This window comes from Nelusetta ayraudi, unplaced genomic scaffold (assembly GCF_046127955.1).
Source record: "Nelusetta ayraudi isolate G7.1 ecotype Tasmania unplaced genomic scaffold, CSIRO-AGI_Nayr_v1 ptg000007l, whole genome shotgun sequence".
Classification (NCBI taxonomy): domain Eukaryota; kingdom Metazoa; phylum Chordata; class Actinopteri; order Tetraodontiformes; family Monacanthidae; genus Nelusetta; species Nelusetta ayraudi.
The window spans coordinates 5127809-5268397 of NW_027466057.1; the positions used below are offsets into that span (position 1 = coordinate 5127809).

The following is a 140589-nucleotide window of genomic DNA, read 5'->3' on the forward strand; positions in this document are numbered from 1 at the left end:
AATAATGATAATAATTCTTCTTCTTCTTCTTCTTCTTCGTAGTGCTACTTCTTGTTTTGAGAAACAAAAATACTACATTTCATTTACTTTATTTGATCTAATGATTGTCATTATTGGTTAAAAAAAAAATGGTGGTAATTGGTAACTATGGTAACTATTTAACCACAACTGACCATCAAACGGCAAGTAAGAAATAGTCTCAGGACGTTTTAAATAACGTGCTCAAAAGGAATAATGTGTTTATTTGTGTTATGGGCAAGAATGACCTGTATGAAAGGAAAATGAAAATGAAAACGTGCACATCTCTCCACTGTCTTAAGGTCCTGCTTTACTCTTTTTTACAGGCACCCGTTCTCGGGAAGAGAAACCCCCGTGTCCAACGGCTCAGGTTTCATCATCAGCAGTGACGGCCTCATCGTCACCAACGCTCACGTTGTGGCCAACAAGAGAGGAGTCCGAGTGAAGCTCACCAATGGTGACACATACAATGCAACTGTGCAAGATGTTGATCCAGTGGCAGACATCGCCACCATCAAAATCACTGCAAGGGTGAGTGGACAGTGCATATGTGTTGTGAAAGAAGGAGGCCTGTATGACACAAACCCCATGTTCTCATCATTAACACGATTGTCGGTGATAATACACCAGGGCTCACGATGTGGGGGAAACTATTGTCATTGTTTTGTCCACTACCACTACTACTGCTACTTGCTGTAAATGAGGTCTCTTCACGATGGGGAAAAGACACAACAGGAAAGTCTATTATTCCTTTCTCTGCTCTTCTCCTTTGGAAGTGTAGAATCCTTTACCCACGCTGGCGCTCGGCCGCTCGTCTGACATTCGCCAGGGAGAGTTTGTGGTTGCGATGGGGAGCCCGTTTGCTCTCCGGAACACCATAACTTCGGGCATTGTCAGTTCAGTGCAGAGAGGCAGCAAGGAGCTGGGTCTGTCCAACTCCAACATGGACTACATCCAGACCGATGCTGCCATCGACGTGAGTGCCGTGTTCAGTCGACACGTTCTGTGCAAGTACTTTGATTATGTTCATTAATGGGAAGACTCAAAATATCCCAAACTCATTTTTGTAAAAGTTTGCTTCCTTGGAAAAAGTATTTTTCATTTAAAGGTTAATAATCCAAAATTACTTTACAAATTGTAGGACAGTGTTACTTAAGTCATAGGTGCGAAACTCTGGCCCGCGGGCCAAATTTGGCCTACTAAATCACAACTAAAGTTGGCCCACTGGTATTATACAACACATGTACCGCTGATACTACAAATCCCAGACTGCTGGGTATTCTGCTGGTATTCTGGCACGTCAATCAGGACTTGACGTCCATTGACAGATATTATTATTACTTAATTGGTTTATTGTTGTTTTATTTTTTAAATGCATTACTATCCTGTGGGAAAAAAGTTACTGTTGACATTTAAATCAATATGTGCAATATGAAGTTATTTATTGTATAGTGTTAAGCTTTGCCTTTTCCATATTTAGGTTGAAGCAAAACTTATTTGGGTCCATGTAAAAAGGTTCACCGTTATATCTGGAGGAAGATTTTCCATAAATATCAATGTCAGTTTTAACTCATGTTCCACTGTGTATTTGAGTTTGACACCCCCCTGACTTAAGTGAACTGTGGAAAATGGCAGAGTTCACTCTGACTGCATCATGTCTGCGCTGGAGAGTCATGTGTGACTCTTCTGTTTTTGCAGTTTGGAAACTCTGGAGGTCCCCTGATTAACCTGGTGAGTCACCTGCCAAACCAGTTCTGACTAGCTGTGACTACCTGGCACACTGGACTGGTTCACGACTTAGTGACACGTCTGTATCTGCACTCATCAGGATGGTGAAGTCATTGGAATAAACACCATGAAGGTCACTGCGGGAATCTCCTTCGCTATTCCGTCCGACCATCTGAGAATTTTTCTCAATCAAGCCGCGGAAAAGAAGAGTAAGTGCAGCCACTGGAAACTGTTGATCCCCGTGTCAGCCGTTGGATTCACTTAACAGTCCTTTCTGCACATCCTGTGTGTTTTGAATCACCCTGAAGGTTCTTGGTTTGGGGAGTCTGAGGCAAAGCGGCGCTACATCGGTGTCATGATGCTGACACTGACGCCGAGGTAAATAAGGAAATTTCAGCAGTCGAGTTTAGTCACTTTACAGCAGGCCCTCCACCACTGTGACTAAAACCAAACGTCCTCATCCTTCTGCTCCAGCATCATTGCCGAGTTGAAGCTGAGGGACCCGTCCTTCCCGGACGTGACACACGGCATCCTGATCCACAGAGTGATCGCAGGATCACCAGCCAACAGGTAAAAGGGTAATCTCGCGGTATGAAGTGCAAAGGGGATCGCAGACCCATCACCACCAGTCTGATCTGACGTACCCGTTTCAGAGCCGGCATGCATCCTGGAGACATCGTGGTGGAGATCAACGGCGTGAAAGTCAACACCTCCGAGGAGATCTACCAGGCCGTCCGCAGCAGCGACAGCATCACCATGGTGGTGCAGAGAGGAAACAAGCTGCTGCAGCTGCAGATGACTCCAGAGTACACAGAGTGACAGCTGCTGCACAACAACAGTGTGAAGAGAACTGTGAAATGTGTTTGTGATCACACAAACGTCAAGTATCCACTAATGTTTTTTTTTTAAGAACGTTGACACTGCAGAGATAATTATTTTCAATCTGTTGTCTCCAGTTCAGATACATGTAGGTGGGAGATTCTATTTTTCAAAGATATCAGTCGGTGAAATGGTCATCTGGTTTGCGGCTGTTCGCTGTGTCATGGGTTGTTTTGTAACGGCCTGCTGACAGCTGGGAAACAGCAGGTCTGTATTCATTTCCCATTTTCCAAGAATGAAACAATGTGTTGTGTTGTGTTTTTGAAAAGTGAGCAGTAACTGGTCTTGCACGGAGTTGTGTCTCTGCAGGCTCAAATAAAGGCGTTTTGTGCAAGTTAAAGAAACCTGAAACATTTCACTTTATTAAAGCTATTTAATGTTCGACAGCAACAAGAAGCATGACAGACCCAACTATATGGCATGGAGCAATGGTATTAAACTGACTACCATTAATGAAGGAAACAGGTTTGACAACTCACAGATGCTATTATGGTGACTGATCACAAGTAAAATATGAATGGTTGAGATTCCACTTTAAAAACTGCTGAGTTTGCACACAGTTAAAACCATAAACACATAATCACTATGTGAAAAGGAAAAAAAAAATACATGTTCATTTTTATGAGGAGATTGAGACAAAGATGAAAACTCAAATGTTAATTTTGAGAGTTCTAGTCCGAGCTGTGAAGCAGAACTGGGCCAATAAAAATGTTCCTGGTATATGTACAGTTACACACACTTACAGTAAAGTAATAAAGTGACATGTACTGACTGCTACACAAATGTTTTTTTGTTTTTTTTTACTCGAGACACTGATAACTATTAAATGGAGATAACATTCAAACCACCTATGGTTTAAACAATAAGCGCATACTTCTGGACTAAAGACATTTTTGTTAGGTACAAGTACTACAACATACAAGTATGGGAGGAAAAATAAAATTGTTCAGATCCCATTAAAACCACTTTTAAAAAGGATTAATATATATTGCTGGTAATATTTTTTCATTTTAAGAAAATATAAATTGTGCGACTGAAGCTTACAATACACTGCTGGCAGTAGCGCCAGGTTCCGTGGTGACCTGAAAAGGGAAAGGGGTCATCTTGTCGAGGCGCTGTGTGCTGAGATACTCCCTCGTCGGAGGGATCAAATCATCAAACAAAACAAACAAAAAAACAAAACAAAAAAGTGGACATCTCATGATGCCTGAATCCCTTGAGCCAAAATCTCAGACACTTCGTTTGTCACGGTGGAATGCTGCAATTATCAAATGATGTGTACAAACGGCAGCCAAACTAAAGTCAAATTCACTCTGATACATAAATAAGGGGTGGCAAGGTCGGGGGATGGGTAGGGGTGGGGGGGTAATGGGAGCCACAGAGTGGGAGTGAAAACATGAGGAACTGTAGTGTCCTGTGTCTAGTTGAGCAGTGAGCAGGCAAAGCATCGACTCAATTAATGTGGTCCAAAGCGCGCAGGAGCTCCTCCCCCTGCAACAGGTACTGGCGGCCTTGTAAGGGCGCGTTGACTTCGCAGTCGTCGCGGGTGAGCTGCGGTAGGCTGAAGAGCAGGCTGCCCTCGGACATGTTGCCCAGCAGACGACTCGCCATATCTGCAGGGAGAGGAGGAAGAGAAGTTGCAACTCTGCCGACGAAGAGCGCCTGGTTGGCCGACGCAGCTATTGAAAGTGTGCTTCACCTGAAGGCAGCAGAGGTGCGTTCTTGGCTGCTCCCGACTCTGACGCCCTCAGCTTCTTGCCCTGCTCCTGCTGACCCAGCTGCACACTTCCCTGCAAAGATTAAAAACAAAGAAAAAATATTCAAACAGCTGCGTTGTCTGAAGGAACGCTTCAGGACATGGCCGGAGCCATCGCCCTCTAGAACTCTAGAACCCCACTGTGATGGACTCACCTCTCCAATGATGTCTTTTAAGTCACCCAGTTTTCTTTTGCGGTGTGTGTTCTGAGCTGCGAGGGTCCGCAGTGCAGCTTCTTTGTCCATCTGTGTCGGCCTGCGGTACAACATTAGCTGATTAGCTCAGACGAACAACGACCACAAATAGTACATTGCACACAATAATTCACAAAGGTGCAATAAAATATTCATCTGTCAATATAATGTAGATAACTTGTAAATAGTCAAACTATCCATAAGATTTATTTTCTTACATTTTAATTAATATAATCTTTCTTCTCTTTGCACTATAATGATACTGTAATTATGTAAATGTTCCCAATGTGGGATTAACAAAGGCATTCTATTCTATTCTAACAACTACAACAGTTCACCTCTTAATGATGGTGACCAGGTGGGGGGTGTTGACCGGGTCCAGCGGCGGTGCTGGCGAGGCGGTCCGGCTGGCCGGTGAGCTCAGCGGGGAGCTGCGGACGTCCTGCGTGGTGACGCACACCTTGGGGCTCTCCAGAGAGTTGACCGGCCCGCTCGGCAGGGGCTCGTCTGGGGCCAGGCTACGCAGCTGGAAGTCATCGTCCATGGAGATGTAGGGGGCCAACATCTCCAGGTCCGTGTCCTCCATTTCCTGGAGAAAATAGTCTCATAGTCAGAATCTGTTTTTTTTTTTTTTTAAAAACACTCCAAGATCCACTAACAACTTATACAAAAGTTAAAAAAAAATAAAAAATTCTGGTATAATGACCTGTGTGGTGAAGGGGGTCTTGGGCTCTGGGTCAATAGCAAACAGCCTCTCGACGAGGTCAAGCTTGAAATCTGTGTTCATCTCAGAGTCCATGGGGAAGCAGAAATCCACAGAACTGTCGACCTAAAAAAAGAAAAAGCAGAGAGGATGTGAACATGTTGCTTTTTGCGCACGGCTGCCAGCAGAACAGCTAAATTCACGGCCTCTCTCTACTCCTCCTTACCACGGACGAGCCGGCCGCAGAGGACGAGGACGGGGCTGGAGTGTAGTGTTTGGCTTTGGATCCCTCGGCGGTGGAGGGGGCGTGGAGCCTCTCGCTGGGCGGCAGCGGCGAGAGAGGCAGCGCCAGCTTGTCGCTGGTGGACGGCAGCATGACGTCGTTGTAGAGAGGAACCTCCTTCAGCAGCTGAATGTCTGAATCTGCAGAGGACAAGGACGTTGGCCATGAATGGACGAGTGGTTTACTTTCGTCTATAGGTGTAAATTAATGCAATGTTGTGCAATCAACTGACAAAAATGAAAAAGAACCTCCCCAAACAAATTTGCACATTATACACACTCACAATAAAAATAAAACAACTCTGTACAGGAAAAAAGGAGTAGGCTGTAGCCAAAGCTTATTCTTGCAGTGCGTAAGATCACCCGGAATATTAGTAATACAAAATCAAAAAGGGAAAAAAAAAACATGCTTTACATAAAGTCAGTTGTTTGGAGTGGAGTGTGTGTGTGCGTGTGCTAGTGAACGAACCGGGGCAGCTGAAGTCCAGGGCGATGATGGTGTCTCCGGGGGCCGGCGCCAGCAGGGTGAGGGCCTCGGGCTCGTCCTTCAGGTGGTCGTACAGGCTGGTGAGCGGCTGCACCACCGCCCTCAGAGTGAACTGCTTGATGATGTCCACCTCCGGACCCTTCTCCTCTTCCTCCTCTAGCTTCTCTTCCACCACTTCCTCCTCTGCATTCAGCAGGCTCGGAGAGACGTCCGGCCGGCGGCTCTCCACGGCGACCTGCTGCTCCTCCTCCTCCTCCTCCTCCTCCTCCTCCTCCGCCCGCACCAGCTCCTCCTTCACTGGTTTCAGAGCCGCCGTCTGTTCCAGGGACAGGACCATGTTCTCCTCCTCGATGCCGCTGGAACACGGTCACAAAACTGTCAGTCACGTTGGGGTTTTTTTTTTTTTAAGACACAAAAGACCGTGTGGCACATTGGAACACATGCAGGAGATTACTTGATGAGTACCTGAGCACAAAGTTAACGCAGACCACGCACTGCGGCTGCGAGTTCTTGCTGTTGTAGATGACGGTGGCCTGGGTCTCCACCCACACGAAGCCCCCCCTCTTGGCCAACATCCGGTACTGTCCTGTGCACACTTGGCCCTTTGCAAACACTTTGAGTGAGAAGCAAAAAAACAGGGGCAAATCAGTTTAGAAGTGGACCACCACAATCAAAGAAAAAGCATCCTAGCATTTTTTTGCAGTTGGCTCTTACAGTTGTGGTGGGTCTTGGTAAGATGATTCGAGTCCTGAGCGTGGTAGTACTCATAGACTGAACGATTCAGCAGATCTTCTGGCTCATAACCCATGAGTTCAGTAATCCTGAACAAACAAACAGATTTGTCAGCCTGGTTCAAGTTTCGCAAGTGCCAAAAATGAACACTAGGTGGCTCCACATGACCAAGAGTCTGCGGACTGCCGGTGAAATGTTCTCACTGGAGGCTTATAGGACAATCTGAGTTAAGCCATTTAAGTGTATAATAATATCCCAGCGGAGGGTAAAAACAACAAACCTCTCGTCACAGTACGTGAATTTCATGTCCATCGTGTGGCGGCTGAGGAAGGTTTTTGTGTCCAGGGGGACCTCGATGTTGGAGGGGTGGGGGATGGGGTCGCAGATCAAAACCAGGTAGGGAGCAGGAGGCTCCGTTTGTCCGTTGGGAGCCTGGTCAGCGTGGCTCTCGTGCACGCGGATCTGGCCTGAGCAGTGAAGCACCTGCAGAAAGAGCAGGAGGGTCACCGGCCGCACTGAACAGACGGCGCATTGAAAGCACTTTGACGCAGTTCAGACTCGTGTTGCAGTACTCAAGACTTTTTAAGGGACCGATGCATTTTCACCGAGTCTTGTCTTTGTCTCGGACTGGACGGACTCGGGATTTTTGATCAAGACCATTCAAGACTCTGCCAACACTACAATGACAGCTAATAATGGAAAAGAACCCAGCTTCTGCTGTTTTACACTCTGTTTGCGACACCCAGAGTGACACAGCCCCTTTTTCCTGGTTAATTAATTTTTTTAATTTTATGAAGCAAAGCGGTGTTTTTTGAAGATGGTTCAAAATAGTTGGCAAAACAGCAAAATGTTAAAGAAAATGATAAAAAAGATACCTTGCTGAAAAGAGATGTTGCTGTTCAATTTAGAAGCACACTTGAATTTAAAACAGATACTGGTCATTTTTTTCTTTTTTTGTTGTTAAAGTCTTGGTCTTGTCTCGATCTCCATACTCTCTAGTCTTGGCAAAGTCTTGGTCTGGGTTGGTGCGGTCTTGACTACAACACTGGTTTAAACTAGGCAAGTCCGGCTCCTGTTACCTTCCAGGTGGCCGATTTAACGTTGACGGTGCGGCCTCTGCTCGTCAGCGTGCACTTCATACGGATGAAAAAGCTGCGCTCTGTACTCGGCTGTTTGCCCTTTTTGGATCCTGAAATGACATGAAGCAATTAAGTTGGGCGGTTTATAAAAAGAGGAAACCATCTCATCATATCGCCACATCCAGCTGGTTCACACCTAAAAAATTGCATCATTTCATTGGTTGAGAGTTTTGGTGTTAACTCCCTCTTCTCTTTTTGCTTTTTACCACCAGTGAACTTCCTCAGTCGGACAGCAACGCCAGACTCTGATCTAAAACCCAATAATGCAGGGAACCGCCTGACAGGCCACTGAAGCTACTCTCCAAGTCTACGTGACCTCAGGTCTGAAGTGGAAAATAATAACTTGCTCTGACACCCGCCCCCAGTCTGAAAGCGCCAGCTCGGAATAAATTGGCCTCCTCGGTGACTGACGGAGGCACTGGATCAAAGTGTCTTTTTCTGCCCGTCTCTCTCCATTAGTGAGATCTTCTAATCTTTCACACGGCTCTCTGTTCTCATCTCTCACCTGTTCTGTGCACCAGCATCTCCCGCAGCTCCTCCTGATCGCACGGGTGGATGAAGTCAAGGACGCTGTGTCCCGTCAAGTCAAACTGCAGTGGAAAGAGACGTAGAAACACAGATGTTCCCACTTGGATCAACTGAAATAAAACACATTTTCCACCCTCGACTCTCGCTCCCTCACTGTCGTCTCTGTTACGCGTGCAAAGCGAGTCCGGCGTACCTGTGCCAGCCCGAGGCACTTGTTGATGTTCTCGGAGATGTAGATCATATCTCCATCTTCGGACAGCACCATCAGAAAGCCGTCCAGAGCCTTCAGGTAGGAGCTGTTTAGCTGCAAATCCAGGTCTGTTTCTTCCCCAGGAAGCGGCTCATCTGGAGGGGAGAGCCCAGCGGATGAGAAGAAAGGCATCAGAGGTGCGTGACACAGTTAGGGAGCTACAAAATGTTACGAACAAGACACCACAAAATAGAACGACACACACAGACACTTAGTATTCTAGAACATCTATCAGGTTTCTGTTTCGTCCTCACCACACAGAGTGAGAAAGTTCCACTGGGCTGATGGTCCACAGGCACTGACGGCTGTTATAATCTTCTTTTTTTTTGGGACCATTTTATTTTCAGCTTTATATATGCAATGTATACAAACCAGTCAGCATACCAACAGTATACAGACAAAAACCTATCAGAGAAGGAAACACTCACTCCCCCAAAGAACGAAAAAAAAGGTCAGCGTATAAAATCTGACTTAATGACTTGGTGTCAGAGAGGTTTCCGTACTGCTTTTAATGCTTAGCTAATGTATTAATGTTACTTACTACAATTGATACTAACCTCCTTCTTTTCACTTATTTTACTCTAATCTGCATTTGATTTATTTGTCTGTTCATATTTTAAGTATTTTCTAACTGCAGATTTTATTCTGATAAGTTTTAACCTTCTTTTGCAAAGCGTCTTTAAGGACTTTGAAGAAGCGCTCAATCAATAAAATGTATTATTATTATTATTATTATTATTATTATTATTATTATTCTGTGCCAGTATGGTCTAAATTTGGCTGCCAAATTTTCAAAAAGGTTTTCTAAGACAATATGTGATTTTTATCCAGGTGGGGATGCAACTGTGAGGTACTGACCACCGCTGAGAAGTTTCCTCATGCGCAGGTAGCTGATGGTGAGCCTCATGACAGAGGCCTTGTCCAGGCTGGAGCTGACGCTGTGGGCCAGCGGAAGCTCCTGGGCCAGCTGGTAGAAGACCTCCGACTCCTTGCCGCGCCGGCATCGCGCCGCGTCCCTCGACTTCTCCTTCCTGCGCTCTGAGCTCACCCTGCGGGAGACGGGCGGCGGGTCAGCTACAGGTTTCGGCGCCACGGCGAAAAACACAACACCCGGCATCGCTCGGGTCACATCAGCGGTGCGACGGCGCGCTCGTGCGTGTGCAGCCTCCGTCCGGCCACCGCTGGCTGCGACAGGCTGCCGTCTAGACCCCCGTCGGGGTTATTTACATAAATGGCCGTTTGCCAGTGTCCCACTGGCTGCCGCCCAAATGAAATGGGATCCGCCTCCCGACAGCCATTGGCCGGAGAGCCGGCGTGGATTCTTACATTCCGTCTGCCGCTCGGTTCGCAGCGCAAACACCAATCTCTCTGACGTTTAAGAGCCCGGCTCGGACGGAGCCAGAGAGAGAGAGGGACAGAGAGAGATAGAGAGAGAGAGACAGCGGAATGAAAACACAGACGCTCACAAAGAGAGTGCATGGAGCCACGCCTTCACCTACACTGGCAAACAAACAGGCTCATATTTCATGCTTCTTATTCTTTAGCACCGGCGCTCAGTGCTTTTGGCTCGCAAACTCCTCATTTTTGTATTAAAAACTAATGCAGGCCGCTGTCCAACGGTCTGGCTAATGGAGCCGGCATTCTGTAAACAAGATCTGAAAGATCTGGCATAGCTCGAAGAAATTAAAAGGTACAAAAGACTTTTGAAGGACGCGACGGGTTCGTTCGGTTCTGGAGAACACGGCGTCACGACGGCAGCTGCTGCACTGATTTGCATTCAAATTGATTTATTGATTGATTGATTGATTGATTGACATTCCCTCGGTTCGCATAAACGTGGAAGCCACCACTAGCAACACAACCTCTTGTGGAAGTCGTGTGAAACTGGACCAAATGCACAACAACAGAATGGACCTGTGGCTTCGCAATGCAGAGTGAAGCCGTATCGATCCGCATTCACAGCACACATTGACTGCACAACATTAACTTATAGCCTCTATAAAATAAAGACGAGACATACTAAAGATGGAATCTTGCACGTCTAATAATGGGTTTGTCAGTCTAAGCGTGGCTGCCGTAGCTTCAAATAGTATCGTAGTGAACGTGAACACTGTTTAACGTTGTGGTCTTTTTTAGAGCTCATCCTCCCTCTCTGAAATATGCTCATGCATGTGCTTATATCAACAGGCCATAAACACAACACATTCACGCTCATGTAGGTCCATTTGTCAATGTTTACATTGTCTGGCAACTACACTGCACGGCCAGACAACGATCATTCATCTCCAACAATATTATGTTCATATACAAAAGGTAAATTTTCAGCCCAGTTGAAAGCCAGTCATCTAGCAGCCTGCAATCCACTACAAAGGCAAAACAAAACTAACGAATGCTAGATGTCTGTGCTTCATTTCAGCACTGATGGCTTGAAGTCAGAGGCAAAGATGCTGAATGCTCTCTACTCAGTCAGCTGCCCAACATTGCCCTGGAGCTTTCAGTTTTCACAAACATTGCAGGCAACAGAAGCATAGTCACTTGTAGCAAGAGTAAACATCATTAGCGCCAACTCTGATGGTAGCAGATAACAGTCGGACAGCAGAGCTAACCAACTTAAACGTACATCCACGGTACAGTGAAAGGCTGAAGCCAAGCTGTCCAACAGATTGGGTTGAATTCATCATGCAGCCAATGCAAATGACGGTTTCCTTTGCCATTTGCCCTTTCCTGGGGGAGGGGCTACACCTCCAGGGGCAGGCAGGCGGCAGCAGAGGAGATTCACAAACATTAACCTGACCTGCAACTGCCGTCCTGGTTAGAAAACCAGGAGCTGGAGTACAACAGAGAGACAGAGAGAGAGAGAGAGAGAGAGAGAGAGAGAGAGAGAGAGAGAGAGAGAGAGAGAGCGCGTGATGTCATGGTCGATTGAAGATGTTATGACGATACTCAGTCTTGTTCAAAGCAATTTATTGTTCCTGAAGTCTATACAAAGAAATATGTCACGGAGCTCATTTCAAATTGTCAATAACGATGCAGTTTTATTCTTTTTTTTTCCATCCTCCTTGAGATATAAATTTAGACGCCATACAAGAAATAGAAAGACAACGCCACTAGAGGTGGGTCCAGAATACATGAATGAAATGCTAATGGAATATAAACACAGTAGGACTCTGAGATCAGTCCACTCAGGTCAGACAGTGGAGCCCAGAGTTCAAACTAAACATGGTGAAGCAGCACTTCGCTGTTATGCTGCACAAATGTGGAATAAGCTGCCAACAGAAGTGAAGTGAAGCCCCAAGTGTGAATGTTTTTAAATCCAGGTACTTTCTCGTATGCTTATAATTGACTGCTTTTGTTCCGTCTTATTATATTTTATTACCATCTCTGTATTTCTATTAAATGCTTTTAAAAGGTTTGAACCTTTAATCATGTAAAGCACATTGAGTTGCCTTGTGTATGAATAATAAATAAATAAAACTGCCTTGCCTAAAACAAACAAACTAAACACTATATTCTAAAGCATAAGGTTTGAGACAAAGTATAATCTATGCTTGAACAACTGGTGGATTTTTCCTGGACGCGGGTTTGTCACCACTGTCTGTCAGCCACCACAGCGTGAAAAAAAGAGAAAAAAATAGAGGCTACTCTCGATGTGCGCACACAAACAGAAATGCGCTCCGAAAAAGGGGAAGAAATCGGCTGTCAAACGGCAGCTCTGACCACTCCAATAAATGTAAACAAAAAGGTCCCTGTAATGTTAAAACAAAGCAGAGCCAAGAGGCCTCTGTTACGTAACACTATTCACGCATATCTAGCTGGGGGCTACACGACGCACCTCAGTGGAAACACTGTGGGGTGTTTTCAGTTTCATCGCAAATTTAACGTGTTTGGTTTAATTGCATTAGGCAAAGGCAACAAAATTACACACATTGCATTGCGTGTTATGTACTATATGAGGTTAAAATATCTCCTGCCTTGTCTACACATCAGATTTAGGATTTCCAGAACGACAAAAGCAAGTGCAAAGAGTTGAAATAAGAACCATAACATTCAACAGGACCAGAGCTGCAGGTCTACTCATTTGTTAATAGGCACTGACCTATTTTTACAAGAGTAATGTTCTGACTCTTCCAGTCTGGTGTAGTAGGACACTAAATGCTATCTAATCTATTACATAACTACATTAAGGGGAGTAACCTGACCTAAACCCTTTTTCAAAAGCGGTGACTGGAAATAAAGTCCTTTTACAGACCAACGACTGCTTGAATGGGCAACATAGTTGGATCTAGTTTGAATTTTAATTTGCTTCTCTTATGTAATAGAGGGGCAACAGTAACCATGTCACAGTGGCTGATGGGACATTCAACATTACTTAGTGTTTCTGAAACTTGATAACCACATTAATTCAAATTTTGGATTTCAAACATGGAAAAAGTGATGCGACGTATGTTGGAATGACAGAATAGCGTGCCAGATCAGCACTGCCAAAGATCAACCAGTCTCTTCATCTGCATTAAAGACCGTAACAAGCCTTTATGAGTTTTTTTTTTAACACTCCCCCAATACATCAGCATGCACCACTCCAACCACAAATACATCCTGTCGAGACGAACGACATGATTTCTCAAGTTTTAACAAGGCTTCACTCGAGTGGTGACTGTATTTGAATGTCTGAGGAAAACAACTCCTCAAGAAGATCAGTTTACACATTTGGCCACTCCTATTGACGTCATGTACTGGTGACTAAAAGATGAGCCAGAAATGGCAATTCCAAAATACTTCACAAAGCCAGACAAAACTGCATCAAGCCAGAACGAGCAATCTTCACTCTTGTGGACTTGAATCTCACAAATACAAAACCGCAACAGGATGTTAATCATTTTATCTTTTCGATGAGCCATATTTGACCGCAGAAGAAATTTAATACCACTCGGAAAAAGTTAATTGCATCATCGGACAGCGATGAAAAGTACAACACAATTTAATTTCAGTTTTTTTTTTTTTAACAATAGAATGGCGTCAACTATCAAGGTGAAGTCAACCAGCGGCAGTTTGCAATTATTTGCACCAAGCAATGATTACAAAACTCCTTGTTCTCTTACCTCGGAATCAAAACTTTACAACCACGCCACTGACAAACTCCAGTACATAACAACAAAAAAAGGGGTAAACCGCCTTCTTCACACATGGGTTAAAGCTATCAGAATCATGGATGAGGTGCATATGATAGAGAAATCCTACATCCTAGAAAATTATAAAAGCAATGTTTTTAAAACTTAGGAAACAGCTGCACTTGTCTTCACTTCCCTTTGTCGCCAAAGTGTGAAATGAAGATGACAGACAGGAAGTGAATTTGCTGGTGAAGACACCGTCAAGCGCTCATTATTATACCGGTGCTTTGCATTGGTATAATGAGCTCCAATTAATCCAATGGAGAAAACAACAACAGTTTTACTTAAGTGTCCATGAGCAAAAAGATGACAAGAGAAAAACTCAAGAAAATGTCTCTGAAAACCCTGCTAATCTGGAGCAGAGCCTGACAACATCCATATGTGCAAAGTTGACTATTTGAAGGTAACGATAACCATGTTTAGTTTTGTCCTGTTTGGTAACAGCTACAGCGACACAGGTCACAAGCTCATATACTACAGAACAGAGAAGTAGGTTTGTTTCTTTGCTTTGTTTAAACTGGTGGAGAAAACCCAAGTCAGAGACATTGCATCCACTTGAGAAGAGGACAAAATTAAGTGAGCACAACAAAGAGGTTGCGAAGCTAGACAGGTCTTGTTGAATTTCAAGCAAACTGTTGTGTGTGCCCAGACCCACAGCAGTCAGCTGAGAACCCGCAATATAAAGCTAAAAATAGTGTCCAGCTTGGTACAATACAGGCCTTCCTCCATCACTCGGCCACTCGTATTGTTAAATTAGGGACCTCAATGTGAATCTTGTACATTTTTTTAAATCACACACAATTGCAAACCATCTTTACAAACACACTTTGAAGTTAAGGCTCGACACAATTTTGATCTCAATTATAACAATTAAATGATTGAAAGGAAAATTGTTAGGTTGGCGGTCAAGTGTTTTCAATATCAAGGGTAACACTTGTTGAATTAGGAGTTCAAAGACTGGAAATTATTGTGCTTGCATAGCAGTCACAGGAAATGGCACAAAGGCCGACGAACCATTTTCCAAATAAAGAAGCCTGACTGACAGCCTGAATGTTTATTAAGGTAACTGGAACTGAATCAATCAATTTAAAATCACAGTACTAGTTCAACAGGTAAAACCGAAAAATATATGGTCTAACTTTACAATATTGTTTTGACAACAAAATCTTTCAACCATCCGGTATTTTACTGGAAAATGACTCTGGGAACATTTCTAATAGTGTGTGATGTGTTTTGCAATCTATAAGTTTGGTCTTTTAATCGACTGAGAGTACAACCATTTATGAAGAATACGCCTAAATGTGTGTAGTGACATCAGCAATCCAATTGGGAAGGTCCAAACGTAAACTCCGTCTTTTTAAACAAACTACTGTACTGTACCCGCCCCCCAATGTTCGCAAGTGGATCAACAGCCTTTCCAAATGCTTTGACAGGATAGAAACGACTGTGTCCGTGAACAGACTTTACCAAATCAACAGAAAAACCATCAAGGGAATACACACTTTCTCTCAACCACGACTACTTCCCTGAAACGAAACACCGCTCTTGGCTCTTGGAGCGTTCGCGTAAAGAACGTCGGGTATGGAACATCACCAAAACACCAGTAATTTAGAATAATAAGGTCACACACCTTGTCGTGTATCACCAAGAGAAAATGTAAATAAGGCTGACATTACATCACGGAAGCTCTGGGACCGATTTGAAACACGAATGTTGAGGCATTACTTCACGGCTAACATTGATGCGAAAAGAGTTTAAATTAGTTAAAACAATATTTTGATTGTATTCCCCAAATATAGAGAAGTTTACTGGAAAGAGCAGGCCTGCCTTTGTTAGTAAACAGCGAGCAATAGCTTCAATTGTACACTGGCTAGCGATCGTTAGCCACATTAGCCGCTTGCTAACTACAGTAGCGCTCCAGTCAGCGCATTTTGTCGAACTAACCAGCTGAACTATCAATTCACCTTGAAAATACGGCGCTTAATGTCACTTGTGGGCGGAAAAGGGAACTCTGCACCGAACAAAGCTGTCAAGTAAGCGCTCAAACAACACCACAGTCAACCAACAGAGGTTCAGCTAGCCTTTTTACATTACCTTTTCTTTTCTGGTACAATTCCTGTGTCCATGTCAGGACGAAAAGACCTGAGTTGAGTCTCTCTCTTCGTATCAAGCTGTATCCGGGCCCGTCGAAAAAGCAAAACCGAAAAAACACGATTTTCTTCGGAGATTATATCATCAAGCTGCGGCTACATACGGGTTCTCACTCGGTTCAAAGTGGTCAACTATGAGATTTCATCCGCAAAAACGGCGACCCGATCGCCTTCTTCAGTCCGGAGATAGTGCCACGCTGGAGAGCTTTAGCTGCTACTTTCCGAGACAACGTTGAACCGGGCTGGATAGGATTACTCCCCCTTCGCCTCCTCAAGAACGCGGTGTCACATGCTCGACGGGGACGGGGGACGCCCACAAAAAAATAAATAAATAAAATAAAAAGATTGTTTTGAGAGGCATTCGTTGTCAAAAGTGTCCGTCAACAAAAGTCTGTGCCAGAGGAAGTTTTAATGTGTGTTTAGGTAGAATTTAAAATATTACTTTACAGTGTTGTGTAAGTGCTTGATGAGACCTGCGATCATACCTGTGTCTTTGACATCAATGTCAACATCTTCAGAAAACAGCAATTTTTTGTACGCTCTATCTCACTCATCTGATCTTATTTTACTTTTTAAAAGCTAGACTGAGGACTGTACGAGTATAATGTTTTTGTTTTATTAGTAGAAGGCCTTTCTAAATTCACCTCACATCAACTTATCAACTGTTTCTTAAAACCAGTTCAGCAAGTTTTGGCAAGTCGGCCATGAAGTCAAGATGAACACAATGAACATTGAGCTATTTTCTTTCAAAAACATAAAAAAAAAAAAAAAGCGAAAGAACATTTTCACGTCCTGCCCAGTATAAAAAAACTCACATATTTCTTATTCATAAAAATATTAATTATGCGCTCTATTAGTGTGTTCCTTGTTTGGTTAACATGTAATTGGCAGCGGTTTGGTTTTCCACGCTGGTGGTTGTAAACATGTCTCTGCGGAGCCTCATTTTGCATGAGGAAAAAATAAATACATGACTGGGCAGGCCCCAGTATGCTGTTGTTATTGCGTGGATTTCATTTTCAGGTGTGTTTGACTACAAGAGGAAACTTACAGAGGAAAAAATATATCCCACTTTCGACGTCCAGTGGCGGTGACTGAGGAGCTCTTCAAACCTGTGCGTAACAACTATCAATACTGTGTGAAAAGCTAATTAGTTGCCCAACTAGCTATTAGTGATTCTTCACAGGTTTACGACTGACGGCAACACGGAATGTGGGCCACACCTTTCCTCTGTGGTTGATAATCTGTTTAAAGGTGAAGGCAGAGTGTGACACCGTCGCCATGTTTGGTTACAAATCGCACTCACCGCAGAACAATCATTAATCCAGTGGACTACTACACCCGCTGTATTTCGATAGCTTGAGCTTAAAAAAAAACCCCTGAATAATCTTAAAACTTTATACACTTGTTTGATTTGAGTATGATGATGAAACTTTCTTGAGTAGTTTCATCATGAACATTTACACGAGTGAAAGGGAAGCTGTTGAAATGGTCGAGAAACGCAGTATTGTTTTAGCAATACCGACCATTCCAGAACTGGCTTTGAGCTGCACAGATAGATAGATAGATAGATAGATAGATAGATAGATAGATAGATAGATAGATAGATAGATAGATAGATAGAAACCGTCTTTCTACTGCTCTCTTTCATTCTTTTTGAATCCACCCCGACACTACATCAACTGCTGATGCCTTTCCCTCTAATCTGTGATCTCTAATCATCAAAGCTTTCAGTCATCTGCATCTCAACCACTCATCACTTGCGTCTGTGCTCAGGGGGGGGAAGTCACCATCTCGAGGGAAGAGCCTTGTGTGCCAGGCTGCTATTTCCTGGTGACTGATGGCTTCAGACAGCAAAGATTTCCTGTGTGAGGCATGGAGCAGTCTGTCAGAAGGAGAAGGTTCCAGCATGTGGACAGCTTAGCACTGATTTTCCATTATGTTTGTTGTCCAGCGTCCCCCAGATCTCATCCTTTTGTCGAGCGCACTCTCTCGTAATTGGGTTACCATTGATTCTGTAGTTGTTGTTGGCTAAAATGTTTCTCCCTCAGCAAACCATTACAGAGAAAAAGGGACATTGGCCACCACCGGCAGACCAGCCAAGACCGGTATCTCCAGCACTTACATAATGTAAGATATGTTGACCTGTTGCCCTTGTATTTGCTCACCTGAGGCCACAGGTGAAAGTTATCCTGGCCTTGATCAAGAAAGGGGATGAACAGACTTTTATTGTACGCAGCTGGTATGAAGAAGCAGGGATCTTTCCATGTGCGTGGGACATTTTCCCATCAGTCCACTGCAAGGCAAGTGGAGCCAGCAGAATCAATTACGTGATTAGGATGGCTGTCTCCATAATCAATGTAGCATGAGAGGACACTGAACAAACAGTCATCCATTAAGGACAACCAGGACCATCCTCTGACCACACACTGGCCAGCAGCAGCAGAGATCGGAAGCAGGCGGGAGAACTTCCGGAACGTTGTGGGACAGTCGACCGCTGACAGGCAGCACAGGTCTTGGGGATTTTTAGGGGCTAAAGCCACCAGGAAGCTCCAGCTTCCCTCTGGAGTCTCTGAAGCTGTCTTCAAACCGGGCCCGCTGTCGTCGCAAGGGAGGCTTTCCACCAGAGGGGAGGGGGTTGGGCTTCAAAGAAACTGTCACTGCAGATGATGGGGGTGGAGGGATAGGTCGGTCTTACTGAGGGTGCCACATGTTCCAGGAGGGAAATGTGACAGAGCTGTTGACTTGTTGGAGAAATAATCCAACTCTTCTGCCCTCTCCAAAGTAGTGTTGTACTACTTGAGATTGGTCTTGGTCTCCAGACCACTTTTTAAGGGTCTTGGTCTCGTCTCAGACTCGGAGGCATTTTCACTCGGTCTTGTCTCGGTCTCAGACTGGACAGACATTTTTTTCTGTTTTGATGTTATTTTTTTTTGATATATAGTCTTGGTCCCGAACCACAAATGTCTTGGTCTGGTCTCGATCTCGATACTCTCGAGTCTTGATAATGTCTTGGTCTCGGTTGGTGCAGTCTTGACTACAACACAACTCCAAACTGACATTTTGCACATCGTTCTACTGGAGCCTCAGCCTTCAGTTACAGCTGTATTCTCCCCTTGTCATCATTACCACTGCTTTGTGTTAATGCACTTCACCAAGGTTTTTCACACAACAATCTGTGTTCCTGGCCTGCCAACATCCCATGAAAGGTTCATCATTTTCTTTTTTGGCTTGCTCCACTTTTCACAAAGTGTGTGCTAAAACACAGCCCTCGAAGTTGGCCTTATGTGATGTCACAAAAGGACCCCGGACACTTGCAACAGCACCCCAAGCCAAGTGTTCATACTGCTCTCTTGAGGGAGCAGCTGGTTGTTGTTTTTAGATCATTCCACCGAATTCCAGAATGAACACACACCTAAAAATAAGTATAGTATGGGAACTTTAACCTTTCCAAAGAAGTTTTCCATTTTATTTGCCAAAGATGGTTCGTTCCCAATGATTGCGATCCCTTATGTGTATGTAACTGCACAAAATTCTCCCAATCTTGGCTCACAAACAGAGTCAACATAGTTTTGTTTCTATTATCTTTTGCTTCTTGAGTCTAGCAATCGTACCGAGTTTTACTGATTCAATCGAGCAGCGCAGAAACGACGCCAGCAGCTATCAATATGTCTCCGTAATGAAACCACTGACACAGCTCCTAAACTTTTCTTCTCATTCACATATCACCCGAGTAAAGAAGTCAAGTAGGGTTACATTCGTGAGTAAACAAAATGGCGCTTATTCGATTATCCCATTCTTTGCACAACCACTGAGACATACCCTGAAGAAAATTAGGGCAAAATAGTATCCATTATTTCTTTCACAAATTCACTTAAAAGTGCAATATTGCAAAAACAAACTCATATTTCTGTGCTTCTCCTGGACAGAAATTTAAAACGATACATAAATCTATTAATTTTTGGTTTTGGAAAGTTTGGAAGCACAGTGCTCCACAGGATGGAGGCCACTGAAAGAAACAGACATTAATGATTCCAGACTATACTGCAAACGATCAGGGCAAAGTGTCCAATTGACAAAAACTATAGGAAGATCATCTCCACGTTTTAAAGTTAGAGCCGAGTGTTACAGTTCAAATTCAGTATTGGTAACAAAAAACGTTTTTTTCTTTAACCATTAACCATGTTTTGACGAAGCAGCAACACGTCTTCTTTCTCTGCCGAGTTCATGCCCTTCAGTGTGGCTCTCAGGCATCATTTCCAGTTTGTGTCTTCCTGTTTCTCTTACAGGCGACAGCAACGATGCTGTGCGGTTTCCTGTTTATTCTGTACTGGCTTGCAATGACGATAAGCGCGGCCAAAGATGATTGGACATGCTTCAGCACTGCAGGGTTAAAGTCACCCTCACGGTCTCAGTCTACCTCTTCCTGCTTTTCACTTTACTTCCGTGTATGGAGGCAGACTCGGGGAAAAAGATTAAAAAAAAAAAAACCCTACCCAACTTATTTGGTTGCTTAAATAAGGAAAACAACAAGCAACTAAAAACAGTCATTAAACTGGCCGTCTGCCCAAGGACACGGGAGGTTTCAAAGTTCGTGTGCTTTATGGGAGTGTGTGTGATAGTGAGAGACTGTTTGTGTGCGCATGTGCGTGTGTGAGCAGAGAGCCAAAGCCCCAGAGATTACTGTTCTCAACTATAACTGCTTGATACTAGTCATTGCCTCAAAACTCTTCCCCTGTTCATTGAAACGGTGTGATGAAATCTCCAAAAGTTTGGCCATTTCACAAAAAAGCATGACTCACTTGGCCACTTTCTCCTCAGGTGCAGTCTTGCATCATCTTTCATGTGCCTGATCAAATTACACAGGGGAAGGTGGACGATTTTGTTTTGACAATAAATAAATATTGATATATATATGGATCATTTAAAATATACACACACACATATATCTATGTATATAAATATATATACATACACTTCTAGTCAAAAGTTTGGACCCTATAAATTTAAAGTATTTTCTTTCATTCTCATGACTACTGACATTGCAGTGTCTCACAGAAGGTATCAAAACTATGTATGAACAGATATGGAATTATGTAGGAAACAATAAAAGTGAAAAAAAACCCAAACACGTTTTATATTTAAATTCTTCAAAATAGGCACACATAAAAAAAACACATTTAGTTATTTAACATGTTTTTCTTTGCTGCATAATTACATATCTTGCTCATATTGTTGATGTCTTCAGTACCTATCTGCAGTGTAGAAAGTGTATATATACATATACACGCATATCTATATGCACATAGATATGTATATATCCATCCAGTATCTTTCAATAAATTACATTGGTTCAGTCATGTGACCTATTCAGTGACATGTTTTTTTTTTTCCTACATCTGTTTCTTTTTATCCCTTTGATTGTAAAATGGAGAGAGTGCATGTGAGTGTCATTTTTTTTTCCAGAGAGGGATGCATCATTTAAAAGCTATTTTTCCTGCAAACTCACTTCTTCCTGGGTTTAAACTTGCTCTTCTGGGAACTTCAGGCAAACTGTTCCACAAGCCAATTATTTTCGGTTTTTTTTCCTTTTTAAGCAGCGCTGGACCTCAAAATGAAACACAGACGACAGCCTCATGCTCCAAAATGTGCAACTTCATTTGCAGAAAGTGGAAGCAAATTCATTCACCTAATAAAAATCAGATGCTCATAAAAAAACCTGATATTGTACACTTTTGTACAACACGTTTCCAACAATGAAAAAAAAAAAAAAGGACCATAACTGACGCGTAAATAAATCTTTTAACAGTCAAGACAAAACACAGTAGAAACATAATTTTGTTTTCAAAAGTCGTTCGGGAACCGTGTTCCTGGAATCACAGCAGTGCTTCGGAGTTCTCGCGCTGCAGTCTTGGTTTGTGTGCTGTGCGTGACTCACTTCTCGGCACGCTGAGTGCCTCACAGGGTTGGGGAATGTCACAGCCTGAAACACTTGGTCATTTTTGGCTGTCAACGAGCACGAGGGAGAGTACGAGGTCGAGTGCGGCGGGTCAGGAGTATCAGTGAGGAGACCCAAAGCCCTCCAGCAGTTCAGGCGAGGTGAAGGAGAAATTGATGAACTCCTCCTGGTTGATGGAAGGGATCAGAGGTTCGTCGATTGGCGTGAGGGTGGGCTCTTCCTGAGTGAAGTCCGGGTCAAAGTTGTTGACGTCTTCTGCCATTTTCTGGACACGACAGACAGGAGGAAGGAAGGAAGTGAATGAGCAACCTGAGGTCGTGTTCTAGGGAGAGGGCTGTTCAACTCACAACACAAGATGGTTCTGCTGAGGGATTTCATAATCACTTATTGACACCTATTGACTTACAATCCTGGGCTTGAACGGAGGTTCCAATTCTCGACGATTTAGCTTCTCCCAATCAATAGTGGCGAAGAAGGCGTGGCTGACGACGGCATCCTCGCCACCCTCCGAGGCCACGCAGCCGAGACGCCGGGCGGGATTCTTGGTCAATAGCTGTGGGTTTCAAACAAAGGCGACATTTGTAAAAGATGCGGCTCGTCTGAATGAGAAGCCAAAGACAAGCCAACAAAAGAAATGTGAAATAACATCAATCTGTGAACAACCACACAATGGATTTGTTGTCAAGGGGGTTGCATTCCTGTAGGTCGTTTTTAGCCGGTGCAAAGGCGTAAAACGTGAAGTATGAGTAAACAAGATCAGTTTTTTGGAGCGACGCCAGGCTCAAGATGACTTCCCGTCTCTTTTCCTTTTACTCGCGCAGCAGCTTGACGATACGCGCAGCATTACTCATAAAGAAGCACACCCTTGATTGTGTCTGGCGCCTTTCCACGTTGGAAAGTTCAAAGGTGCATCTTGATCTTCCTCCTTCCTGGTTGCTGTGCACAGCGGCGAAACAATAGGAAAGTAAAGTGGATTGCCTGTTTCACTTCTGATTGAAAAGCTCTCTGTCTCAATCTGCCCCTGGGAGGGGAGCTGAGCTGCAAAAACAAAAGTGTTTTTCGGCTGCAGAGTTCTTTATTTTCACATCTTAAGGCTGCTGGTGACATTTAAGAGAGCACAGAAAGACAACAGGCCCCCGTTACAGCGTCACAGCGGTGATGGCGATTATCGCAGAGATCTGCACTGTTTACGATATCGGTTTAAAAACACTGCCAGCGACCTGAGGCCTTCACGAGGAGACCTGTCAGCGGCAGAACCAAACAGAAGCCAGAAGCAGGTAAATTACCATCAATATATACGTATGTATTGTTATACGTGTGTGCTCCTCCACCAAAAAATAGAGGTCATTGTGCACTCTGCTCTGCTCGGGAGTCCTGCCTTTGCACCTGGAAACGGGACGTTACTGGGGGTTCCCAGAAGAAGAAAGACTCTGTGACTAATGTAGAGTCGATGTTGACAATGAGTTCCACTTTGCGTTTTATTGCCCTTTGTACCATGAGTTTGCCTCAGAAGTTGTTTGATAGGTGTTAAACTGCTGATATGATGTGGCTGAATGATGCAGACAAACTAAGATGGTTTTTCACAAGGTTTTAGAAAGCCTGGGCCAAGAGAACAAAAAGTACATTGAGGTGAGACATTAAGTCTGCTGTTCTTTTATTTTATTTACTCCTTTATTTATGTGTTAACTGTGAATTGTGGAGTCATCTAAAGGAAGTGAATGTGATCATTTATTAGGGTTTTTGTGGTGTTTTATAATCTGAAAGGAATGGGTCCTATTTGGACAAGACACAATAATAGAGAATAAAGTCCATTCATTCATTCATTCATTAATAACTCTTATGATGGTTTTGTGTAATTTGGTCAAGTCAGCACAAGTGTCCAGCTGTTCTCAGCCACAGAGGCACAAAGCCAGTAGACAGGAGTTGCAGTGTGGAACACATCAACCTGATTTCTTAGTTGTGTAATAACAGAGCCAAGTGATTCTATTCAAACTGATAAGCTACTTGAGGTAAACGAGCCAATGAATCTTGGCTCCTGCAGCGTCGCTGCTTTCTCCTTTCATGAAATGTTAACTGGGGAAAAAAATGTGACCACCGTTTAACGCTACTTTTCTCATATTTATGCATCAGACGGCCAACTCGCTGGTGTAGTTTCTCGTTAATGTGTGCTCATTTATGGGCCGCGGAGCTCGAACCTTTAGCCTTTTTATGGTCGTTATTGTCAATAAACATTTGTGTTACTTTCGACAGATTTAAGCCACTCAAAAACCCTGTCACAGTGAAGACGGCGGGCTCACTCGCCGACAAAGGGAACCCTTGCAATGGATCAAGCCCCAAAAAAGAGCGACACGCGTGTTTATGTAACTTGCGACACGGATCACGCGGGGTGTGTGGCGCTTCCTTGAGCAGGCTGGCACGGGGACAAGGCTAGAACGCGACTCTAGGGGTGCACCACGCGGTGGAGGAATGGAGGGAGGCGTTGGCGTCATATTTATAGCCTATGTGCTGTGGCTTGCCACTGAGCCATGCCTTAATATAGTTATGTAAGAGGCCCAGGCCAAACAGCTGGCTGCCAGAGCGCCGTGGGCTGCCAGTCACGCCGCTCTCTGGGAATCATTCCGCCTGAAGGACGGTCATGGAAATCTCAAGTGGCGCTCCTGCGACCTTTGCCATCCTAATTTGTCACAGGGCGCACGCGAGCGCATAACGCTCCAGGAAGGGAGGGAATTGGCCCTTTATTAGACGATTGCGCCGTCTATTGGTTTTTCTCTCTCGGGTGATTGATTCCCACCGTCGGCAGTTCATTTGAAAATCGTTTGCGGCAATTACATAATTTGAAATCGGACAGAGACGATCGAAAACATCTCCGTCTCAGTCCTTCATCCCGTTGTATTTACCCCCAATGTTTACTTGCTGTTGTTTCTCTGTGGCCAATGTGTATTTTTTCCTTTTTTTCCCCCCTCCGACTCGCCGCGAGCATAAAATGGAAACACAAAAAAACACTGCCAGAAACACTTACAGCCTTGAGGATATTCACCGCCTCCGCGCCGAGCCAGGATGCATAAACAACCTCCTCATTGAGGATGGACTCGAAGAGGTCGTCCTCGTTCTCCGCCTCGAAGGGGGCGTGCCCAGACAGCATCTCGTACAGCAGCACGCCGAGAGCCCACCAGTCGACAGAGGGGCCATAGAGCATCTCCTGCAGGATCTGTGAAAACACGTAAAGGCGTAACAGTCGGAGCAAAAACACCACCGCAGTGCAATAGGAGTCACAAAGTCCTTTGTGCTCTTATAAACACTCTCTGTTTGGGATTAATGTGTTCCTGGTGTCGTCGCGCTGAGGAGGCCAATGTTGAGAGCAGCAAAAGGTGCCTTTCATAAATTCAGACGCAACAGTCTTGCTTTGTGGAAGAAGAAGGAGGAAAAAAACTCCTCTTAAACATGACAGACAGAGAACATCCTGGTCCTGAATGATGAAAGCCAAGCGCGACTATAAAAGAAGGAGGGATCGAGGACCGGTCGGGTCAGCAGGGCCATTTACGATGTGAGCGAGCTGCCTTCCAGTGAAATTCCAGGGTATATGGAGTGACAGCAGCAACCGCAGTCTTTGTTTGTAGTGAGGTGGTGTGATGGCAAGGGGACGGCGCTGGGAGCCGCATCATATGAACCCAGAGAACCTTCGGGAAGCGAGGGGGCGGCTGTATTAAATCTTGGCCAGAGTCTCCGTCTTCTCTCACAGGTGCAGCAGCCGAAGGAGCAAAACGCCCTTCATTCATTAATAAGTAGCTCAAAGCCTTTTGACTTGTATTGATGCAGCAAGAGAGTAGAATACAGACCTCTGGAGCAATGTAATCTGGAGTCCCACAGAAGGTTCCCGTGGCCGCACCGTCACATATGCCTTCTTTGCACATGCCAAAGTCGGCCAGCTTGCAGTGGCCGTCCTGGTCGAGGAGGACGTTGTCTAGTTTAAGGTCCCTGCAGGGAAACAAAAATAATAGGAAGAGCACAGATTTATCATCACAAGACATTTCTTATCTTGCAAAGTTGAATGGGATGAGTTAAAAGTCTCAATAGCGTGTGCTCAAAGTGTGCATTCGTCTACAGTTGCATCCTAAATATAGATAGATAGATAGATAGATAGATAGATAGATAGATAGATAGATCCCAAAATGGGAAACTACATTGTTGCAGCATAAAAAATAAAAAAAAAAACAGTATTAAAACACTCAAATCAATCTAAAACACTAAAATGAATCTATATTAAAATATGTAAAAAACGTTACACCTGACAGCATGAACAAAGGAGACGTACAGTAAAATACTGGATGTATTTCACTTAAAGGCCTTTAAAGGCAACATTTCATAGTACAAATAACAGAAACAGATAGGAAATGCAGTTTTTACTCATGTAAATATAAGAATTGGAGATTTTAAGATCATAACAACTGATACATTTATGCATTAAACAGCTGCTGAGCCGTCACACAAAACACTTGCTTCACAGTAAATAATTACTCTCAGTTCTCTAACAGAGAGTCAGTTGATGCACGAGGGCAGCGCCTTCACTTCTGTCTAGTAATGCTGCTTTGGTTGGATTAATCCGGTCTGCTTGTCTCTACAGTAAGCTGATTGTGTAACAGTGACTCTGGTGCCCTTGCTGACTGACCGTGGCCGCCTAGTAAACTGGCCAAAAAGAGAGATGATGCTCACACATGAGCGGCCAACTGTGTAGTAAACAGTTGGTGCTGGTGTTTTGCTGATAAGGTCAAAATGGAACAGGACACACAGGCGCATATTTCCTGTCCAAAACGTGTGTAATGGCAGCCAGGAACATGAGCGTCGACTGGACTTGGAATTCCCTCTTGCCACAGCTGGGTCACTTGGATGCTATAAAATTCACGGTACGCACATATGACAGTTTAACTTCCACAAAAAAAAATGCATATTTGCAAAGCAAGCAGAGTTGCCATAACAGATACATTTCCACTGTAGTAAAGAGGAAGCGCTGACAAACACTGTGACGTGTGTCAGCTTTTTTTTTTGTCAGCCTGTGGCGTGAGTGTGCGTGAGTGTAAAAGTACACGCGGTACAAAAAAAAAAGAAAACTCTGACCGACACTTAGGCAGGTTTTTTTTTTCCCCAATATTAATCAAATCGATTTGAATAGATGGTGCTTCTTGACAGACAGGGTGCAAAAGGAGGTGCAACACTCAGGGAGCCCACGAGTTCCAAAGTCCTGCAGCTGTTAACGATACTCTCCACCTCCTGGGGGACTCTCTCCCTTTTAAATTGTTAACGTTAGCCAGCCCGGGTGCAGCATATCTCTGTTCCCCCAACGTCGAAACAATCATCTTAACATAAAGAGCATTTCATTTTTCACAGGGGAGGAAAGAGGTAATAAAGATACAGTGCAGACAAACTGAGATCACATCAGAGTGTGACTTCTAGCTAAGGCTAGAAAACTAAAAGAGAACCTTGTGTGTATGTGTGTGTTGGCCGACACAATAAGAACACAGCATCCGGTACAGTCCTCAGAGACCCGCTCATGTTGTGTGTGCGCAGCTGTGACACGGCAATGACATCATTACCATGGAAATGGAAGACAAAAATATGTGCCATCGGTTGCGAGGTGAAAGAAACCGCTGGTTATTATGATGGCATGGCAATGTATGAATGATGATAACCTTATAAACGAACATTTGGATGCGGGAGGCGTTGGCTCGGGTTCGAGCCGCTGCTCTCTAAGAGCTCCTTGGAGGATTTTGCTTTCGACACGGGACTCATCCATCTGAGGACTACGGCAACAATATTGCAGTTTTTTTTACAGAATTGGATGATTTGCGAACGACACGAAGCACCTGCACATTCTGGGTTCTCCTGGAATAAACACTCAGAACTGTAAATATTCTTTCGGGCACGTGTAAAGAAATTGCAAATACGTCTATTTCCCGAAAACAGATTTAAAGTGATTGAATGTTTCTTGCTGTTTTGCGCTCACTGATTCAGACCTGTAGATGATTCCCTTGCCGTGGAGGAATATGAGCGCCGACGTGATCTCAGCCGTGTAGAAACAAGCTCTGGGCTCCTCGAACTTCCTGGACTTCTGAATGTGGAACATCAGATCGCCTCCATTCACAAATTCCATCACAAAGAAGAGGCGGTCCTGCGGTGGGGAGGAGAGGAGATGAGAATTGTGTGAGCGCAACTCAAACTGCCAATTCAATGGTGGAGATCCAAAACCAACCCCCACCCTCCCCCAATGTTTCAGAAAAGTCCGGAAGCGCGAGCGTGCCGAGACGCCTCCAAGGATGAAACGGCGAGGCCGCTCGTAAATTTCACACGTCTCTTTAATGGATTTTTCTACGCCCGATCAAGCCCATAAATCTTTCTTTCTCATTACGGAGACGCAGGCTCCAGTCAATACGTGATCCAGAAAATTAGAGTGTGGACCGGGAGGGAAAAATAAGACTCTGCAGGAAAATGTGATGTCAGATTCTGACCATAAAGCTTCCTCATGTGCTCGTGACACGCAGACAGAGCAGGCAGTGTTAAATCTGCCCTGCGGTTTAATATTTACCCAGAGATTATAGGTGTTGCCTTTAATAATGTGCTGCACGAGCCCAGCTAGCGGCACTCAGTGGGAGGTCCAACTGCAGGAAAACTTTTTTTTAAGCTCAATGAGACAGCCTCATAACATTCCCAACTTTTATACCGAGTGGCATATTTCAAAATGCTAAACCGACGGCCGATCTCTGAGACGACTTTGACTCTATGTCCGCAAAAAAAGTACTTTTATTCAAAGTGAACACCCCCGACGCACAGAGCCAGTTCCACGGTGGCTTGAGTTTAATGTTGCTAATTAATTTACAGGATCCAGCCGCTGGGAACCTGATGAGACAGAAAGAGTGGCGACGAGGGGCGAGATTTAACGCCGTCGTCTGAGGACGAGCAGCAATGATAAATGTCCCCGCCAGGCCCAGGCGCTCCAGAGACGCATCACTCGCTCAAAGACAAAATGTGTGTCCAGCCCACATGAACATGTTCACCTCCCCGTCACCATGTTTCCCGCTTTTGATATGTTTGTTATACAATACCAGTCAAAAGTCTGGACATACCCTATGAATTGAATGTATTTTCTTTCATTCTCATGACTATTAACGTTGCAGTTGCTCACCGAAGGGCACCAAAAATACGTATGAACACACATTGAATTATGTAGGACACAATGAAAGTGCAAAATAACTCAAACAAAAAGTCACCTTTCATAAAAAGCATATTCAGAGTTATTTAACGTGTTTTTCTTTACTGAATAATTACGTTACAAGTTGTAAAAATTAAAAAAAAAAATTGCATGAGAAGGTGTGTCCAAACTCTTCACTGGTAGTGTGAATCACAGCCAGAGAGGCTTAAATTTCCTTTCACCACAGTGGTGATGCAATTACGAGGAATATTGGCGCAAGTGAGTTGATACAAGTCGCCCCCACCCCCACTCCCTCCCACGAACTACTTCAAAAGTCTACTTCATTCGGAGAAACATGCGTTTGCCAACAACAACAAAAGTTTTGTTATTGTTTTTGTGCTGTCGTGAGATGAGTGGCGATCGCTTGTGTGCGTCAATCGGCCAGCAGCTGAATGCGTTTAGTCGTTTCCTGTAAAATGGCTTGAAGATCGAACAGCAACTTTCGCTTGTGGCTGAAGCGGACGCTGATTTCCCAGCTTTTCGGCTTGCACCAGTTTTGTTTCCTGAACGCTTGTTTCCGAGTCTGTGCTTTGAAGTTTTGTGCTCTATTTTGACTTGAGGTGAAGTAGGTCAGCGTCGGTTCAAAGAGTAAAATCTGATTAGGTCGCTGCTGTCTGAGCCGCGGCTCTGACGGCGGAGCCTCGCAGATCGCAGGACATGATTGGTAAACTGCTGCCACCTGCTGGAGATTCTGTGCATTACAATGAGTTGCAAGCTGATGAAACGCCATTGGTAATAAATAAATTGAGAGGCATTACGTACTATATTTTAGCAGCCTATTTATTCGGGACTGAGCCTCAGCGAAGGCCTGCTCTCATTTCTACTTCTCTTCTCCAGCCACTTTTTGAGTTGTGACACATTGGTAAGCACTGATGCTTGGCATCAATTTATCATTGAATGCAATATTTAATTAAACTTTTGAAGTTTATTAAACGCACAGCAAATTCAAAAAGCTTAAAAAAGCTTAAAAAATGATTTAAAATGACTAGTTGAGTTGACTCAACTAAATGCCATAATAATTACTGCTACCTCTGTTCGGCTTTGCTTGACATACCAATACAATGAACAAATTGATGATAGCAAGATAACTATAAAAGGAAAAAAGAATTATTGGTGTCATATAAATGCATCATACTGGAAAACAAGAACTGGTTTGGTCAAAGTTATTTGATACATGTCTAATTCACTTCTTCCATGCATTTCATTGGAATGTTTCCTACAATTAAGACGTTACATAAGACTGTAAAGACATGATTTACCCTTCAGTTACACAGAACGGAAGGGTTTATGTGCCAGAACTGCGGCGCATTTAAGATTCTTGCGTGTCCTGCTGGGCATAAAGACGCTCTTTGTTGTTATGCTATGTGTACTCACTGCAGTCTGGAAGCAGCAGTAGAGCTGTGTGAGGTAAGGGTGACAGCGGGCCAGCATCAGCACCCTCTTTTCCGTCATTGTGCACTCCACGTCGTCGTCTTGTAAAATGATGTCCTTCTTCAACACCTTGACAGCGAAAAACTTCTCTTTGCCGTTAAGCTTTGCCAGCATCACCTGCAAAAACCATGGAGGAAAGTTTATATTGGACTCCGAGGCAATCCAACACGTAAAAAATGGGGCTCTGTGAGTGTGTTCATTTGCTCTGCTGCTGGAAACGTTGTTATGTAAATATTTTCATATTAAACAACACTTTGCTTTTCACGCTCCATGGACATTTCCAAATAAACTGGCATGCCGGATGGAACAGATTTTTCACTGCTAGATGGGCCAGGTAGCTGCAACTCAAGGCTTCCTAAAGCCTGCAAGAGTGGACACTGGCTGCAAGCAGCACGTCCGACTCTGCTAAACTTTCAGAAGCTCATCAGGAGTGAAACCGCTGAAAGTCTGCAGTGCTGTTCTCTGTTCTTTAAAGGCGTTTAAAGATATGATGGCTTACGGTAAAGGGCGAGCAGCCGTGTCTGGTCTGGTCTTTAAGGAAGCTCATTTGACAAGAGCAATCTAGCACATTCATGAAAATAGCAACACAGCCAAAATTTCGTGTCTTCACAATTTTGTCACTAATGTCATTATATGTAATAATTCTCACATGACTATCGCTGCATTTCCATGACAGTTCTTTGCAAAATAAAAGTGTTATAAAGTGTTATTATTTCAAAAATTTCGAGAAAGTACAATTGTGATTTGCAGGTGTTTCCATTGAATGCTGTGAAGTACAATTCTAGGGGTAACTGAAACGCAACTTATGTGTAACGTTACCTTGCCAAAGCTGCCTTTGCCAAGGACCTGGATGAACGTGAAGTCTGACATTCCCAGTCGAGGAAGCACCTGCTGGATTTCTCTGTTCTCCTTCCTTTCAGACAGCGGCCTCTTCTGACTTACATGGTTGACCTGTGGGAGTTCAAAAACATCAGACAGACAAGCTCAGTTTATATCAGTTATGGAAAAAAAATCAACACGTGTTTTATTTTGACAAAAGAACCCTATGTGCTTACTTACCACCGAGTTGCGTTTTGCAATTTCTCCAGCTTGCAGACCCATGTCTGCCAGCCCTTTGGCCAGCTCCATGCTGTTGACCCCGCAGCTGGGAGCGATGTTTCCTTTGCAGCGGATGTGGACGTTCATTTTACACACTGGCGAGGCGAGAACGCAGGCAGACGGGGGAGAGTGAGTGCGAAAATCCACAAACATGGTGATCTGCAAAGGCAGCGTCGGGAAGGCTCTTACTTTTACACTGTAGGCCCTGCTTGACGATTCCCCACAGCAGCGAACCGCAGTGGTCACAGAAGGTGGGTGACTTGTAGTTGTGGCTGCTGAACTTGTGCGGGACGTTAATGCTGAAGCCCGGACTCGTCGCCTGGAGGGAGACAGGACATGACTTATGGCTGTCATGTCACGGCCTTGTGCTAAATGGCGCTTGCATTTGAAATGAATGTCCACTTCCTATTTGTGTCACAGTGAGGCTTGGTCGCTTTTTATTGCTACACTTGCTCTTCTGTGAAATCCCCCGAGGAAGAGAAACTTGTCAAGTTCAGCAGTATGCAGTCGAGTGGACAGGAAGAAGCCATGAACCAACTCCCCAGTCAAGCCGCAGTGTCTCAGTGGCTGCGTTTCCATCACAGGTTTTTGCAAAATAGAGGCAATATTTCTAAAAAAAATACAATTGCAATTTGCAGGTGTTTTCATTGAATAAGCCGCAGTTCTCGTAAAATCTTGTCCCGTGAGATTTTACGAGAATTACATTTGCGTTTGTTTGTTTACCTGTGTTTGCTGTCAGGAATGGTTGTTATATTTTTCTTTGATTATTTGTAAAAAAAAAAAATCTGTTTCCATGACACTTTTGCGAAATACCTCTATATCGATGTGTCTGAAAAACCATCTCATGAGAGCGTGAAAACCCTTTTTTTTTCTCCGAAGTTAAGGTGTTTCCACACTAGTTTTTTATTTGTGATATTTAGGTTTTGCGCAATTCTAGGGAGTCATGGAAATGCAGATGCTGCAGTGTGTGTTTCATTGACTGGTGCGCTCTGTGTCTCACCTGCTCTTTTGTCGTTTTCTTCATGCGAGGACACACGGTGACGACTTGCTGGTGGCATCGCTTGTGTACCACACAGGTGCACACTGATTAAAAGGACGACAAAAAAACAAACAAACAAAAAAAGGGCCAATTATCCGACTTGTGTCAATGTGTTGGTGAAACAGTTGCACTGAGAGACAATGAGAGCTTCTCACCCTGGCACTGGTAGCCCTGCTTTCCGAAAACGCCCCTAAAAATCAGAGACAGACACGGTCACACGGAGCTTCCGCTGGACACGCCAGTGCGCTGCGCCGCGGCGACGGGCCTCACCAAATGAACTCTTTGCAGTGGAAACAGAAGGTGGGCTGCCGCAGGTAGGTCGACATGAACTTGTGTCCGTTGACCTGGTGGATCCTTCGCCTCACGGCCCCGTTGCGCTTCCTGGTGAACTCTTTGTACGTCTTCTCCTTCACCGTGGCTTCTTCTGCCATGGAAAACACAGAGGGGCAGTGGTGAGACGACACAAACGCCGGCTCGGCTCTTCTACTGTCAAGGGCTGAGCTGAGGACAACACTTAACAAGTGTTGGGACTTAACCCAAACCAATACCTTCACTTCGCACAAATGTACCCAGCAAAGAAAAAGTCAACATTGATACATATTTAGTACTTAATGATGTACTTAATGTGTATGGAAATATCTAAATCAGGCTCAACTAGTGGACGGCGAACTTTGAGCAGTACTTAAGGCCCTTTCTGACATTGCCGCAGACATTTGCAGTGGCAAAAGGAAGTTGAAGGTGGCACAAACCACCCGACCATTGTCCAGGCCACCACACAAAGAACCATAGAAACTCATCTCACGGAATGCAAAAACGCTGAAGTGAAACACTGAAGTGAGCCTCCTGCTGCCACACACAGCTCAGCGCTGTAGGATGTTGCGTTTGGCTCTGAACGGACTCTTGGTCGCAACTGCAGCTTATTTTGACACTACGTGCGAGAAGAAAAAGGGCAAAGATTTGGCTTCCTACTAAAAGTGATGCTTTGTTGCAAATGTTTGGAAGGTCCTGGAGGGGAGGGGTGAATACCTGGGCTGAGCAATATTGCAGCAATGTATCAATGCCCTTTGTGACATCACAGGGCTGTTTCTATGTCTGTGCATTTGAGTACACACCTTCGGAAAAGTGGAGCGAGCAAAAATAAGTCAAGGACGGACTTTTCTCATTCCTGGGAGGCTCAGAGAGGTTAAGATGCACATGCCCTTGTTAGAAAGCAGTGATGAGTTGAATTCTGGATAATCAAGTTTACAGGACAGTATTCCTAAATATAAAAATATAAATATGAAAATGTTCCCCAATATCTTTTTTTTAAGTGTCCAAAAGCAGAAAGAAATGAATTGCCATCAATGTGATCATTGTGATGCTTTATGATTTTCATACAGGCTTTCTGAAAAGACCTACAGTTGTGGGTATTTAAACTGACACGCCCACTTCCTCATCTCAGCTGACAGACTCAAGTAGGTGGATTAAAAGAATGAACAAAGAATTAATACTCTGTATCCGCAACACAATCGTATTATCCTCGGAGATCTCTGCACGTTTGTGGGCTCAGTTCGCTGGTGCTCTGCTCTGCTTGCGCTACCTGTTTTCATGGAGGGTCGCTGCACAGCGCTCATGATGCGAAACCGCACATGCATTATGGAAACCTGCGTGCTTGAGCCCCCGCCACCTTCGCTACTGAAATTCTTGTGGTGGTGGAGGACGGGGGGCGGGAGGGTGTGATAAAGGGGGAGATGAGGGGGGGGGCTTCGCGTTACGGCGCGCTTCAAAGTAGTTTACACGGCTCTGGTAAAGGTCAATGCTCTCCCTTGTAGATGCACTCATCTCTTCTCCAAGAAGAAAGGTCGCGATTTAAACTCGATCGTTGAAATGACATTCAAAAAGCATCGAAACGGCAATAATTTAACACTGGGTTTCCAGTTTTTCACAGCGCGATTTGCTGGTTTGACGAGACGGTGCTGGCGTAATTTTTGAACCCGAGCGTTTGCAGCCTTCGCTGCAAACCTTCTGACGGTCAACAGGCAACGTGAAGAGAAAACGTAAAGCAGAAAACAGAGGAAACATCTCAATCAAAGTGGACCAAATCAATAGTTTGCTGCCAGCTTAATGAGTTATCTCCGACTCCCAGTTCCCTATTAGTGCAAGGACGACACCAGAGGCTGACAGTCAGCAGACGCAGGCCACCACCCTGCAGCGGGCCGTGCTGGCTTGCAGCCTTTGACAAAACCTCCCCGTAAAACTCGACAGAGCCGAAGCAACATCTTTAAACGGGGGAACGTCATGCGTTCTCAAATGAATACAAAAATGACATCAAGTTCTGCTAAAAGTATTACTGCTGTTGCAGTATTTGCGCTCGTCTCTCTAGCAGACTTTACTTTCAGCTCCTGTCACCTTTTCGTTTCAGTCTTGGTGTTTTGTTTTTTTGTTTTTTTTTTTAAAGGCAGCTTGCAGGGGCTGCTTCCTCCTTTTACCACAGCTGAAACTATGTTAATTGGTCTCATGATGTTAAGACCAGCTTAAAAACACCTTAGACTGGAACTTTTAAAGATGGGCATTTGAGAACTTTGCAAGACTGACATTCCTTTTTCGAAGACGTCCCTTTGGCTCTACTGCGCCACTGATGCCTTCAGCTTTTGCTACTTATTAGAAACATTCATGAACGGAACACACAAGGAGCTCATGGAACATTGAATTTTGCAAACAGGATTGCAGCTTAAAAGGCTAATTCAGAGAATTTTGAGATTTTTTTTTTTTAAACAAGTGATTAGATTAGAGAGAATCAGCAGAAAACCTTCTGAGAAAATGTTCCACCGAACTATTAAATGATGCAAAATATGTATTAAATAACAAGGGCCACAATCAATTTGTGACCGACTACACACACACACAAGTACGTACGTACACGCTCTTATTGGTAGCCTTACCGTCAACGAAGGATCCAGTGAGGGAAATGCAGATGTAAACCTTTCCTTCTGGCTCCAAGTCCATCTGAAGACAGAGAGACAAATAAAAACAAGAAATATTCAGTGTTGCATTCTTTGAAAAGTTACTCAGGAGTGGATGCAGACGGTTTCCAAGCAATTTCAGCCAAATGCAAAAGCACTGAATGATGCTGTTGGGATGAACTGTACAAACTCGTTAAAATAGGAATCAATGTGATATTCTGTCGTGTCAAACAACAAACAATGGCGCAATCAGGGCTTCGACATGCAAACTATAGAAACTGCACATGCTGGCATTCTCTGACGTGCGCTTTCGGAACGCCGGAGGAATTTCCAAGAGCCGGTGTAGCAGGTCAGGCTGGTTGCAGAGGATGCTGGAGCGATTACTCAGATATGACCAAAGACGAAAACCCTTAATCAGCGAGCTGAGGAAGCAGTAGATATCGATTGCAGCCAGCAAGAAAAAGAAGAAGAAGAAGAACCCAACGGAAACTTTGAAGTCACCGAGCGCTAGAGTTCATGGACTTCATACGTTTAACTCATCTGAAAAAAAAAATAACACAAATGCTGACACCATGACAAGGGAACGGCCAGCGACAGCCAATTTAAAAGACAGAGACACGACGACATGCCGCCCCGCCGCACCACCCACTGTTGAACAACTTTCTGTGTCTTTGGATCAACAAATTCTGTTCTCCTGCTTTGTTCTAGAACAGGAGAAAAAGCTTTAAAGACTTTTCAAATAAAACAAGCATTTTCTGGTTGTTCACCAGAAAATGGAAAACCTGTATTTTTTTATTTTATTTATTTTTCACCTTCATTACTTAGAAAAACTGATTGTCTTTTGTGTTGAGATCTTCTGAATGGTTGAATTTGTGTTGTTCCTTTGACGGAATTAATGATGATTAATGCAAATTTGTTGATCTGAAATGTGGTACGGTCACACATGTCCATCGTCCACGCAGTGAAACAATTAAAAAAAATAAACATCACAAACTAACTAAACTTTGGTTAAACTTGGATGGTGTGGAGAGAGAGAGAGAGAGAAAGACAGAGTGAGAGTGAGAGAGACAGCTTACTAAATGAAATATTGAAAAAAATAAATAAACTGAAATCCTACAAAAAAACAATAATCACATGATGTCCTTGAGTGAAATGCATTACTGATAACAGTTAAGAGAAATGTATCATCTAAACAATGATAACAACAGTACAGGAGTGCACGATAAGGCTTTTGCTGGTTCGAACAGACTTGCCGGACATGCAGGCCGACCCAACAATATCAATCTTGAATCGTAGGTGAAGACTGGAGGTGAAGAAAAGAAACAAAACAAAACCGGAATGCCTTTTTTTCAGTTTACTTAACGCTTCAGAAGTTTCTGCTAAAGAAAGAAAACTTATTATCACAGGTTCCACGCCCACAGGATTCACTAACAATAGCCATGTGTTAAAAAAAAAGTTCTTCTGAATCGAAAATTTAGAAAAATGCCCCTTGAGAATACACCGATGTATCGCTGCAGCGGCAGAAGTGAGAGAATTTGGTCCCATGGCTCTAATATGGGCAGTTAATAACGGGACACCCAGGGTGTAGCGCGGGCTAAGAATAGAAGAGCAGCAGCGTGGTGCCTTCAAAAAGCAGAACTTTTAATGGCATATAATGGAAGGGGAAGTTTTCTGTTTTCTTAAATAGCTACGGGGGTCGCGCTGACGATTCACTCCATTAAGCAGCACGCTTAGTGGAAAAAGCTGAGGAGCCATATTTAACCCACTCTCAGTTTCTACGCTCATGACCTGCTCGAAGCCCCTCCCCCCCCCCAAAAAAAGAGGACAATTTGCTCTTAATGCACAACTCATTCATGACAATTATGTGCAACATGTTGAATATGTTGAAACACAGGCACCACCACTGAGAGACTTGATGTGATCAAAGTGTTCTCACAGTGAGATCTCAGCCCAGGCAACTTTACTCTAGCGAATTAAGTTTCAACTTAATATTTTCACTTATTTATTTACTAGAATAGAATAGAAAAGAAGCATTTTTATAATTGTGAAATAAATTTGGGTCGTGACTTTATTATAGGGTAAAAAAAACATTGGTCTTGAGTAGGGACGCAAATTATTGATTAATTTATTCAGCGTTAGTTGATTAACCTTATCGATCGATTAACGATTAATTGATAAGTGGCAATTTTTCCTGAGAACCTAAATTTCACAATGAAAAATGTGTAAAAAACAAATTATTTAACCCTTTCATAATGTTGAGGGTTCAATGTGACCCATTTCTAAATTAGTGAACAGTAAAAACACCCTCAACATTTATCCTCTGACTTTAAGTTGACTTTTAATGGGTCACATTTCAACTTTTTAAAGTTGTTTAAAAAAGTTTTTTAAAAGTAACTTGTTCTAGGTACGCAGGCATACACCACGCCATTCAACAAAAAAAATGTGAAAAAAATGTAAATTAATTGCGACTAATTTAATTTAAACGATTAAATTCTTAATCGACAACTAATCTATAATCGATTAATTGTTAACATCTCCTGAGACTTCAACAGTTGAGAACCACAGCTCTGGTGTCAACGTAGAGGCAGAAATAACATTTGAGATTTTCTGCTCAAGCCGAACCGACACGTGACTCCAGACAGGACTCCCTTTGTGCATTTCCCCGGGGTGGCGAGGAGCGATGGAGAGCCTGAAGAGGCGATAAGAGGTGAGCACCTGGACGGGCGCCAGGAGGCGGCAAGCTCCTAAATTAGCTTGGCGTCGAGCACTTTTTTCAGCCAGCACTTTCTCAGCGAGCCCTTGAGCGGCAATCAGGTGGTGGGAAAGCTGCGATAAACTGCGGCGTGGGCGTGTGGAGGCCTGCGAGGAGGCCTCTGCAGCCACATGTGTGAGAGAAACCAGTCTGTTGATGTGCATCGACGCACACACAAACACACACATGCAGACGCACACACACTGAAAACACTCTGGCGGCTCAGATCATGGCGATAACAACTCAGCGCTTGTGTGTTGAAGTGAGAATCGTTTTTTTGACTCCTTTTCACACGTCTGGTTTCAAGGCTCGGCTTAAACACGGCTTGACCGCAGTACTTGTACTGTATACAAGTGTGTACCCGTTTAGTAGCTTTTATTACCGCATTTAAAGCCATCTTGTAAATTGTTGTTTGTCTTTACGATGAATGCATTTACGCGTTTAAATCAAAAGATAGAGTTCGCTTTAACAAAGCAGGGTACTAGCTTACTACATGCCGGGCTACGCTTAAGAGATTGATGCAAAGGTACCGTAGTTCTACTTGCTGATGAATTTATTTCATCTCACCGCAAGTTTTCCGCAGCTGTAAAACTATTTTTTTTACAGGTTAACTTGCCGGTTTTCATAAAACCTTTACAGGACATCGATTGAGGCATTGGTTTCCAGGGGCGGGGGGGAGAAGCGCTTGAGGAGAGAGTGCTGTTATATGTCGTCAGTACCAACTCGGTCTGCTCCAGGCCCGGACAGGTTCACGTTACAGTCTACACCTGCAGGTGGCATGAAGTCCCAGAGAGAGATGAGAGATTTCATGTGCCTGGCTGAGAGTTGGACGGGTAACACTATACGGCAGGACGTCTAGTTTCAACCTCCATAGAGATGAGTTTGTCAAGTGGCCGACTTCGCACACTCAAATCAACCGTGTGCTCAACACGGACGCATGAGGGGACTGTTTTACACACACACACACACACACACACACACAGGTTCATTTTAGCGACGACTTCGACACTGCAGGCAGTGGGTGCATGCAGTTTCAGGCCGTCTTAACCGATGACCAACAACCTTCATGGTGTCATGAGATGTGACTCGGGATAACTGCGCCCACGGACGGTAAAAGAAGAAATGGAAAAAGCAGAATAATGAGCAAGCATGACAACACAGAATTTGTCCTCTAGTTCAGAGGTTAAATTGATTACATGCAGTGTTGTCTAGATTGAAACCAGTTCAAATCTGATGTATTCCTCTGAGGACCAGTCACTTTCTGTGGAGGAAATGTCTTAATTGAAGTATGAGGAAGTCAAGGTGGGCTCCAAGTTTACATGCAAATAAACAAGCAAGAAACTGACAACCTGCTAAACAACTCAGGCGTTGACGCTTAAAATGCAAACCCCTCTCAACGACATAGTATGTTTTACTTCCTGAGCTACATCCTCGCTCTGTCAACTCAAAACCTGTACGTGCAAACCGCAAATCGTGTGCCAAAAAGGACCTGTTGATGCGTACATATAGAACGTGCTGAAACAAGTTTTCTTTTTAGCCTCCCCTCGATCCCACCAAACCCCACTAGTTATGGCAAACAGAATTGTGACACCAGGATTATAGCTGTGAATTTTGCTGATGCTAGAATGTGGAATTTATGTTTCTGCTGAGGCGTTACAAAAATTCTGCAACATCTGCAACAGGACATTATTGTCTACAATACTAAGAAATTGCATCTTTTTTAAAAAGTTTTTTTTAGTTGACGTTTGCATGGAGGACATAGATGCACACCTGCTTGTGTGGCATTCCTATGAATCATCCAACAGGTACGTTGATATAAATAACAAATCAACGATGCTACAACCAGTGAACATTGGGTCCCACATACCCGAGGAGGGCCCTGCTGCGAAAATGTCACACAATTCCCACTTTGCACTCACCCATCCCTCAAAGGGCTCTCCGGTGTTGGAGGTTTTGATCAGGTCGTCGAACTGGACCACGCAGTTGGCGACGAAGTCGTCGTATCCGATGGGAGTGTCGTGGAACACGGCCATCTCGATCTGCTTGCCGTTCATCACGTTCAGGCAGAACTCCTCGTTGTACGTCGGCGTGTTGGTCTTCTGCTTGATGTGGGTCTGTCCGATCTTGTAGTCGTCCACCTTGACCACGATGTAGGGGTCCAGAGCCGGCGCCGCCTTGTTGAAGATGACCGAGTGGCGCAGCGAGAAGGTGGTCGGCTTGAGGTCCACCGCCTCGCCGATGCGGAGCTTCAGGTAGCCGTTGAACTTCATCTCGCAGCAGGTTGTTTGGGGCCTCAAGTTGGGAGGAAAAGCAGCTCAAACGGCGTAAAAGTAAAAAAAGAAAAAAGAGTGTATAACAAATACAACAAAGTGTAACAAAGATGGTGATGACGTAGATAAATTATATTAAAAACAAGCGCAAAGTGTCAGCCGCTGCGCGGCGCCGCTTCCATCGTGACTTGAGGCAACAACGTTCCCTCCGGCTGCTGGAGAGACATGTTTCCGCTGCCGCTGCCTTCGCCGTTGAAGCTGCTTCGAAAAAGTTTCAGCGAAAAGGAAGCCACAACACAGGCAAGCAGTCGCCACGCACCAGTTCCGCATAACTCTTTTTCACGCACGCCCACTCTGTTGTCGCTGCTGTCACTGTTGTTTAGTGGAGTCTGACTGCCTGCCTGTCTGCCTGTCATGTGGCGCCCTTTGTAGTTCTTGTCAAACTAGTCCACACGGGCGCGCTACTACATGGACCATGATGCAACGCTCTGCGGACTGGAGGTGAACGACGACTCACCTTGCCCTACCTGGAAGGGCGCCCTCTTGCGGCTGTCATACAGAACTACATGATATTTTGTTTTGTTTTTTGTTTTTAATTGTGCTGCCTTTGCGGCCGTGCGCTCGATGCATTGTAATAAATAGTTTACATGACTACAATTATGAAGGTTTAAATGGCTATGTATTTCTATACTTAATATTTCATCACAATTTTCACTCTTGATTATTTTTCGTTGCAAATAACTTGATATTTGGATTTATTAATTATCTCTTGTTCTTTTATTTTATTTACTCATTTATTTATTTTGTTCATCCATCAGTGGATTATTATGATTTAAATTATTGATTGATTTTACTAGTCAGCCTCAAAACTTTTTTTTTATTTGCAGTGTATCCGTACTATTTAACCTCATTGATGTTTATCAGCTCAGCTATTGTTTGCAATTTGAATCTTTCATTTCTTTTCAGGCTGTCTGTAGTCAACACAAGCACTTTCCGTGGTTGTGTTGCACTGTGTCAGTCCACCTCTTACAGTATGTAGGACAAATAAACTCTTTAAATAGAGACAGCACACTCTACTGACAAAAAAGTGATGTCAGTAGAAAACACACACACACACACACGGTTGAAATTAATTTGTTTTCTTCCTGATGCTATCACTCTCTCCCTCTGCTTCGACTTCTCTTAACTTCCCTCTCCCTTTTTCTTGCTTCCATAAACGCCACGATCAAAGTCACGCTTTATTGGTGTTAGACCTGACCTCTCACCCCACTCTGCCGAATCTCAGCACTCCACATTTCTCCGCTGCAGCTGTTCTAAATAAAGAGCAAAGCTCACACATCTTACACATCCACGGGTTACAGGCTGACGTGTAAACATTGTCCCAGACATGACCTTTACCGAGAGAGAAGCTCACAGTGATGAATGGGCTGAAAGTGAAAATTTCACGTCAGTATATCAATTGTCGTGACACATTTTGTGATGTATATCATGATAATGAAATACGTACAGTGCTTTAAAACATATTTGTGTGCTCATGATTTTTTTTTTTCTCCAAATATGTTGTTTGACTGCACCTTCTGATGGAGGCACAAGGCACATGATTAAGCGCCTTGTCCAGCAGAGGGCAGAAAAGACAACAAGATTGATAACCTGTAAGTATTTTTTCCCCTCCAGCCTTCTGCCCTCTGTCCTTCAGTGAGGCAGCTTTAGAAATCATCTCTCTCTTCTCCAACTCAGAACCAGAACTGGCATCTTTATGGTCCGGGATGATTTGTTTTGTTTCTTTGTTCCAAGTCTGGTTCTCCTCATTTTTTGCTCTCTCCTTTTTTGCCCCGTATCCATTCCCCCTCATTCCAGCATGGCTTTCTTTCTCTTAATGGTTGTCACGGCTTAATCGTGACTTATTACTCATTGAAGGAGCCTGCACCTTCACATGGCTCCAGATGCTTGACGCAGACTTATAGGCTGGAAGTTGACAGGTACACAGACTGAAGTGTGTGGAGAATACAGGCATGAATACATAAAATACCGAGGATGTAGACCAAAAGTCCTCAATACGCCAGATTTTATAGCCCCCAGTGCCGGCTACCAGCAGCGGCCCGTATATCAAAACAGGCTGACTCTCTGTATAGACTCAATTTCAGCCACTTATAGAGTTTCCACATTCATGAAACAGTTTTTGTTTTTTTGCCACTTTATGTCCGTGGTCACCCTGGCAGCTCAATCATCTGGCTTCCTGCCCAGGTACGGCCCATATAGCTGAAGCTAATCAGCCATAGCAGTGGTGGCTAACGGCTCAGTGGGGAGACAAGCGTATGGCCCAGTTATGAGCGAGCCTCTACTTAACTGTTTTGACCCAGGTGAGAGAAAATTCCACTCAAAGCCAATATTCACCCACACTTCACCCCCCATGCACTCAGCAAACCCTCCTCCCACAGTCGCAGCCTCTACTCCGGTATTCAGCATTCATATGAAAGCAGACCTAAAAATGGACTCGCCTGTGTGGACGCAGAGGCGCCACAAGCTCATTCGCTGATAAACACGGCCGATGCTGGGATTATTTTGCAGAGGTTTCTATCACAAGCTATTGGGAAGGCCACCCAAGCTTTGTTATTTTAGAGGCACAGTGCTTAATTTGAGTATGTAAAAGATGAGTGGTATGCCCTAGGTCTCTGGAAGTGTGCACTAAATTGTACATTGGGAAATTAGAGACTCTTTGTGATGTCACAAAGGGCACTGACATCCTTCCAAGCTCAGTAGCGACACCCCGCCAAGCGTTAATTCAGCCTAGTTTTGTCCCTTGTAAATATTTGGAAGGTCCAACAAAGCATCAGTTATAATGCGAAGCAACAATTTATTTTATTTTATTTCTTTGCAACAGTTCTTTGATAACAGTGAAAAGCTGCTCTGCTTAAGTTGTGGATACAGTTACATAATATGGGGATTTTAGTGTATCTCAACCACTGTACCTTTGAGGCAGCTGTACCGCTAGAGCTTTTCTTTGACAAAAGATAGAACAAAGTTAATCATTGTTATGAACTTTTATGTGGTTAGTCTTGGAACCATCATATTCCTGTTATTCCTGTTTTAGCGGTCAGTGTTTTTAAATTGAATGAATAAGAGTGTGTGTTTAAGGCCGTTGGGAAGAGGAGGAAATGGAAAAAAAGTTTTGTTGTGAAAAGCAGAGGAATGAATGGAGAGAGGGGGTGGAGAAGGGAGGGAGAGACTCAGTCAGAACTGACCGGACAGCAGAGCATGAACACGTTGGGTGATGGGGCTCTGGGAGGAGGGTCTATATGTCAGAGCCCCTCCAGAGTAATTGACTCCAGATGTGAGGCAGTGTGGCCCCTGCGCCAGTGAGGCGTCAAGGGCCGCATTAAGAGCTCAGTCCATAACTGATGGGAATCACTGGGACTGAACCCGATATCATGCCGCTGACCAACTGGGCCTCCGCAAAGAAGCCTCCCCATGTCTGAAGTTCTGCTTGGCAGCGCAGCCCTGCTGAACCACTTGCCATCCAACAAAGAGCTGTGTCACTCCTGACCTCCATGTCTGCCCTGACAACATTGAACAGTCTTTATTTTTCCCCGTGAGAGTTCAATCATCCCGCTGACAATGGTGACAGCAGTTCCCGGGGCTCGGTCCATCTCTGCGTCTTTGTGTGGCGGCGATTGTGTTTGCCCCGACGGTGGACTGAAAGGCGATGAGTTGGTCAAACAACTCTTCCTGTTAATAAGGTTTTCATTCAAGAAAGCAGTACGTTTGCCGCACACAGCTGTTGTTGATGAAAGGCAGCCCTGTGCAGGTCTCGCTGTTCTGACACGTAAGCTGAAGGACATCGCCCGTCTACACAAACACAGCATGTCACAGCTGATGTTAATTGGCCTGAAAGAAGCAAGTAACAAGGACCTTCGGTTTGTCCTTGCAACCATGACTCCGCCCACGCTCAGGTACAGGTCAGGCTTATGGAAATGCCTTTCAACCGAGCTGTCCCGTACCGTGAACGCCTGGCACTAGCCGTGCAGGGCTAGTAGAAGAACGCCTTAGTTGAGGATCCACCTCTGTAGAAGAGCAGCTTCTAGCAGCAGTCTTAATTCATCAATGCAAATGAATGAAAGGAGGATATTTAGAAGTAAAACATTATTCCACCTTCCAGTGGGACTTTAACTTGCCAGATGGAACGTTAAATGTTATTGTACATTTCCATCTAAAGCATCTATTAAACACAGTCTTTTTTTTTTTTTTTAAGCAGTTGATTGTCCAACTCCATATCTGATGGAAAGTGGTCCAATAACTTTTCCCCACTGCCAGTTGAGCCAAATAGGAATAGGGAGGTGCATATTAAGGGGAGCAGGGATATCGAACACAAGTCACAGCACCATGGCGAGCAACGATACACCACTGTGTGTAGCTAAACCAACTTACCCAAAGCCAGTTTTGGTAAAAGCCCTTCCATCCACATTCACTCCTGCCTTATCTTCTGTGGTTTTAAATGGCAGCTGCGCTCGCTGAGCCGTGACTTCCTGCTTTTGTCACAATTAACAGGCTGCTGGTTGGTTGATAAGTATGACTGTCTGAAAATGCCTCAGAATGGAGCTTTTCAACACAGGTTTTTCTGGATGTCCGATGTGAAAATTTCAGGTATCCGGCGGTGTTGTGGCAAAGGCGAGACCAGAACATGTGCCGCCTGAATGGAGACATCATGGAATGAAGACGACGCAGCGATGAGACGGACAGGGAGATAATTTAGATGGAAGCGCTTCGTCATCAGTGACACTTGTGTATCAAGAGCCGAGTTACAGTCGGCCGCCGTGACCAAACGGAAAACCACTCATCAGGCTAAGCGGCGTTACAGGGCTTACGTGAAAAGACCCCTAAGCGACGTTCAATGAGGAATGTCTGTTGAACAAGATTTTGCGGGTAAACAGAAAGCAGATGTGCGGGGTCTCAGCTTCGGCTGCACTTCCTGACGTCCGCCATACCTGTTGAATATTTGGTTTGATGTGATTATGCTTTTGGAATGGCAAACAGGATGAGGAAGTGCAACTCCTAGCTCTCTGCCAATAAGCGCCTAGTACGGGGACTGCAGTGACCTCACCGCAGACTCTTTAAGTGAAGCCTGCAGAGGCAGAAAATCGAAACCAGAGGTTCGCAACCTTTTGTCTGATGAATAGACACACACATCTCTGGAGTGGGCTGGTAAATACCCTCCAATTTATAAGTCATTAACTGATAAACACATCGTCACTGTGGCATGGAATTGTTTGCGTTAAAGGATTTTGAGGGCTGTAATTGGTTTGATAGTTTATTCGTCTTTACATGCTTTGTCTTCATGCTGTTTTGGTGTATTCACTGCTTCAAAATGCTACACATTTGATTTTAGTTTGAATCATTGTAAAATAATAATAATAATAATAATAATAATAATAATAATAATAATGCAAAGGTACTTTTGCAAGACAGTTTGGAGATGGGAAACGCTGTCCCTAATGTCCAAAAGAAAATAATAAGAATATAATAATTCCAATCTTAGAGAACTTCCTAAATGTCACTTGTACCAGCTGACTGTGCCGTCTCAGAAGAAAACAAACTAAAAAAAAAAGAAGAAAAAAAAAAGGGCATGATTGTGTAGAAGATATTCCTAAGGATTTGAAAATTATTTTTCAGTACTTTGGATCCCCGGACGTGCAGAAAGCGTGCTCTTTAGCCATCATTCTTCAGAGTAAACAGGCAACACCTTTTAAAACAACACAACAGGCTGCCAACAGGGGATCGGGTTCAGCCTACAGTCCCTCCTCAGCCTCTCTCTCCGCGCTCTCGAACCCAGGGAGCCGCTGTTGTCAGACTGCTGGACACGGGCCCCGGGGGTGTGAGTGAGTTTAACAAAACAAAAACACTCCCACCTCAGCTGAGGACACACGCCAGGCTGCCTTCAAAACAGCTCAGTGGAAATGTGGACGTTTCCAGCACACGATAAAGCTGGGATGAAGCATCTGTGGTATCACCTCTCAGTAAGGATTTCCTGAGCTGAGACGACGTCAACGAAGAGGGAAAATAAAACTCGACGCAGGAAAATAGCGCGAGGACGCTAGGAGGCAGTCTTGTGTTACAAATGGCGACTTTTCAGTCCAAAGGCTTTGCGCCGCTACAAACAAGGTGAGAGACTGAACTGCATCCAACCATGATATTTTATTATTTTTTTTCCATCTGTCAACACTGGATGTGACACATAACCAAGTTCATTTATTGACTCCCCCCCCAATAATTCCTCATTCCAATAGTTGATTTCCATGTCTGGGATGAATTTCGACAATTTCATCAAAACTGCTTTTTAATCCAAAAGGATATAAAATAAGTTACAAAAAAAGTTACCCAATAACATCCATGTTCACTGTTGTTTTTTTTTTCTCTCTCTCTCTCTCTCTCCTTACATCTACTCAATTAATCACCCAGTGGCTGTCAGAAGGGGCCCATAACCCAAGGCAACATCAGCCTCCTAATGAAGATTTATATGGTAGGACAAACCTCTCTGCTGCAGGCGCAAACTGCTAATTCCTTAATACATATACAGTATATTTAACATTTCAAGTGCTTTTTTACTTTGATTATACTTCATCTATTCTTATCAACTATGTCCTTGATATACGATGAGATACCACATGATATAAAGTTTTAGTTTGAGGTTGTGTTGTGCTTCTCAAGACAGGAGTGGAGGGTGGAGGTCAGAGCTTTAGTCCTGCACTGGGGAACCTCCCCTGAGGGGCGTGAAGCACGAGTGAGCAGCCACTGCTTTCCGCAGGGACAATGGGCCTGCTCTGCCTAATGCCCTTGATTAAAAGCAGCCGTCGGCTGCCTGTAGGTTCCAGAGGCTGGACGAAGACAATCTAAACAGCATTGCGATTGGAAACATACCGAGCATGTGGCTTTCATTTGCCGCAGGCTGGACTTCGACAGCAAAATGTCAGAGGAGCGGGGCTCCGCGTCGAGACCGCGGCTGCCAATCAAAGCTCACGGCTGTGAATGTGACGAGTCAGACGGACGAGCTTTCCGCAGCACTGATAGAGACAAGATGATGGCTGAGCCAAGCAAACTGACAGAGTACATTGTTTTCCTTTTAATAGATGTCAATACAAAAATGTTCTTATTTTACATTAAAGCCACACGGTAAATTCTGATTTACATTTTTTGGTCATCTCAAAAATAAAGTTATCGCAATTAGTGGCACCTGAGGTTTGGATTGTGAGTGGTGTTGCAAACAGTTACACAGATAAAACACATTCTTGGAAGAAGAAATCCCAGAGAAAATACTTGATTTGAGGGGGGGGGGGGAAACTTGGTGATTTCTCTAAGTGTTAAAATCAACATTGGCTTGATCAACTTTCATATACTAATCCGCTTACATAAGGTGCATTATTATTTTTATACAGAAGAATGTGAAAGGTTTATGATATGAACATTGGGGAAATGTACAAAAACCCTCTTATCCAAGTGTCTGCACCAAAGTCAATACAAAGAAAACAAGTGCAAAGGTGATCAGAATTGTCACCAACTCTGGTCTGTGACTGAAGAGCACCATGAATAAAGTGTCAAGTTGGAAGGAAGTAACACAGTACACTTTCTATTTCAGTGAGATTCTGCTGATTCTGCTACACTGGCACGTTTTTCCCTTTTTTCCACTATTGTATTTAATTTTCGGCAGTAGGTGAGGTGTGCATATCCAAGTAGTGGGTGGGTCGGATTGGGTTGAAGCTGTTAGGTGTTCAGTGACCATGTGATGGCAATTACAGAGAGGCTAAAGATCCCCATTATTACCCCAAACACCACCAGAAAAGCAGCCTGGGGACAGAAAGAGAATAAAAATACAGTGAGCATCATGGAAAACAGAATAAGACAGTGAAAGCACTGAGGTCACCTTATTAAAGTACTAGAACTACATTTAAAAGTGTTGTTTGTCGATACTTCTTAATTTTTTTAAATTAATTTTGCATTTACCCCAATGGAGTCAAAAGATCTGCGAGACGAGTTGCTGATCTTGAGGTAGAAGATTCCTGGGAAAATGAAGAGCAGGCAGCTGGAAGTTGTGGATCCTAGTAAAAGAGACAGAAAAGGCATCTGAATGTTCCGGCCGACATTCTGTACGCCTGGCTGATATCAGCTTTATAAAGCGTCTGAGCGCCGCGCCGTTAATTATGCATGAGCACATAATGCAATTTTAGCCACTGCGGTCGATGAGATGGAGCAGTGACATTGCGACTTCGATCTTGGGCTGCTTTCAATGTCTGTTTATTTCACTTTTCTTTGCTTTGCTTTTAAGGAGAAGAAGGAGAAAAGAAACCACATACCGACAACTCCAAACACATTTCTGATATCTGGCACAAAAATGGCCATCAGCAGCACCACGCCCACGATGGTTAGAGTCGCGACGATGTGGATCGGCCAGGAGAAAGGGCGCCTTCCGAAGAGCAGCAAGAGGGTGGCCTTACGAGCCTGCAGCGCACACACACAAACAAAGGTCACTGTAAAGACACTCAACCACAGAGTGCATACAGATTCTGCAGAAAAAGAAAGTGGAGTGGGAGGTTGGAGGCAGTGAGACTGTTGCTATTTTGTCTCAAGATGTACAAACAGGAAGTGACCAGACATCTATTTATGGGGGAGAAAAAAATAGAATTCTTTTGAGCTATTGAGAGGAGGACGAAGAACAGGAACTTTACACTCACAGGGAAGTGAATGAGGGGCACGGTCAGCAGAACGGACAGCAGGATGGCCAGTCGAACTGTCATCACTACAATGTCGTGAGGCAGATACTTGTCGTAACCGAGCAGCAACTCCGACTCCACGTGAGCTACGAGCGGAGAGAGAGAGAGAGAGCGCAGGCATGTGCACGGGAGGGGTCGGGGTGAGAAGAGGCCGAGGCGAGGGTGGCGGCGGTCAGGTGTCGAGGGTCCTACCGTAGAAGGTGAGGTAGCCGAAGACGGAAGAGACGAGGTACAGCAGCACGCTGAGGCAGATGCTGACGTTGGTCACGTTTTGCATTTTTCCTTTGGAAGGTCTGAAAGGCACAAGGAGATGAAGGTTCAGATTTTGACGTGAATTACGGCTTATGCGCTTCACACCATTCAGTGGAAACACCTGCAAATCGCAATTGCACTTTGTGGAAATATGAGATGTAATGCTTTTATTTTGCGAAAAACTGTCATGGAAACGCAGTGGCTCTCACCTGTCCAGCTCGCAGTAGATGGGCAGGACGGCCGTGTGGCACAAGAAGGAGAAGGCCATGGTGGGAATGGCGTAGGCACTCTGCAACGGGAAGCGGTCGTCATTCACAAATTATCAGCTCACACTGCGGCGCAGGGGCGCTGAGGGCAGGCGGGTCAACGGAGCCACAATTTCCATTTAGTATACGCAACAGATTGGATTGTAGAACATTTGAAAGCGTGACTTTCAGTTTTTCTCATGAGACAATACTGAGTTTTGAGTTTTAAAATAAAGAAGCCGCGCGCGAGCTGTGTGGGACTCCGCCTGCCTCGTGGCCTTTTAGGTGTGACTTCAACATTAGCTGCAGCTGTGCACCGCCCTCGGGTTCCGAGCAGAGGCACTCCGACTCTCGTTGGAGTGCGGCTTGTCAGCAGAGTCAAATGCTACTTTCAACAACTTCTCACTCTGCTGCCCGCATGCGCAGCACGACGAAACCCGCACGGGACTCATGCACGTACCTTACTGGAGACGACAAAGAGTTTGGGCGTACATTCTGACTCAGTGGAATTGGATATCTGCTTGGGAGAGAGAGAGGGAGAAAAGAAGAGAGGGAAGAGGGTGTGAGCCTTCTGCAGGGGCAGACGGAGAGTCTTTGAGCTTAGACTTTGGCTTCGGAGCAAAAAAAAAAAAAAAAAAAAAACTACAACAACCACCTTTAAGTCTGCACCGCTCTTTTGCGATACCGTAATCTGTATAATTCAAAAAGGCCAGAGGTCATTTCCAGACTGGTGCCGGGTCACCTCAACTTCCTTCCCCTTCAGGGAAAAGAAAAGGCAGCGTTCACGGCTCCCTGCAGCCTCCTCTGCTCCTCATCATCCTCAGTCTGGAGGGCTTCCCTGCTAATCCAGACAACCGCCGATACCAGACTGGCCGTATTTTTGAATTTACGAAAGGCCTCTTGAGACGTACCATCTCAATTTCAAGGGGGTCCCAAGAAAACATATACAACATTACATTACAATATAGACATACAGAACATATAACAAATACCCCTACCCACATAAGTCTAGCATACAGAATATACAAATTGAATAACAGGAACAATGAGGTTAACATAAAAACATAACAGCAATAAAGAAAGTAGAAAAAGGCATATAAAAAAATAAATCAACAAATTAAAAACACAAGCAATTTGTTTTGAGGTGAGAGTAAAGTGAACTGCTGAAACCATGAAAAGATGTAATAGAGCGCAAAAAAAGGGAGGTCATTCCAATCCGATGGTGCCTTTTAAGGAGATGACCTTTTACCAACCTTTCAAGGTTCTAGTGACAAAGGGAAATTCATATGTCTAAGCGAGAATGGCGACTCATAAGGAGTTTTAAGTATCACACACAACTATTGTTGTTGTTATTGTTGTAGTTACCTGGAAGGCGCCAGAGAGTGTGGTCACATTGCGAGACAGCGGGCAGGGGATGGACCACTTCTTCACCACAATCTGGAAGAGGGAGCGCAAGTACGTCAAGAGGACAGAAACAAATGAAAACAAGAGCAGATCGGGAGTTTATTTCCACTCACCACAACAACGAAGTAGAGGACGAAGAGGAAGGCCAGACTGCTGGTGTAGCCCAGGAAGCCTGCCACCGGTGAAAGGCCAAAACAAAGACGGGGAATAAAAACAAAACATTTCCAAGCGGTGGAAAATGAAAATGAGGAGGTCGTACGCTGCTCCGTCCTTACCAATTTTAGGCAGCATGGCCAGAGGCAGAACAACACACAGTGTCACCAGGATCAGGAGCAACCTGCCATCTTCGTACCAGGCATTTCTGAAAAAAAAAAAAAAAAAGGCAAAAGATGAACCAAACCACATTTCCAGTAATTGCACGCTGGCATTCTGCAGGCGTCACGGATGGCAGAGAGGAATCCTCACTGCCTTTAAAAAAGGAGCAGCTCTGGAAAACTTGCCTCCATTTTTCGCTCAAATACAAAGTGACAGATTCATCATGTGGTACGAATTAAGGGCTTTAGCGCTTGCGAACCATAACAATTATGTAATTCACATGCAAACGCTGTGCCACTCTGTCATTCGAGACCGCATTTTCACTTGCAGAGGGCTATTTTTTCCTCTCTCTTCTTCTTCTTCTTCTGCCTTTTTTTTGTAAAATAGAGGGGATAATAATATTTTCCTATGCTTGGGGGACAGCCTGGGTGGTTTATTCGGGATATGGGAGCTGGAGGAAAGAGGCGGCGTCGAAAGGTGACACATGTGGAAGGCATGCTGGCTCCGCCGGGGTCGGGGTCGGCCAGGAGGGGTTGCTGCTAGCCGCTGCCGGGGTCAGCGGGGACTGGCTCCGCCGCTCTTTATGGGGCTCCCACAGTCAGCAGCACCTGCTTGGACCACATCAACACCCACTGACCCCCGTTTGGCAGTTTCACAGCTGCGGCCGTACCGTGGGTGCTGATGGATTCGCCTCTGCGTCTACGGCAGATGAGGGCAAACTAAGGCCCGGGGGCCATATGCGGCCGGCTGAAGTTGAAGAAATTATATTTATAGTAAGTAAGTCATGAAACAGCTGCATTTCATCCATTTCTTCAGTGTTTTAAGAGTCATTTCAATAAGGAAGACACATATTTTGTTGTAATGCATTAAAGCATGTTTTCTACATATCCTATGATATATTTTTGTCTCCTATGAGGTGGGTCATCCAAACACTCCATCCATCTGCTCCTGCTCCAGTCACATTTTAGAACCTATTGTGGCCCCACCAGTCAAAAAGTTTCCCCACCTCTGGTCTATGGGCCCTGTCCCCTCCCCCCGTTACCGGCCGCCTGGCCGCTCAGGCCTCTGCTCTGACCCAGCAAACTCTCTCCTGTCAAGATCTTCCAAGTTTAGCCGCAGTGCACGGCAAACAGCTTCACTAACCCTCCTCTAGACCGTAACATACTTTTTATGCAGACCTGGGGATGTAGGAAAATCTCCTCCACCGCATGGATCCGGCCTGTAGCTTACTGTAAAAGGTGCAGGATACTAGACAGCCCGTGAAATGTGGGACATTTCATGCTATAACAAGACGCAGGATGGTGCTGGATAGCTCTGGGTTAGGGTTCGTGTCTGGCCGCCAACGATTCTGTCTCCGGCGCGGTGTGAAGATCAGCACAAATCCAGCCGACGCTGCACAAATCCACATCTGCTCTCTTCTGCCCAGCTCAAACAGGAGGAACAAGAGTGCACCGGGGCAGCCCCCCGTCCCCTTTGAGGCAGACGAAAACCCAAAAGAGATTGGGAGAAATTGTGTTTTTGCTGCGGCGTGTTACGGCAAACGAGGCAGAAAGGAGGAACACGTTTTTTAAACACACAACAAGCCGTTTTGTCTACGCTTACGGGCGGGCTGGATCGTGCCTCCACTAACGTCTCGGAGCTGCTCATTAGCAGAAATGTTTTGTTTCCATCCGCAGCGAGCTGTAATTAGAATGGCAAAACTGATATCCCCTTGTATCAGTCTGATTCCGGGGGGAACATGTGCGAGAGATTTTGGGGGTGAAAGGAGGGCGCTAATACAAAGCAGCTGTGCGTGGAAGACTCGCATGTTGATGGATTGGGCCGAGAGCAGCTACAACTCTCACTTAAACCAGTGTGACCGATAATAAAGTGATCGAAGTTACATTCTTGGCCCGGTGACGAGGAGCAGCGGGCTCGTCCACGTAGGCCAATGAAATGCGCCCACACACACACACACACACACACACACACACACACACACACACACACACACACACACACACACACACACACACACACACACACACACACACACACACACACACACACCTAGCTAGATTCTTTGCTCACAGTCAAAAGGTTGTACAGCAAACTAAATCGGTGAAGCATTGAAAGGTTTAGTGTAGAGTCTGAAGGATCAATACATGTCATCAGGGTACAGATTGGCTCATTTGCTGTCCAAGTGCAAGAATGGTTTGATTATTTGAATGCCGATTGGATAAAGTTATAGTTAAAGTCCCAGCTATTGTTACATCCCGAATGATACAAAATTTGTTCTCCACATTTGACCCATCCACTGGTCAAATGCGTTGATCTAAAGTCCAACCCTGAATACTGAGTGCCAAGCAGGGAGGCAATGGGTACCATTTTTACATTTACCATTTTCTTTGGTATGACCCGGACGTGGAATTGAACCCAAAACCTCCCAGTCTCAGTGCGGACACGCTACCACTAGAGCACTGAGCAGGTCCTGGTTGCTGATGGATACCCACCCTGCGCTGTCTGGGCTCAGGAAGGTCCTGATGGCAGCGGGAAGCTCTGACTTCAGGATGAACAAATAGGATGACATGGCTAAAGGAAAGAGGATAAAAGGTTCAGACTTATATTCACGTCAAACAGCACACAGTCGTCACAAAACTGAAGGTTGCCGCGGCTCTCCGAGGCCACCGTGTGAGGGCCATGTGGGTTTTCCAGTGGAGGGAATTGGAAAGCAGGGCGGCGGGGGGAACTGCAGCTCTGAGTTAATGCAGATGGGTGGGGCAGGCAGCTCAAGGGGATCACCGGCAAAGCCCTCGGTGCAGAGGAGCAGACATGATGTGAGCCTGCCAGCGCTGGAGGACACAGGGGTGGCAGGCCGCACGAGGAATTGCGTGGAATGCTAACAATAATGATCGCCAGCGCTAATCCAGGTGTGTCTCGCCTCGCTCCGCCTCGCGAGGAAACAGGATATTATCTGCCTCCGACAGGCTCCAACATCCTTCCACGCTGAGCCAATCAGAGGGGCGATCGAGGTCACTTCCTGAGGGTCGCGGCGGCACTCGGAAAAACAGCAAAACGGAAGACAGGGATTGCGCCAGGTGGAGGGGGCTTTACCGGCGGTACAGGGATTTGGACGCAGTGCGCAGTTAGTCGCGAGTCGAGTTACTGTTGAGGTGAGTCGCAGGATTTCGGGGTTTGCGAAGCGAGACTGAGCTGGAGCGAGCTGGGACTTCACTGCCCCAGGGACAGGTCCTGCACTCACCGTTAAATAAACCAAGGCCGTAATCCCTCAGATCCTGTCTTTGTTTATAAAGGAGAATTCCTTTAAAAAACCCCACCAGCCCACACAAGCAGGGACAATCACTCTGTGAGATGCTATTAAGGGGTAGAATCTGTCAATAAGAGGTTAATCAGAGGCAGGTGATGTTTTTGAAACAAAAACACACCAAAAATGAATTAGAAACACACAAACACCCATACAGATGCACTGACATGCACTCGATTACTGTTAACACAACAGCAAGAGAATTCCTGATACTTACGTCTCTAAAATGGGAGCCCTTAGGTGGAGAAGAGACAGCTGTTATAATCTACATAAATGTAAATAAATCAAGCAGCCCCCATGTGTGGTCAATGAACGGTAGGAGCGCACGTTCAACGCAGGACAGAGCCACTTTGGCTTCATTAAGAGTGAGGGGAGTGGCGCATTGCAACAGCCCTGGGCTGCTCACTAATTAAGGTCAATTGGCCCATCAAGGCTTTAGGAGAGCACATGAATGTTTACCCAGAGTGAGGCTAATTGCACTCTTATAAAACAGGAGGCCGGGGTGCAGATAGGCGCATGCTTGGAGTGCAGGCTCCAACACTGGCGCACATGCGGGCCCCATGCTGGGTAAACCACAACACATACCAGAGGGCAGTGCAGTAATCCACTCAGCTGTGCCACTAACGACTGCGGAGGAGCTATCGACTCGGCTCGCTACCGCCGTCTGAGGAGCAGCGAGGGGCTGGACGGAGACGGCCCGTGCTTTGGGAGGAGTGGGGGAATGTGTCGGGGAAATGGCGAGTAGGAGTGGGGGGGGGGGGGTCCCACCGGGTCACTCCACCCTGGGTGGGTTGAGCGTCAGTGATCAATTAGACCAGTAGTCGGGTTTCAGGCTCGGCTACGAGAGGCCGAGGTGATGGTGGCGACGCGGTCAAAGGTTATCAAGGAATCTGCATAATGGCCTTATAGGGAGGTATGTGGGGGGGAATCTGACCACAGGGGTGGACTCTGCCTTTAATCACCAGTAGGAGGCACTGCAACCAAAATAAACTGAACATCTGACCAGCAGGACAAATAATGGGTATAAAAAAAAAACTCCCACAGTTAAGTCTTGGGAGTATTTAATGCAAATGTGAAAAAGGGATAAACTTACCACCTATATTTTGGATGATAATAGCAACCCCAGCAATAACCTACAACAATAAGCATCAACATTGTTACTTAAAAATAATGTTTTCTGGAAATTTGAAGTTAAGATTAATTAATAATTCCAATGTCAACCTACTTTTCCGGGCTTTTGCAAGGCTTTCTCTCCGATATCTTCATACGAATTGATACCTTTCAAAACAGACATAAAAAAAACAATGGAGAATCAACTATCTACCTCTTGAGAGAACACTGAACAACACTATAAAAAAGTCTGCTGAACTCCTGTATTGTCCTTTCATACACAAGATGGGACAGCAAGAAAATTAGATTTTTTTTTGCTTCTTTTCCGTTTTCAATTTTTAAATCAAAATTAGATGAATGATGCTCAGATTTTGGACCGTTTTTTTTTCTTTTCTTAAATCAAGCAGCACATTTTCGCATTCCTGACAAGTTTGTGTGTCTGTGCCATCTAGTTTTCACAGAGCCTCTGCAGCGTGCCTTTTTGTTTTGATTTTCTTGCTTGTCTTGCAAATTGTGCCTGTCAGTGTTGGTTCTGTGTATAAGCGTTCAGGTCTTGGATGCGCTTTTGTATTGTCTGCTTTTAATGTTGTTGGTTTTATGGACGTTTTTGTTTTTTTTTGTTTTTACCAAGTACGCTCGTGTTCTCTGCTGATGCATTTCTGCTTTTGTCTATTTGTATGTGCTAACTCCATTATGCCTTTGCCATATGTGTTTACACGCTCAAGTCTATGGATTATATTAAACAGTTGTTGTGTGGCCTGTGTCTGATTTAATAAGCTCACCCTGCGGTGGAATGTAGATGTAAATTAGTCCTTATTGCGACATCTAGTCCTGGCAGATTTGGAAACAAAAGCAGTAAACTAATAGAACAGACAGATGTGTCTCATGAGAAGGTTCAGGACCAAATTATATACATTAAACAAAATTAGAACTTTTAATAATATTCACCCACCCGTTTGATCACAAAGCTTCAGGAGGAGGTGTATGGAGTAAGCAGCCAGACTGGCCACTATTATCAACAGGATGCTTATGAGGAAATGAATGTAGAACAGATATTAGTTCAACTGCATATGTTATTGTGTCTGATTTACTTACAAGGTAGCAGACAGTTGCGTGCATGGTAGTTAAAGGTGTGAATGCATTCTTACCAAAAAGCTATGATACCAGTATTGGCCATTGCATAAGCCAGACCCAGTATACCGCTGCCCATGATGGCATTCATCAAGTTAAACACGGAGGAGGCAAAGGAGGCTCCTCTGGCTCTTGGCGGAGCTGATCCCTGCACCGAGAGCACCACTGACATTTAGTTCAAAATAAAGAGCTCAACAATAAGAAAAAGGAGATGAGGAAACAGTTATTTGTTTGTGTTAGGGGCTTGTAACAGAATTGAGCCTGATGACGGATGTCAATGAGACAGAATGGTGGCGGTATGCCTGATCAGGGAACTCATATGAGAATGCATGGAGTGGGATTTGTGCTGCTGACTGTTGGACAGCTGCCTGAGCTTCGGATAAGGGGAGCTGCCCAAACTGCTTGACCCCTTTAATAGGGGATATCCTGGAGAGTTGAGCAGCAACTATGGTGTCAGTGTCACAACAAGCATGGATTGACCTGTGAGCAGCCGAATCCGATTCATTCTGGTTTACTGTACTGAAGACAGGAAGTAAACAATGACGCCATGCGGGATATAATGCCGCCAATTAAGTCAATTTATCTGGAATTATACAAAACATACAGTATATTAGATACTGGCAAAATCTATAATTCATCAGCTGTAATAATCAGAAACGATCTAAAATACTTTGGAGTTGGCAATAAATGACAGAACTTTACCATCAATTAAGAATTGCAAACTTCAAGGCTCAGCTACAAGTCTCGGACGGCTTAAACTTGAATTACTTGAGCTTCTGATGACTGCTGCTATCAGCATTATATTAAGTGATGTGAACACCATGTATTTTAAAATACATACAAATAAATAAATAAATGCATTTTTCTGATAGAAACTATCTATCTAGCCAGCCACAGCACATGTTCAAACTTTAAAAGTTCATTGATTTGCATTTCACTGTATGGAAATAAGAAACAGCTGGAGGCTTGCATCTTTGATTGCATACGTGGCATGCTGATTTAAAAATCAAAATCAAAAACTCATTTTTAAAATTAAACTTAATCAATAACGTTATATCCTCTCTGTAAAAAATAAAAATAAAAAGCAGAGCACATTCACGGTTAACTTCTGCTTTCGTATGAAAGTGCTGACAAAGGCAGAATTCAAAGAGAAAACCAAAAGGCATGACTGCATGTGATGCCTGTCAAGGTCAGCGTATCTACGGTATCTAATTACTGGTTCAACAGTGACGGAAGGAGAAACTGCAGTGATAATCTTAAAATCAATTAAAATTCATACGTTGACGTTTCTCCGAGTTCAGCTGTGTCAGTACTTACATTATTTAACAAAGGTGCAGTTTCTGAGTCTTCCGTGACTGCACTTTCGGTGTTCACGTCAGCATTTCCATTAATGCTCATTTTTTTTTCTTTATGTTTTTTCTTTTCTTTTCTCTCTCTCTCTCTCTCTCTCTCTCTTTTTTTTTATTATTTTTTTTTTTTACGGGGAACGGTACAAACTAACTATCTGTGCTAAAACCGCTGCGTCCAGTGACAGCGACCTAAAAACCCTGCAGACTTGTAACAACATATCAACGTTCAACTCCTCCTTATACTTTCTTGTCAGCTGCCTTCTGTTGTTGATTACGTCTGGGCGGGATCAAGTGACTCAACTTCCGGGTCGCACTAAATACGTCATGCGGAAGGTTGTCCAACCAGGGAAAAGGGATTGCCTTGCTCGACCAATCACCAGTTGGCTATTGTCGCTCCCTGATGACGTCAACAAAGCATGCCTGAGCCCGAAGGATGTGGAGGTGAGCGCTGAATTAGACTTTTTCTAAAGCCAAAATACATCTTTCTAAATAGTTGACTATCAGTGTTCACAGTTCAATTATATTTTGTTCTTGTGATTTCAGTTTTCTCTGCAGAGTACTAGCACACGAATTAAGCCAAGGAAACCATAAAGTTGTCTCGGTATACCGGAGCTTTAGCTCTCCAGCCTCGGTTTGTTCTCGCTTCGCTCCGAAGCTCATAATGGAGCCTAAGCTGTACCGACCCCCTCCAGAGGTCCGGGGCATGACTGTGCTGGATAAAGAGGCCTTCACACAGACCATCACCGTCCCAGCTCTGCGAGTGCCGACTGGAGTCCTAAACAAAGTGGCGAAGAGTCTGAAGAAGTCGACCATCCAGCGGCCAGGGGTGCCCCGGGTGGTTCAAGATCAAGAGGGCTGCAGTGACTTCCGCTTGGTGCTGCTGGACCCTCACAAAGTGTCCTCGCCAGGCTCCTTCAGTGAAGCCGAAGCCGAGGCCCTGAGGTCGTTCAACGTGGCGGAGGATTTGCACGACTACGAGCTGCAGCTCACCTATCACAACCTGAAGAGCGAGGAGGTGCTGGAGGCCGTGCTCCCCCAGGGCCAGGATGTGACGTCATCGTTCAGCCGAGTGGGACACATCGCGCACATGAACCTCAGAGACCACCAGCTCCCGTACAAGAACCTCATAGGTGAGCAAGACATCACTGATAATTCAAATGGATATATTTTTAATTATTTTAATTAAACAAAAACAAACAGCCATTCGCTCTGTCACAAACACACCTACGGACAATTTAGAATTTCCAAAGCTTCTCACATGCATGTTTTTGGACTGTGGGACACAGGTAGAACATGCAAACTCCTCACAGAAAGTTCCCAGGCCCAAATCCAGCCCACAACCTTCTTGCCGTGAGGTGGCAGCGTGAATCACTCAACAATTCAATCATTAAAGTTCTTCATCAATTTGCTTTTTTCAGGACAAGTCATCATGGACAAAAACCCCGGTGTAACCTGTGTGGTCAATAAGACAAACATGATTGACTCAACGTACCGCAACTTCAAGATGCAAGTGCTCGCAGGAGAGGAAAACATGGTTGCTAAAGTAGGTTAAACGTGCACTTTCACACAGTACATTTATCAAGTATCTTGATCTTCCATCAGCGCTTACTATGTTCTTTTCCGTCTCCAGGTGAAAGAGAACGGGGTGACGTACGAGTTTGATTTCTCCAGCGTCTACTGGAACCCCCGGCTGAGCACGGAGCACCAGAGGGTGGTGGATCTCCTCAAGCGTGGCGACACAGTGTTTGACGTGTTTGCCGGCGTTGGTCCTTTCGCCATCCCGGCCGCCCGCCGAGGCGCAAATGTCTTGGCCAACGACCTGAACCCGGAGTCCTACAGGTGGCTGCAGCACAACGGCAAACTCAACAAGGTGGAGAAAAAAGTGAGGACGTACAACCTGGACGGCAGAGCCTTCATCCAGGGGCCCGTGAAGCAGGAGCTGCCTGCGCTGCTCAAAGACAAAGTCAACGTTCACCTCGTGATGAACCTGCCGGCTTTGGCTCTGGAGTTCCTGGATGCGTTCAGGGGTTTGCTGCCAGAGGAGCACCTGTATGACGAGAACCTACCAACAGTGCACTGCTACTGCTTCTCTAAAGATGACAATCCTGAAGCGGACGTGATGAGGAAGGCCTCCCTCAGCCTGGGAGTCCCTCTGGAGAACCGCTGCTCCGTGCATTTCGTGCGCAACGTCGCACCCAATAAAGACATGATGTGTGTGAGATTCTCACTCCCCAAAGAGGTGCTTTTCAGCCGCTGTCCTGAATTAACAGGTGAGATTTATTGTCATCAAAAAGTTAAAAACAGTACGCAATTTTGCAGGAAATAGTCAGGAAGGCAGAGGAGCTTTGCAAAGAACATCTCTCTGGTTGTGTTGTCACTAATTTGAGAGCAGTATCAGCGTCATTTGTGACATCACAAAGGGCCCATGTCCAGAACTGTTTGTTTTAGCACACCATTTCTGAAATGAGGGATGAGCAAAACAGTTGCATGGACTTTTCTGAGGAATTGAATGGCAGGTTAGGGACACGTTTCTGACAGAAAACCACGGGAAAGGAAATGTTGCATAGTTGACTTTAAATTACCTTGCATATGTAGGTCTAGTTAAGAGGTAAATGGCCACCTAATTCATGTTGTATGTAGAATGCTGTTGTTGCCGGAGTTGTAGTGTCAAGGCAAAACCAGAAGTGTTCATTTTTGAAACGTTCTCTATCAGCAGAGCCTTCAGAAGAACCAGCCCCAAAGAGACAGAAGTGTGAAGACGCTCCAGATTCCACGTGACCCCATCGCTGTGATGAATATAAGGATAACAGTCTGATTCCAGACAAGGGAACATTTAACTGGTATCTTCAAGACTTTTTTTTTTTTTTAATCACAATTTAATCACAGTTTTACTTCCAAAATCAGCAAAGATCATGTTTCCGAGATGAGCTCTTTGAAATTAAAAATTATAAAATAATAATAGAGTCCTTGTGTCTGCTGTCAGTCATTTAAATATAAAATAAACACAGTGTAAAAAAAATATGACACCAAGATCATCGAACATCAGCCAGCACGGTACACCGCAGCTTCTGCCATGAAGGAAGCGGTGCACTCCTACAGTCCTCAAGTCATCCTGGCAACATCTCTCCGGCCGAGTCGTGGACACGGTCACCCTTGAAGAAGCAGCAGCCCGCTGAGTGCGTCTTGAATGGCCCGGTGACACGCCAGGGCTGAGGTGTATCCTCCAGCTGTGTCCTGGGGCATGGCCGCCCGCACATGGTTCAAATACCTGAGAACACAAGAGAGCCGTGGTGGGTGACAAGTGCTGAACTATTTTGTAAATAATGTGGGCGTGACTGATTGGCAGTTCCCAGAGCTGCTCTCAAAACTAGATCCTGCGGGAGTAACTCGAGTGCACGTTTATTCTTCGTTAAATCCACACTTGACGTTGTTTTCTCTGGCTCTGCGCTGCCCCCTTTGGCCCTTTGATGAGATCAGTGACGACAGACGTACCCATACACCAACACTGGAACACCCCGCGTCTAAAAGCCTCTCCAACATGGCTCTATTAAAGTATTATGGGTGTCTTTTATTTTGTAAGTGCTTACAGATGTCTCCTGCCAGTGCCTCTTTTCAGGTTCCTGGGCGAAGCCAAAAGCACTGTTTATTTTCACTTTCGATCGCAGACAGGAAAAACATTTGAGCTGTTAATTTAGCCTCCACATCTTGTCAGTGAAGGATGCCTTGCACTTTTGAATTGTTTCTGTGTGTGTGTGTGTGTGTGTGTGTGTGTGTGTGTGTGTGTGTGTGAGAGAGAGAGCCGTCTCCCTGCCCACTCTAATCCCACCGTCTAATGCATGTTGCCATAGCAGGAAAGCTGCACACAAGTTCATCACTAATTTACTCTTTTTTTTTCAAGGACCTGAAATCAAAAACTTACGAAAACAAGAGTCATAGAGCGAGTGAGACAACATCTTGGCCTGCCTGTCAATACAGCCCCCCCCCACCCCATCACCCCCACTCCACCCTGCAGAAGTCAACAGGGTGGGCTAAAGCTTTACACAAGTCAGGCTTTGCAGCTCTGCTCCCGTGAAAGGGACACTAAGAGCACTGGGGGACTTCTGTGATATCTGGGCCCATTCAAACTGCTTCACAGAGTAACGGATCACTAGTGGAACCTTTTTTCAATTGTTGCAGAAATTGCCTGCAGAAAAAAACAGATGATAGACTATATGGGGGAAAAAAAGACATTGGGATGATTTTCGTTCACGTTTGTTGCAACTCAGCCCATCTCTGGTCCAGCGCAGAGGCCACGTTAGGGTTCTCGTCAAAACCGAGTAAAAATGCCTCAGAGTCACAGACACAGAGACCCTTAAAAAGTGGTCTGGAGACCAAGACCGACCTCAAATACTACAACACTAGGCCATGCGACATCATGTCACACAGGATGACCTTGACTTGCCCCACAGAGTCCCAGTGAAGAGTGCCCATAAGATCGGTCGGTCAGATCTTGCACACAATGACCACTCAACACCCACTAGAGCAACAACACGCAAGTTCAAAACAGGAGGGCCAGTGATTAATAATAACTTCATTAGGGCCAAGCTGCTGTAGCCCGTCCTTCAGAGCACTTGAGGGAGATCTTCTCATATGGCTTCCTGCATCTGATGAGTGCTATCTATTGATTATATTGTACCGGGCCCTTTTTAATGGTGAAAAAAGTGGGCTATTTACAGCCTGGCTAAGTCTGCTCTTCCTGCTAATCTAATCCCCAAGCTACTCATGTGGTCATTCCTTCCAAGAAAGCTGAGAGCTCTGTGTAACTTTATACATGCCTGCCCCTAAGGAGGGAGAGCGAAAGCAAGAGAGAGGAGGAGGGGAAGAAAAAAAGAGAGAGAGAACATGAAGGAGATGGAGGAAGAGTGGTGTCAGTGGGCGGGGGCTGGGGTGGGAAGTAAAAAGAGGAGGGAGTCAATAAAGTGGAAATCACCTATGGGTATCATCATCCCAGACACTCTCCTCTTAAACCAACCCTGACTGCCCTCTGCTCACCCCAAACTCCCGGGGTTAGTTCAGTTCTGCTCCATTAACTCGCCGCCTGGGTCCGCCATCTTGCTTTAGCGTTGCAGCCCAGTGCGTGCAGGTACAGCAGATTAACTCGGTTTATTTTTTCACATGGGCAGGAGAAAACGCAGGAGCGGCGACCTAAAATGTCTAGATTTTTTGTTGTTTCTAATTGTCAGAGGATGACTAACGGCAGGCTGTAATCCCCACGCTTCACGCCAATCTGATGCTACCTCCCTACCCACCCCCACCCCGCCCCCCAATCCCCTCTTTCTCCCTTTTCTCTCGGAGGACTGGACTGCCTTTTGTTCGCAGGAACCCTGAAACTCAAGCCGTTCCGTCCGGTAACATCTTTCACTCTCTGGGCCCCACTGAAGCATTAGCTGCAACCCGATACGAGTCTTTTCAAAGCCTTGTTTTATTGGGTAAATATGGGTCACTTTGGACTGGGCCATTATGTTGCTCTGCGGGGGTGGTGGGTGGAGAGTGGGAAAAGACGGTTGCAGGTGATGAAGACAACTGACTGACGCACAACTAGAGCGTGCGTGTCAGACGATTACCGCGGGGCGTTTGAGTCGGGGGGTTTCCACCGGCGCACAAAGTCAAAAGAATGATTTACATTAGTCTGATGCTTCGCTGTGAGCAACATATGCAAGTTGTTGGTATGTTAGTAAGAAATCAAGAGCTTGAGACTTCTTCTCCTTAAAAAACAAAACCAAAGCAGGATGAAGTGCTTCGTTCATCTCCATCTGCTCTCGCCCACTCCTGTCCAGCCTAGCGCAACATCACAAGTGCTGAGTACTAGCAGCATGTTTCCACTTCTCGTATGGAACCTTTAAAATACCTGGGCAATGTCGGCTGCTAATGCTAATAATAGTCAGGGATTTTCCTGAAGAAACCTCCAGCTGCCTGCAGCATGCTGCGCAATCCCATCCCTAATTCAAAGTGAAAAGATAAGTGGCAAAAAATCTTCTGGCAGGTTCTGCACGATTTCCAGCTGAACGCGCGTGGCTTCTCTTTCTGTGTTTGGCTCAGCAATGGCGCCTGTTGAACATAGTGTTTTTTGAGAAAATATCAGCTGAAGACGGGCCCTCGTGGAGAAAAACAGGCGATACCAGATGGAGGTGCGACATGGGGGCCTTGAGTCTAGACTCAGTCAGATGACAGGAAGTGGATTCGGAACAGCTGTCAGAGCCCAGAGCGGCTGGAAAAGAGGAGGAGGACTGGAGCGCTGCTACGTCTCCTCAGCGACACTTAATCAGCGCGAGGAAACCACAGGGCAGACGCGCGGGGACAATGGGCCGTTCTGACGCAGTCGTAAACAGCACTCGCTGTGGACTTAGCGCATGCGGTCTGGCGGCGTTCGCTGATGAAGACTTGACATTCCTGCTCGCCATATAGAAAGCGACTTCAAAAGGAAAGCCTCGCTGGCTCCCACAATGTGAGAGTAAACACGGGGCCGACGTCTTGAGTCAATGGGATTTTGGGAGAGACGTCAAGAGGAGCGCCGCCACTCTTACTGTTCCCCTTCAAAGCGGCGTGACCCCCAGCTCAGCCCCTCGGCTTGGCACCTGTCCGCGCTCACATCAGCCTAACGGATTTGGGGTCAGCTTTTGTTTTTGCTTTGGTAAAAGATTAGAGGCTTTTTGGGTTCAGGCTTGTCGTCAGCATGATTCACGACCTCAAAAAAAGAGGGCCTGCTGACTTTCAGGCCGTCAAGGAGATCAAACTCCATGGTTACTACATTGGAAGGAGAAGAAGAAGAAGGAAAAAAAGGGCATCGGCAACTAAAAATCAATGCAGCCCCACCGTACCTGAGCCTGCTTCAAGGACTTGCAGTCTCATTAGCTTTGTTTATTACAGCCGTCCTGCTAAAAGTGGTGCGTGGAGGGCACGAAGGGGGCAACTGACAGCACAGGGCCAGGCTATTTCTGCAGCAGAGGCTGTCCCGTGTTTGTGAAAGGCCAGGCGTGGGGCTGCTGTGTGACGGTATGAGCGTCCGGATGTCTTCCTTTAGCACTGCAACGAGCGGTGGAGGATTCCTGGCCTGAAAGCTATGGGAGCTGGGGGGTGAGGGGGTGGCGGAGAAGGGGGGGGGGGGGGGGCGCAGAGCCACACACCTGCCAGATGATTTGTCATTATAGAGGGGTCAGCTCTCAGCTGTCACCCTCTAATCACCCATCTTACCCTTCAAGCCGAGCCCAAACTCCGCTCCAGCCCTCCAAAAACACCTTCTGCATTCCTCGGGGGGCTCGGGTTTCACTCGCGCCGCTGCTACCCCATCTGCCCCTCCCTTCTCTACACCCGACCCCGAGAGAAAATGTACCCCCCCCCCCCGCCTCCAACCCTTGCGGGAGACAGTGAGCACATTGTGTGTGGGACGCGCACGCCTGGCGTTTGTGTGCGTCCACAAAAAAACAAAATTTACCCAAAGGCAGAGCTGTTTGTCCCAATGCCTGAAGCGAACCCCGAATTTGAGCAGCAGGAGCAGCGGCGGGACGTGTGAATCTAGATGGGGGAAACGCAAGTCCGGAACAACAGAAACCCCCGCAGACACAAGAGTGCTCTCACAGGTATACTATATCCGTCAGCGGCGCTCTTTCATCGCCACAGGTCAGAGGTCGCACTCCTTTCCACTGAGTGCGGCTTCCTCTGGGATGTGCGGGTGTGTGAGAGACAGAGCCGCAGCTATTAACCCGGCCCCACCGTCCTGCGGATTATCTCCGTGCTCTGTGCCGAGGTGGGGCTCGGCGCGGTCACGTTTTGCACACGGGCGCCTGCAGGCCTCTTATCCGTTACCGTGGGTCCTTATCGCCATCACTGACAGCCTCAACGGCGCAAAAGAGTCGGAAGGAGCGGGGAGGCGGATGTGAGCGTCACTTGTTAGAGAGGAGACCATGTTTAAGTGTCAACACGGGGGTTTGCGTAACACTTGACATCGACGCTTAAAGACATGCGCTGTTGTTTAGAGTGACTGACAATCTGCGAGCTGTCCTCAAGGTGGCAGCTCGCTGCTACCAACAGTTTGGAGACGACCCTCCGATTGCGCATATTGTGCAACTACTTCCCCCATATTTCAACATGACTTCCTGCTCCAGGAGTCACCTGTCACTTCTCGTCCAGGGTTCCCTTGTGTCTCAGCCATGCACCTCCTGCATTTCGCCTGCTGGGGGCAGTAGAGGCTGTCTGCGGATCACTCAGCTGCTCTGCCGGCTTGGACACACACACACACACACACACACACACACACACACACACACACACACACACACACACACACACACACACACACACACACACACCAAGCTGGCCTACGGATAACAGAGAGCATCTTTCTCTCGTCTCCTGAGCTGCTACATGATCACCATGCCCCCCGGAGAACCGACGGGGAGGGGAGGGGGCCGGGGATAATGGCATGACATCAGCGTCGCCGTTAACCAAATGGGGCTGTAAACAATGGGAGGACATATGCTGTTCAGCGAATGGCTGCGGGCGCGCGGCACACCCACTGCACACGGCGGCACGCAGCCTCGACAGTTGGATGTAGCATTCTGGGAACCGAAACGGCAGGAGGAAGAGTCGGGTTTTCCCGGGAGGGGTCTTTCTCCACAGATATCAGTTACCGAAGCACCTCATCAATGGGCGAGAGGCAAAAGAGGATTTCAATTAGACGGAGAGATGGGAAAGGAGTTATGGAGGAGGCGGGGCATAAGCGCAAAAAAAGGCAGAGGAAGGTGCGGTGAGGGGAGGGCGATAAGGTCGTACATCAGAGTGGAGAAGACCTTCCTACCATGAACTGCATGTGTGGCAGGTTTCCACAGCCGGAGACCCACAAGACGGGAGTTTGTTTTCTTTCTCCAGCTCTTAAGAGGGGAAAATGAGCCAGCTAATCCCCCTGTACATCGCCAGGCCCTCTTGCTCCAGGGGGTTTTGGGGGGGAAGCAGGGGAGCAGCTTTGGGTCTGCTGCTGTTGTTTATGGGGAAAACGCACGTAAACCGAGTGCACACAGGGCGTTGGTAAGGAGCCCCGTCATAGTCAAATCAAGGCAACGTGACTCAAGATGGCGCCGAAAGCTCCGCACGGGCCGGCGAGTGTTTAAAACGGTCGGCAGGCGTCACCCCGCTCTCTGCTGGGTGCCGACCCGGTCGCCTCTAGGCTGCGACACAAATAAACCTGGAGGCCACAGAAGCCGTTATCCCAGGAGTTCCCTTTGCCCGCCTGCCGCCGGTGTCTCCTTCGCTAGCGCTGGCCCGGTCTGGCCTGGCCTGGCCTGGCCTGGGTTCATCTCGGGCGGAGACGACTCGTCTGCCTGGCGCGGGGCCCAGAGAGAGAAAACAATAACACTAAAAGCAGACCGCATTCAGATGACCAGAATACACACAAGGCAAATGTTTCTCCGACTCTGTCATTCTGTAATGCTGCCCCCCTCGCCCTCCACCCCCACCCCTCTCTGGGTCAGAAATGACTCACCCCGCAAGTAAAAAAGCCTCCAGTCGACTACAGCACGCGCTTATTTTGACTCATGCTTCAAGAGAAAATCAATATTTGTACAGATCTCCAGGAGGGAAACAATAGTGATCTGGGCTCCACGAGCTCTGTCTGCTAATGGTCTGTTTACCGAGACAGACGGGATAATGGCCTGGTTGGGGTGGGGGTGGGTGTGGGGGTGCTGTTGGGGGAGTCGGATGCTGGCCACACTCCATGCGGTTTCTGATCGAGTTAGCAACGAGGAGAGTAAGCACCTCCAGTGCAAGGAGATGAGCACTAAAGCAAGGTGGCGGCTGTACGCTGTGAATAAAGACGGGGGCCGTGCAGGTTTGCAAGTCAAATAGTCGGTCCGGAATCTGCACGCGTTAAAAGTGAAAGCTCCCTCTTTTGGCTATGCAAATCATAAATCTGGGAGCTTTGCGAGCTTTCAGACGCGAGCGATGGAAAACACTTAGGAAAGGTCAGCAGCTCTGCGTTGGAGTCTATAGTTACTGGCAGCACAGATCCTGTAACACCAGACACTGGCACACGCCAGGAGCGCGTAGTGGGAAAGAATAGGTGGGATCGGATGTCGAAGAAACCGAGTTCATCTTCAGGTCTCGGTTAAGGTGGCAACCCCAAAAGTAGCTGCGGGAGAACCCCACTGTCATGCAAGAGCCAAATAAATCTGTATTCCATTTGGCTCAGCCGCAGAAGATATACAGCCCAGCTGAGAGCTAAATATGTGCTTGGAGGTATTATCTAATAGTGGCAAAAGGACATCAAAGACGGCCGGACATGGGCCAGTTCGTCCAAGGTCATGTTAACCGCTGCCTCAACCTCCCAGCTCGTAACTTTCAGAAGGTGGGTATGTGTGTGTTAGAAGGAGCGAATGACTATAGAGGCCATACGAGGTGCGGCTCTCACTCTGCTCCCGTCACTCTCAGAAGACTGACACTGATGGGTCTGCACCTCAGGCCCCTTACAGCTGGAGACCAATAATTTATGACTCCTGGTTTATAACCTATGGGAAAGAGGCACTACAGGAACCAATGTGTCGTGAGTAGTAGAGGTACCAACCATGGTCTTCAACTAAACGCTTGCCAACGCCACTTAAACAGAAACGCTCTGTAAATGATGTATTATCGTTCTCTGCTAAATGTGAAAATGTCAACTAGATCTGATTAAACAAAGAAAATTCACAAATTAAGCTCGGCATTTAAAAGTTAGATATTCTAATAAAGGGCAGATAAAACTAAAGAGTGACCTGGACAAGTCTTGGTGATGCTCTCGCCCATCTCGCCCAGAGCTGGAGTCCAGCCAACCAGGCAGGGAGAGGCTCGCGAAAGCTGTCTGCCAGGAAGCGAGGGCTGCCGTGATGGCCCAGTCTCTTCTGCGCATCTCCTTCTCAGCTGAGCACTTAACACAAAGTAAGATTCAAGATGCCCACAAACAAACGGCTGCACGCGGCCGTCGGATAAACATGCAGACGCCGAGGGATGCTCGGGAGGCTGAAGAGCACTGGAAGCAGAGGGACCCATTAACCCCTGGGCTAAACACCAGAGCGGGGTGCAGGTGCTTAATAAGTCCACGCTGCACTCTGGATTTGTCTAGGTCACAGAAGATTTGACTATTGTTTCTGTGTGTATTTGCGTCAAATATTGTCTTCAATGTAGGGGTACATTTGCAGGCGAGTCCTCGAGGTCCGGACAGGTATGCTCTGTCTGACAGCCCACTGTGACTTGACCCATTAGCTGCTCACTAGCAGCCTGTTCTGCAGAGGGAAGGAGCTCCGATGACGACTTCCTGGTGCAGAGAAGTGCATCCCCAGGAGAGGGGCTCCAGACTAAACACTCCTTCGTTCAGCTGCTGCCCTTCACCCCGCCGACAAGAGATGATGCTTGACAAGTGTTCCCAGCAGAAAAACTCACTTTTTCCACCAATTATTGAGAGCAACGCAGGACTGGAGGGGGAGGAGGCAGCAAACCTCACAGCATTATACACGCTGGCATTCAACGGGGCGGTATTGAGCAACCTCTGTCAGCAGGAGATGGGCTAATTTTAGGGGGACCTGTGCCAACACAAACAACTGTTCTGGCTCGCTTTCATTGTCAGCGCTTGAGGTTTGAGCTGAATTTCTGAATGCTCCTCCGCAGCCAGTTTTCTCTTTCTCCCCCCACCAGCCCCTGATGATTTGTCCTCATCCAGCATCCCAGTCCAGTCTTTCATCGCCTTTAAAGCATTCTTGCAGGGAACAAACTTCAGCAACCCCCCACCCCCGAATGCCTGTACTGCACACCGACCCAAGTGGAAGAGACATTTTTCTCTTCTGTTGCCACCGTGATGGCAACACGTTCCTACAGGGTTTGTTTACTGTGGTGCCGGTATGACGTCACTGACGCTGCGCAATTTGTATGTACGCCAACACATCCATTCTGGTTTGAGGAGGTTAAACCGGCAACCACCGAGACTCTTGAGGTTCGCAATTCAGTCATGTCAATAGTTGCGTTTCCATTCCCCCTAGATTGCACAGAACCTAAATACTGCAATAAACTGCTAATGGAAACACATAAACTTAGAAAAAAACCTCTCAAATACTGCTAAAAGGATTTTTCACACTTTCATGAGGTGGTTTTTCAGACCTATCCATGTAAAGATATATTGCAAAAGTGTCATGGAAACACTTTTTTCGCATTTATACGGACGTGACCAGTTCACTCCAAGTGAAAATGGCACGTTATGTGTTACGTCAGGAGGTGACGGAATATTTATTACAAGTAATCAAAGAGAAAAACATAACGATTTTTGACAGCAAACAACATTGAAATGCAGATTTATCGCAAAATGTTTTGTACCTCCATCCTCCTCAAAGTGGGTTGTTGCATGATGAGATTTTACAAGAATTACAGCTTACGCGCTTCACACCATTCAATGGAAACACCTGCAAATCGCATTTGTACTTTGTCGAAATTTTAGAAATGGCGCTTTTAATTTGCGAAAAACTGTGATTGAAATGCAGCTACTGTAGTAAACCTCATACATTTGGACTTGGGAGAGGAGCTGCAGCACATCGTGAAGAACAGGCTGTGGCATCCATTCAGAATTGAAGGTGCCAGTCAAGAAGACAGAGCGTCACTGTCCGGCTATCATAACAATCTCGCAAGTCATGCAAGTCATGCACACCTATTGCACATTAGGGGAAGGGCGGGGCATTTGCTACGCGTGAGCGTGAAAGGAGGAGGGAGTGAATGTTGAGGCGGAAGCTGAATGGACACTTTCGGAGGCCCCCGTTGCCCCGACATGCAACCTCAACTCGACTTCAGTATTGAGGCAGCTGTGTTTAATATAAGCGCACAGCTCAGCCCATATTTATTCAGGTACAGCTGACAGAGGGGGAGAGACACTGAAGGAGGCATGGCCCTTCTTTTTCCTGGCAGCCGTGCAGCACTCCTGCGGTTTTTTCTTTTTTTTTGGGGAGGGGGGGGCAGGGGAGGGGGGATCTAAAGGGACAAGGAGAAAAAAGACACAGACGCTGAGGCTGAAGAGGAGGAGGAGGAGGAGGAGGAGAGAGAGAGAGAGAGAGAGAGAGCAGCACATTAGGAAAACAGTGTTGAAATAAAAAGCATGGCTCAGCCAGCCCTGCGTTGACTGGACATCCTGTGTTAAGGGGCCTGGCCCCACAGTCCCCGGGAGGGTGTGTGTGTGTGTGTGTGTGTGTGTGTGAGCCCAACTCTCCAGTCTCCAGTCGTCATGGTGGAGTCCATGACAAATGACCAGCGGCGCTGCTGTCGCCGTATGGCCTTGACCAAGACAAACAGCCGTGCTTTAAAATAAGTACTTGGCTCCCCCGACCCCCGATCGCAGCAAGTTTCGCCTCGTCCGAGCTACTCTACGCCACGTCCCATCACACTTCCAAGCCATGTTCCCTTCACAGGTCACAGGGCCGGGGCTGAATTCCAGCGCTCCTCACAGGGGACTTACTTGTCAGAGCCCCGACGCCGCTTTGCCTTCCCTCTTCTCAGCACACACTTGTGAAAATGTCCCACATCACACGCGTGCCGTCGTGGCCGAACTGCAGCGACGGCAATAATGAAGGTGAGTGTGAGCGCGCGTGACACGAAGCACACAAGCCCGGCTTTATAATGCATATGCGTAACGGCGGGGAGCGAGCCTGAAAATCAGCTGAATCACAGCTGCAGAAGTGTAAGCACTATTCCTTGCTTTTACTTATGCGCACACTGCATCCTGGGAGTTGTGGTTTGTCTTGGCTGCAGCCCTTCAGCCTGCACACCGGTGGGACTGGGGCTCCTTACAAAACTGAACCTCATTTATCTCTGTGGCAGAACTCTACCTCTTCACCCAGGATCAGTCCTCCTGGACCCCTGAACTGCTGACTGCATCGTCTCAGCAGCACCGTCCCTCTCCCTGCTTTCATGCAGCGGCAGAAAAAAAAAAAAAGATGAGCTTTATTTGCATATTGATCGTTGCAGCCAAAAGACGTGGGGCCTCAGCACATCCTTGAATACATAATTAAATATCAATCCTCTAATTCTGCTTTAACTCTTGCACAACACTTTTGAGAAAGCAATTCATCTCGAGCACGTGATTTTCCAGGGCAGCTGGGCGACCGTGGCTCCATGGAAAAAGTCAGAGGAAGAAAAAAGAAAAGAAAAAAGAAACCTGGTCCCAAACGCAGCATGATTTGTGCCAGTAAAGAGCCGATTTTTGCGAAGCGGCGGTAAAAGTCAAGGCGCTCACCCAAATGGAGCTTGACCCCGTTTTGCTCCTGTCACCCAATAAAAGTGGCTGGTTTCTCAGTATGTGAGCAGGCTTTAGTGCCAGCCAGTTGCAGTAGGACTGGCTTGGGTGCTGGGCCTGTCTGATGAATCACTTACATTTGGTGAAGACTGGACCAATGGCGTCACTTGGATTGATTGGCCCAAAGGGACTGTCGGCGGGGAAGCACTTCCTGTGTGTGTTAATGGACAGTCGTCCTGCAGAGGCACTGTGGCTTCTTGCATGGGATGATGGCTGTTACTCCCAGTCTACTCCGCACTCTCCTTCTCAGTCTCTATTTCACCCAGCCAGCGCTCACTCCTTTCATTTGATTTCATGCTTCCAGTTAATTGGAAAGCAGCTGAACCAGGAAAACTAGGCTTTCAGAACAAACACGAAGGAGAGTCACACTTGTGTTGATATGTGGACACCTTTTGTGTATCTTGCAATATTTCTGGTGTTAGAATGAGGCTAGTTTTGATTTTGTGGCTATATATATAAATATATATATACACTTATATAGGTACACACACACACATATATACAGATATATTTTTTCATGAAATGTGTGTATTTTACTCTTTTCTGGAATAGTCAGTGTATCCAAAAAATAGATGGGCGTAATTTGAGCCCGTTCCTATAGACTATTTGGCAATGCATGATGCATTTAATTACCATGTAAAAATATTAAAACCAAGCTGTGGGTTGTTCTATGGAAATATTCAATGGAAAAAAAACATCTAAAGATAGAATTCATAAGTAGTGTCTGGTTTAAAAAGAAAAAAAATTGGTTTGGCTGTGTTAGTGTTAGTATTTACCCAAGTCTGCCCAGCTGCTCCAGTTCTGGCACCGGGGGTCCATACGTTTTAACGTGGAGGGGCTTGTAGTGGTAGAGAACTTCCTCTATCTTAGGAACAGCCTGCACAGACACCGCCTGTCGCTAAAAAAACAGAAACCCAGAAGAAAACAAGGATAAATTATTCATCATAAGACAACCATGTCAGTGGCACAATCAGTGGGACAGTATCAGGAACAAAAAATTGAGAACACTTATTGTCAATCAAACTGCAAACCAGTTCCTGACTGACTGGTTTGAAAATGGGAGTGCACTTTCCTCCAGGCACTTTCCTCCATGCCTATTGAGAAAACCTCGCGGTGACGATAAAAGATTACGCTCTTTTTTTTCTTCTTTTTAAGTTCAACGACACAATGATGGCAACTCACCAATCAGTACTGACAAACAATGATCAAAGACGGATGAACATGAAGTTATGCAAAAGGAAAGTTGAAGGGTTGTTGAGGAAATATAACGAGCGAAAAGCATAACAAGGGAGCGACGCAGCTGCTTCAAGAGTTAGAAGAGAAGTTCAAGTATGAAAGGCACTTCAACCGGATAGATTTGTGACATGGTGTATGACGTGTTTATTTCCCAAATACTGCATGGCAGCTCAAGCTCATTTCAAGTCTGAATTCTTGCAGACACTTTTTGGAAAGTGCCAATCTGAATGAATGTCAACTGGTCGGAATATCAATAGAAGCGTGAGTCCATTTCAAATGTGAAAGAGAGAGGGGGGGCTAAGTTTTAACCACGGGGCAAACAGGAAACTATTGCAAGATTTTCAATGACGGCAGCTACACAGAGCAGTGGTGTCAGTTTTATTACTAATGGACACATTTCCTCATTAAGAGAGGAGCAAAGTGGAGCACCAAAGGCTTTTCCTCCTCCTGAATGGATTTGGGAAGGCTTTGACTAACACTGCGGTGGATCAGAGCAAGTCTAAGTTTGCCCCTTACACCAACAGGGAGCTTTGAGCTGCTACCAACTGGCTCAAAGGGCAGTGGAGGAACGTGATTGGCCAGCTTTGAATCTGATAAACAGACGGTTTGTCTAATCACCAGGACTTTTTCTTTTCGACAAATGCTTTAACCAGATTGACACTGACATGTATTTGGGTTGTAGTTTGTTATTTCCATGTGCATTGTCTTTCCATAATTGTAGCTAAAGTGCCGTGGAGCCACCAGGACAAGGAAAACACTTTCCTTGCTAAACGTTGCACAATCAAATGTCCTCACTCATCAACTCTGCATTGTTGGACTCTAAAACTCTTTGCTGAATTCACGAAAACACACCATGACATCCAACGATTTCTCAGAAACTGCGATCCCATCTCGCCTTGCGCCAGATCTCGACGTGCTTGACCAAAGTGTTAGAGCGAGAAAGCGGATTTCTCCGCAGGACACTGGAAGGGGAATTTCCAAAGTATGAGAGACCACTAAGTTTTCTTCGGCATTAAAAAGGAATAAGACTCAGAAGACGAGCCAGGGCCATTAAACAAGCCTGGAATTAGAGAGATGAGGTCTAAACAAACAGAGACTGTTTCACGGTGGAGCATGGAGACAAAGAAAAAGATGTAAAGATAAGCGAGTGGGGGAAGAGAGGAGAAGTGGGGGAGAATAAACACCAGAGCACAGAGGGGAGCTGATGAAACTAAACTAAATGAGTAACATGTGCCCCATGGCCAAAGACTGCCCGGCCTCACAAAGGATTCGGCCTATGTGAGCTCACCCAATGGGGACATACAGCAGCCAACACTTTGAGGTTAAAAACGCAGCGAGCAATGCGCATTGCACAGTGAGACGGCACTTTTCCAAACGTAACACAGTGTAAATGGTCTTAACCAGGGCAGCAAGCAGGACACTTGGGCAAATCAGACACCGTGCACACATGGAATGGCCTTGTGTTAATGTATGGGGCAAAATGGATTCCCAAAAGATGGACTTTTTCCTTTATTTCCTTTATCGTGACTCCGCCTTATCAACGGAAGGGTGTAACTTCTTCCGATCTTCCATAGCAATGGGTTTTTCCAAAAATAAAAAATACAATAATGCAACATTAACAGCACTTTCACAGGAATTCATCCATATCAGCCATTCACATTTCCCAGAATCACTGTCAGATGCCTTGACGCCACAAGCCTAAACTTGCAACACGCAGCACGATTCATAAAAGCGAAAGCCGCGATATTGACAGTACGAGACCGTTGCCTGCCAAGAAATGCAACAGTTTGAGTTGAACGCAGACACACAGATCTGAGGCAGAGGAACAGAAAACGTTCAATGTTTATTCATGGTTTATTTATATTCATCTGAACTGACATCAGCTGAACAAACAGCTTTAAATGTTTATTCCATTTTTTGATTTTTCCCACCAAACTCAGCAAAACACTCATGGCATGCTGCTCAGTGCTTCTCGCTCAACCTTTAACCCAAAGGTGCCACTGCCCCCATATCTTGTCCCATCCATCCATCCAACAGAGCGGGGCTCTGCCACAAGCTAATGAAACCCAGACCCGACACTTTGCCTGACTTTCACACTCTTTCAGTCTCCCCATTCATCTTCTTTTTAGACTTTCAGCGCTGTTTAACACCTCCCTGCTGTGCCAATCAAAGGGATGGACCAGGGTGTATGACGGGGGAGGGGGAGGAAGGAGAAGCAAAGGAAAATATGGCAAACGTTTTGGGAGGACGAGAGATGCAAATTGAGAGTTTCAGTCAGCTAAAAAGCAGTAAATCAGATTTGAAAGTAACGGACAGAGCAGAGCCAACCCCCAGGCTTGAAAAAGTCTGTAACATTCCTCGGCAAAGTCACCTTGAAACCTGGCAGAGACACATCATCTTGAACAAACACAGCGCAGGACAAGCAGAGACAGAGGAGGCTTTGCTCCGCTGAATATATTTACAAGAAAAAGAACATTAATGACCGGTGGCACTTTTATAATGCTTTCTTATGAGGGAAGGAGGACAGTTCTTGGGAGACATGCCCTGTCCTCTATCAAAGAGGACTTTACCTTGACTCAAGAAATTGTCAAGCGCTATAGAAGCCATGAAAAACAGCATGTTGATGTTTCCCCCAAATTCTGCGGTGAAAAAAGCACCAGAATTAGAGGGAAGTGGAGGTGGTGGTGGTGGTGGTATAGGTGGTGGTGGGCCCTCAGTCAGGCCCAGCAGAGCAGAAACAACTTGGAGACTGGGGCCACTGGAACAACACCAGTGAATCAGCCAACGTAAACATCTGCTTTTAACATCACAGAGGCCCCATCTTACTACTTTCACAATGTTTTGTGTATGCTCGTGACACTTTCAAGTCGGCGTATGACTGGTATTAAAGACTCGCAGTTTTCCGCCGAGACACTAAAGCGAAACTCAAGGGGCCATCCGTCTTAATAAAACAGCAGGGGGGGATGATTTGAGGAAATCACCATCGCGCCAAAGGGAATAGTCGTCCTCTTCCTCCCCTTGGTCTTATGATCTTTGCACTCCCACCTTGGGTCCAGACAGAGTTATGGCGGACACGAGTTGCAGTCGCGGGCATGGAGCAATTGGAAAGGTTTGAGCAAAGCGCCCACCGGTGTCTCACCCCATGCTGGTGAAGGGGCCTTGGAAAGCATTAAGCACACTACCAGGGGCCCATAACGTTACGTCCGGTTATTCTGCTGTCCGCCCCAGCAGCCACATGTGGGAAAAACCACATCAGAAACTGTGGCATGTAAGAAATGTGCGCCTTGTGTCAGACATCGGTCTTATAAATGTCAGATTTCTTTTGAGAGGTATGAGAAATCTGTCTCTGTGACAATGTACCCGGGGCTGCATTAAAGGCACCACATGGATGACACTGGAAAAAGTATGTAGTACAATGGGGCCAGTTCGCTGCCAAAAAAAAAAAACGTTTTTAAAGTTTTTAACTGATTGAATTAGAAAATTAAGCTTATTACTAAAGGGTAGTATATCCAAAAAATTAATTAGACAGCAGGATTAATGTCTAAGCCTGCTGCATACATTGTGTTGGTAACAAACACAGTGAAGCTCATCTCCGCGCTCCTAAAAGCGAGGCCTAGTTACTGAAATACATCGAGGTGGAGGAATACGGTTGTTTTATTGATCACCAAACAACTGGTCCAAAGGTCTCGGTCATAAAGGACTAATTCAGATAGAGAGACCCACCAAAAAGGTTCATTCTGAACCCGTGTGGTGATTGTTAAAGACTGAAGTATTTTGGGGAGGAGGGCTCAGGCTTCTTTAAGATAATGACACAGCCACAAAAACAGGAGATTGACAAACAGCTGCTTGTTCCCGTTCATTAATTCTAATAATCAAAAACTGAAAAGCGAACAACATAGTAATAACTCACATGTTAACAACGAGAACGCTACTCAAAACACATGCTTTGCACAATCCATGACCATCAGCACTCTCTGCCCCGCCCCCACCATCTCCTGACATTGCAGCTCAGCAGGACACGTCAAGGTCGGCTTGAGACAATCCTCACCATCAGCACCTTCCCAACTCATCCACAAACAGTTTATGGAAATACAATCGGCACCAGTGCAGCTCAGCTCTGGGGGAAACCAGGGCCCGTCGCCACGAAAGCACTGAGTGGCGTCGAGGGTGATGGAAAGTCAGACAATGTCCAGAATGGATATCAAGGATTAACCACCACGGAGGTTCCGTTAATGGCCGGCCCCTCTCGCTGGCCCCACAACCCGACTGTCTATCCTTGTGCTGCTTCTGCTTCTGTGCGGATGAAAAACTTTGGGGCTGAGCAGCAAGTAGCAAGTGTAAAAGCCGCGGCCCATACAGCGCCGCCCCTCGCCTTACAAGTTTAAATATATCTACCGGGCCAGTGGCAGCTGCTCCGGTGCAAAGCTCCTAAAGCTGACAACTCCTTTTTCCGGTGGGCTTGGCCGAGTCGCCCCTGGGCATGGGTTACTGAGGCCAACCTAAGCGGGGCTATGCCAGGGGGCAGGGGTAGGGGCAGAGGTGTGAATGCCCACATGTGCTGGTGCCAATCACGACTGACGATTCACTTTAAAGCCCTGAACCGACCCGCCATGGCCCGAGTTCCTGCAGCCATTCAACTACATTCCAAAACTCCAATTAATAGGAATGAAGGAAAGGTGCGATGTGGGTCCTCAAATTTAATTTAAATAAAAAATACAATATTACACATATATCACTTTCTGATTATGTTTGTCCTAAGGGTCCAATGTGTAACAAATGTTTATGGAAGCCCACCTGACAGCACTTTTCATATTAAGGGCCACTGTCAGATGGGCTTCCTTAAAAAATGGCAGCGCAAGATGGCAGCTAACTAGGAGCAAGACCCTTATTGCTCTATGTATATTCTCATATATATGAGAAGCGTTCTATGGGTAGAAAAAACATATTATTTTCATTGTACTGGTAGTATACACTTTTATTCATGTATTTATGGGCAGTATGTGAAGATTTTACCAATATAAAAATCATAAATCAAGCCAAATTTTACACACTAGACCTTGAAAATTGTATATACAAATAAGGAGAATGAAAATGACACAAGTGAAAGTAAGTGAGTGGTGGTTGGGGGAGTGCATAGCAAAAAACCTCACAGGCAAAACAGGTTGGGCCAGTTTGCTAGGCTGCATCTACCAAGCCGAGGTCACCGTGAAGGACGACTTCACATTAGACCGGACCACTGTAGCTTTGCAGCATAAGCATATGTATGAGTTTGATGAACCCTTTGATAGACTATAGGAGTCTTTATTCCAACACCCAAGTTGCCAACTGAACCGATGCCAGAGCCAGCCAGCCAGCCAGTCAGCCGTGTTTAGGGATACACTTTCCACCCACATTTGTCTGCGTGAGCTGCGCTTTGTCTCTTACGTGCGCCCGCCTCTTTTACCCTGTGCCCATATCCTGCTTTCAGGTATGTCAGCTGCCACCGCTGCCAGCGGGAAGCGCACCGGGCCCCCCAGCGAGGACAGGAACCTTGGGCCTTTCATTTAAGACGGTGCTGAAAAGCTGCGCCGAGGTAGAGAGAGATTCCCCACCGGTCATGCACTTTAGGAATGGGACGGCATAGCAGCTGAGGACAATCCCCAACCTCACATGTGGGGGGAAGAAAGAAAAAAAAAAAGGGAAAACAAAAAAAAAACAATACAAAGAGGTTTGTGCTCGCAGATGAAGCAAGCGAGTTTAAACACTGTCCAAAAGAATCAATACATTGTTATTTGGGCAAGGTTTTGACACAGTGAAGTTTCAATGTAAATAACTGTTGACTTGTGACCATTTTTTCTGTGAACAGGTGCCAAGCTTGAAGACTCCTGTCATCAGGTTTGGCACCGGGGCCGCTCGTCTGTGTCAGACAACAACAAGCAACTTGTTTAAACAGTGAATACTTCCCCCTCTCTCTCTCTCTTGCACACACACACACACACCCAGAGAGAGAGAGAGAGACAGACAGACACACACTCTTTTGAAACCAGCAGACGTCCATTTCAGACAGACACTTTATTCTTCAAAGGATGTTTACTCAGACTGCATAAGAGGAGTGTGCATGCATGTATGTGTGTGTGTGTGTGTGTGTGTGTGTGTGTGTGTGTGTGTGTGTGTGTGTGTGTGTGTGTCGGAAGTGCACATGTGTGTTCGTGTGTCTAATAGAAAGCCAACAAAGTGAGGGATTAGTGCGTGAGCCCAGACTACTCCTGAGGCAAGACCGGACCCATCCCACCTGAGATCACACGAGGACCACGAATACTTTCTCCCAGAATCTGCTCGTTTTCTTCAAGCATCAAGTTCATAATGCGCGTTGACGCACCACGAGGATAATTAGGATCACAGGGGTCGGAGTCCCCTTCATCTATCTTTGGAAAATTATCCAGGCTGAGAGCAGTGCCAGAATGACTGACATGTTCATCGTCTTGTTTCCAGTAAACAGCCGCAGACAACAAGATTCGCCGTTCGGTCACTTTCTAAATACAGCTAGGGGTCATTAAGAGAAGTTAGAGTACAACTGTTTTCCACATGCTCCTCAGACTGGTCGGCTCAAAGACAAGACCGCGGGCCAGGCTGAGGCAGATAGCAAAGACACTGGTGGAGAAGCTGGTGCTCCACTGAAACTGATATCACCAAAAAACATACAACTAATGATAACTCGGGACAAAATCCACAGCTTGTCATTCGTCAATGTTTCATTTTCTAAAAACAATCATATACGCAGGTACATATGACTGTTGCCGTGGGTCATTTGAACCCCATGGGCCTGAGCCTCACTCACAAAACGGCCAGGTGGAAGGAACAAAGCCCCTTCAGGCAGCAGGCAGCCTGTGAGGGTTTGGCTCCTGCTTTAGCTTCCCTGCTAAAGCTTTCCACACACTGAAAGGAGCAAAAAACAAGGCAGCTGTGACATGGCGTCAGAGGGTGGAATGAACACCTGGCTGAGGGTGTTGTCACTAACCTCAAGAGCCATCAGTGTGGCGCCGCCGCCCCTTTGTGATGTCACAAAAAGCCAGTGTCCAGAACTTTGTATTAAACTCAACCCTTCCAAAGTGTAAAAAAACAATTAAGTAAAGGAGTGTCTTCACTTTGGGGCAGTTTACTGATAAGAACGGACAAAAGTACAAACAGCCTATTAAAATGCTGTCTACAAAGTTTCCATATAAGATCTGGATAAAAATATCTGATTATTATATAAAGGTATTTACCTCCCTTAATTCCTTCGGGATGGGAAAAAAAGAAAGAAGAAGAAGAAGCAGAAACTCTCCTTGAAACGGCAGAACGCAGAGTGAGCAGATAAATGAATTCCAGCATTCTGCAGGAATTCACCACTCTGCGCTGAAACTCCACCAAGTCAAACAGAAGTCATTCTTACGGCCTTTGAGATGAAGGCAAATCCAAACCCACACATTCCCCTGACTCGGTTCCATCGGGGCCAGAACGCAGCAGACGCTCGGTGAGAGCTCCCCTTTACCAACGGGAGTTCAGGGTTGGGAGGACGGGGAGAAATGGGGAGAAGGAAGCGAAGGGAAAACAGCTGCTGAGGAATCCAAGAGCAACAGACTGGTGCTGCTTCTCTCTCCATCAGCGAATTTAACTTCATGAGGTATTTACATCAAGTGAGAATCAGAGCACCACATCGTCCCTTTTGGATCATTTCAATGCTGTTACACTGGGGGAGGCAGCTTTGCTTGCAAAACTGAATAACTTGTTGAAAGTTTTTGTGAGTTCAATAACACTAGATAATAACTGTTCAGATTTTACGGTGAAGAAGAGGCAGAACAGATTAGGGGCTGACCTGCTGATTGCAAAACATGTCGAAATTCTACTGGAGGCCAAGGTGAAATATGACCAATGAACTTGATACAGCGTAAACTATCAGTCAAAGGTTTGGACACACACTCTCATTCATTTATTTTTTATCTTTGCAACTTTCGACAATGCAGCTAGATACTGAAGACATCAAATATATGAGCAAGATATATGTAATTATGCAGCAAGAAAAACACGTTAAGTAACTCTAAAATATGCTCTTTAATGAAAGCATTTTGAAGAGTTTAAATATAAAACACATTCGAGCTATTCTACACTTGTATTGCTTCCTACATAATTCCATGCATGTTCATGCATAGTTTTGATGCCTTCAGCGAGAACTGCAACATCAATAGTCATGAGAATGAAAGAAAAGACATTGAATTCACAGGGCGTGTCTAAACTTTTAACTGGTAGTGTATATCGTCGCAGTCAAATGAAAATAAACTACTGAGAAGAAAAATGGCCAAAGGGACGGACGCTCTCTCCAGGCACGGCGAGTTGAAAGTGGCCAAAAACCCTGAGCCCTCATCGCTCTCCCTGTGGGTCCCGCCATTTGCCCAGAGGAATGTGATGACATGACTGACAGGGTGAGGGTCTGTTTCCCCCACTGAAGACACAGCAGACACAGAGGAACTTCATCCCTTTGAAGATCTAGACCGTTATCGTCACTCCGGTGCAGGCCACATGACGGTTAAATTAGCAGTGAACCCGGACCAGCGCCAGTGACAAGTGTGCAGAGCTTTATCTGCGCTGGATGTAGCTGCTTTTAATTCTGTGTATCTTCCAGTCAGTAACATGTTGGAATATACATGATTTTCTGCTCTATCATTTAAAAATATTGTTAGAGGATACATTAATTAATCAAGAAAGGTAATTTGTTGGTGCATGTCGGAGCAGAAACTTTTTTAACCGAACCAGGAAAAAGGCAAATTAAATTATCTGCTCAAGATTTACGACTAATGAGATTTTATTTTTCTTCTCGAGTGCAGTACAGTACTCACCATGTGGATTCCAGTAGAAAACAGATTTGTGGGTTTGACCACCTGCTTCTGCTGCTCTATCTCAGTCTCCAGCTGGGCAGCGCGGACTTTGTGCTTGGCGAGCAAGATTGCGGCAGGAACCTGAGAGCGTTCCTAGGAGCATGGAGAAAGCCTTGGTGAGAACCTTGGAACCATGTCGGCTACCTTCAATAGTTTTCGTCCGCTACATTTTTTTACACAGCAAATACATGCCCCCACTCCCCCAACTCTTTAATTAGTATGTATGAAGTGTTATGAAAATAATAATGACCTTTAATATCTTTTAAAGGTCATGCAAAACTCAATACCAATGTTCTTCAACAAAAGGAGAGCCTGTGAATGCCTTTTCCAAAATGAGCAAGGTCCATCTTTTAACCAAGTATAAAAGCAGCTCTATCAGGAAGTTTTGACCACAGGTTTTGCAGAAGGCCTTAAACAGAGGGCTAAATAAAATGTTTTATAGAGTTGTACATGTTTTTAAAATTATTGTTAATAACGCTGCTCTACTGCAGTGTAGGCAGAAAATTAAAGCTCTACAAAATGGTGATAATATCCGACCTTAAAAACAGGCCCAGATAACAATCACCCCGGGGTTTTTTCAGGGGGCATTTACGATGCAAACCATATTAACAAAACTCTGGCGGTGCAGGGGGACGCTACTTCAAGTGCACTGCATCGCCTTCACCTCCATTAAACGCAAGGTCAGACGTTTCAATTTCTCCAGTGGAGTGTTGCCAAGTACAGAGGTCTGAGAACACAAGCCCGCCTGGACGCATCCTTTACCGGAGGGGCACGACTTTTCTGATGGAGGCAACGGGAACGAAAGGACAGACGTGTTGCTCATTAGCCAAAAACCATAGCATAAAGAAAACAAAGAAACACCTGAAACATGTTGATGTGTTTTCCAGTTCAGCGAGAGCAAAGAACAAAAACTGGATCAAGTTCCAGGCAACATTGTTTGATTGTCATTGATTTTTCTCGGAGAAAGCAAAAACAAAGAATTTCTAGCGGTTTTGTTGTTGCATGTCAGTGCGCATGCGTTAGGGGGAGAGGTGGGGGGGTGGACAGTGAGCTTTCTAAACACGAGGGCAGACAGATGTCAGATCTCGAGGGGGGGTGATGCTGATCTCATCTGCCTACAGTCAACAGGCCCTGTGCCTTAAACAAACAAACACAGAGCTTAGCGTGCTATCAGCGATGGCCCTTCGGCAGCCCACTCCGCAGGAACAATCACTTCCAAAGCCCGCAGCTCAAAACAATGGAGCCAAGAGGCTTTGGAATCGCAGAATGAGAACAATTGCCGGCCGCACCACAATGACTGGTAATAAGCTTTTAATGATGTCACAGTCATGAACCCTCAGGCAGTGGGCGTGCGTATGTGTGTGTGTGTCCGTGAGGCACGAAACATCTGAGCGGGAACAAAAACATCCATGCAACACGTTTCTCACCAGTTCGTCGAGAAGAGCCTGCTTGTTCTTCTTCTTGGCCTGCAGCTGCCTCTGCTCCTCCTGCAGCAGGTCCAGCCGCCGCTGCTCGTTGCCCTGCTGCTCCATGAGCAGCAGCTCCTCCAGCTCCTCCTGCTCGCGCGTCTGAGGGGCGCAGGACACAGAGCAGATGTTGCTGCAATGGCGCCTCGCACCGGCAATGAATCACCACCAACTTTTGGCAATGGAGAGTCATACTTGACCCTAGATTTCACCCTCTGAAGCGAGGGCCAAAGAGGGGCTTCCTTTTGTTTTTCGCCTTTGCACACCAGTAGTTTAATGTATAAAAAGATGTGTACAGGTCAGAGATTTTGGTGCGTACGAGTTTAGCCTTGTTCCTCTGAATGACATCTCGGTTCTCCCGCTGGTATTGCTCCATCCTCAGCTTGGTGTTCTCCACATCAAAGTTGTTTGTCAGGTTAAACACTGTGGGAAGACGACACAAAGCGACATTCGAATTGGTAAACTTCATTAGAAGGAGTTCCGTCAGGGCCAAACTAAGAACCTGAGGATGGTCTGACGTGGCTCCCTGACATTTGTCAAACATAAAACGAAGCAGTTTCAGCTCATCATGCACCTGCTTATTATTTAAAGTATTTGTGCTTCTTTAAAATATCAGTATTTTAAACAACATCAAAATATATATTTTTTTAACAAGTTTAATTCCAGTAGGATTTAAAAAAGAGTCACAGGGAACAAAACTCTGATCTCAACAAACTGCCATTGCTGACAATACTGGCAATGAGCTCAAATTTAAATAGCCAGACGACCGTTTTTCTGCTGCTCCATCAATAATAGCACAATGTCCAGCACTTTGTCCACTTTAAACGAGGAGCATATCAATTGCAATTTACTGGACATAATACTCTGGATAATTACCACAAAAGCCGGCCTCATGAAAAGTGAACTATTCTGTTTTATTCTATTTTTTGCACGGCTATTATTCAAAACACAATGCGGAATGTTATTCAAACTTCTCAAGTGACAGGACGTCTACACAATTAAAGGAGGAAAAAAGCTCAAATAATGTGAACATTTTCATAATGGATGACAAACAAGCACCAAAAACTCTTAATAGTGCCGCTTTTAGTGTTTCTGGTAATTATATTTCATTGTTTTGTGAACCACACGCCAGATTTCCATCTGAGACACTTGTTTCGATACTAAAATCCCTAATACCCATAAAAGATGTGACTATGTGACTATTTTCGCAGATGCCCTTTTGCAGCAGCGGGCCGTACCTATATCCTCCACCTGTTCCAGGTAGTCATTGTATTCCCTCAGACCAGGGAAGTCGCCCTCTTGCTTGTTGTATCTGCAGCGTAAAAAAGGGGGTGAGCGATGAAGAAAACACTGGTGACAGAAAGCATGCGCGGTCATAAATGGAGTCCATTAAAAACAGCCTTTTTATAAGACCCATGTCTACAAGCAGCCTAATAGACACGCATTAGACGTCAATTAAGGGGCTATTAAAGAGCAGATTAGAGTGCGTGTGCATGAGAGAGAGAGAGGGCGGAGAGAGAGAGAGAGAGAGACAAAGAGAAAGAGAGAGAGAGAGAGAGAGAGAGAGAGAGAGAGAGCGAGAGCGTGAGAGAGGAGGCAGGGAGGGGCTGAGGAGTAAAAACCTGGCAGAGAAAAGAGCCTTCCCTTTTGAGCACCCCACCAGCACCACCAGCACCCACCCACCCCAGGGGAGATTTATTGTCTACAAAACAAACAACGTAATGAGAAAGACAATGGTGGTTTAAGAAGTGGGAGGAGCCACCAGATGAGACATAAACACACAGAACCGCACCCCAGGACTTGCTGACACACCCACTACCTCATCTCCCCGGCCGGCCACCCCCACACCCTCACCCTCCCCCCTCCTCCTCCTCCTCACCCACTCACATCATCAGCACCTTCTTGCGGATCTCCACCTCCTTATCTATGGTCGGGTCCTCGAAGAGCTGCACGCGGAAGTTGCTCTTCCTCAGGGGCGTGTCGCACTGGACGCAGTTCCCGGAGCCACGCACAAACAGCATCTCCACGCAGTTCTCACATCTGGGAATTGGGGGATGAATAGATAATACTCAAGCAGAGGGAGATGCGACCTTCTGAGGAAGGCTTGGAGCAACTTCATGCGTCTAATGAAAGCCAGACTTCTCCGCCGTCCCCGTTCGTTAGCGTCACAAGCGGCAGGTGATAATTGGGAATAAAGATACAAGATCCTCTTAGTGCTGAGAGCTGGAATGGTGATTGGAACATCGATTAGGCTGCCTCCAACTTCCCAGACAGGAGGAAGTGGCTCTGACACCCATCAGCACAGAGTCTGTCTGTGCTGGAAAAGCATTTCCTTTATTGTTATTTCAACAGGCCTCGGTCATTCCGCATGATACATGGTAAGATCAAGATAAGCATCTCGCAGCGAGGACCGCCGTCGTCACCACTGACCAAAAAAAAAAGGAGAAAAGACAGATGAAAAATTCTTTATAGTTCAACAGTTACTCAAGATACGATGATAAATTAAGGATTCAATTTCAGATTAATATTTAAAATTGATGTCAGCAGCACGTCGGATGACGCCTCAGAGGAAGACTGGAGTCACAGTCGAAACTGTCAAGCAGGTAACATCTTTACATCTCTACTTATTTGTCTGAAAATAAGAGTAATCTGTCAATGTACACAAAATGAGAATTTTTAGTCTATTTAAAATTAATTTTTGACTTTCTTTATCCCTGGAAACTGTTACTATTCAGACATGGTGCAAAATAAATCCACTCTGAAATAGTATAGGAAAACATTTCATGACCAATAAAATACAGGCAGTCTATGATCAATCTGCATCTGTAAATCTGTCCAATGGACATGATTATTTTCCAAGACAACGGAACGCAAAGTCATAATGGGTTTTTCAGAAGGCACCGATCCAGCAGTGGCTCGCAAAAGCCAAGAATATTAAACAGACATTCTCTGCCTTTCTCTCACAAATTGCGGTGAGGAATTTCAGACAAAGGCCGCTTGGTTTCAAACAGGTAGGTTCACTTCACGCGCCGTCTCAACGCAGCTCCGTGGCAACTGATAGACGTACCTGGGGGCACAAACCCGAGCTGAGTCATCAATCAGACTTTTTCCGCAGGTAGGCGTTTACCCATCAGTCACACTCGAGCGAGGAGTGGGCACTGAGGACAATGGGGATGTTTCCTAAACCTCCCCTGATGGGACGGAGGGGCCTGGATAAACGTTTGCACAGTGGCCTCATTTCATTAAGTCTCTGCAGAGCTACGCATCCGCAGGAATCCTCCTCCTGCCTGCGACCACTGAGGCTAACGTCAACCACATCTGCTTTCCAAATGCCAATACCTGCACTTGGACGCTTTAGATTGGTGAAAAAGTCGACGGACGACGATAGCGTCGTCTCGACTCGTTGACGCTCCGCGTCTTTGCAAGAGCCGGGATTGAAACGCGGCCTCTCTGCCGCTCAGACGGCTCTCTGGGGAACGGAGCCTTTTAGGAAAGTCATAAAGCAGACGTCAGGTCAGACGTTTTGCTTCATCAGCAGCATACAAAACAGAAAAAAAACAGTTAAAGGAGAAACTGCAGAGGCATGGAATTTTGGTTGTTTACACCTACGATCTTAGATAGGGGTCAAACAAAGCCAAGTGCCAAGTGCGACTCGGCGCCTTGATACCGCAGCCAGTCTGACAAACACGTCACTTCGGCTTGGCTTCCTCACGCCGAAGAACAAAAAACGAAAGCTGAAGGATGGCGGCGGCGGCGGCGGGGGGTTGGAAGGCAGAACAGATACATCTGCATTGTCCAGTTGGCGCTTCAGACCACGAGGAGCCCCTCCCATAACCCCCCACCACCACCACTCAAGTGCACCCTGGAAGAGGCAGATGTTCACTGTGGCCCCGGGGCTGGAGGAGATGTGGAGGCCTTGCCATATGGAGGTAGATGGAGGGATTCAGCTTGTTTCCACAGGCCCACAAAGAGCTCATTCATCAACGTGGGCCGAGGAGCGGGGCGTAGCTTGCCCCCTGCCCCATAAATGGACCACACAACACAGCCATGCAAAGGGGAAATCCTGTGTAGTGAAGGGGTGAGCATTTAACAGTTGGGGGGGGTGGAGTCGATCTGGCATCTTTGTTCTCAAACCGACTTCTCCCCGACTGGCAGCCTTTTTCGGATCTGGTCTCTGATGTAGTTTGTCATCAAAGGGAGACTTTAATTCTCTCATCGGCGCTCCGCCTGCTTTCTTGAACACAATGATCAGACGCCGACGCGGGCCGACAGATCTTCAGCAGCTTGCCAATCTCTGTATCCCTGGGCTGTTGTCTCCACTCCCGACTCCGCCCCTCTCTCACCTGTCCTGCTTATAGCTCCAGGCTCATATCTTTCCCATCTGCAGCTGTCAGCAGGTCAAAGACGGGGGTGGTGGGAGGAGGGTAAACAGGGTCCTGGCTCAGCAAAGAGGCCGCCGCAGCTCCGGCACTGATCCACGGCGCTGCTGCTTGGCGACTGTGCCTTCATCTTTGCTCCCACTCGCAAAAGGAAGACCAAAACACGAAATTGCACCATAACCAAAAAAAGGGGATTAATCTGTTTCTGCCACAAAAAATCCCCAGACCAGAGGTGGAGACGCGGCTTTGTGTCAATCTTAATGAACAAGTTATGACGCACTGGCCAGTTTTGTAACCCGCAGTGCAACGCGGCTGAAAAATGCTGAGGCCCACGTGTGTGTCTATCTCTGTTGAAAGTCAGGACAGGCTTGTGTGGTCTTGCAAAATAAAGCTTGGAACTGGCGTATTTGGTTAAATAACAAAAGGGCAGAGACACAGGCTGCAGATCTCTTAGTTGAAAAAAGTAAAAAGAGGGATGTGAAATGCATGACAATACTGCATAAAGACAAACCATGTCGGAACTGAAAGCTTGTGAAACAGAGGTTGAAAACAATTCTGAGTAATTCAACAAGGAACCTAGTCCGAAATCTTAAACTAGCTAACCGGACTCTGTGACAAATACGTTTGACTCAAGACATATTATGAAATGATGAGAGGGGAAATAGGAAGTGGAATTCAAAATTCAAGAGATATATTTTTTAAACTGTTTTTTTTTATTATTTATTGCTGCAACAGTGTAGTTTTCCAATTTGGGATCAATAAAGGACATTTATCCATCTATCCATCCATCCATCCATCCAGGGATGAAGAAAAGTCAGTTTTTCTCCTTTTACACAAACCACTACTTCTACTTTATGCGTCCTCCAGATGGTTTTCAACACTACGTATGGGGAGAGAAAAAAAATTCTGACACTATAAAACTCAAAACAGAACTTACCCCCGTCATCACACTATATGAATTAAAAAAAAAAAAAAAGGAAAATCCATCCGACATCTTTCACAATTGGCCACGTCTCCCTCCCATCATCCACACCACAGAGGCAGAGGGGGGGCGGGGGGGTGGGGGGGGGGGCAGACGCCTCTAATCTCCACCATATGCCTAAGCCAGGATGCTGTTTGTGCCCAGTGTCAAATGCCAAAGGACATGGAGCGGGTGTCATTGTCCAAATGTAATAAATAACAGCCATGAAATGCCCCCTGAGCGAGAGGGCACAAAATGTGCTGTGGGCCGAGGAGTTAAATTTAGATATATATACGTGCTAGAGGTGGCTGCTTGATATAGAGCTGCATTGGCAGAGCTGAAGTCTGGTCAGCACAGAGTAGAACAGCAGGTCAACCGTGTCAAGGCAGACAGAGGCTACTAGTTATTTACACCAGTGAGTCAGTGTTGTGAGTCACAGTGTCCGTAATTTATAATAAAAAAAAAACCTGGATGTGACAAATTCAATTACAAGTTTTGAAGACGCAGGGTGACGATGGCACATTCTTTTGTTCAACCCTCAGCTAAAAAATAATTATGGAAACACATTGTGTTTATAACATAATAAAGAAGAGACTATTAAGACAATTAATGTTTTACAGCGTGATTGACTCGCACAGCAAAGCTGAACTGTGTAAAAGACTGGAAGGTTCACTTTCCAGAAGATTAAAGCTTTTAAAACAGTTGCAAGATCTAAAACACAGACGCTAAAATGCTGAGATTGTAGTCTGGGGCATGTCCTCCAATAGCAGTAATTGGAAAGTTATATCAAAAGTGGGTATACAGGGACTTGCTGCACTGACAGACTTCTCATTGCTCTATGGACTCGCAAGTACACAAGCATCTGAATAATTAATATTTCGTCTTTCTTGATCCTTTTTTCCGCATTTCCTTTTTAAATAAAAATGGGGAGAAAAAAAAATCAGAAACATTACTTAAGTCGAAGCCAACAGAAAGGAGCCTGTATCGACCAACTTTTGAGGCAGCCTCACTGCAAACAAAAATCCCCAAATGACACCGCCAACATAATACTAATGCAGTTTGAGAGAAGAGCAGCTTTCAAGTGGTGCATGATTCACTGTCGCATGGGCTCAGAGAAACAAATCCAAGGTGACCCGGGCGAGGACGTCTCTCTGAATTGCTTCATTGCAGAATCATTTTCATTTTCTATGTGTAGCCCAGCATCCAGACAGGCAGTGAGTTATGAGCTCGCTGACCTGATGACAAAGCACGGCTACTTCCTGACGCTACGGTCAATAAACAGACGGGGTCGAAAAATATGCTCTCACCGAGCTGACGCTGTGACTGTTTGATGCTCGGCATCTAAATAAACTGGCTTTATAGAAATATCAAGGTTGACTGATGTGAAAATGCACAACAAGGATGTTTTAATGAGTACTTAGAAGAGAATGGTGCACTTATGAACCTGCACAGTAGGCATAACACTAATTTATTTCAACATAGTCGTAGAAAGTCTTCATTTTCAGCATCCGACTATCTATCTTTTCTATCAGGGTGTATTCTGTACTCAGTATCACATCAACTTGAACTGAGCTAACACTAAATTTCAATTTTAGTTTTAAATTTTCTTGTGACATTGAGGGAAAATAAAAATAAAATGATTGTATTTTCAAATCAATCATACACTTGAAGCAAAGCAAATTCTACACTGGACACAAAATAAAGACGAATACCTCTTTTTATAATGTAGAATAGTAAGCAGATACGAAAATGAACGGAGAAACACACACGCACGCAAGCTGCATGACGTGCACGCCTATTGTTATGCAATTTCAAATGCTGGATGATTCTGTATGTGAAGATGCTCACGACACATCATCCACTCAACTTAAGCATTTCCTTTTTCGCTGACATCCTGACCATTCACCATTCTTCCTGACAGTTTCAGTCTTCCACCAAGACTCGAAGCATTCAAGTATTTGTTTTGCCTTTAATATCATTTTAACAGAGGTAGTGACAGGCGATGCAGTCAACTGTCAGCTACCAAACCCCAGAACACTTGACACTTGTCAATCGACACATGCGTTTTATTAAACATGCAGCACAGTGCATTAACACTGTGTTGAAGTATTATCAGTTAAGTGGTTGAGCTAAAGGTAAAATGACGCAACAGTCCCCGAGATTTTCCAGACAAAATATGAGGCAGACGACCACAGCCTGTTAGCTGACAAACTGGTGAAGCTAAAGAATGTTTCCAGCGTATTTTGTCGATTAGTCGCGCTATGAAGATTTAAGAGAAGAAATAAATTTTGTGGAAAGTGGAAACAGTTTTGAAAACGACTTAATAGTATAATATAGGGGTTCGTAGAAGTGGAATGTGTGTGTTTGCAGTCTGAATTGAAATGATCGTCGCGCTAGGGAAAAATATGTTCGACCCAGACGAAATTACTCACAGCGTGTGACCGCAGACATTAACCATCAACTTCAGGGACGGGTTCCTGTATTTGGTCGTCTTGCATCTCGGACAACTCTGGTCGTCCATTTCTGTGGGTGCAGAACAGCGCAAAACTTTAGGGGGAAAATGTCAACAACAAGGCAACTTCTCTATCTCTTTTAAAGCTGCCAGCGCTGTGTCACACAGATCCAGGTCCGATGGGAAACGTTTCCTTAACAGAACGGTTCCCAGTCAGTGAACTTCACACCGCTGGCGTTTGTGACGCTCCTTGAAACGACCAAGGAGGTCGGACTTTTGGAGGTTAAGGTGTTTGTTCTAACTCCCAAATGTTTTGTTTGTCTTGTGTGTGTGTGTGTGTGTGTGTGTGTGTGTGTGTGTGTGTGTGTGTGTGTGTGTGTGTGTGTGTGTGTGTGTGTGTGTGTGTGTGTTATTGATTCGACAATATCTCATGGTTACCATATCTCAACGTAAACTACAAGTGAAACAAACAAAAAAACAACAACAAACAAAACAATCCCATACTCATAATGCAGAGCTTCTTACAGCTTCTGTAATTATTAACTTTTGTCAAGGGAAAAAATATTCACCACAATATACTCAATTATCATTTTAAAATGGCAAAAAAAAAAAGGGTCATAAAAGCTACCCAAAGAGTGTTTCTGTCAATGTGACAACTAATTGGTATATATTTTAGTCTACAATCTAATAATTTCACTGCTGAAAACAGACATAAGTACACTCAAAAGCAGAGGTCTGTGTGCCAGATTGATTTATTGACTTTATGTCAGCAAATGTCTTAGACAGCTATCATCCATGATCCTTGTAGCAAAACTGAGGGCCACATTAGACCAACAATTTATAGCAAAAATCGAACGTAGCTTATCCGTTCCCCAGACGTGTTCTAGATTTATAAAAGGCCATTTTCTGAGTACTTTTAATTTGTATTATTTATATGGCGTTGTCACAAAGACAATCTTGAAAATTGTGGGATGTTGGAGATATGAAAAGTGAAAATATACATTTTATAAGCATTATATACACACATAAGATGATAATAATAACTAATGAAGTTTTCTATAGTTCTGTTTATGGACGATTTTAATGGGATATAATGAGAAAAACCTAAGGCTGAAACATATTAATACCTCATATGAATCGCAATCACTCTTAAAACTTGAGTTACCACAGCAGAAGTGAGAGATGACAATGGACAATGGTGGAATTCTTCCGCACACACAAAATAAATATACACATAAGATCTCCCTTTTACAATATGGTTGAAATGTACAATGAACTATGTAATTTACATAAGAGGATGTGGAGGATGCAATATTTCCGCATACAACCACGTCAGCTCCTAGCAATAACGGATGACTACACCGTCCCGTTCCCACGATTCTAAAAGCGCTCACCTTGCGCAGGTGAGCTACGGGAATATACAATAAGTTGAATGAGTGACAGCTGGAAACCAAACATTGGCGTCTGAATGCAGTTCGCTCCTCCCTTGTGGGCCCCTCGGCGGCCAATAGCGTGGCTCTCCTGCAGATAGACCCAGTGCGTCTCCCTCCAGCTCCAGTCCCCGCAGAGTAAAAGTCACGTTGGGGAGGAAAAGGGGAGAGAGATATCTACTTACAGCTGCTGTCAGATATCCGATCGCATTCGCATGGCGAGAAGGTAACCTGATCGAGCTGGGAGGAGTGACTTTGCCGGGGAAGGCTTGAACAAAAAAAAAAATGTCTTCTTCTGTGGGAGAAGTCACAACAGCGAATGACATCAAGAGGGAAAATGTGAAGGCGGCGGATACGCGGGAGTGCATCAAGCTTGTGGCGCTGGACGCGGCGGAGTTGTCCATGGAGCGCACGACACCCAGCGCCGACGCGGTGCGCACGGACCTGCTTGTGAGCGCCGCTTCCTCCCTGGCTTTCTCCCCGGAGCAAGTGGCGTGTGTGTGCGAGGCGCTGCAGCAGGGAGGCAACGTGGACCGGCTGGCCAGGTTCCTGTGGTCCCTGCCGCAGAGTGACCTGCTGCGCGGCAACGAGAGCATCCTGAAAGCCCAAGCCCTCGTCGCTTTCCACCAGGCTCGCTACCAGGAGCTGTACAGCGTTCTGGAGAACCACAGCTTCAGCCCGACCAACCACACCTTCCTGCAAGACCTGTGGTACAAGGCCCGCTACACCGAGGCGGAGAAGGCGCGGGGGAGACCCCTGGGCGCAGTGGACAAGTACCGTATCCGGAGAAAGTACCCTCTCCCCAGAACTATCTGGGACGGCGAGGAGACTGTCTATTGTTTCAAGGAGAGGTCCCGTAACGCGCTGAAGGATCTGTACAATCAGAACAGGTACCCGTCGCCGGCGGAGAAACGAAACCTCGCAAAGATCACAGGACTCTCCTTGACCCAGGTCAGCAACTGGTTCAAAAACAGGAGGCAGAGAGACAGGAACCCGTCCGAGGCACAATCAAAAAGGTGAGGCAACTATAAGTGCAATTTCAGCCGCGCATAAAAGTCTTATTACACACATTGAAATAATATCGTGCGTAAACGGCGCGTCAAACTCATTCGAACTATTTCGAATCTCCTTCCCCTGCAAGGACACTTGAAGTTTATTTATACTCACACACAAGTCAGGGACTGACAATAGGAGACACACGATAATTTTGCGTCGCGGCGACCAATAACAACTTCTAATGTCAACAGTCTGTCGCCGGGAGGCAGAGAGGCTGGAAAACTGTGCGTAAAAACGGTTTGGAGCACGCTTTTAATGTTTTGAAATATGAAGCGGTTGCTATTCAGATCCGGTTTCAAGCGTGTTGGTGTTAAGGGGCATTGGAAACCATAAGCAACGAAATATCAACGCTGACTTCCCACTGCACTGCTCGGCTCTCTGGGTGTCGGAGACAAAGAGACGGTGACTTCTGACGAAGATTGGCAAGGTGACTGCAAAAGTCACTGAAATTTCTTGCCGTTTATTTGCGGGCTTGAATGTTTGAATGTGTGTGTGTGTGTGTGTGTGTGTGTGTGTGTGTGTGTGTGTGTGTGTGTGTGTGTGTGTGTTGGGGGGAGAGGGGCGTAGAGGGGTGGGGAGGTGAACGAGCACTCGCGCGTGCGCGCGTCCTCAGCCCAGCACATAAATCATGCTCATTATCGTTTTTTTCCCCTGCCTTCTGGTGCCGAAGATAGATCTCAGAGCCTCCATCAGCTCCCGTGTTTCATTCCATAATCTTACACACAGAGTTGTGTTCTCTTTCATGTTTCTCTGAACAAAGCTGTCGCGCACCTGGTGGAGGTCAACCCCTCTGTTGAGTACGCGCGCACGCGCACGTACACACACACACACACACACACACACACACACACACACACACACACACTGTACGTCGCTTCTAAAATACGTTGAAACGTTTTTTTTTTTTAATGTATTTTTGTAGAAACTCATTCGGTGTTAATCATCCCCATAGGCGAAGAAAACAATGGGGTTGAAGTGTGCGTGCGGCGTGCGTGCGTGCGTGCGTGAGCGAGCGTTCGCGCGTGCCAACGTAGCAGCAGCAGCTGCTTAAATCAATCCTATTTTGAAAAGAGAAAAAAAAATAGTTGTCAACAGGCCAAAACTTGAGTCTTCATCGGCTCCTCGTCGTTCTGAGAGGAGAGAAAATAGAAGATGGCTGTTGGAAATTCTCACACCTTTTACTATTATTGAAAAAAAGAGATTCACATAAACGCCACCGGCCATTTGTTTTGTCACGCCACCAGCGCCGGCATTTTTTTTTTTTTTTTTTTGTCACCCTAGAATTTATTGCAGCAAATGGTTGCAAGGTTGTTGACATGGGCTGCTTGTTGTCACCGCTGCTCAGCATGAGGTAAGAGAGGGCTACACATTCATAAACAGACAGAAGCTGCCCCCTCAGGGGTGTGTATAGTCGCACAAATGCAGCTCTGTGCTGTCCATCTGCAGCGCAGACTGAAGTAAATTGGAGGGAAGAAGAAGGGAAGGTTCATCTTATTACATGACTTGTACATATGTAGATGTCTTCTGTAAATGTTGAATTTCAAGCCCTGTTTTTTGTGTGTCTGAAAGTTTATTGAACTAAATATATATATACACATACACGTATAAAGATAGATAGATAGATAGATAGATAGATAGATAGATAGATAGATAGATAGATAGAGTTTTAAGCTCAATTGTGTTTTGCTTTTCTGTCTTTTACACTGTTGGTTATTTTCCTCTCGACAGTGAATCTGATGGAAACCACAGCACAGAAGACGAATCTAGCAAAGGCCAGGAGGAGTTGTCTCCCAGGCCCCTCTCTAACTCCTCCGATGGCGTAATCACCCATGGGAGCCTCCCCATTCAGACTCTGGACAGTGGGGTAGTTATCCAGCAGATTGGGGACATTAAACTGCCCCCCGGATCCAGCAGCAGCAGCAGCAGCGGCGGCAGCCTCTACAATGGCAACCTGGTGACCAGTAATGCCTCCTCATCAGTGTTTCACAACGGAGGCTCATCTTACCTGCACGCACCCGGAAACATCCTCTTCAACGGGCTCAACCTGGGCATCCAGCCCCTGGCTTTCAACCCGCTGCGGTCGCCCGGCGGGATGCTGCTGGGGGGCTCCGGGGTGGACATGCAGATGCAGGCCGGCGGTCAGGAGAAAGGACTGGGCAGCTCCGCCGAGGACTCGGCCCTGCAGTACGCCCCCTACGGCGGCTGCGTGAACGGGACGGAGGTGAAGCTGGAGGGCGTTCACACCATGCCGGGCCAGAACGGAGGCTCCTCGGTGCTCACATTCAGTTCCTCGTCAGGTGCGCTGCAGTTGGGTGGATACAACCTGGTCCAGGTGCCAAGCGGAGTTCCCGACGGTGACGGCAGCTCGTTACTCAGCAGCGACGTAGGTCTGCCACCGCTTCAGCTGTCCTCTGCCTTGTCCCCTGCCACAATCACACAACAAGGTGGGTTCATGGGTCGTCATTGATGAGCGAACAACTCTGTGCAGGTAGTGACGAAATGTTGAGTGGAAACGAGCAGAAAGGGCAAAATAAAACAAACTGACAAGGCTTACGTGTCTAATTCTTGAGGGAAGAAAATTATTTTGACCAATTAAATGTGAAGATAATTGAAAAAAAAAAATCATTATACAACATTTTAGATGATTTTCCTATTCAAATTTACTCATCTCACAATAAACCATATAGGCTCCCTCCCTAAAACAAAACAACAGTCTTTTCTCCTACAAGTGTACCCTCACCCTCTTTTTGCTGTGTTGAGGATTTTCTCAGTGTCAAGCTCTATGGAGCTGGCAAGTGGCCCCCTGCCAATAGCCGAGCACAGGGTGTCAGGTCAAGACTGAATAAAGACACAGACACCAGGTGCCACACTGGAAGTACACACCCAGGGAGAATCAGGAAAGAGGGGCCTGTTTAAGTTGTTATTGTGTGTGTCAACTAAAAAAAAAAAACTGCAGACATGCAAATTTGCCTTTGAAGAGTTACATCAATGTGATATTCACGTAAACTCTAATACATACGAATAACACAAATACGAACAACACCTCCTGCCGTTTAAAATATTCTGTGCTATTTCTTAAAAATCCCCAGGCATGAACTTTGTCTATGTGAAATGTTTCACTGCAATCTACACGTCCAATATATCTCAGCTATTTTATTCTGGGCACGTCTGTGTTTGGGCTGCGGCCCAAATGGTTGATACTACACATAACACACAGCAGCAAAGCCAGGGCAGGGCCACACACACACACACACACACACACACACAGATGAGGTGGTCCTTTGAAAACCCCAGAGATGAATAAAGGCAAGTTCTGTAGTCGCCATCACTCATCATCACCGCTCTCTTGATCTGCAGAGCGGGGAGGGAGGGGCGTGAGGGGGGGGGGTGAGACATGTTTCAGACAATCAGAGGCCATGAAACACACTAACACGGAGGGAACCATTACAGCACTCACTCTGACAGAAAGCAGAGCGTCTACGCCGGGACGAACAATAATAAGGAAAAACAGAAAATTGCAGCTCGCTGTTGAGTCCTGGCAAGCGTTTCGGCTCGATTTGCGGGGCACCGCAGGGTCTTACTTAAAAAGCACAAAGTGTGTGAGACACACAACAGCTATTTTTTTTTCTTTTTTAGTAGGAGGGAGCGGCCTCCTGTGAGTGACATTCATGCACGTTTTTTTCTAACCTGCATTTGCAATGATTCTGTATTTTTCTTTTTTCATATTTTAGCTTGTAAAGCACTTTGTGAGCCCTCTGTGTGAGAAGTCCTGTATAAATAAAATGTACTACGTTCTTACACTCATGATTCTGAGAAAACTGAAAAGGCTCAGTGTGTGTGTATTCACCCTCACCTTGTCCAACCCGCTGCAGGTAGCATGCCTCTGAACAACGTGGCGGTGAGTTCTTCTTCCAGCGATGACTCCTTCCAGCCGCAGGACAAACTGACCATGACGCCGCTGCACCACGGCACCGTCCTCTACAACATGAGCAACGCCATCAAGAAGGAGCCCCTGGAGAGCGGCGTCTACTCCTCGTACCACCATGCGCTCCACCTGGACCCCAGCGGCCCGCTGGGCTACGCTGCTGCCTCCGAGGAGGTGCCCTCCAGTCGGGGTCCTGCGCCCGGCGATGAGGTCTCCGTCATCAGCACGTCCAGCTCCGAGCCGGGCGTCTACACCACCCTCACCGCCAGCACGCCCCTAATGGCGCAGACGGACGCGGTCGGCCACCACCTCCACCCGACAGAGTACCTTGGGGGCCACGACATCCGGGGCCACCCGCCGGTGCACCTCATGGGCGCTGGCATGAACAGCGAGTACATGAAGGTGAGCGGCGGCTCGGCCGGCGGCGTCACTGACATGGTGCGGGTCATGTGCGGGGACATGGACGGCGTGGAGGAGAAGGAGCTCGCCAAACTACAGACGGTACAGATGGACGAGGACATGTCCGACCTTTAACCTCACAGAACCAATCACGTCGGTGGAGATGTGGTCAATCTTTTTCATTTTCGTGTGTGCGTGCGCGTGTCTGAGTGTGTGTGTGTGTGTGTGTGTGTTTTTTTTTTCTTTCCAAACCATTGATTTCCTTTAAGATATTAAATTATTTGTTGCTCATTTGACTTTAGAAATGCACTCTAGCCAGAGAGGAGCCTAGTGGGCGGGCATTATCAGTTTGGTATACGGATTTAAAAAAAAAAAAAAAAGTACAACTTTAACGGCTCCCATTCATGAGAAAGAACATCCCAACTGTTGCACGGCCACAAAAGAAGTCACTGTGTGCGCTTGGGCCGCGTTCAAATGTTCATTTTTATAGACAACACCTGCTACTTCCCGCTGAGTGCATTTGATCCACAGAAGCAGGTGCTGGGATGCCTCCAATCATGTGACCGGGATGTTCCTCCAAACTAAAAGCGTCATCTGGGTCAAACCAAAAAGGTCACGCTGTGGGGGGATGAGAGAGAGAGAGAGAGAGAGAAAGCGAGGCTGAGTGAAAACAGTGAGTTGGAAAGCAACTGCTTGGCGAAACAAGCGCACATATCTATGGAGAACATGTCAACAAGTACATGGAGCTGCTCAGTTAGGGAATAAAGTGTCCTTTAGGCATGACTTTAGACATCGCGACACACAGATTTTGTGCTTCTTTATTTTTTAACCCACACCAAACGAACACAGAGCGTTGATGTAGAACCGGAGTTTTGACACATGTGCCTTTCTGCTACCTTGGATACAGAACGGAGCTGGTCGGTTTTTGCACTACCGTGATGGCGTTACAGGGCCTTTCAAAACAGCCCTGGCAACGGAGTGTTCGTCACGCGCGACACACCTCAACAAATGCACACTATTTCAGTGACGGCTCCGATTTCAAGTTTCATTATCGACATGTGGGACCGCCCGCTGTATGAACGATGGCCAAAAGGTCACTATGCCTTCGCTGTCACGTTGCTCCTAATGCTGCAACTCACGGTACGTTTGACGAGGTGACGCTATGCCCTATTTCATCCTGACGTGTCTCTCCAAATTAAGAGTTATATTTTTCTATGGACTACAGAATAATTTCTCGTTGCATGGCGCAATGTTTTGGCCACTTGTGCCTTTTAATTTTTTTTTTTTTCTGAAAGCTGTAGCTCCTCTGACAGGGCGCAGGCAGCAGTAAATTTGTCGCCACCTCCACCACTGTCAGCATTGCAGGTTCATTTGCCGGGTGTCAAATGAGGGGGGAAAAAACGAGGGAATGTGGAGCACATTTGTCAAGAGTGCAACCTGCATTTCATAACAAAAAGGGCGTAATTCCAAAAACATTTCACATTTCATGCCTCACAACCAACTCACACGGCGCACGCAGCAATCAGTGCATCACATGCTGACAGGTCCTAGTTTTCATTGTCAGAAATTAGGATTCAATCCCATCAATCTGAATGGACACTTTAAGTATTCTCACCACTTTAATCATATACCAAAAAAATGAATCAAGGGCAGATATTACGACAGATGGTCATTTGTTGTAGTTTTTGTTTGTTTGTTTGTTTGTTTTTTTATCTTAGTTTGAATAATATGTTTGTTATCCGAAATTATTTGAATGTATTTTTCTAAATCTCCATTCTGCAATTAAAGTTTATATTTATAAAAACATCAAACTGACACTATCGAAATTATTTGCAACATTTTTATTCTATAATGCTGATTTTTTTTTTTGAAAAATGTTAAAAATAATAATGATAATAAAAAAAACTTGCATGTTGTGAGTTATCTGCAACCAAAACTGAGAGGACGGAGGGTGTGGCATGCAAGTAATCCAGCAATCCTTGAGCAGTTCTCTGCAAACCTGCAGTGATCGTTTGCACATGCCTGGCAACCTGGAGTTCATTAGCCCTCCTTTTCTCATCTCAGCCCCTGTAATTCAAATAAACAGCAATGAGATTTCCAGAGGTAAAGCTCCTTTTGGGTGGGGGGTCTGCAGCTCCCTACAGCTAACTCCAGTCCAGCGGCCTTCTTCCCCAAGCGAGGGTCCAAACAACACCCCCACAGCTCCCACCCCCTCCTTCAAAGTGGGTCCTCTCCAACATGTGGAAGAACGAATCTGAGCCGCTGTCACTCACACACGCGGGGCCTCGAGCGTGAGCGCCTCTCGCGGCTCGAGGAGATTCTCCGTGAAAACTTGTGCGTTTCCCCTCCACAGTGCTTCTGCAGGGGGAACCACCGAGGGAGAGATAAGACGGAGACGAGTTTTGACAAATGGACAAACAGCGGGGGATTTTGTTTTATTCCCAGCACGTCTGCGGTGGATTATAGGAGTTGTCTTTTCAGTGGATCCAGGCTGGAGGAGTTACACGCCGTATGACCTAAATAAACAGAGGCTGTTTGTCTGTGCTCGCCGTCGAAGCACAGAAGGAGCGGGAAGAGAAAAAAAAAAGGGAGAGGCAGGGAGCCGGGGTAGAGTTACCTGTGCAGCGGTGACCTCGTCGCCATGGGCAGTGGATTAGCTGATTGTTAGGTATCAGGTAACTCCTCCTGTAATATTGAACAGGGTGAAAACAGCTTTGTTGGAGCCCAGAACAATATCCCATTGGCAGTAGGAGCCCATGGTCCGTTGGTCTCACGGGGAGGGAGGTAAAGGGGAGAGGGGGGGTGAGGGGGGCACAGAGAACTCTAAATTCCACCTTTGTATTGTGCCTATAAATTAGACAGGAGAGGGCCACAGTTGTTCACTAACAAAAGACTTTTAGGACGATTTATGTGGGGAACGTTGCTGATCTAAAAAGAAAAAAAAGAAAACTACCTCTTTCAAGTGGGAGGGTCAGGAAAACCCCATATCTAAATAGTAGTGGATCGTTTTGTCCATAATTTCCAAAGCGCGACGTCAAACACGCTGCAAAGTTGGAAAAAAAAAAAAAGAGGAACTCTCCCAGAACTGCGGCCTTATTAAAAACACTGACCTCTGATCTTTCAGATGGTTTCAAAGCTGACATTTAATGCGGCGCAGCAGACTGCAAGCCATATGTAACATGACCTGGGGAGCACGGTACTCCGGTGCTCCGCGTCCCACTAATGAGAGGGCAGAGGTCAGCGGGTACCAGCCTGCTCGCACAGACCCACCACTACTGGGCAGAGGCGAGGGGAGAGGAGCCCTACGTCCCCTCAACTCCCGGCTCGCAGGAAAACAAGGCGCCGTTTGCGAACAAGATGTGGAAATAAATGTTGATTCTACACTTACCTCCACTCTGAGTGATTGAGTGTGTGCTTGGCAGAAAAGAGAAAGTATGTGCACGTGTCTGATTCATCCCCCTGTGTGGGTACTGGCGGATACGACCGATGTGATTCACTGGTTTTTTGCGCTGGCTGCAAGGACAGAAAAAACAACATGAGGGGGAGAAGTGTGTGCGTGTCTTGTGTGTGTGTGTGTGTGTGTGTGTGTGTGTGTGTGCGTGGTTCTTAGGCACACGCACATGCAAGTATCAGCTGCAGTGGTCACTTATCTGCAAGAACAGGACTTTGTGAAAAATAAAAACATGAAAAGACACACACTAACTAACATTTCTGCTGATACTTTTTGAACTCACTTCTTCTGAGACATCAGCCTCTCAGACGTCAATGACTGCATTGTCATGGCGCCCCCTTTCTGCCGGTATGGCAAACACGGTAGCAAAAATATACATGTAGACCAGTTTGAATTAAAAATGTAACTTTTGTTTATTTGTTTGTGTGTCAGTCCTCGTGGTTTATTTACCCTGTCCCAAAAAAGACTGCCTTCATCTGTGAGCCTGAGGCCTGTTTGGACAGCAGACCACTGTAAAAGACCCGCGCCGTAATTGCATATTTGTGGAGGTGGTCCTCGGAGGAAATGCATAATGATTTTGATGGGGGTGAGGGAGAGGGGTTGTCGGGGTGTTGGAGGGGCTACATAACCCCAGTGCACTTGTACCAGGTCTAATTTTCCAACATGACAGGAAACTCTGTTAAGCTGATAATTGCAGCTCCAATTTCATTTAACTCACTCATGTCAACAGTTGTGTTTTGTTTTGAGAAAAGGGGCTGCAGTTTTTTCTCTCTCTCGCTGCTTCCTCACTTCACTATCAAGATGATCAGCTGACTGCAGGCCAATAACTATTCCATATTCAAGTATTGTAGTGACACTGATACGGATTATAGTGGATGAGATATCAGAAAATAAACTGGGACTTTTGTTTTTAATCAACATGGATGCTAAAACGATGTTGTTTTTTAGCCCCACAGTATTTTTAAAACAAATCATTTATTTTATGTGATATATCAAAAAGATACAATTTAGCAAAACCTCAAACAAAAAACTTGGAGTCCTCAGCGCGCATTTTTCGTCTCTTTGGATTTAAACCGAGTGAAAACCATCTGTTGGGTGAGCCAGCGGTCGTTTCAGTGTTCCGCCACATTTCTTACAGAGAATAAACCCTCCAATGGGAACCACGTTCTTTTTGATGGTGACATTTTTATGAAGTGCTTTGAGCTGAGCCCCTTTCTCTCCCCAGCGCGACTGCTCTCCCCAAGGACTACTGCGGCGTCACTACCACATTATTCTGCAAAAACTCTGAACAACCGCTTCCATTTACAATTAATTTTCACATTAGTTTTTTTTATTTTATATATATATATCTAATCTAATTACTATTATGGAGTACACTATTTTAATAAGTAGGCTCATTCTGCTTTTTTGTATATGATATAATAGTCTCGTTCAGCATGAGAAATGTGACTGGGGCCGATGATCAAACCGCTGAAACGTGCGTAATATTTCGTAACTCATGGAGGAGCTGCAGGCTGACTCACTTGGAGTTTACCGGAGCCCGGCCCAGTCCTGAGAAGTAACGAGTGATAGCCGACCTAAGGATTGCATTACTGGCGAGGCGGAGGAGGAGGAGGAGGAGGAGGAGGAGGAGGAGGAGGGCCGCCGGCCGGCCGGCCGGCCGTGCGGGGCGCATTGAGGCAGGCAGGCAGGCAGGGAGGCAGCCGGAGGTGGAGAGAGTCCACATCTTGAAATAATCTCGCCCCCCGGGCCGCTCGGGTTAAAGGAGGAGGCGCGGCGCAATGTGGTAGAGATATTAGAGAAACCCGAGAGCCGCTCATCAGACAGCTCATTTACTGAAGCACTGAGGTTTTTACACACGGCCTGAGAGCAGCTACAGACCCCGAGCTTAAAGTGGCCCGAGAGCCCGCGTGTCCACTAAAGACACGGTTCAGCGTTTACAGCGGGAGATGTGCGCATAATTGAATCACGTTGGAGCGCAACGCAACGTGATAATATGCGGAGTTTTGTTGCCCGAAGGTGAGAAAATAAAAACTGCCTGTATAAAAAAACAACAAGAAAATAAATGTTGTTTTCAATAAAAAAAAAATATTTCTTTAAATTTTAATGACGCATGCTCAGATGGCAGACTAAAATATGTCTGTTGTTTTTTTGTTTTTTGTTTTTTTTTAATAGGGCTTAATTACGATATTGTTTTAAGGTATGAAAGTTTATACTTATTTAAATTTCAGCACATTGTTCAAAAGTGAAAGGCAACTTCTTTTGGCTCAAAAATTGTAAACTTTTTTTGTTTGTTTGTTTTTGCTAACACGAATTCAGAAGTGGGTGTACAGCAACCGACACGCAGCAGTTGTTGAGGAATGGGGCCGTCCTCCTCTGGGTGAACGTGTGGGTGGAATATTGTTTTTCACGTCACATGTTGCACCGTGACATATTAAAAGGGCCGCAGACTCTCTGGCAGATAAAGAAACGTGATCTTTGCTCAAACCCAACAACTGCGCCACGGTGGACCAGTGTCGCACCGAACTCATTTACTAATGGATTGGTTTAGTGTTTCAGCCCACAGAAAACACTGCAGCCAGTGCGGTGCCCGTCTAATCCCTGAAATATACATGCGGGCCATTGGCTACGTTAAGGATCTCTCAGATGAAGGGCCTTGTCCATCTGTCCAGACCGCATCAAATATTTATTAAAGTTTTTTCTATTATTGTCTGAGACAAAATCGGATGCCCATATGTATTTTAACACATAGAACCCATGTGTTGCGTTTACTTTAGAGAAACAAAATTCCTGAAAATCTAAGAAAAACTCAGTTTAAATCAGGTGATGCTTTTAAACCAGTCCCTGAACTGTGCACTACTTTCTGCCAAGTAGCTGACTAATGGTGGTCCTCGTCTCATAACATGTTCGGCAGGTAGTGCAGGTCTCTCCTATAAACGTGCGCACATACTCGACTGTCGGAGCTTTTTTAAATTATGGGCCTATCACCTCATAAAATAAACGGCTCCGCTAATTAATAGGAGAGAATGTTCAATTTGCACGTCATTAAAAAAAACGGTGGGCGTCGGTGGTGAGCTGATGATCCGTATACACGTCCACACATTACAACACAACAAAGATCAATTAACTTCTCTTGTTATGCTGCTGCTGTTGGGTTATTACAAGTTTAAAACTATGCCCGGGGCTTCACAGGAGATTTACTTCCCCTCCTTCATAAACCTTTGTGTTTCTGCAGGTTTTACCTACTTTCCACTATAACTGTGAGATGTCTAAAACGCATTGTGTGGTTTGTTCAGAGTGGAAAAGTGTGGGCACCCAAGGTCGTTGTTGGAAGTATATTCAAAACATGTTAATAAGGTTCTTTTTTTTTTGAAAAAAGCGGTCTGTAATAATTGATTAGTGTTTATGTGCTGCTCTGCTCCCTCAGCTGGAGCGGCAGAGGGGCTGTGGGGGCGGGAGGTGGGAGCGCTCCTATTTCAGCCCCTGACGCACTGCCTCTGGGGAGGAAACGGAGCCGCAAACTCAGTCCTGCTGTCCTGTACACACGGTGCAGGGTGGAGGGAGAGCCAATCACCGAAACGCACAGGCTCCCTTTAAGTCTGACATATCTCCAACAGGAACAAATTGTCCCAACAATCAGCATCCCAATCTGCTGCGCGCATCAGGGGCTCGGAGCGGACGGGGTAGCCCTGAAGGAGCCGTGCTGCGCGGACGGATTGCACCGGATTGCAACGCGACAAGACACTGACATAAAACACAAGAGAAAAAGAAGCGACATCCGTCGTTTGGGATACCGGCGGCTTTTTTTTTTACCCTCCCACCCTCCAGGAGTGAGCTCGGACATCATGTCTATTCTGCCGTCCTTCGGGTTTACGCAGGAGCAAGTGGCGTGCGTCTGCGAGGTGTTGCAGCAGGGAGGGAATCTGGAGAGGCTCGGTCGCTTCCTGTGGTCTCTGCCCGCCTGCGATCACCTACACAAGAACGAGAGCGTCCTCAAAGCCAAGGCTGTGGTGGCCTTTCACCGGGGGAACTTCCGAGAGCTGTACAAGATCCTGGAGAGCCACCAGTTCTCGCCGCACAACCACCCCAAGCTGCAGCAGCTGTGGCTGAAGGCGCACTACGTGGAGGCGGAGAAGCTGCGCGGACGGCCGCTCGGCGCCGTCGGGAAGTACCGGGTGCGGAGGAAATTCCCGCTGCCCCGCACGATTTGGGACGGCGAGGAGACCAGCTACTGCTTTAAGGAGAAGTCCAGGGGCGTCCTGAGAGAGTGGTACACACACAACCCCTACCCGTCCCCGCGGGAAAAGAGGGAGCTGGCCGAGGCCACAGGACTGACCACCACGCAGGTCAGCAACTGGTTCAAAAACAGACGGCAAAGAGACAGAGCCGCGGAGGCCAAGGAAAGGTACGTGTCGACTGTTAGAGCAGCATTCTGTGGCTGCTAGTGAAGTGCACGTCAACGTTCTTTTTAAAAAAAAAAAAAAATTAAAAAAATTAAACAGCATTTTTGTGCGTAAACATGGAGAGTCGAGCATATTAGACAGCTCAGGACCCGATAATAATAGAAGAAATAACAGCAGATGTGAAAGAAGGACCATTTTACAATAAAATCAAAACATTGCATTAAAATAAATAGATAAAGGAATAAATGCATCCGCTAATTCTAAACCTAAAATGGAGTTTATTGAATTGCCTCGGTTGTGTTTGCACCAGTGTCCAGATAACAGCTCTTGTAAACAGCAGAAGCAGAAGCATGTTGTTGTCACTTGATGGACTTTCTTCGGGGTTTTACATGCACCGCGCCGTTAGACAAGTCTCAACCTGAATCATAACGTAAACTACGCCGGGCCCACATAAAAACACACGTTTTACGGACCCAGATAGAGTGGAGGGGCTGTGGGAAAGATCAGAGAGGAAGATCTGCTTTTTCTGTCTTTGTGAAAATTGAGATAGTGAGATTTCAGGATTTGAAGCTATTTTAAAGACGATTCAAACACAAATGTGAATCCGACGTTTGATAAACAATGTCGTACTCAAAGGCAAAACAGAGATGAACCCCATTCCTTTTTTTAAGGCCAGGTATATTTATAGCGCTACTATGGGGGGTGATTGGCGCCGGCCTCTGGTGCCCGTCCAACATGTCACCCTCGGGCCTCACATGCAGACCAAAATGCGAGTTTATATCTATTTTCCCCTCATTCCTTCCAATGTTGTCATTCCCAGAGAGAACAGTGAAAACAACAACGCAGGCGGCAACAAACAGAACCAGCTGTCCCCGCTGGATGGAGGCAAGTCTCTCATGTCCAGCTCGGAGGACGAGTTCTCTCCGCCGCAGAGCCCCGACCACAACTCAGCGCTTTTGCTCCAGGGCAACATGAGCCACCCCGGCGCCTCCGCTTACTCCATGACCGGCTTGGGGGCTCCACAGCCGGTGCACAGCATGCACGGACACCCGCACCAACTGCAGGACTCCTTGTTGGGACCTCTAACCTCCAGTCTTGTGGATTTGGGCTCCTAAAGGGCTGCTGATTTTTTACAGCCTCTCTCCTCCCCCCCCCCCCCCAACACAACAAAAACACCCCTCCCCTCCCCATCACACCCGAAATAAGACTGATGCGTATATCAGATTGATGTATGAAATAACACTGTATGAGTCCCTTATAATATAGACTGACTTGTCCGTCGTTAAATTTGATTAGATGAAAAAAAAAAAATCCTCTATGCGCTTAGCCTGTATATGCCCCCCACCCACCCAGCTGTGATCTCATGGAAACACACAAAAAGGAAGCGACTGAATCTCTTAACCAAACACTTACTGAACTGCTCACTTGCTTAATTTATGATATTTTGTTGAGATAAAAAAAAGAAATAGAGAAAACTCCTGCGATGGAAACTAAGAAGTAACGTTTTCATTAGGGTAATGGTAAAATAGTTTCCAATAAAACAAGAGTAATACTTTGGTCTCCGTGTTATTTGTATGCAGCGATGGAAACAGGGAAAACGCGTAATGCGTAAAAAAAAAAAAAAAAAAAAAAAAAAAAAAAAGTGCGCAAAGCAAAACAGATTTACCAGACCGTCTGCGTTAATTACAGCATTCATTTTTTTGTAATTTGAACTTAAATTGCAAGGAAGCAATGAAGCAAGGATATTTGTGCGTCTTAATCCTTCATAGAGGATTAAAAACTAGAGGTTGCTTTGTGGCAATAAAGCCAGTTAGACGAGTTCTACGCACAATAATCGCGCGGACGCATTAGAGGGAAATTGAATTAGGCTACACAAACGTGTGTCAACATCGGCAGCTGCCTGTCAAGAGGCTGTTGTGCACATCAGTTTTGAATAACGCGTCGCTTCTATAATGCACGCTTGGCTCTGAGAGAAAGGAAAGAGGAAGTTGTGTTTTTTTGTTTTTTCTGTTTTTTTACTTCTTTTTTTTTCAGACGGGTGTTGCGGATCACTGGCTTTTTGTTGCCGTGTTTTCTTTACTCTCTCCGAGAGTTTGCTCTGTCGGTTCCGGGCCAAGGGAAAGAGCCAACATTCCAGCCTCAACTTCTACCAGCTATTGATATTCTGACAAAACATTGAAAAATCAATTAAGGTGCGCCATAAACACAATGAAACAAATTAAGAGGTTTTTTTTTTAACCCCAAAAACCAAATTGGACACCTTGACTCTTACAAGCAACAACCACCACCACTAACAATAACAATAACAATAATGATAATGATAATGATAATAATAATAATAATAATAATAATAATAATAATAATAATAATAATAATAATAATAATAATAATAAAATATGACTGCTACGCCCTCGTCCACCACCGCCCACACGCTCTTTCGGGCTCATGTCAGGGTAAATTGTTTTGAGCAGAGAGCACAGAGGATTTCCTGAGCATAATCTGAAACAGTCGCTGCCAGCATTGCTGCCTGATTGCGAAGATTGCAGAGCTGCAGGGCTCCAGCTTGGCTCCAGCGGTGGGACCTTGAGGTATTCTTCGCCCCAGAGGCCTCCCTCTCGGAGCCCCTCAGGTCTACTAAAAACACCAGGGCTGTGCTCCCCATCACTCACCCACAGAAGACTTCCATATGGCTCTTTTGAGTGATGTGTCTGTCTGGCTGTCCACAGCAGACCCTCAATCTCTCTCTCTCTGTCGTTGTTTCTTCTTTTGGATTTTTTATTTTTTTAATTAAAAAAAAAAGAAAAGAAATTTAGATCATTTACTTAAATTGGCTTATTTCAGTCTGTCAACGTTATGTCCAAATATGTCCTAATAATTAAAAAACAAACAAACACACACTTTCTACTGTTAAAATATATTAGACTTGCAGACATATTTTTTCCAATGTGATCTATAATTTATTTTAACTGTTTATGCACTATTTTGGTTAATCCACTTCATTGCATCAAAGTTGAGTTGGAGAAAAATCTAAAGGAATTACTAATAATGAGTTGGAACAAGAAGAAAACTGTATTGCTGTAAAATGTAAAGTGTATAGAGAAAAGCAAAAAATGAGTATGCCTTTCCACTGCTCTAAAAAATCATTTAAAAAGTGCAACAAAAAAAAGTCAAATTCGACAGATAAAGATTTGGACATGTCGTCACTTAATTTATTATATGTCTGAAATTTTATATTTGGGCAAAGTGGAAATACATGTCATTGAAAGGAAATAAATGATCCCAAAAATAATTAGAAACCATATAACAGAAATTAAATGTTGAAGAATATTTGCGTAATTGATTATATAGATATTGAATACATATCTCAATGAACAAAACAAATTGTTGAGATTGAAGCAAATGTTTTTGATTTATCTAAATTACTTCATTTGCAAAAGTACTCGGTTGTTGCTGCACTGCATTGTTTGGATTAGATTTAAACAGAAACAGTCGAGTTGGAACTGTATTTAACTAACTCTCTTTGAAAATTCCACTAAAAATCACGATTACAGTTTCAAAAATTGGGGGGGAAAGACTATAAAATTACTAACATTAAATTATAAAACCATAAAGAAAAATAATAGTAGAATGTTTTAGTGACTAATGGTGAAGGACTTGATTTGGATGCCTCCTTGCAAAGTTGATTCTCTGTGCAAATCAATTGCTTAACCTCAATCGAAGTACTTATTATGATATACCTTATATAACTGGCAGTATATGAACCACATCCTTGGCTCAATCGAGAACAGAGGCCCCCCGAGAACCATGACAGCCAGTGTCCTCCACGTCTGGCACGCAACAAGACTAAATATTTACAAATTAGCAAACAGGTGATCACAAAGCCACCGGAGTGACTCCTCATACCTGTTAATCTAACGGCAGCATGTCACAGGCGGGTACAGACACACCGAGGATTAAACAGGCTCGGCTGCCGCGTGACATAGAAAGGCGGCCAGAGTCACCTTCAGGATGTGCGAGAGACTAAAATCAATCCAACGCGGAAACTCTGACAGTGCCTTTAATCACCGGCCAATCCTCCGCTTCCGAATCGGATGGAGGGTGAGGAGGGGGGACAAAGTCTGTCGCCATAAATCTGCGTGCAGCATCGCCCACCGTGCCGTCCCCTCGTCAGCCGCGTGACAAGTGTGAGGCGTGGGCGGCTCCCCCGGCCTATAGAGCAGATGACAAACGCTGGAGGTATAACGTCAGCCCTTGCATGGGCTACAACAGCTGCCCCATGGCAAACAGAGTGCGAGTAGTCATCAAAAGGCCATTTCATTTGACAGAGAGACGTAAGTGGCAGTGGCTCTGAATCAACAGCAGGAAGGGCCCTGACGTGTGCAAATAAACATGGAAAGTAGCCTGGATGAGTCTGGCTTGGTGTTTTCTCTGGAGGAGGACTGTGTCTCCAATGAGTAAGTGGGGAAGGGGGGAAGAAAAAAAAAAATCCAAAATCTGAGGAAGCTTTGGTTCCACGGTCTGGTTGCCTGCAGGTAGCCTTACTCCACATGGGAGCCAGAGTGCGAGACAGTCCCAGGTATCCATAACCACAAGCTGTATGAGGTGTGTGTGAGAGAGGGAGAGTGTGTGTGTGTGTGTGTGTGTGTGTGTGTGTGTGTGAGGAGGGGGGGTGACGAGGGACAAAAGGATCTTTTCAGGTCTGCCACAGAGGGCCAGGCGAGGGGGGAGCAGGAGGGATTTTCTTACCAGTGATGCATGGATCTGACAATGTTCCTGCCTGGACATACCCACAGGCATATGTAGGCTTTGTGTGTGTGTGTGTGTGTGTGTGTGTGTGTGTGTGTGTGTGTGTGTGTGTGTGTGTGTGTGTGTGTGTGCGGGTACGCTCACATTTATCATCGGGCAGCAGTGTGATTGTGTAACTAAGGAATTACGTCTAATTAAAGTAAAATTCACAACATTTTCTAGCCGGAGGCCCAGGGTGCCTGTTATGCGTCTGACATCAGCGGGATTATGTTGCTCCGCCTTCCAAAAATGTTTATCATACTGATGTGGGAGCCGCGAGGCCGAGAAAGAGAGAGAGAGGGACAGAGAAAAAAAGCGTGGCTTCACTCTCAAAATGTACAAGGAAGCTTTTTCATCAGACAGGAAGCTCCCATGTGACAGAGCTGAAAGAAATATTTATCTCCTTTTTCCAGGAGGGATGAGTGATGTGTGAGCCAGGCAGGCAGGGTTCGGACGCAGAGAGGAGGAGACTGTGCAGACTGTCTTGTCCTATTACGCCGCTTCCGAGCAAACCGTGTGTCACTTGAATGACAGCATTATATACATTACCTGATGAAAGAGACAAGAATTATCATGACTAACAAACAGGGGAGGGGGTGAAGAACAATGTGTGTGTGTGTGTGTGTGTGTGTGTGTGTGTGTGAAGTACGCCAGGATAAAGGAAAAAGTGGCCAGAGGGCATGAGCTCATCTAACAAAATCTTTCAGACTGAACCTGCAGCTCTGGTTGCTCAGATGTCAGATGCGTTTATTTACAGAGCATCAACAAAAAGTTGACAGTAGCGCAGGTCTCATATGTCTCAGGGTGAAAGTCATTTTGCAACAAAACTTTTGTGTAAATCTCACCAATTTCTCAAAATGCAAATTTCAGATTTAATTAGATGACAACGAAAATGGGATTCGAGAACAAACTAGAGGCATTTTGTTTTTAAAAATAGCAAATTGAGAAACTAAAAATTGTGAACGGTAGGTTACATCTGATGCTGTGTGTTTTGTGGTAAGTTGATACAATGTTAATTATTGGTCTTGATGTTTAAAAGGTCTTTCATCTGTATAAAGATTTGACACTGTGAATCATATAGAGTTGTATAATTTCCACCAAAGGGCAGTTTTTGGAGTTTTTGTTGCTTTTGTCTGTGTCTCCAAAAACAGGGTTTACTTAGAATTCTGAAATGATTCAAAATAAACTCTGGTGCACATGTTCCTTTAAACATAAACACAAACAGAATACCACCATGTAAAAATGTCCTCAAAGATTAGTTTCTGTTTTCTTTGCATGTCTGCTAAAAGTGGAAAAGAAAACTAAAGATGGTGGCAGTCAACATTTCTCTAAGTTTTCTGACCTAAGCTTTCCTCCATTATTTATTTTAGACGTGGTTTAATAAAATCGCTGTACTGTATTGGAAAGCAATTTTAAACAACAACTGAACTTCCTTTAAATTGTTTGATCGCGACAAAAAAGGAAAAAGAGACAAAAGAATATAGCCATATCTGTTTCACTAAAACAAAAAGAATGTCATCATTGAGGTCCCGATTACAAAATTACAAGTGATGGCTCATTAAAAACGTCAAACACAAAGAAGCCATTAAGACTCAGTTTAGTGTCTATATTACTGCCATATATTCAAGTTAATGGATGATAACACCAAGGGTTGCTCCCACATCTTTTTGCTCTGCATCTAAAGTCGCAGACACGCCATTGTGAAGAGGTCAGGGGCAGACACAGCACAAGGAAGTGGGTTATAAGGATATAAGGATAATGAAATATACCTTACACTCTTCAGACACATCGTCTCACTTCACCTCAGGCCCACAAATACCTCAGGTAACTCAACCCTGTGGCTGACTCACCCCGAGCCACACCTCTGCCCAAAACCACAGCGCACCATCCTCCACTAGCACCCCCACGCAGCCATGCTCATTGTATTGGTCTGCCCACTCCGGAGTGACACAGCCCCAATCTGAGCTGCCATCTTGCTCCGCTCACTTGTCATCATCACAGCGCCGAAAAGGGATAAAATACCCCTCTTGGTTTTGCTCAGGAAGAAAAGTGAGGGGTGGGGGGAAAAGAAAGAAAAATATTCAGGAAATGAAAGTTGTAACACGATCCTCTGTGTGCCAAGCGTCTCCCTGAGCAGGGACAAAAGGGCCAGGGAAAGGCTGCTGGGTTCTTTTTTAGCCGGCATGTGATGTGAAGAACAGCGAGGGGAAAGGAGAAGGCTCAGATTAAAATGCAGGAGGCACTCTGGGTTATTCTAATGTGACGGGGTTGCGGAAGGGCAATGATTTCCTTTGACACCGTGTGTGTGTGTGTGTGTGTGTGTGTGTGTGTGTGTGTGTGTGTGCGTGAGTGTGCGAGTGTGGGGAGGTGAACACTCCTATGCGCAGAAACAGCATTGCTTCTGCAAGCCCCCTCTCCGTGCACGTCCCACAGATATTCATGCACCAAGCAAAAATAAACTTCCCATTCCGGCCCTTTTTTCTTTCCAGGCATGAGCTCTCTTGAGGGGAGGCCTTCATGACTCCTCACTGAGTCCAGCACTTCCAAAATGAGGGCACGGGAGATAAGAAGCCGAGATGTGCCACAACAAAAACCTGACTTGCTTCATACATCGTGAGATTTTTATGAATGACGCGGAACCGCGTTTGAAAAGGAGATAAGCCATCTGTCTTCCCTTCTCCCTCCGAAGAATACGTAGGCCCGATTGTGAATGAGTCTGTGAAATGCTCAGGCTGCCCCTCGCACTGCTGACTGGTGCATTTGCAACATGGTGTCGGCGGCTGGTGGTAATTACCAGGCTCTCTGTGAGTTACCACTACAGCAGTGTGCCACCGGCTCTGGTATGCCAGCTAAGCTCTGTTATTAGGTACAGAGCTGCCACTGGTCAGGCATTGCTTTAGCGCACACACAGACACACACACACACACAGTCGATTTGTCCATCTATTTATCCATCTGTCCGTCAAACAACGGCTCCGACGTATAAAGTACAGACTGAGATGCAAAATTAGTAGGTTTTCCTCTCCAAGCGAGGCAACGTGCCATCCACTGAGACATATATAATTATGCACAAACAAGCCGTCAACTCACTTTACCAAAAACGACAGAATTTTTGCATCGGGCCCGGCTGGAAACACACTTTTGTAAATCCATTCACCTCATCAAAGGAGAAAGAGAAAAGACTTTGCTTTCTAATCATCATCCTGCGACATTTCTTCAAAGAGGCTCCGAGTGGCAGCAAATGAGGAGAGGAGGAAGTGCAACAAGGATTGCAGAGACCCACATTCAGCATAGCACTAGTATAATGTTAGTAAGTGATGTCAGCTTATTTGTAAGAGAGAGTAAAATATTTCATCACACATCTGATCTGGAGCTTTTTCAAGCTGCCGTATATGTTTGAGGTAATTCTAGTCTGCTAAATAATTGGATACTCAAACAGTCATAAACTGAGCCATTATTTATCAATCTTTGGTGTAAATCTCAGGTTACTGATGCATGTGAAATATGAGTATTTTAAGGTTTTAGGGGGTAAATACATTCATGTGCAAATTAGTAAACCATCCCTAAAAATTAGATACTAATGATTTGTTGCTTCACTTTGAATTATTTGTGACCCTAAAATACTTTAATGCAGTGAGGTTCAAAAAGGTGGTACAAGGCACAGAACTAGTAAATTTAGTTTATTATTTGTACACAATGAGATGTTTCATCAATCTAATCAGGTGTAATCTTTCCACAGTACTTTTTTGTTTTTGTTTTTGCAGGATGTTAGGAGAGGGCGTTGCATAGTGTGTCACAAAAAATAGCAACTCTACTGACAAAACATGGAATAGAAAATACATACAAGCATATTTTAGTTGGATATATCTTGTGTTTTCATTCATCGTGAGCATTCATATTTGCTTCGAGAGCAGATCCACTTGGAAGGAGAGGCCATACTGAGACAGATTTATGAGCTCAAGTGAGACATTGGAAAACCGGAATTAACATTAACGTTTGGACCACGAGTTTTGTGCAGTTAGATGCCACTAAGCCTTAGCTTAGCCTTAGCAGCTGACAGCCTTTTTCAGAATCAGTGCACTTGTAATCTCGATTTTAAAAACAAAACACACTTTTTGTCGTTTAAGCATAATATTCCAGCTTTTGACTTGCTATATATATACATATGTGGCAAACATGTACAAGTAGCACGAGCACGAGTTGGGCATGCACAGGTCACTGACACGAGGGGGAGACATGGCGACATGCAGGGCAGGCGAGCGAGAGTGTGTGCCTCACTCTCTCACTCTCTCTGTCTCGGAGCTTGGCAGCTTTATAACTCTGACCCAAGAACGCGGCTGAGAAAGGCTCAAGGTGCTGAACTTAAACTTGGCGACAGCTGCAGAAACGGGACACTCCGGGGTTTAAATATAGACCCCCTAAAATCCCAACTGCTGCCCTCCGTCTTGCTACACCACTTTCTTACACGTGTACTTTCACACCCTTGACTACAGCAACGCCGTGGAAATATTTACGCTCCAAAGTTACCCGAGGCTTGTTTATATCCGCGGAATAATGGGATAAAAAAAAAAAAACCAAAAAAAACGAACATACCTGAGGGAAGACTGACGTTCTGAAGTTTCATCACTGAAAAATAGTTTGGAACAATGCGTTAGAAAGGTTAAAACTGTTTTGAGGAACACAATTGTGAATGTAACAGCAATGAATAGCTCAAATTCATGCTAAATGATAAAGTTACGTTTGTTCACGTGAAGAGAGTAAGAAGGTTCCAGCAGTAGCTCAGCATGTTGTTGCCATCAATGTTTTGTTTGTTTTGTTTTTTAACTATAGACCTCGAGCCCCATCTAGTGGTAAAATAGAACAGCTAGAACGAAAACAACCCCAAATTTGTTAGTGTTGGTTTTATTGGTATTTATCAACTACTGACTGTTGGTTTGTCGTTTGAAACCAATATACAGTATTAGGTTTTACTTTACATAATACAATAAATAATAAACCTCCATCCATCCACCTTCTTTCACCAAGCCTGATGCATTCAGGGTCATGGGGCGCTAGAGTCTATCTCAGTTGTCTTATTGTACTTTAAATTAAATAAGCATCAGTGGAGGCCATTTGGTTACTTAAAAAAAATAGTTTGTACTTATCGGGAAATTTTAGGAACGAAAGAAAAACGTATTGCATTATGACCAGTTTTGCCAGTCGCTGTCTCCATCTAACGGCCAAATTCGGTATTGCAGTTGGCCTTTGTGACGGCACTGAGGTGGGTCGGAAAAACTGCTCACATCTTCAAAGCAAGGGAAAACACGTAAAATAACTCTAAATATGCTTTTTATGAAAGGTGGCTATTTTGAAGAATTTAAATATAAAACGTGTTTGAGTTATTTTACACTTTTGTTTCCTACATAATTCCATGTGTACATATATAGATATATAGATATAGATATATATATATATACCAAATGTTCTTATGTTTTCACCTTTTAGGTGTATATACAGTATATATATACTGTATATAAACCAAATGTTCTTATGTTTTCACCTTCTAGGTGTATATACAGTATATTTGGTTGCACTCTCTGTGGATCCATGTTGCATGAAACATTCAGACATTTTGTGAGTTTGTTAAAAAAAAACAGGCTTTGTTTAAACAGCAATTACAAATAATGAGTTCAATAATTGCTGCTAATGTAGTACATAGTCTAGAAGAAGGTAAATTATACTTCACTTTTTGCTATCACACAGCACTTTGATGAAGCATGAATTGATATAGATTAATCAATGAGTACACCAATTTAGATAACAAACAGTGATTATTGCATAAACCATTATAGTAAACAATTAATCCAAACAAAGACCATTTTCAACTTCCATTCAGTATTGTGGGCCTTCCGTGTACACGTGGTCCCATTTGGACTTGTACATATTTTAGTTTTTATTTTAAATAATTTGTCTTCACTGGATTGCACTATGTGCTATGTACGAGACCAATCCTGAAATACCGTGCACACTCTGTGTGATTGGGTTCTTATAACGCTTTCCCAATTGACACATTCGCACACATCCATATAGTGGTACTACACACTACCAATGTGTTTAAATAACACATTCACTATCATTGCACACCTTTAGAAAAGGGCAGTTCAAAACATTTACAGCAGGGGTCAGTGAACAACTGCACATTGCACAACCTTCTGCATCATACATGGGTGAATCCTCTGGGGACAAAAGGGACATTTTCTACTCCTCGGTTTTGGACAGTTTTCAACGGTTTCAACACCAATTTTTGACCATTTTAATTGTTAGCCTATTTATTTTAAATTCACATGATGGTCGTTTATGAAGACAAAGATTAAACAAACTTCTTTTAATGACTTAAATGAATAAATGATGACTAAAGTTTGTTTATAGCATCCAAAATAAAGCTAAGCATAGTTACGTTCATCCAAATTAAGAAAGGCAGATCTTTATAAACTAAGGATATGAAAAGACTTTGCTTACATTCTTGAAGTCACTATTGATGGGAGAAGTAAGGCTTAGTATGTACACAATCATGACTATTGGCTGGGTGAACGCTGGCTGTCGTTACCATGCGCACCCTGGCCACAGTAATTGCCTCGAACTGCGAACAGGCAGACGCACATAGGCCAGGATTGGAGGAGATTAATCGACTGAATTGCTAAAGTAAAAAGGTAGTGAAGAGTGTGAACTCCAATTGAAAGCTGAAACATAATGAGAGCAATCAATGTCTGTTCAGAAAAACTTACAATGTTCCTCTGACACAGCCTATTTACCTGATAAGCGTCAATAAAGCTCCTGGCTGAAATTAGGCAACTTTAATTTAAAATGAGCTGGCCTAACATGTACACAAGTTAGGATTCTTAACTCGACAAACCAAAATGAAAGGGCGTGTTGCCCTATTAAGTTTCATACGTTTATTCTTAACGCATAAGGCAAAATTAAATCACTGCCCCTTGTAGGTAATATTTCCACATGACTATGCATTACATGTGTAACATCTTGGGTTGTTTTAATAGTGTGACCTGAAAAAAAAGAAGACAATGATGATCTTAATAAGACTGTGTTTCTTTCCACAGAGCTGAAAGTCTCTGCTAGCTGTTCGACATTGACCTGACGCGTAAAGAGATTCATTGTAGATATAATTTTATTGAACGAAACTTCTGTTGTAAATTGGCCACAAAATCTGTAAAGAAATACAGAATACAATTGCTGTAGCAATTTATTCATGGGACTGGGGACAAAGGCTAGATAATACTCCAAGGTTATGTCTCTTGGAGATATATATGTGTGTGTGTGTGTGTGTGTGTGTGTGTGTGTGTGTGTATATATATATATATATATATATATATATATATATATATATATATATATATATATATATATATATATAATGTAATGTAAATTATATATATATACATGACATATATTACATTAAATATATATAATATTTTAATGTAATGTAAAAAAAAAATAATTAAAAACACATCTCACACAATGTTGAAAATCTCTGTGTATTTCCCAAATAGGTGAGCTTACCAATAAGATAATTGTACCAACACCACAAGATACTTGCAAAGTTTTAATTCATCTCACCAAAATACAAGATTGGCTTGGTCAAAATCATTTATGCTGCACAAGATTAAACCATTCAGGCATTGTCAAAGTAAATTGTTGGTGGGGAAATACCTCCTGTGGTATAAAATAAGGCTCAACCACAAGGGGGCGACACCAGCACACAGCTTCCAATTGTCCATATTAAGGAAATAGATTTTTCTTTCTCTCTCTCTCCCTCTCTTCGTTATTCCTTGAAATTAAAGCATATCCTATGTGATGTCGGAAATTCACACAAAGGAATAAACAAACAGGCCCAAATACAACAAAGGCTGTTTACGGCGTTACGGACGCGAGGAGATGAAAGAGGAGGTGGAAGAGGAGGAGGAGGAGGAGGAGGATGGAAGGAGGAGTGTTGTGACATATTGTTGTCCTTCACTAAATGAGCTGACAGAAATGAGCCCGCACTTGACTCCTTTAGTGCTGGGAGCAAACTATTTTGATTGCAAGACTTTGAAAAGATCACCGGACGAAGCTTGTGTGCACAACCTGTAAACAAGCCACGGGAATCTTTTTTTTTTTTTTTTTTAGGTGTGGAAGAAAGTTGTCGTTTCAAGAGGGGAGAGGTTGGAGAGCGCTTTTGTTGGAGGAGAAAAAATAAATAAAAGATGGTGGAGAACAAAGGAGGCGCTGCAAAGGGCAAAATCCCCCCGCTGAGTGTCCTCGACCACTTCAGGTGTCGAGAGGGAGAATGTGACAAAGTTAAAGCCCCTTCACTGGGGGCTGTATCTAGTGTGTTTATGTCATAAACAGGTGGTGTGTGTATAGGCCCGAACGCTCGTGTTAAAATATATATATAATCAAATAGAAATACATGGAAAAAGACAAGATCCTGAACTTTGCTTGAATGATGGGGAAGGCACGCAAGTGTGTTGCTGCATATTCAAAAACAGTATAACGTTCAAAACAGCACAACATGACGCACCTCCAGTTTCTCCTTTAGCAGATAAGAGCAGCTTGTGTAACCTATTATTATACCCGATCATGAAATTTATTTTACACGCTGGGACTTCACGTCAATGTTAAAGTCTGCATCCCTAATGTTGATAATAAGTTAAATTCTGACAAACAAAGGGCAAGTAGTTATCGAATTGCAGGAATATTCGCCTTTAATAGAAATTTTCTATTATAACAAACTAACAAACAAACAAACAAACACTTAAACGTTGAGTGAGTGGGAGTGATAGCCCCCCAATGTGTTTTTTAAATGCGGAAAAATACGCGAAACAAGAAACGATTTATTTGCTTCAACTTGTCATAATAAAATTATTAGATGCTGAATCGGAATCAAACAAGTGTCCAAATGAAATGGAGGTGGGCAGCTGCAGTTCGTTCGACTGGACTGACGGAGACGGCACTGCATTTTTTTTTTTTTTTTTTTTTTTTAATTGTGTTTTTATTTCCAAATGGAAATGACCGATCCGATTCCGTTCCCAATGTTTTATCACTTTCATCCCGTAACGCCACGACGACAGGCCTTTTGACTTTGCTTAAATCTTGTTTGAACGAACACATTTGGCCCTCGACCTGAAATCGCGACAAGCTCATCGACACACTTTGCAAGCCCGAGGCCACTGAACTTGTGGTCTTGTGAGGTCGCATCATGCAGTGGCTCTCTTCCTGGTTACCTGCGTGCGCTTCGAGTGCGTCCTCAGACAACTGTTGCCATTGTCGGTGGTGTGACGTTCACGGTCTGGGGCAGGAGCAATAATAACACACAACAACAGTGTTTAAACATTGGCGACAAAGCGAGCGGGGTCGGTTTCACAATCAAGAGTTTTACACTGAGGAGACTCGGCGGCGACACATTGGCTGTTTTGTTGCCGACCTTACAAACTGACGTGACAATAAGAATAATAACACAATGCCGGAACGTCACAGCTTCCGCACTGTGAAATATTAACCACAAATTATTTTATTCATTTTTTTCTTTTTCTTTTTTTAAATATATATTTGTTTTTAATCGTCGCCAGGTGTTATATCCTGACCATCCCCATTAACAACACAAATAACATACTGGAGAGAGAGAGAGAGAAAAAAACAACTTTAAAATAAATTATAAATTAAATATAAATACGAGCATGGTCAGGGTCCATTCCATTCTACTGGATTTAGTTGAACCGTGTTTATTTTTAATAAACTGAAATTAAGTTATTCAATAATAGACGGAATAATGGATATTTATTTCCCAACTTGCCTAATTTTGATTTTACAGCTATAATGAGGAATCCGACTGACACATTCGCTGTAAAAAAACAAAAAAAAAAACAAAACACACACACACACACACACACACACACACACACACACACACACACACACACACACAATAATTTCTGTGTTGTTTCCTTCCGAACTACTGCCAAGGTTGCACTCTGTCCTCAATAGCCTCGACTGTCACAACTCAATGCCTTAATTGTTTTTAATATCGAATGAGTTATCCACAATTTTCCCAGTCAAACTTAAACTTGGATAAAGGCACAAATATATTCAACATTCAGTGTAAAAAAAAACAAAACAAAAAAACAGTTGGATGAGCAAAGTGTGTCTATATCAAGGTCGGGGTTTTTCAAATCAAAGTGGCCCCCGATCCCTCTATCCATGTATGAAACAGCAACTGATCAAATGATTGCGTCTTTATCGGGTCAAACTCTTGTCGGGCCTATGGCTGCGTCAGGGTTGTGAGTTGCGTGCCCAGACTCCCCCCTTCACATGGGGTCTTTTCTTTGGAGTGGGACCCGCGATGGCTTCCCTTTACAAAAACAGCGGCGGGGCCCCTTTTGTCCGAGCGGGGACCCCAGACCCATCATTAGCACTGATTACCGCTGACCAGTTTGACAACCGTATTGACTGCGAGAAAGACTTTTTCATCCAGTTCCCCCGTCGCCCTTATTCTCAATGGAAACGGAAATATTCAGCCATTTCGTATCCACGCTCTGAAAGAGGACTGGCAAAAAAAGGAAACCCCCAAAAAAGGGGAGAAATCCCCGACCCATTTATTTCCTTTCACCGTGTTTCCTCTCGCCTCCCCAATACACATTTGGCTTCAGCGTTTGTTCGAACTGAAAAAGCCTTTTGTGTGTCTCAGAAGTTACTGAAGCCTAATTAATTGCAAATTGGTGCGACACCAGGTGTCTGTCCCATCAGTTGGAAAAGCTCGACTTCAACTTCTTTTTTTCTTTTCTTGAAAGGTTGCTTTGCTCACTTTGCCCCGGCCACGTTGAAACGTAATGCAATACGCGTAGATTTACGTTAAAAACAAATAAAAATAAAAACAATTAAAAAAAAAAAAAAAATCGTCACGTTTCGTTTAGCGAGCCAATAAGAGTTTTCTTATGGAATCAGTTTTGGCGGTTGAATTTGAAATTGCAGTCAGAAATTAAGACGCTATTCAGGCGTTACAGCAAATGAGAGGAATTATTCTTTACCAACCAAGTAAAAAAAATAAAATAAACGCAATAATGTTCGAATTATTTTTCGTATTGACTCCCTCTGGCAATTAAATGACTGGATTTTAATCGAGCACATGACGAGCCCGCATCAGATTAGAATGTAAACATCAACATAAAAACAAATTGGATACTTCAGAGTAAAAAATAAATAAAATTACAGATGGCCCCGGGGTTGAAGTCTTGCATTAAAGCCATCGTATAACCATCGTTGATGCTTCTTAGCGGTTTAAGGTGAACTAAGGCTATACGCACAAATGCAAAAAATAAAATAAAATAAAATAAAAGCCATGCAGAGCATCGTGGGCAAACGTACAGGCGATAGACTTGCGAGGTTTGAGACGCGTTCTCTCTCCTGCTACACGGGCAGAATGAAGCTTATTTCCACAATCTGCCGTGTTTTGATCTCCATGATCTCCCTCGCAGATCATCCGGGTTAGTGAGCCGGCCTCTCTTTGACCTCTCGCTGTCACACTGCATTACGGGACGCGGAGCATGTTGGCCAATTAGCCTCGCTCCATAACGTGTCACAGAATACAGCAGCAAGGCGTTATAATCAGCAAAACTTTGCTTCACACTCGAGCGGAGGGACGGCTTTGTGAACGCGATATTTCAATATTTTAGACCGCGACACACCATTTTCAAAAAATAGATCGGTGAATGAATGAATAAAATAAGGCTGGCTTTCATTCTCGCTTGATCCACAATTATTTTATTTGTTAATCTTTACTTTTTTTTTCCTTTTACTGAAACACATTTTCACTAAAGCGCGCATGCTCAACAGGTTGACCTGTGCACAAGGTAAGTATTAAAAACACCAAGCAAATGAATATGAAATTCGAAGAGACAGAGCAGATCATTTTAAATAGGCAAATAAAACATTATATATAAAACTTTAAAACGTAAGGTAAAAATATCACAGTTCTTTTTTTGTTCTTCCCCCAAGATAGAATGAACCACGTAGAACAGCGGTTTCGTCCCTTTTTCAAACGATGCCTCCTCTCTGTCATTTTTTTTCTTTCTTTCTTTTTACATTTCATCTCCTTGACCAATAGTCCGTCGTATGTGTTGGATGGTCCGGATTTAGTTCTGTTATCCACGCGTGGGGGGGGAAACGCAAATGAAAAAAATAAAAGAAAATGCAGGCCTACAAGATAAGGGGAGAAGGACGGGCGATCCGTCATAGATCACAGATCCTCACGTTTTGGCACCCGTCAAACATCAGTGTGTGTGTGTGTGTGTGTGTGTGTGTGTGTGTGTGTGTGTGTGTGTGTGAGCTGAACGCAGGCACTATGTCTTGTTTTATTAGATTGTCTTTCGGCTCGTATCCCCCCCGTTACTTCTATCGAGCTCCATCCGGCCCGTCAGATGTCACATTCACTGTCGCTGGAGGTGATGGAGATCGCGGAGGCGGCCGCTTTACTGGACAAACTGGCCTCCGGACTGGACGAGTTGCCCAGACGGTCCACGGTGCCGTCGTCGTCCGCCAAGGAGCGAACCGAGCCGCCGGACAGTACCTGCTGCTGGAGCCTGCATGCAATGGACGGGGAGACAAGGAGGAGACGGGACAGTGTGAATTGAGACGCGATGGGAGTGTTTGCTCTTTTCACTGGCATCTCATCGTGATGGCGTCAGTGTTTTCCTTACATAACACTTTCATTATTTTTCCGTCTCATGACAAAATAACAACAAACGCTTAAAATGTGGTAAATTACAATACATTTAAATCAACTAGACTATTTTTGCGATTTAAATATCCCCAAAGGGAAATTCACGAGCCATTCTCACGATGGTCCCTTTGTATAAACGAATGGGATTTTATTTCTGTTTCTGCAAATATTGAAAATATGGACGTAAATGATTCTTTCAAGTCTGAGCTTAGAAATACAGCCATTGTGACGGTGAACTACACTCGATTTATTTTACTGTCTAAATGATAACAAATAAAACAGCAATGTTGTAATAACAGGGATCCAAACATACATTTTAAAAACGAAATTATAATTGAATTATCCACTTGACAAATTGATAAATAATAAATTATTTTCACCCTAAATAAACACGTCAACATTTGAGGAGAAAACGTGGAAACTGGAAGAAATTCGAAATTATAATTTCCTTTTGATCCTTCAAAATACGACGTATGAAAAAACACGATAAATGAAAATGAATAATTAGGGGGGGGGCAGATTCAAGTCAATTCATATGCTTATTAAATTACAGAAAAAAAAACTATTTTTGAATTTAACGTTTTTAGTCTGCACGTTCTTTTCCACAATCACTTCTATCGAGATGCACTCAGTAAGTCAGCAGGCGGCTATTTCATCTCTCCAACACAACAATACACATTTTATTTTAATATTATAAAGCAAAACGTGTGGAAAGATGCCCACGGCTGAGCTCACCTATTCTTTGCGGCCGCTGCTCTGTCTCTTTGTCTGCGATTTTTGAACCAGTTTCCGACTTGTGTGGGTGTAAGTCCTGTCGCCTGTGCGAGCTCCCTCTTTTTGCTGGGGTTCGGGTAGGGGTCCTGTAAGTACCATTCTCTCAGCAAGTGCCGGGTCCTCTCCTTGAAGCAGTGGGTCTTCTGCTCTCCGTCCCAGATGGTCCTGGGCAGCGGGAACTTCTTGCGCACCCTGTACTTGTCCACCGGCCCCAGCGGGCGTCCCCGCAGCTTCTCGGCCTCCTGGTAGTGCGCCTCCAGCCACAGCGCCTGCAGCTTCGTGTGCGACTCCTTGGTGAACTTGTGGTTCTCCAAGATGTGGTAAAGTTCGCGGAAATTGCCCGTGTGGAAGGCGACGACGGCGCGGGCCCGGAGGACCGACTCGTTCTTGTTGAGGACCTCGCAGGCCGCCGGCGCGACGGGCAGCGACCAGAGGAAGCGGCCGAGGCGCTCCACGTCGCCGCTCTCCTCCAGAGTCTCGCAGACCCCGGCGACCTGCTGGGGGCTGAAATTTAAGATGGGCAGCTGAAACATGGAGGCTTTTTCTGCCGTTGGAGGTTCGTTTTTCCAACCCCCCTCTCCGCCTCCCGTCTCTCCTCTCTCTCCTCCTCCGCCGCTTCTCCTCGGAGCCCCGGAAAAGGACGCGCAAATCCCAAAGTTGTCGCACCCGATCGCCCTTCGCCAGCCGTGGAAACGCCGAACCGCCGCGGAGAGAGGGGGACCAGGAGGCTGCGATGAGGGGTGGAGGGAGGGGGGGAGACCCAGCTACCGCATCCTCTCCTCGGGGCTGGGCGAACTCGGCAAGGGGGAATAAAAAAGAGGTTCTGGAGGTGCGGGTAGGATGAAAGCCGGAGCCGCGATGAGTTTTACAAGGTATGGCGCGATTGGAAAGTCGAAAGAATTAAAGCCGGGGCAGAGATGTATTTTTTTTAAAGGAGGAGGGGATGGGGGGGAGAAAAAGACAGTCAAGCCCCCCTCCGATGATTTCCTATTGGACTTGGCAGATTGGCTGCTCGGTTGCCATGGATGCACGTCAATCACTGTCAAGTTCGGCCAATCGGGCGTAAAAGCAGAGCTCAGCGCCTCCCTTTTTTTTTTCAAAAAATATAATATAAACATTTTGACCTTTTTTTTTTTTTTTGCTTCGTTTCTTCAAACGTTTTTAGCTGCCCCGCGTAGCTTCTGCCTTTTGTTCCGAGAAAGACTCGTCAGCCTGTGTTGTGATGTTGTGAAGGGCCACAGCGACGAAACACCCCCCAGTCTCGCCTCACCGAGACCGGCTTCCCACAGCAAAATAACACCGCACCCAGGCATGATATCCTCGGCGAACACACAATAATAATAAAAACGTTACAATTAAGGGTCGCGTAGTAACAGATAAAGCAATCAGATAGATGTGATATTTTTTTTTTTTATAATTGAAAAACGCAAACCCTCTGCTTTTACAATTTTTATTTTCAAAATAAAAATTGATTGGGGCTGTCTTTTCACTTGTAGTGAAAATAGCAATCTTTGACAGAAAGCCCACCTTTATTCTCCGATGTTTGGTTGTAAAATAGATGTGCTCATTTTTTTCCCCCTCCAACAGTCGGTGACAGTCGAGGCCCTGCATTTTCCAGAGCGATAATAAAAATGCATCAGTGCTTTTGCTTTATTGTGGCATGCTCCTTTTTGTATGTGCGTGGAATATTTAAATAAACGCAAATGATCACTGTCTGATTCTAATTTCCTCCTTTCCTTCCTTATAGTATTTTTGGTTTCGTTAAATCTGCCCTGCCAGCAGCGTCAGTGCGCGGAAGCTGCTTTGCCTTGCCTCCACGCCTGTGACACTGGAAAGCAGCGTTTTTATTTGTGTACATAGGATTACCACGACCGACCCTGGCGGGCTACAACTCGGCTCTAGTATCAGACACACTCGGCTATGTGCACAGGCTGATTTGGTAAATAAGAGGGGGGATAGATAGCGCAGATGGTTTGAAGTGTCGGGTCACATTATTTCATGGCTGGGTACAGTAGTAAAGTTCATTCTGACGGAAAAACCCGATATTATTTTCACAGAGCAACCCCACCCCACCCCCCGCCCTCAGCACGCACGCACGCACAGACGCGCGTGCACGCGCCTTTTCCTGCTACGGACGCACGCGCGCCACACACACACACACACACACGCACACTCGAGCTGAATTGCCTTCGGGGCTCCTCTTGCATGAATTATAGACTCTTGATGCGCGCGGTTATAAAACGCCTTCTGCACAGGAAGCTGCTGGAAGCCGCAACATCAGCGCAGATTAAAGAGAGGAGGGGGAAAAAAAAAAAATCTTGATTGCAAAAGGCTTTATTTGCACGTGACGCCTCTGCGTGGATGCTTATTTGTTTTTGTTCAAACAATCTGAACAAAAGGTCTATTCATAAAGTCGCAAATGCGAGAATTGCAAGCCACGACCAGGAGCGCAGGCTCTCTGCGCAGCGTCGCCGTTACGCCACGCATATTTATTACACCGAGCGGTAAATATTTGTAAATAAAGGATTAGACCTCGGCGGGAGGCGGTGGTGATGGAAGTAAACTGCGAGGGCGACTTTACAAGGTGCTGGCCTGGAACATCCAGCTTGCCGTTAATATTTCATCCGTGCTTCTCGACCCAACCTAAATCGACAAGGACGGCAAGACTCCTTTTCTAGGAAGGGAACATCAATAAATCATAGCTGAGTTTTGGATCCCTTAAACGGAGGGCTGGAAATAACAATTGTAGACTGTGCTTTGTAAGCAACACGTCTAGGTTGGAGGCATTGCTAAAATATTGATGGAATGAAAAGAAAGGTCTGGATTCCTTTTTTCTCTCCTCTTGGCCAGGTTGTGTGGGATTGTTTTTTTTTTATGTTACATATAAACAGGTGTCTTTGCAAGAAAAAAAAAGTCATTTAAAATGACACATTCCTAAAAAGAAAAAAAAGAAAAAAAAAGACTTGTGGTATCAACCTCTGACAGGTTCCCGTTTTGTGTCAGAAGCTATAATTTCACATAGCAGACAGACGTATAGCCTTCGTTAAATTAAATGCACTCTGCCAATCTGAGCAGTATGAGCTCTACAGTGTGAGAGGCCAGGCCTATGTCACTGTGTCAGAGGATAGTGGGCCTCCTGACACCAATATCTCCGCACATTCAGCACTGCCACACAGTGGAGTTTATTCAAACATCCATTTTTTTCCTGTTTGGTTGGATTCCACTGATTCCAGCTCTGCAGCCAGTGTGGCATGAAAGGAAAAGATAATCATAATAATATTGCTTCGTCTTTGTGGACATTATCTGGAACTTCTTTGAAATTGAAAATGGCTATTTCAAAATATAACTCAGTATTCAGGTAAAAACCTATCTGAAAAATATCACAATCTTATAAACTTATAGAATCAACGCTCAATAAATTATTTTATTTTTTTTGCAGATTTCTGAAATTTCCTATCTTCCATTAAACTGTAACATATTTTGATTTCAACATGTTGAGATAAGTCAAAGCTATAAGTACGGGCAAACTTTGTGTGCAGCATACGGCTGAAGGCTGAAAGCTGAAAGCAGCCCTTGGCTGTGAATAAGATTTACCCTCCAAGTAGCTGTCAGCAACTTTAGTTCCGAATTTATTACGCGTAAATATAACTACTCGATGTACAGAACATAAAAAGGTTTTGCAATACTTCATGGACACCAACAGCAACCGCTTCTGTAATTCAGGTCCTTTACCACGCTCAGCAGTTTGAGAGTATTTCCTTAGAGAATAAGTCTGTAATACATTCAGGGACTACACAGGCCACAAGGTGAAGAGGGGGGTTGTTATATGCTGCTGAGGTGCGCCGCTTCTCTCTCTCTCTTTCAATAAGAAACAAGTAGTACATTTCCTTTGCATCATCATTAGCATGTAGCTGGGTCGCACATCGCCCTGGGCGCGGAGAGCAAAAGGAGTGGGGAATAGTTACATGTGAACAGGCTGGAAATGACCCAGATTCCCCCGGATCACTGGAGCAGACGAGACGCTGCATGAGCCTGTCACCAACATCCTGCCACTATCCCATACAGAGCCACAGTACCTTTCTGTCTCCGTCTGCCCTCCCCCTGCTCCCTCCTCCCCCGACTAGCACCCAGCCACGCTGAGCAGACGATAAACCCCACTGCCGAGCAGAAGAAAGTGTAATCAGCACGATTTATTTAATGTATCGTCGTTTCCATCGTTATTTTCCGCCACCTACAAAATCATGCAGGCCACCTGGATGACTGGCAGGATAGGAAAAAAGAGAACCAATGTAGGATGGACGGAAGAACACTTGAAATTTTGTGCAAGATGCATCAAAATAAAACTAAGGGCGCTTAATGAACAGATCACGGGTTCATTATCATAATTTAAGGTTCAGAGACATGATGTGGAAGCACATACAGCCGCAATAAATTTGGCTCAAAACACTAGCTGCGTTTCCATTACAGTTTTTCACAAAATAAAAGCAATATTTCTAAAATTTCAACAAGAACAATTGCAATTTGCAGGTGTTTCCATTGAATGGTGTGAAGTGCACAAGCCATAATTCTGAAAGTGAACTGGTCATGTGACTCCGTTCATCACGTCCACTGATGTGTACAGTAAATGCGAAAAAAAAGTGTTTCCCTGACACTATTGCAATAGACCTCTATATACCGATACGTCTGAAAAACCACCTCAAGAAAGCGTCAAAACCTTTTAGCGATTTTTGAGAGGTTTTCCAAAGTTTAGGTGTTTCCATTACCAGCAGTTTTTTATTGCGATATTTAGGTTTTGCGCAATTCCCGAGGGCTAATGGACACGCAGCTAGTGTTAAAAAACCAATCTCTGCGCAACTCTATGCTCCCATTTCAGAGAAAATACATGGTGCTACTTGTAAACAACCTCTGGTCTGTGTGTGTGTGTGTGTGTGTGTGTGGGCGGGCTCCGATCTGGCCTGAAACAGCTCCAAGTGACAACGCGTGCACCTGGCTGCCTCGGGTGGCTCGGCAGACAAAGGTGGAATACAGAAACACTGCTGACTGCTGTCTGCTTGACGCTCCGGCTCGTGTTGACGTCTCACTGCGCCGCAGACCGTTTGAACCCGAGAGTCAGCTGTTGCAGCACCAAGGATTAACTTTCCAATTAAGATATCATGTCGGCAACACTACCCGTAACCCCTGGATTACCCGGATGTATTTAAAGGCCGGGCTCTGGCAGTCGGGGACTTAAGAGGGAAGTCGCATCGCTCATATGTTTGCGGCGCTGCTCCGCAGCAGCAGGAGGGTTATGCCAAAGCTCTCAGAGAGTCGTGTTTTCAGACCCATTTGCCCCCGGGGCGGCACTAACTCTCGACGCTGTGTTTAATCTGCAGATTTGCGGTAACAGAGAAGACTTCTTATCCACTGACCCTTTGGCCCCCCGAGTGCACATAATCCAGTGGCGTTCACTCACACAACCCTGCTGACATGGTTAGGGATGAGCCAATACACTGCAGCAGTCACCGCGGGGACACATGCACGGGCACACGCGCACACGCACACACACACACACACACACACACACACAGAGTCGACCCTGCTTCGGCACACATTCTCCTCCCCTGAAGCTTTGTTTCACAGGGCATATATGTGCACCACGCGACCATGCCACCGTTGTTGTAATTGCTGCACATGATATCCTACTAAGCCAGTTCACACGGGAATGGGGAAGGGGAATATCCAATTCCATGGAGCACATTTCACGACTGATAATGGCAGTGGTGAGTATCTATTCTAGCGCGGATTCTCAATGCTGCGGTGAAAGGAGTAATTTTACCGACGGCACCGTTGATCACGTAGGAGAGCTCTCACGCCTCGGTCAAAGGGATGTTCTATCGTGTCAATCTATGCGCTGCTCATACATATTAGGGCGGGACTCATTCAAACATCTGCGTCCTACAAATTTCACTGAATGGAAGATTTTTAGGCCGCATTAAAGTCACATCCTGTGTCGAAGGTTTCACGGCCGCCACGTGTGTGATCATCCTTGCTGGATGATCACACATGATAAAAGAGAGCCTCAACTCTTTCTCCAAAAGCCAATTTGAAAAAGCAAGAAACCAAACCCTGTTTTTACACAGTAATAAAAAACAGCAACCATGGGCTGCGCTAGATATTGCATGCACTTTGCATTAAATCCATTCCACTCTTGAATGCAGTCAATATCTTGCAAAATAAAAAAGCTAAATGAAACAGGGAAGAGTGCGCGCCGAACAATGCTCCGCCAGCATATTTGTTGCCGTTTTGTGCGAGAAGCGGAGTGGCGGGGATACAAAAATTGCAAATGAACAAATGCAAGGATCACCTATAGCACTCACGCAGCAAATTGACCGTGTGTACAAGGCAGCGCTTCGCCGTTAGAGCGCAAATGGCAATCTGGTAATTATGTCCAGCGAATCCTCTGCCCGAGTACGCTCGCACGCACACGGTATACTGGTTTAAACGGAGGCTGATCGCAGCAGCAGCGAGTAATTTTCCACAAAATGTACCCGACACTGGCATTCAGCACCATGCTTTTCTTTACCGCCCCTGCCTCGCTCGCATTTAGACAGAAATGCATGTGGCAGGCGCAAAGTTGAATAAGCGTCAATATAGGTTTCTCGAATGCAAAACATTGGGACGTGTGTTAAAGCCGTGTGGTGGCACTGCACTGATGGCCTCACAGGAAGAGATGGTTGAACCCTTCTCTGCAGTCTCCCATACACTGTCTGGCTCTCCTCCCATCATAAATAAATCATAAAATAAAATCATAAATAAATACACGGACAAACACAACGCACCACACAGCATAAAAGCTCCACAAGCCTTTACATAATATGTTAGAGATCCTTCAAAAGTCACAGCAACTGCGTATTGCTTTTCACAACAGCGCGGATGATTTTTTTTTTCTCCAAAATTAAAGTCAAGTCAATTCAAAAAAAAACCCCAAAAAACAAAAGAGTAGAAATTCCTGTCCGTGTCATAGGATCTTGACAACACGCAAAGGTGACAGGAGTCAAAACTCATCATGATCAGAGGCTCCTCTGGCACTGCGAAGCTATATGGTGTGTGAGTCGGGGCACAGGTCACAATGCCACAACCATGTTGCCTGGGCGTCACCTCCACTTCACATTGTTCAAGACCCTCCCTGCAGCCCCCCCCCCCCCCACACACACACACACGGGTGGATGGATGTCAATAAATGTCTCTTCCAGCGACAGACTATGCTCTTTTGTCTGCACCATCACAGCTTTTTCAACACTGACCTTTACACACTCAGTCTTTTTAGGATACACAATTTAATGTGTTGTGTGCAAGTAAAAAAAAGAACCTCGCGTTACAAAAACAGGGAGAAATACAGCGAAATGGCGTAGATTCATTTTCTAAATTAGTTGTTTTTTCTTACATCCATTTCCCAACTCAGTTCCCATGTGTCTCTGGCAAAACTGAAAAGAAAAAAAAAACAGGACAAAAAAAATAGTAGCTTGACTTGTTTCCATTAGCTCAGGGTAATGATTCATAGTGAGCCCTGTGTACACTGCAGTGACTTCATTCTGATCTCACACTTACTTAAACTGGTATACTCACCGTGTCTTACAATCTACTCCCCACAACTAAGAGAAAAAACAATACTCCTTTCAGTTCAATAGTTTTTCAAAATAGTTTTTTCACAGAGCCAAATGTAGATGAGCAGCAGCCTGTGAGCTGTAGGGAAACGTTTTCTACTTGCAATGCGACAGAATTAGAAACAGTGTAAAAAAAAAAAAGAAATGTTAACTGCTGTTAAGTGTTCCTTCGGTGCGTTAAGAGATCTTAAACACAAAAACTGTTACGCAGGGCGAATATTCACTTCGATTCACCGCAAACTGAGCGCAAGGCCAGACTCTTGCTAGCATAGTTCTTCCCAGGGCGAACGGCCACCAGGCAAGGATATCCAGGATTTCCGGACTCTTTATGTTTGTCAGCTGTGCTTTATTGACGGCTTATGTCAAATGCCATTCTGACAGAGCTCATTAGAGTGAAGGCAGTCGTCTAGGTAGAGGCAGGAGAAGGCAGAGCTGGCGAGCTGCCTGATCACTGTGTGCACAAAAAGCTCACCACTGTACCTAGAGGGTGATGCCTCTGACAGGAGTTAGCTGACAGGGCAATCAGTGTGTGTCTGTGTGCATGCGCGCATTTGTGTGTGTGTGTGTGTGTGTGTGTGTGTGTGCGTGCGTGTATGCGAATGGGGGAGAGATATGCAGAGAGGGAGGCGGATGCAAGTAGGCAGAGAAAGTACCGTGTGTGTGTGTGTGTGTGTGTGTGTGTGTGTGTCCGTGTGTGTCATTGCCGAGTTACCCAGTGTCACTGAGCAGGTCTCCATCTGATGCCAGGACCCCAAACCCAACTGACAGGCTGAGAGTCATCTCGCTTTCGCCACTCACACATACTCAAATATTTATCTGTGCACGGCCCTCTCAGTGCACTGTGTGGCATCAGCAGTCTTGTGCTACAAGGACGGGGCCCTGTGGAGACCCGAGAGACCTTGAGAAGATGAGTCAATTTTTTTTTTTTTTACCCCCCATAACCCACCCCCATCCCTCACCGCCTGCTGCTCTCCTGTCGCATAGTAAATATATCCTTGTGCGGAAAAAAGAAAGACGTGAAGACCATATTGTCGTGTTTTGCATGGGCTGTCTTTTAGCAACATTTATTTTACCCATACCAAACCAAATTGGCCTTGAGCTCGACTCTAATATTACTGTGAATAGCTGAATCCATATCAGCGATGGCTGGGGGCGCTGCTGATGAGCTCAGACTGTTATGTGACATCTTAATATACTGATTAAAAATGCATGGTCGGAGGGTAAGCAGAGGGGTGCTCCTGCCAGGCAAGATTAAATCACTCCGCTTCACAGACGCACTGCAGATTGGGGTCAGTGTAAATAAGCGGTAGAATCAGCAGTGATGACTATAAGTAGAGAAATTGCAATAAAATGGCCATTAAAAGAAAGATCAGGTTAATTTAAGGTATTTTTCCAACAGAGTCCAAGAGTGGGCATTTTAAACAGCACTTCAGCAAGTTAGGTTAATTAATTAGATAATAATAATAATAATAATAATAATAATAATAATAATAATAATAATAATAATAATAATAATTGATGTTTCGTTACTTCTACAACTAAATAAATTAATAAATGTGTTCATTAGCGCGGTTATGATAAATTCCTGACAAACAGTTGAGCACACTAACAGGTTATGGAAAGCAAGTAAAGCCCAGAACGGTGTTAATGGAATTCCTATAGAGACCCTGCTTGGCTTCAGGCTGAGCTAGTCAATAGTTTCTGCTCCGTCTTTGTCACACAAACCTATATTAACACAATAAAGAATTAATCTGTCTTGAAGATAACTCATTTAACAAAGATTTAAAAGAAATTGGCGACAAAAATGTATTTACATGATATTTCATCAGTCTGCTCGATTTAGAAATGGGTGAATTGATGTTAAAAGAGAGGGAAATAAAAGACCGATGTTTAATACAACTGGACCAGTTTCACACTCAGATGTAATGTCAATGGCTTTGTCCAATTTGCCGGGCGAATATGCGTAAAAGGGAGCTATTTGCCGTCTTCTTTTCTGTACCGCGGTGGGTTCCTGACAGTTTTTAGCATCACCATTTACAGTCTTTCAAATGCTTTTAGAAACACTGACTGTCATGGCCTTGTGCTGAATAATACAGCTTTAGAGAGAGCAGGGGAATTTTCCTGAGGGCACAGGTGTACCCTGATAGTCTCATAAGCCTCCTGCGACACAAAGAAAGAAAGATGCTTCCTTGGTGAAAGGGAATAGGGAGGAACAAGGTGGAGAAACAGATCAACAATGGCTTTTTCATTTGGGTGTATATGTTTTGACCTTCAGTCAGAGCTTCAAATAAACGCGACACCGAGGGGGAAATCAAAAATCCAGATGACCCTGAATCTCTACACCTCTCACTGGAATGGATTGAATGCATGATGTGCAAAGATGAATGTGAGTGCGTATGTGTGTGTGTGTGTGTGTGTGTGTGTGTGTTGGAGGGGGGGCTGAGTGGGGTCGGTGGGGGATTTAATTCTGAAAGTGTAATATGTTTTCAGACAAAGAGAGACAATATCTTACGGTAATGCCTCTCCACAATCGGCAGCACCAGCAGCCACAGTCATTTCTTTTTATTTTGAATACTCTTGAGCATAGAATGGGCCGATGGCTCAGACAAAACTAAAATAAATAAATATAATAACAATATATTAATAAGATACTATACTCTGATGAAATTCTAGAAGACAGTTAATGTGATGTATTAAAGATTAACTGATCATAAGAAAAATTAAACTACTGCGACGCTAAGAAATAGTTTTTTATTGGGGCTCTGAAGGGGTCAGTGCGACTGCGGGGGCAGACGGCTGGTTGGCATGCGGTGACATAGAAGGGAGCTGACAAGGTAAGTTACCAGACTGCCAATGCATGGAGCTGGAAGATGGGCAACTTTAATGGAGGAAGAGGAGAGTGGAGGAATGTGTTTGCTCAGGGAAAATTCAATTGGTCCGTCAGTCGCCCCCCCCCAAAAAAAAACTATCAAACGCCGGTGTTTTCAACTCATATTGTCTAGATTCTAATGGAAAACCCACCGCCGCGTTTCAGGTTACATTTGATAACGTTGGTTATTCAAATGGCAAATCTTCCACGCGGCAATGCCAACAGAGAGGTGGCGGCTCAGCCTGTCCTTCTGTGTCACTTACTGGCCTCGGGATACTTTTTCCCCCCCGTTTTTTCCCGTTTTTTGCTGATAGCGCAAAGTGTCTCCATGAGGCTAATGCTTTATGTCAGATTGTATACTAACTACCACATTAGAAGGAGAGAGTCCACCTTCACTTTGGCTAATAAAGCAGCAACCTACCCCCACCCCCCAACCCCTCCACCGCCGCCACAACACTCAGCGGCGGTAAGGTTTTAAGTATCAGCGCGGTTGAAAAGCTGATGACGAGGTTCCCAGTAGGTGTACAGTAGAATCCTCAACGATTCGCCAGGGTTTTTTTTTTTGTCTGTTTTCTCTTCATTTTATTATCCACACTTAAGAAACGAGGAGCGTTATAGACAAGTGAATTGATGGCAGGGTGGAGTACGGGGAGGGGACGGGAGACTGGAGGGCTACTGTCTGTTTAGGTGTGTTTGTGTGTTGAGTGGGGCGCGGAGGAGGGGAGGGGAGTGGTGATAAGGACGAGGGGATGGGGGCGGGAGGGGGTTAAAAAAAAAGAAGAAGAAAACTACAAAGAAAACAGACAAGGAGTGCCAGGCTCTGAAAACTGGCATGCTGCAGTTGTATGCCTGTCACCTAGCAACAAGTCCTCCCCATCACTTACCCCCCTGCTTCCCCATCTCCCGCTGCGCTCTCTAATTCAACAAATCTGCTCAGAATGTATGGCTGCTCTTCTAACAAAACGCATTCTACGCTGGGGGCTGAGGATGTGGGCCTCCGCTGAACACGCCACTCAGCTGCCCATTGACCAGCGGGGCCATTCTCTGCGCACACCGAGGAGCGACGGACAAAGACCCTGAAAGCAGGGGCAGCTCCACAGAGAAAACATTTGCTTGTAATTGTGTTTGACTGCATAATTAAAATGATGTTCTTTTTTAATTTGGGCTTGTTAAGGCCACGCTATTTTCCTCCGGTCACCTGATCATTGTGCTCAAGCAACCCCTCACTTGCCCTGCGGGGCACACAGAGGGGAAAATATTGAAAATGGTCCAAAGACCTCCCCACTCTTTACTTTAACCCCTCTTGTCTTTCAAGTGTTCTCTGGCAAAAACATAAATATGTAGGCTTGGTTCATTACAGGATGGGAGAGTGCGCTGGAGTGACCTCCCCTCTACCCCGATAAAGGGTAATGACAGCGAGGCACAAACACGCGCACACTAGTACACAAATGGGAATGCTGGCGCGCTTGTCCCGAGTTGTGAAGCATTGAGAAGGTTAGCATTCCTGCTGCTACTTCAGTGAAACCGACCATTAGTGGGAGCATAGGGGCAGCGCCCGAAGGAGTGCTTCAATGGGCACATTCACCACTCCTGATTATTTTCACTTTTTAGCTCCCGGTTTGCTGTTTCAAAAATACTTTTTCTTCACCCTTGAAAGAAAAAAAGAGGAGAAGAAGAAGAAGATATTCCTCCTTCTCGGCTTTGCTTTCGTCCTGTCCACTGTGACCCAGTGGCTTAGGTGAAAAGCGTAAAGGTGGCTATCTCAAAAATCTAAATAACTTCAAGAAAGAAAAAAATCTTTGTTGCCATCTAAGGAGGTTACAGTGTCTCTCATTAATAACTAGCCACCCAGTGTGGTTCGCTGATACTTCAAAATCCTTTTCCACGATCTCTGTCACGCTGCATTTATATCAGAGGCTGACATGTTTTTCAGTCCCTCTCGGTTACCCATAACCCTTCCCTATGGATATCTATTCAGTGATTTAATTGGTTTAAACTGGTCGCATTTTTCCCGGCATCTCAAAGGAAGTCCTCGATGGCGCTCACGTCTGCCGAGCGGTCACAGGTGAGACGGGACTAGGGTGACCTCTGCTTGCTAATATTCAAGCGGAATCTTGGGACTTGTGTGTAGGCGGCACGGATGCGCCGTCGAGCCTGTGTGACCCTGGTGACGAAACGCGGCTGTCAGAAAAAAAAGAAAGGTCTGTGGCCTGGCAGCGTGGCTCTTCACAATCCCTGCTCATGGTATTAAGTCTCAGGTGACTTCTAGTGTCAACTTCTGAATGCATCCTACAGCTATGATGTGCACTTGCTATTAAGTGCTGTATATATTCATTTATATATTTTTATAAACTGTACATAAGTGAATGTTTATCCAGCTATATATACAGCTATGATGTGCATTTGCTATTCAGTGCTGTATATATTCATTTATATATTTATATAAACTGTACATAAGTGAATGTTTATCCAGCTGTACATTGCAAAAGCGCCTGTTGTTTACAGGTGAAGGCCGTCTCCCTGCATACAGGGATATTTTGCAAACAGCTTTTCTGTGCCATTCAAATTTAAAAAAGGCTCCCTTACTGTTTGCGGGCGTGTAGAAAACCACGTTTTTTTTCCCTGACACATGGCGCGACCCTTTTGTTTGATTGCATTTATTCCTCCACCAACACTGGTTCACGGGAGCACATCTCCAAAGAAGCAGCAGAAAAATGTCAGGCAGGCACACCCAAAACACCACTGGTTTCAACCTCTGTGGCACGACTTCTCACACGTGTCTGCACAAATGTAAAGGCAGCTTCCTACTACACACAAGACACGCGCAAGATGAGTTCCAGGGCATTTTTCTTCGTTGTGAGGCCCCGTGTGACTTCCCTTTGCATGGCACTGCTGCTGTTGTTGTTATTGTTGTTGGGAAGCCAGTTCCAGCCGTGTCCTATTTCTGTTTTTTTCTTTTAGGTTTCTGGTTGTGTCTTTCCACAGCCCCTCTCTTGATATCTATCACCTGACAGTGCGCATATGTGGTAAAATATCGCTGGAGTCCGTGAGAATTTTTTTTTTTCAAGGTCTAAAACTTGATTTTTAGCATTTAGCATTATCTACAACTGTTTACCTCTGAGATTCATTAGATGTTGCAAATATAATTAAATACAGACATTACTTCATAATTTCAAAACAAGTTGCTGAATAATCTATTCAACTACAAACAGAAAAAAAAAAAAAAATCATAATGATCAAGGACTTTCATTTTCATAATTCTAAAACAGAAAAAAAAAATCTCTTAATCCCTGAATCTTCAATGTAAGGATGTGCTGTTTAAATCTTTCCAATTTTCCATCATCAGAATTCAACTGCTGATCAAAACAGACAATTTGGTCTTCTTGAGCTCTGGGAAGTTGGAAACTTTTCCACTACGGCATGACAAATAACTAATTGGGATAAAAGCTGTGCAGTGCTAAATCATTGAGGGAAAATACAACAGTGCTCTTTTTACCACCACTAATTTGAGCTAGATTTTATGCACACTGTCACTGGATACACGCTACGTCAAAGGGCTGTGAGGCGCCTAACTTCAGCTGCATTATTGGGACGGAGCAGGTGTAAAGAGTGAGGCTTGAATAGTATGTAGGGAGGGTCAAGCGGGACTGACTTAAACTGAAGGATTCTGTCAGGCTGGAGTGGCTAGAGGGTTTAACACCCTCTCCACTGATAACAAGTTGCAGCGCCACATTGACAAGGCCTCACTTTTTTTTCTTTTTAAGTGTCAACAAGTGAGCATGTCTGTCTATGTGGGTATTTTCAGGACTTTTACCATTAGGACCCCAACTCTGACACCAATTAGAGAGATTATGTCTTAAGATAAGAGGAAATCTATAGCCATGTGTTGCCACGGTGATTGCTTCTGACAAGGTCACGGGGCACCACGCAACAGTGCACGACCTCAGCAAAGGAGTAGCTGATTTTACCGGAATGAAAGCAAACAACAAAAAAGGGGGGGATAAAGGAACAGTTCACACTGAAACTGAGATATACGGAGAGGCAAAACAAAGACAAACACATTTAGAAAATGATTATAAAACACTCAACAATTAACTTATCCCTTTTCAGTATGTAGCTGCCATTCAGCAACATTAAGACAGTCAATTTTTAAAAATATAAATTTTTCCTTTCATTTTTGGGTTTTCATATTTTGATTACAAAAACAGTTGGTTGGACACTTGGGAACAGCAATATACTGAAAGTATGCCTCCTCTGTATGGAAAGAACATTGTTTTTCCACTATATTATGACATTTTTACTTACAACTAAGTACACTACCAGTCAAACGTTTTTGGACATACCTTCTCATGCAATTTTGTTTTATCTTTACAACTTTCTACACTGCAGATAAATACTGCAGACATCAAATATATGAGCAAAATATATGGAATTATGCAGCAAAGAAAAACACATTGAATAACTCTAAATATGATTTTTATGAAAGGTCACTTGAAGAATTTAAATATCGAACGTGTTTGAGTTATTTTACACCTTAATTGTTTTCTACTTAATTCCATGTGTGTTCATACAGAGTTTTGATGTCTTCAGTGAGCAACTACAATGCAGTGATGAGAATGAAAGAAAATACATTAAATTCATAGCGTGTGTCCAAACTTTTCACTGGTAGTGTATATCTGACCCATAAGTAACTACAAGAAAACTACGGAAGTATGTGGAAAAAGAACTGAACGAGGCGCTACAGAACGCACGATTAGCGACAATATAACTGAGATGTTTTGT

At 45.0% G+C, this 140589-nt stretch overlaps 9 protein-coding genes across 17 annotated transcripts in view; 4 read left to right on the top strand and 5 right to left on the bottom strand.

The window, feature by feature from the left end:
- Nucleotides 1–2969, top strand: part of LOC142883295 (serine protease HTRA2, mitochondrial-like) — a 3769-nt gene extending 800 nt beyond the window's left edge. Inside the window, exons 2-8 of one of the 2 annotated variants that reach the window (XM_076018055.1) lie at nt 345–549; nt 800–994; nt 1717–1749; nt 1847–1955; nt 2055–2124; nt 2221–2316; nt 2400–2969. In XM_076018055.1, coding sequence (XP_075874170.1) covers nt 345–549; nt 800–994; nt 1717–1749; nt 1847–1955; nt 2055–2124; nt 2221–2316; nt 2400–2565 — 874 coding nt within the window. In that variant the 3' untranslated portion in view covers nt 2566–2969. Of the gene's footprint in view, nt 1–344; nt 550–794; nt 995–1716; nt 1750–1846; nt 1956–2054; nt 2125–2220; nt 2317–2399 lie in introns of those variants that run through there. The other variant, XM_076018056.1, reaches the window with a different exon arrangement.
- A 9-nt stretch (nt 2970–2978) lies between these two features.
- hif1aa (hypoxia inducible factor 1 subunit alpha a) lies at nt 2979–16270 on the bottom strand. The gene is made up of 15 exons (XM_076018054.1): nt 15959–16270; nt 9555–9745; nt 8640–8791; nt 8424–8508; nt 7859–7968; nt 7060–7262; nt 6762–6868; nt 6513–6660; nt 6030–6403; nt 5505–5701; nt 5282–5404; nt 4914–5164; nt 4537–4636; nt 4325–4415; nt 2979–4238 (listed from the first exon to the last, which is right to left on the bottom strand). The coding sequence occupies exons 1-15, from the start codon at nt 15988–15990 to the stop codon at nt 4078–4080; spliced, it is 2325 nt and encodes a 774-aa protein (XP_075874169.1). The 5' UTR covers nt 15991–16270; the 3' UTR covers nt 2979–4077.
- Nucleotides 16271–21645: 5375 nt separating this feature from the next.
- Nucleotides 21646–41171, bottom strand: prkcha (protein kinase C, eta, a). 3 transcript variants are annotated; one of them, XM_076018058.1, is made up of 14 exons: nt 40392–41171; nt 35700–35763; nt 33049–33199; nt 32934–32968; nt 32740–32822; nt 31929–32079; nt 31701–31834; nt 31461–31592; nt 30585–30758; nt 27979–28133; nt 25807–25945; nt 24990–25178; nt 22377–22523; nt 21646–22235 (listed from the first exon to the last, which is right to left on the bottom strand). In XM_076018058.1, exons 1-14 carry the CDS (start codon nt 40740–40742, stop codon nt 22071–22073), a joined length of 2070 nt encoding a protein of 689 aa, XP_075874173.1. In that variant the 5' UTR covers nt 40743–41171; the 3' UTR covers nt 21646–22070. The 3 variants fall into 3 exon arrangements, with proteins under 3 accessions (XP_075874173.1, XP_075874172.1, XP_075874174.1); XM_076018057.1 differs by having other exon boundaries at nt 33049–33202; nt 40392–41170; XM_076018059.1 differs by having other exon boundaries at nt 31929–32058; nt 33049–33202; nt 40392–41168.
- Nucleotides 41172–48466: 7295 nt separating this feature from the next.
- On the bottom strand, nt 48467–59041 carry slc38a6 (solute carrier family 38 member 6). Of its 3 annotated transcripts, XM_076018066.1 has the most exons (17): nt 58580–59041; nt 57743–57845; nt 57280–57410; nt 57084–57157; nt 56247–56299; nt 56115–56154; nt 54210–54288; nt 51678–51763; nt 51516–51574; nt 51364–51435; nt 50459–50518; nt 49963–50042; nt 49694–49794; nt 49463–49587; nt 49085–49229; nt 48735–48829; nt 48467–48578 (listed from the first exon to the last, which is right to left on the bottom strand). In XM_076018066.1, exons 3-17 carry the CDS (start codon nt 57351–57353, stop codon nt 48495–48497), a joined length of 1227 nt encoding a protein of 408 aa, XP_075874181.1. In that variant the 5' UTR covers nt 57354–57410; nt 57743–57845; nt 58580–59041; the 3' UTR covers nt 48467–48494. The 3 variants fall into 3 exon arrangements, with proteins under 3 accessions (XP_075874181.1, XP_075874179.1, XP_075874180.1); XM_076018064.1 differs by lacking the exon at nt 57743–57845 and having other exon boundaries at nt 58580–59039; XM_076018065.1 differs by lacking the exon at nt 57743–57845 and having other exon boundaries at nt 50459–50515; nt 58580–59035.
- trmt5 (tRNA methyltransferase 5) lies at nt 58936–61612 on the top strand. Of its 2 annotated transcripts, none has more exons than XM_076018062.1 (5): nt 58936–59052; nt 59155–59741; nt 60030–60154; nt 60242–60881; nt 61325–61612. In XM_076018062.1, exons 1-5 carry the CDS (start codon nt 59045–59047, stop codon nt 61387–61389), a joined length of 1425 nt encoding a protein of 474 aa, XP_075874177.1. In that variant the 5' UTR covers nt 58936–59044; the 3' UTR covers nt 61390–61612. The 2 variants fall into 2 exon arrangements, with proteins under 2 accessions (XP_075874177.1, XP_075874178.1); XM_076018063.1 differs by having other exon boundaries at nt 61328–61612.
- On the bottom strand, nt 61465–92503 carry mnat1 (MNAT1 component of CDK activating kinase). 2 transcript variants are annotated; one of them, XM_076018067.1, is made up of 8 exons: nt 92306–92502; nt 86421–86573; nt 85772–85845; nt 84853–84956; nt 84495–84635; nt 83029–83160; nt 73717–73838; nt 61465–61879 (listed from the first exon to the last, which is right to left on the bottom strand). In XM_076018067.1, exons 1-8 carry the CDS (start codon nt 92392–92394, stop codon nt 61759–61761), a joined length of 936 nt encoding a protein of 311 aa, XP_075874182.1. In that variant the 5' UTR covers nt 92395–92502; the 3' UTR covers nt 61465–61758. The 2 variants fall into 2 exon arrangements, with proteins under 2 accessions (XP_075874182.1, XP_075874183.1); XM_076018068.1 differs by lacking the exon at nt 86421–86573 and having other exon boundaries at nt 92306–92503.
- Nucleotides 92504–93868: 1365 nt separating this feature from the next.
- On the top strand, nt 93869–100946 carry six4a (SIX homeobox 4a). The gene is made up of 3 exons (XM_076018060.1): nt 93869–94771; nt 96540–97255; nt 98684–100946. The coding sequence occupies exons 1-3, from the start codon at nt 94041–94043 to the stop codon at nt 99268–99270; spliced, it is 2034 nt and encodes a 677-aa protein (XP_075874175.1). The 5' UTR covers nt 93869–94040; the 3' UTR covers nt 99271–100946.
- Nucleotides 100947–106097: 5151 nt separating this feature from the next.
- On the top strand, nt 106098–108541 carry LOC142883301 (homeobox protein six1b). Its single transcript, XM_076018069.1, has 2 exons — nt 106098–106991; nt 107810–108541. The coding sequence occupies exons 1-2, from the start codon at nt 106432–106434 to the stop codon at nt 108102–108104; spliced, it is 855 nt and encodes a 284-aa protein (XP_075874184.1). The 5' UTR covers nt 106098–106431; the 3' UTR covers nt 108105–108541.
- A 15005-nt stretch (nt 108542–123546) lies between these two features.
- LOC142883303 (homeobox protein SIX6) lies at nt 123547–127205 on the bottom strand. Of its 2 annotated transcripts, none has more exons than XM_076018072.1 (2): nt 125392–127205; nt 123547–124381 (listed from the first exon to the last, which is right to left on the bottom strand). In XM_076018072.1, the coding sequence occupies exons 1-2, from the start codon at nt 125826–125828 to the stop codon at nt 124216–124218; spliced, it is 603 nt and encodes a 200-aa protein (XP_075874187.1). In that variant the 5' UTR covers nt 125829–127205; the 3' UTR covers nt 123547–124215. The 2 variants fall into 2 exon arrangements, with proteins under 2 accessions (XP_075874187.1, XP_075874186.1); XM_076018071.1 differs by having other exon boundaries at nt 125257–127185.
- Nucleotides 127206–140589: the final 13384 nt, after the last annotated feature.

What these genes read in the sequence shown, in the direction of transcription:
- hif1aa (XM_076018054.1), bottom strand. Translation starts at nt 15,990, where the DNA reads ATGGACACAGGAATTGTACCAGAAAAGAAAAG. An exon ending in TTAAATCGGCCACCTGGAAG is followed by an intron (nt 7,263 to 7,858) that starts GTAACAGGAGCC and finishes CTCTTTCTGCAG; the next exon opens with GTGCTTCACTGCTCAGGCCA. An exon ending in TAAAAGACATCATTGGAGAG is followed by an intron (nt 4,416 to 4,536) that starts GTGAGTCCATCA and finishes TAATCTTTGCAG; the next exon opens with GGAAGTGTGCAGCTGGGTCA.
- prkcha (XM_076018057.1), bottom strand. Translation starts at nt 40,742, where the DNA reads ATGAAGTTCAACGGCTACCTGAAGCTCCGCATCGGCGAGGCGGTGGAC. An exon ending in GCAGGGCTACCAGTGCCAGG is followed by an intron (nt 32,823 to 32,933) that starts GTGAGAAGCTCT and finishes CCTTTTAATCAG; the next exon opens with TGTGCACCTGTGTGGTACAC. An exon ending in GCAAAGGCAGCTTTGGCAAG is followed by an intron (nt 30,759 to 31,460) that starts GTAACGTTACAC and finishes TGGTTTTTGCAG; the next exon opens with GTGATGCTGGCAAAGCTTAA.
- slc38a6 (XM_076018064.1), bottom strand. Translation starts at nt 58,660, where the DNA reads ATGAGCATTAATGGAAATGCTGACGTGAACACCGAAAGTGCAGTCACG. An exon ending in GGCCATGCTGCCTAAAATTG is followed by an intron (nt 51,575 to 51,677) that starts GTAAGGACGGAG and finishes CACCGGTGGCAG; the next exon opens with GCTTCCTGGGCTACACCAGC. An exon ending in ATCTACTGCGAGCTGGACAG is followed by an intron (nt 49,795 to 49,962) that starts GTGAGAGCCACT and finishes TGTGCCTTTCAG; the next exon opens with ACCTTCCAAAGGAAAAATGC.
- trmt5 (XM_076018062.1), top strand. An exon ending in AGGAAAACATGGTTGCTAAA is followed by an intron (nt 60,155 to 60,241) that starts GTAGGTTAAACG and finishes TTCCGTCTCCAG; the next exon opens with GTGAAAGAGAACGGGGTGAC. An exon ending in CCGCTGTCCTGAATTAACAG is followed by an intron (nt 60,882 to 61,324) that starts GTGAGATTTATT and finishes GTTCTCTATCAG; the next exon opens with CAGAGCCTTCAGAAGAACCA.
- mnat1 (XM_076018067.1), bottom strand. Translation starts at nt 92,394, where the DNA reads ATGGACGACCAGAGTTGTCCGAGATGCAAGACGACCAAATACAGGAAC. An exon ending in AATGTCTGCGGTCACACGCT is followed by an intron (nt 86,574 to 92,305) that starts GTGAGTAATTTC and finishes CCCAATTCCCAG; the next exon opens with ATGTGAGAACTGCGTGGAGA. An exon ending in AGGCTCTTCTCGACGAACTG is followed by an intron (nt 83,161 to 84,494) that starts GTGAGAAACGTG and finishes CCATGCTCCTAG; the next exon opens with GAACGCTCTCAGGTTCCTGC.
- six4a (XM_076018060.1), top strand. Translation starts at nt 94,041, where the DNA reads ATGTCTTCTTCTGTGGGAGAAGTCACAACAGCGAATGACATCAAGAGG. An exon ending in TCCGAGGCACAATCAAAAAG is followed by an intron (nt 94,772 to 96,539) that starts GTGAGGCAACTA and finishes TCCTCTCGACAG; the next exon opens with TGAATCTGATGGAAACCACA. An exon ending in TGCCACAATCACACAACAAG is followed by an intron (nt 97,256 to 98,683) that starts GTGGGTTCATGG and finishes AACCCGCTGCAG; the next exon opens with GTAGCATGCCTCTGAACAAC.
- LOC142883301 (XM_076018069.1), top strand. Translation starts at nt 106,432, where the DNA reads ATGTCTATTCTGCCGTCCTTCGGGTTTACGCAGGAGCAAGTGGCGTGC. An exon ending in GCCGCGGAGGCCAAGGAAAG is followed by an intron (nt 106,992 to 107,809) that starts GTACGTGTCGAC and finishes TGTCATTCCCAG; the next exon opens with AGAGAACAGTGAAAACAACA.
- LOC142883303 (XM_076018071.1), bottom strand. Translation starts at nt 125,828, where the DNA reads ATGTTTCAGCTGCCCATCTTAAATTTCAGCCCCCAGCAGGTCGCCGGG. An exon ending in GCAGCGGCCGCAAAGAATAG is followed by an intron (nt 124,382 to 125,256) that starts GTGAGCTCAGCC and finishes CATTGCATGCAG; the next exon opens with GCTCCAGCAGCAGGTACTGT.